General features: G+C 41.0%; 2 protein-coding genes across 2 annotated transcripts; one reads left to right on the forward strand and one right to left on the reverse strand.

The window, feature by feature from the left end:
* Positions 1–4,007: 4,007 nt before the first annotated feature.
* Positions 4,008–100,063, reverse strand: MARCHF11 (membrane associated ring-CH-type finger 11). Its single transcript, XM_036307798.1, has 4 exons — positions 99,437–100,063; positions 98,083–98,238; positions 26,380–26,572; positions 4,008–4,626 (listed from the first exon to the last, which is right to left on the reverse strand). The coding sequence occupies exons 1-4, from the start codon at positions 100,007–100,009 to the stop codon at positions 4,304–4,306; spliced, it is 1,245 nt and encodes a 414-aa protein (XP_036163691.1). The 5' UTR covers positions 100,010–100,063; the 3' UTR covers positions 4,008–4,303.
* An 8,586-nt stretch (positions 100,064–108,649) lies between these two features.
* On the forward strand, positions 108,650–109,561 carry LOC118655948 (myeloid-associated differentiation marker-like). The gene has a single exon (XM_036308557.1). The coding sequence runs from the start codon at positions 108,650–108,652 to the stop codon at positions 109,559–109,561; it is 912 nt and encodes a 303-aa protein (XP_036164450.1).
* Positions 109,562–144,179: the final 34,618 nt, after the last annotated feature.

Below are 144,179 nucleotides of genomic sequence, written 5' to 3' on the forward strand. Positions count from 1 at the left end.
AGGTCCAAGGCAGGAGTACAAATTAATACCAAAAGTCAAATACTTAAGTTAAAAATGAAGTTAAAAACTGTTAAATAAAATAAGCTTTATCCTCTTAACTTTACAAACACCTTCATGAAATTTAAATTGTCAGGTATGTGTTCTTGGACTCCATGGATTTGCCCCTTCTCTTTCTACCCCTGGATCCTCTCCTCACTATAGGGTTTTTGGTTGCATATATATAACCTACAACACATACATCCAAGCTTTAGTCATACATCCTGTTGCCCCCTCAGCTGCCCCTTTGCCAGCCCCAGGTCCTAGGGATGGCCATGCTGGGCAATGGCCAGCCCCATAAGAATGAACCTAGAGAAGAAGTTCATGTGGGCTCAGAAAGTAGACTTGAGCCATTTGTGTAGTGGCTATAGCATGGTCTAAAGGAGAGGTGGGCTCTGGATGGACTCTGGGTGGACATGTACCCTTGATCCACAGTCTCCCTGTTCCATGGGGAGTTCGGAGCTAGAGGGGACTAAAGTAGTACCCTGTAGGACCCCTTTTCATCTCTAAAGACATGTCCCACTTGGTGTTTCTCTCTAAACCCTCTCCTCCACCATCCTTCAGTGTCTGGCACATAATTGAGGATCAATAAATATTTACTGAATAAAGTAGCCTTATTCCCAAAGGCAAGTCTTACATTTTCAATCTTGAATGCTACAGGAGTTTAAGATGACCAGCCCTGAGTTAGGTCACAAAGCTGGGATAGGAGCCAGCTTACACACACCTCTGAGCACAGCTAGAAAATTGATTTTAAGTGCTTCCAAAGGGTAAGCACGGTGGATGACAATTCAATTTGGCTCAATGAATGTTGACACAAAGCAAACATCAGACATTGGAGAATGAAACCTTGAGCATGGATTGTCCCAACCTTTTGTCCTAAGAATGACATTTTCCACTGACACTGACAAATTGCTGTCATCTCTCCCCGACACCCATGCCCAGCTGAGACTGCCCATCTCCTACCCAATATGCATAGTCTTCTGTTAATGACAACCAAGTCAAGTGGGAATTATTAGAGCTAAGGGCTAATTTGCTCCTCTGTAGAATGTTACAACTGCGCATTTAGGAGATTTATTTGGAGAGAACAACTCACTGTGATTATATCTTCAGAGAAGCCTCTGCAGGGCCACAGGATCTTCCATGTCCAACACAAGTAATGGTAGTAACGTCATTATTCACAAGACTTGATAGTCACACAGACCTTATAAGCTTGTGTATCCACTTACTATTTTCATGTTATGTTTCAAAGCCATTCTCTGCTATATCCAAAAAATCACTATACATGGAGGTAGATGTGTTATTTAATCAGAGATGCTTTATTTATTTTCAGGCTTTTTATTTTTATTTTAGAGAGAGAGGAAGGATGAGAGAGAGAGAGAGAGAGAGAGAGAGAGAGAGAGAGAGAGAGAGAGATCTACTTGTTGTTTCACTTATTTATGCATTCATTGGTTGTCTTGTATGTGTCCTGACAGGGGTTCTTACATGCAACCTTGGCTTATTGGGATGATACTCTAATCAACTGAGCTACCTGGCCAGGGCTGAGCTAGGTGTTTTTTTTGTTTGTTTGTTTGTTTGTTTTTAAATATATTTTATTGATTTTTTACAGAGAGGAAGGGAGAGAGATAGTTAGAAACATCGATGAGAGAGAAACATCGATCAGCTGCCTCCTGCACATCTCCTACTGGGGATGTGCCCGCAACCCAGGTACATGCCCTTGACTGGAATCGAACCTGGGACCTTTCAGTCCACAGACCGACGCTCTATCCACTGAGCCAAACCGGTTTCGGCAGAGCTAGGTGTTTTAATACTATTTTAGTTCAAACCTAAAGAACTTGAATCAAAAAATATTATTTTAAAAAAGCTTGCCTGTCATTTTGATTAAACCTTGTTCTACTAGCCTCAGAAAAAGATCAATATAAGTGATAACCTAGGGAATTTTAAGTAAAAGTGAAACTGAAAGTAAAAGACCATGTTCTTCCTGCAATCCTGACAATAAATATAATTTACTTTTATTTAAAAGAGGGCTAATTCAAATTCTTCATACACATGGCTGTGGGAAGATTTCTAATGAAACAAAGATTGTTGAGGCATAAAGTCCCCTAAGGGGGAAATTCATAATTTCACTTAGAATTCTGTTTCCTGTAAGGCTATGACATCTAAAGCCAGCACAAAGATTAAACCTGTGAGAAATGAATGTCAACTCCCTCCTTAAACCTGCTTCTGACATTTAAAACATTCCTCAGCTTCAGAAAACTCATCTTTGCCTGAACTCAGAAGTGGGGCTCTGGGCCTAGCTGTTGACCAGGAATTATACAGATTAATGTTTTCATCGTTGTACTTTCATCTTTACAGATTTTTGAGAGAGTTTCATGAATTTGAGGGAGGTGAAAGTAAACTGTGGGGAAGCAACTTATTAATGATTAACTATCAATTAATTTTTCTCCTCTATGTCCATGGGAAACTAAAACATACAAAAATTATCATCTGAATTTTCTTTACTATAATTTAAATTTTTTTTCCTCTATTTTTCCCATTAACTAAAAATATGCCCACATAGCCTTATAGGAAGCACACCTAAAGGCTGGGTTTGCATCTTTATCTTTTTGTGGACAGTTTTTTTGTTTATTATTATCATTAATTTTCCTGAGGATAATTATCCTGGGTCCTGGAAGAGATGGGAGGTGAGGGAAGCATGGAATAGATGTGTGCTAGGCCAAAGAATGGCCTATATTTCCTAGGGGGAAAATCTCTTAAAATAACTTTGAAGTCTTTGATTAATTTACCAGATAAATCCACTGCAAGTAAAATGGCGTCCTCATGAATGCAGTGAATTAATCTCTAGGTTCCACTGGGACTTGGAACTTTGAGCTTTGCTATAAATTACAGCACTTGCTGTAATGTTTTATCTCACACACATGATAGAAATATTTTTTCTGAACTGAAAAATTAGGACTAAAGTAATCTTCAAATCATTGTGACAACTTTTTAACTGGGAAAATATTTCAAGTGTTGGTAGAATTTGCTGTGTAAAAATCACGTTACCTGTAAACATTCCTATTCTGTTTTTAATCATACAAAGATTATTATTAGAAAGTAGGGTGCAAAGCATTTTGTTTCATATGCTTTAAAATCTGATCAATTACTTCAAATCACCTGCATGCTCAACTCATGTTTCTAAGGAAAGCATGACGGCCTGCCTCATCTATTCTGTCTTTGCCATTAAAATGTGCCATTTACTCCCATTAGAAGGATGAAACGGTGGAAAATCTCCAGGTTCCACTAGCTAGAAACCTCATCCTGGGGAGTCAATAGCCTCATTTTTCCTCTTTTCATTTAAAAAATACTTATCTGTGAAAGAGAAACACATCTCACTGCTGGTGAATGTGTTTCCCCAGGACTTCATTAAACCAAGTAATGGGATTGGTGTTTAATGATTAAGTAGGTATATAAGCTTTTGCAAAAGGAAAATCTAATTAAGACTGTGTTCATAGAAATCAAGACACTAACATTTTGATAGGTCTATGAGAGGTTTATGCAAATGTGAGGCAGTATTATTATCACACACAGTGATACAATGTTTTGGTGGGCTTAGGGTTATAAGTTTGCAGGATGCTCTATGTAACATACTCTGGAGTAAAACTGTTCTACTCAGCTTATCTTTATCTTTTTACAAGCTCTCTGTACTGTTTCAGAAGTTAGAAAACAAGCCATAATTCCTAGAATCTACTTTCCTGTTGACAGGTTATTTCCTCCCCACCTCCCCCCGAAAAAAAAAAAAAAATCATGGTCAAGTTTGCCAACCAGCATGAGGCACGGGGAGGTCCAGTGCAGAGCCTCATGGCTGCTCAGTTGATAGGCACTTTGGAACCAGCCCACAGAATTCTAAACTCTTCCCCATTCGTAGCATGTCTGAAAGATTACACATGGAGCACAAAGTTTGATAAAAATATATTTAAAACAAGCAAGAAAAAAATAGTTTGGGCCTTGAGGATAACTTTCATCATTCTTTTAACCAAGTAGAGTTAAATTATACAGATCATGATTTCAAGTATCAACTTATAAAATGTGTGATAAATCAGAAAGCAAACAAGAGGACTCTTTTATTTTTTCAGAAAAATGTATTTGCAATTCAAATGTTCATATAAAAAGCATAAATTTTAAAAAGTTCATAGATGTGTGTTTTTAGAAGTGTTATGGTTTTGCCATTCATTGCAATTACATTCCAAAATGTGCAGGGTGGTCCACGCTGCACCATCCTATACTCTGGTCACACTGAAGTCACTCTCATCACAACTTCTCCTGAGCTGTTATCTTCCGACAGGTCTTCGTGGGGTCTCATTCGATTGAACAGGTGTAATAACACGTAGCCACACTGAAACCTCGGGGAGGTTAGCTGCGTGGGATGGACCAAGTTCCTGTTCCGCAGAGCTGTCAGTGGCAACCATAAAGTCCTGCTTGTAGAAGACTCTCCCCGGCTACTTTCTTCGATGTCTGTGGCTTTGTCATAATTTAATACATCCCAGTGTAAGTTAACAGCTCGCCAGCGCTTAAACACTCTGTAAACTGCAGCTCCTTCGTGGACAATGAGACCTAAAATTCAAGGAAAAAAATCAATTTCAAAAGACTGGTCATAACCAAAAGTTGAGAATGTTATTTTGTATGCAATTAGGAATGAAAGAAATAATCAACTCTTTGTTACTCATCTTCTTTAAAAATATGGTATTCTGACTACTCAAATATTTTGGCAAATGGCAAAACACTAACCGTATTGCCTGGGAACAATCAATATTCAAAGATTAAGAGTTCAATACCATTCAGAGAATGTAGTTATCATGGATATAATTGACTTGCTTCATTATGGCTCAGAACATACTCTGGGCTTTTCATTGCCTTAGGAGAAACATTGGGTTCATTTATTGATTCAACATGTACTTCACATATATTTCTTGAGCCAAGCAATGTATGTGGGCTTGATCCCAGCAGGCAACTTAATTTTTGGAAAGAGGCATATATTAAGGTCAATGCCATCTCCCCAGTTCCTAAGACAACGCCTGACACACAAGGAGGTATGATAGAGCTTTTTGTTATTTTTACTCTCCAGACAGGTCAACAAAATTTAGTAAGCACCTACTTGAAAGCTTTATGTATATCCTTTTGTTTGGTTCTCAACACAGCCTTATGAAATAATCACAAGCACGTCCCCCATTTCACAAGCAAGAACACCAAGCCCCAGGCAGGTGAGGGAACTTGCTCAAGAGCAGACGACCAGCAGCGGCGGGTCAGGCATTCAGACCCAGGCAGGCTGGCTCCGGGGTCCTTGTTCTTCGCTGCCGTGCAGTGAGGTGGATGATGAATGATTTCTGAGACAGAGTCTTCAGAGAATAAACTAGGCCAGTGATGGCGAACCTGTGACACGCGTGTCAGAGGTGACACGCGAACTCATTTTTTTGGTTGATTTTTCTTTGTTAAATGGCATTTAAATATATAAAATAAATATCAAAAATATAAGTCTTTGTTTTACTATGGTTGCAAATATCAAAAAATTTCTATATGTGACACAGCACCAAAGTTAGGGTTTTTCAAAATGCTGACACGCCGAGCTCAAAAGGTTCGCCATCACTGAACTAGGCGATACTAGAACCGCACAAACCAGCAGTCAGTGAATCAGATATGGTGCCCTGAGACATGGCGTCATGTCCTTCGTCCACCCAAGGTCCCATCACACCCTGCATTCTTCATCATTTATATTTCATCATGGGGTGACCGCCTCATAAAAAGGAGTCCCAGGGGTGGGGGGCTTCAGGTAGAAAAGTGAGGAGGAGCTCTTCTCTTTTAAGAGGTTGAAATTCTAGTGAAAGTTGGTGGAGAGGCCAATGAAATCTTTTTTTTTTTTTTTAATGGAATATGGCCTGAAAGTAGAATGCTTCAGGTGACAACCATTTTTTAACAATAAATTTGAAAAATGAGTAGATCTACCTCCTCAGCATTTTGAATCTTGGGTATATGCCCTCAAGAAACTCTCATAAATGTGAACAAGGAGGCATATTCATAATGTTTATTTATATATTTGTTTGTTTTTCAGAAAAGAAAATCACCACAATCTCAAAGTCTATCCTTAGAAGAATAGCCAGCCTTTGGTGTATGGATCCAAGGGACCTCCACAATGAAATAGTAGGAAACACGGCCATGGTACTAACATGGATACACCTTAAAACAACAGTGCAAATCTCAAAGGCATGGCTTAAAAAAAAAGAAAGTTTTAGAAATAAATGATTAAAGAAATAATCTACACTTTATGGATACAGATATATATGGTAAATAAAAGTATAAAAACATGCATGGGAATAATAACCATTAAATTCATAGCAGTGGGGAGGGGAAATGAAGTGAGATCAGGGAGAGACTTCAAAGAAGGCTTCCAATGTTGTGTTTTTTAAGCTGGGTGCTGGAGATATGGATGGATATGTATACTTTTTGTGTGACTGAATAATTCATAATTTCAAAAATCACAGAGAATGCGGAAAATTGGTCTAAGATGGACTAGGTCAGTGATGGCGAACCTTTTGAGCTCAGCGTGTCAGCATTTTGAAAAACCCTAACTTAACTCTGGTGCCGTGTCACATATAGAAATATTTTTGATATTTGCAACCATAGTAAAACAAAGACTTATATTTTTGATATTTATTTTATATATTTAAATGCCATTTAACAAAGAAAAATCAACCAAAAAAATGAGTTCGCGTGTCACCTCTGACACGCGTGTCATAGGTTCGCCATCACTGGACTAGGTGAACTAGGAGAGACAATAAGGAGGTTACCCATATAAATGTGAGAAGTAGAGTGGTGGCAGTAAGGAGAATACTGAGGGACAGTCATAAACTTGTCAGAAGGAAAATGGATATGAATAGTAATACAAAGAAGGGGGAAATCAGAGTCCCACATTGTTAAGGCTGGAGGAAGGGATGATTGAAAGAATGAGTACAACGAGTTTTTGATGCGAGATTATTTTTTCTTTTCAGCTAAAGCAATGCCAGATAGGTTATAGAGATACCCAGCCCTTGGAAAACCACACCTACTTAACAGTAGAATTTAAGTTTTAAAATATATTTTATTGATTTTTTTTTACAGAGATGAAGGGAGAGGGATAGAGAGCCAGAAACATCAATGAGAGAGAAACATTGATCAGCTGCCTCCTGCACACCCCCTACCGGGGATGTGCCCGCAACCAAGGTACATGCCCTTGACGGGATTTGAACCTGGGACCCTTCAGTCCGCAGGCCAATGCTCTATCCACTGAGCCAAACCGGTCAGGGCTAGAATTTAAGTTTTACATCGCTCCCTTACCAGATCAATTTCAGACACATATAACATAACCGCATTCCAAAGATATTTGTCATAGACCACTAAAAATGCATATGGTTCAATAAATAAAAATGTCTTCAACCCAGTCACTATACACCAAAATAATCTGTAGAAAACTAAATGTCCATTAATCACAGCAATTTCAAATCATTGTTATGATCAACTTCTTTTTCCTAAGGAATAATTGAAGTTGACCCAACTGATTGGATGATTTTGAGAAACAGCCAGAATTAGAAGCCACCTCTACCAGGTTTTAATGGATGATTCTATTATTAGCTTTCTGAAAGCTCTGTGGCCAGTGATTTAACTTTTATGGTTCAGATTTTCCTCCTTAAAATGCAATTGTAATACCTAATCTACACAGTCAGCAGAATAGTATGAAGATAAATTAGAATTCATCAACTAGCACTCAGATTTTTTCAGAGATGGTAACTGTATAAGTACAAGATATGATTATTAATTTAAAAATCAATAGTGAATCTATGTGGTGAGGAACATTCATTCACACTAATCACAAAACCATTATAGCTTGCAGTAGGTTCATTGTACATAAGTGCCGAATGGGGGACAGCTTTACCAGGGAAGCCACTCATTTTACAAAAATCTTATTCTTTTTTTATTGATTTCCTCTGAAAGGCCAGAAATCCGATCTTTTGCTAGAGCTTAAAGTCACTTTCTTGGCATACACTCCTGGTAGCCCTTCTCTGAATACATAAAGCTACCCAGTATTCAGAAATAAATCCCACAGGTCTTCATAGAACATTTTGAACCAAATTTAAAGAGAGAGAACTACTTGAAGTTTTCATGAAGACACAGCCCTCTTAAATTTCCAGCTTCATGTGCTGCTTCTTAATTGCATTTCAATTACGAATAATGCTTAGATTGTGTTTTATTCTCCATGAACAGTCAGAATTACTTCTTGTCTTCTAGAAGATTAAATTTTACTGAAATATGAGGAACCCCATCCCACCCCCAAGGTTGTCCACTGTAATGTAATTTTTTCTTCTTTATATATTCTGGAGTTGGAGCAAACGCCTTCTGTACTAGTGGTTATGAGAAGAAATGATGACTGTGATCACTGACATCCAGGAGTAAGCAGTCATTCAACTCCAGTTCGTATGTTGGAAAACCCAGCTGCTAAAATCCATATTGCCATCCTTTCTTACTGAGCGGTCTCCTCTGGTTTCATAATGGGGAGCTCACTTCCTCCAGTGGCTGTCACTCTCCGAGTAATACAAGTTAAGCCTGAAAAAGGATTTATCACCTTGGCATTTTAGGTCATATGAGAACGGGCTTAAATTTACTTTTCCATCTGAGTCACTAAACCTGAAGGGAAAATCAATAATTTCTATAAAATGTAAGTATTAAATATTTTAGGATACTTGCTACATTATTAATGGCATGGATATCAACAAGCTATGATTTATGGGAATTTGGGGTTATAAGAGTTGAGCTCTGTGTGTGTGGTTGGTTTTATCATTTTCTTGCCAGTAACATTTAATTGGAGCACCCAGTTATTAATGTGCAAAGAACATTTTTGTTAGGGAATTATCTTTTAAAACAAAGCAGGATTAAATATTTTCTGGTTTCATTGGAATAAAAGCAACTGTTTATACAGATAAAAGATATCCCAGATTTCAAAGTGGTGTGTTAGTTGAAATTCGTATATATTGTAGAAAATAAGCTAATTACCCAAAGAAATGGTGGGGCAGACTTTCAGGTACACACTCTGTGCATGCACTTGAATACATACTCCTCTCTCTCTCTCTCTCTCTCTCTCTCTCTCTCTCTCTATATATATATATATATATATATATATATATATATATATGTCTATGTTTATTTTAACACAGACAAACGGTGTGTTATAATTAACAGAAACTTCCAATATTTTTGATCAAATAAATATTTTGATATTAACGACCAAAGCACTGGTCAAATTTTTATTTCTTATGTTACCAGCCTCAGCTTTTGTCCAAATAAGCTTGGTTATTTTCATAATTTAAAGGCCAAATTTTTATCAAGGATATATATATTTTTTAAATATATTTTATTGATGTTTTTACAGAGAGGAAGGGAGAGAGATAGAGAGTTAGAAACATCGATGAGAGAGAAACATCAGTCAGCTGCCTCTTGCACATCTCCTACTGGGGATGTGCCCGCAACCCAGGTACATGCCCTTGACCGGAATCGAACCTGGGACCTTTCAGTCCGCAGGCCGACACTCTATCCACTGAGCCAAACTGGTTTTGGCGATCAAGGATATATTTTGATAGTCAAGGACTGTGCTATATGCTTTACATGCATGATTTTATATCTTGATGGAAACTTTACAAATAGATACTGTGATTGAACAATTTCACAGTTGAGGAAATTGAGACGTACAGAGATTTAACTTGTCCAACATCATGAAGATATAAGAATCAGAGGTGAAAGTAAAGCTCAAATCTGTCTATAAGCAAACATTGAGTACTATAGTCCTACTCATGTTAAATGTCCAATTTAAGGCAGTCTCCCCTAGTCATACAATGATAACCAACTAAAAGAGCCCTTGCTATCAACTGAAAGTAGGTATCTCCCTAAAATTCATGTTGAAGCGCTAATCTGTGATGCAATTGTTTTTGGAGGTGGGATCATTGGAAGGTAATGAGGGTTATCTTAAGTCATAAGAGTGGGGACCTTGTGATGGAATTAATGTCCATATAAAAAGTGGGAGAGCCCTGGCTGGTTTGGCTCAGTGGATAGAGTGTCGGTCTCCGGATTGAAGGGTCCCAGGTTCGATTCCGGTCAAGGGCACATGCCTGGGTCCAACATGCAGGAGGCAGCCAGTCAATGATTCCCTCTCATCATTGATGTTTCTATCTCTCTCTTCTTTTCCCTTCCTATCTGAAATCAATAAAAATATTTTTTTTTTAAAAAGTGGGAGAAACATGAGTTCTCTCTCTCTCTCTCTCTCTCTCGCTCTCGCTCTCGCTCTCGCTCTTGCTCTTGCTCTCGCTCTCACTTTCGCTCTCTGCTCTCTGTTGTGCATACACGGAATGGCCATGTAAGGACATAAAGAGAAGACAGTTATCTGCAAGTCAAGATGAGAGCCCTAACCAGATGCTGAATCTGCCAGCACCTTGCCCCTGGACTTCCCAGTCTCCAGAACTCTAAGCAATAAATGTTTGTTATTTAAGCCACCCAATCTGTGGTATTTTATTTTAGGAGCTCAAAAAGACTAAGACAGACCTTGTAGATAAACTACATCACCCTCATTTAAAATATGAGTAAATTAAGTCCTGGAGACTGTGGCTTGGGCAAAGTTATGCAATTAGTTGCTATTTTTAACATCCTTGTGCGTCACTGCCAGTTATATCTGTAGGACTGCCAGTGAAACAGCCCCTTTCTTCCCTCCCTCTCATGGGAGGGAAAGGGATGGGCACCTTATTTGAAGGCAACACTGTAAGTGGTGAGACCTTCGTCTGGTGAGCTGCACTCCCCTTGAGCCTTCCCAGGAAGTACAAGGCCCTGATTAAACCACAGAGAAACAAACACAGGTTAAAGCCCTGTGTGCTGTTCAATCAAAAGGGCTCTTAGGAAAACTATGGAGCTCGGAACCCCCAGCAGATATTTGGCCAGAAAAAGCCTTTGATTGTGACAATGTCCAAGATTTCTAGATTAAATTTTACTATTCTCCCTTGTCAAAGTTATTCCTCTCTCCTTCTCCCTCTCTCTCTGAAATTTGCACATAACTAAACTCTACAAATATTACCCTGTGTCATTCTGAGAAGTCAGGGTGCACCCAAAGAATGGTGACTTTGGGTCCCATTTGATCCCGTTTAAGAACAGTAGTTTAGAGTCAATCGCATAAAGTAGCCCCACTTTTGACATCATAATTTACATCCCTACTCAGAAGACTACAGCATGTTTAGACCAAAGAGGGTCAACTGAATAAGACTTTGGTCCAAGATACCCTTTGCTGGGATCATCTGCGCTGGAATGTAATAAAATGCCTTAATCCTCCTGGCAAAATTTCCCAACTGACCCCAAATTTAAATGCCCAACTGTCCTGGAAACATAGATGTGAGTATAGAGGTGATCATTTTTCAAGTCACTCCTCCATTGTTGAATCTTGTTAATATGAACCTTGAAAAAAACTGTAAGTCATTGTTCTATGTATATTGAATGTTTTTGTTGGAGTAAACTATGGATGAAGCTTAAATGAAAAAACAAAAACAAAAAACACCAATAGAACAAAATATAAAACTTAGAGAGATAAAGACTGAAAATAACACATAAGTCATCACAGATGTCACTAAGCTCACCAAAAAACAAGGCTATCGTAAACTGATAACTTAAAAACCAAGTCTCTGGGAACTACAATGTCCTGATTGCATATGGAAATTGTTGTGAACCCATATCTGAACAAATAATGTAAAGAAAATACCGCATGCAATGCATTTCTATCTATAAAATATGGGTTGATTTTTCTATTGTTGAATGTAAATTTTAGATATACATTCAAAGAACCAAGTTGAGAATGGCAGACTGTTCATGAGAGCTTAAAGCTTAGAGGCTTAACACTCAAACCACCGGTACTAAAATCTGAGCAAAAAAAAACAACAAAAAACAAAAAACAACATTATAAGGAAAACACATTATTCAGAAACATCCCATGACATGAAAATATTTGGCATTAGAGGCTGGAAAATCTCCAAATATTGATGATCTAACTCACCCCACATCCAAAATAGATCACAGGGCACATGAAGAAATGACGATTGAATAGTGAAGACCTTAAATGACTGTTTCTCGAGAGCACACAAAGGAAAATTCATGGCCATTGTCCTATGACACTGCCACTCTCTTTGTCCTCTCTCTGCCCAATGAAATCTGCCGTCAGCAGCTTGATGCAAACAGCACATTTGTGCTGCATCTTTAATGCTGATGACATCACTGACTGGGAGTAGAACAAGATGGCAAAGCCAAATTCCAATAAGAAGCGCAGTATTTTACTAACTGGCAGTGAAAGGGCTTGACATAAGTTGGAATTGCTCCTTGACCTGCCATCTTATTTCAGTGAATGACCAACCCCCAAGTCAAGTCAGCTGAAACCTGGGAGTCACCTAGACTCCTCTATCCTTTTGCATTAAATTATGCTAATTCTGTCTTCTTAGCAAATCTGAGATTAAAAAAACATCAATCAGAGAATCCCCTAAAAGAAGCTCTCTCCAACACTTACATGATGAAGTATTAAACATGCTTCAAGATCCAGACGCTCTCATCATTTTTTTTCTGATGCCCTCAAAATTAATTACTCCCTCCTGCCTGCTACCTCTCCACACAAGAAACGCCTACACTGTTTTACCTATTACCTACACTGGAACAATTTGCTTATATGCCTGTGAGCCTCATCAGCTGTGTGCTTCCTGAGGACAGGAACCCTAGTCCTACTTCAGTGTCTGGTACACAGTAGGAATTCAATAAATCTTTTTTTTTTTTAATCTTAATTTCTTTCTTTTTTTAATTAAATCTTTATTGTTCAGATTATTACATTTGTTCCTCTTTTCCCCCCCCATAACTCCCCTCCTCCCAGTTCCCGCCTCACCCTCCGCCCTCACTCCCCACCCACTGTCCTCATCCATAGGTGCACGATTTTTGTCCAGTCTCTTCCCGAATCTCCCACACCCCTTTCCCCCCCCAAGAATAGTCAGTCCATTCCCTTTCTATGTCCCTGATTCTATTATAATCAACAGTTCATTCTGTTCATCAGATTATTTATTCACTTGATTCTTAGATTCACTTGTTGATAGATGCATATTTGTTGTTCATAATTTGTATCTTTACCTTTTTCTTCCTCTTCCTCTTCTTAAAGGATACCTTTCAGCATTTCATATAATCCTGGTTTGGTGGTGATGAACTCCTTTAGCTTTTCCTTATCTGTGAAGCTCTTTATCTGACCTTCAACTCTGAATGATAGCTTTGCTGGATAAAGTAATCTTGGTTGTAGGTTCTTGGCATTCATCACTTTGAATATTTCTTGCCACTCCCTTCTGGCCTGCAAAGTTTCTGTTGAGAAATCAGCTGACAGTCGTATGGGTATTTCCTTGTAGGTAACTGAGTTTCTTTCTCTTGCTGTTTTTAAGATTCTCTCTTTATCTTTTGCTCTTGGCATTTTAATTATGATGTGTCTTGGTGTGGTCCTCTTTGGATTCCTTTTGTTTGGGGTTCTTCGCGCTTCTTGGACCTGTAAGTCCATTTCTTTCACCAGGTGGGGGAAGTTTTCTGTCATTATTTCTTCAAATAGGTTTTCAATATCTTTCTCTCTCTCATCTTCTGGCACCCCTATAATTCTGATGTTGGTATGCTTGAAGCTGTCCCAGAGGCTCCTTACACTATCCTCGCATTTTTGGATTCTTTTTTCATTTTGCTTTTCCAGTTGGGTGTTTTTTGCTTCCTCGCATTTCAAATCATTGACTTGATTCTTGCGCTCCTCTGGTCTGCTGTCGGGAGTCTGTATAATATTCGTTATTTCAGTCCGTGTATGCTTAATTTCTAGTTGGTTCCCCAATATAACATCGAGGGCCTCATTGGTTTTCTTGTAGATCTCATTAAGTTTATCGGCGGCTTCTAAACAGTTCTTGAGAGACCTTAAAAGTGTGGTTCTGAACTCTATATCTTCCATTGACAATTTTGTCCTGTTTCTTTGTCTCCGCATTTTGTTATGCTTCCTTGGTGCACCCCCTAGTGGTCTTTGTTCGCAGTCTTATAGTTAAACCTTGATTGTTGTAGCTAATACCAGGTAGGGTTTGACCTCCAGGCCAGGTGGCTATGAGAATCAGCTGTGTCAGCAGTGAGAGAACTTCTGTCCTCTAGGGAGGTGCTAATCTGGCGTTTGCCTGAGGCTATCCGGCAAATGCCTCTGTGCAGGGCTTGGGCTGGACGGGTCGCAGAGGATCAACAGGGTGGGCCGGAGAGAGCAGTTATGGCGGCTCTCAGTCCTGTCCCCAGGGGCTCTGCCTCTCTGAGTCCCAGCACCCGCTGCAAAGCTCGGAGAGAAAGCTGCACTCGCTCTGACCGAAGCCAGACAGTCCCGCTTCTCCCGTTTGAGTCTGGGTCCCTAAAGACTCGCCTGTATCTGGAGCTCAGAGTCTGCGACTCCCTCCCGATTGAAAACGCCAACCGCGCCCTCCACCGCCAGCCCGCTCCGCGCACTCCGCACCTCAGAATTTGACTTCAGCACTGTGCCTCCTCTGAGTGTCCGTATGCGTTTCTCTTTCCTCCTAGTTGTAGGACTTCCACTCAGCCAGCGTTCCTGTGGTTCTGGGTGATGTCCCTTCCGTCTTTTAGTTTCACTTTTGAAGTAGTTGTTCAAAGCAGCAAACTCCGGCATTAACCTATGCCGCCATCTTGGTTCTCCTCTCAATAAATCTTTACTCAGTGAGAGGAAATGAGAGACTAGCCATGATTGGAATTTAAAGGATAACAAAAATTAACTTAATTTAGTTGTGACTGCCATGAAAACAAAGAGAGATCACAAGTATTATTCTATGAAGCGTTAGAGTAACATCTTGATCTCAGGACAAACAGATGTACACTCCAAGACCAGAGGTGGAAAAGGCCCATATTTTATGACAGTGGACTTTGGGTCATTGGGAGAAGGTGATGATGATGATGGTGCATGTGTGTGTATATGTGTGTGTGTGTGTGTGTGTGTGTTTGTATACAGACAGAGAGAGAGAGAGAGAGAGAGAGAGAGAGAGAGAGAGTCTAACAGGGGTAGAAGAGCTATAAAATTCTCTACAAGGATTTGTTTTCAGTCCTAATAAATTATAGCAGCCACTCCCATAGTTTTGTTGGCCTGGTCATTAAGTGTTTGCCTGCATCAACCAATAATCAAGCCAAAGAGTTACAGAGTGATTGCAGCTAGGCCTAAAGCCTATAAGACAGGTATGGATTCCAGGCAAACAGGGAGAATAAAAATGATGCTGTCCATTCATCTGACCATTGCTTTTCTAAGAAGCCAACCTATCACTTAATTATTTTAATGATTTATTTATTCCTTAGTAGATAGGAGATTCCTGATCTTTTGATTACTAGCCCTGGAGCACTAACATACCATTGGTATATTTACAAAATATTCCTCAAAAGCTGCAAACTTTGTCATATGTTATAAAATACATGATGTTAACTTTTTTAAATATTAAAAGACTTCATTGGAGAGAAATGTTATATCACCGGAGTTTCCAACCAAACTTGCTTGGGGTCAAGAAAAACCTACACCTATAGATACAATTATTTCAAAAACAGAAATAAAGGAATAAGCTCAATACTTTTATCGATAAAAAAGATATCCTAGAGTTCTCATAAAACTGGGAGCGTGGAATAGATAATCAGTTTAATTTCAGTTGAATGCAGCTTCAATTCTGTCTTTCAATTCATGAACAGATGAAACACCTGCAGCAAAGAGGTAACATTATATATCAGAGGGATCAGAAGTGGACAAACACAGTTACTGAGTTTTAAAATTAGAAAAGGTGGGCTCTGGCTTCATTCGACCCCTTCATTGTGGGGCACGAAATCTCTAAGGACCAGAGAAACCATACGGTTTGACAAAGGGTCCATGGTTAGTTAGCGTCCAAGCCCAGAATCAGAGCCAGAACCTTGATGCCTGGTCCAGTGTGCTCACTCCCCATAACTCAGACCGCAGAAGCCATCTTTGGGCAAAGCCAGTCTTCACTGTCTCTCTCCAGCCCAAGGGATATTTTACCGACTATGAAGCAGTGTGAATCAAAATCCCTTTTCAATAAAACCAGACGTGGGGCTGTTAAGTTCTCCTCTGGCCTTTATCCTCTGGGGTACATTGCAGCATTTGGATAGGAGATGGGAGGATTACAGTGACCCTTGCAATTATAATAATAAATCTGTCTGCATGCCCAATGGAACAGTATGTGGTTAAAAAACTGATCAAAATCCATCTTGTGTGTTAATTAAAGCTTTTTGGATCAGTAATCTACTTTATATATCTCTATTTATTGCCCACACGCTAGTATATAGACCAAAGCCAGTTCTTAGAAGGATACTATTAATAGACTTTCCTCATGGGAAGTAGAAATAAACACAATGAATTTTTCCTACAATGGACAAACAATCTACTGCAAACTCACAGAGCACAGTTATTAATCTTCAGGGGAAAACTAGACATGTATTGGCTGTTTTATTTTTCAGGTGAGAATAATATCTTTAAAAATATAAATTGAAATATCTAATTAAAACCTGCTTATCTTTGTGACCTATAATAGGCTGTTTCATTTCTTGTGGCCTTGTTTTTCATTTCTCTTACATCATATAGGCTGTGTGTAAAAATTCCAAACAGAAGCTACTATCTAACCATAAGTAACATTTCTAACTCTTCCATTTCATTCACAACAGTCAGGTTTGTATAACTGCAAATATTGATAAAATTTTAACCTGAATACAAAAATGCTCAGACCTCTGGTTTCCTTAATATTTTATTCTGTGATCTAGCAACAGAATGTTTAAAATTCTCATAAACACTCTCTGGAAGATAGTGGAGTCACAGACAAAGTCAAGTTGCACATGCACATATATGTGCACACCTGCACACAGAGTGAGGTCACTAGAGCTGTTGTCTCCTGACCTCTCAGCTGCTCTCCATAATCACGGAGGGTGTGTCCCTGATTCTTGGATGTCCTCGGCTTCCTAGACCCACACACTTCAGGTCCCTGTAGATGATAGCCACAACCTGGTGTGCCTAACCCTTCCCTCTGCTGTTCCTCCCTCACTCCAGCCTGGAGTTTTCCCTTCTAGAACCCATCCCAAGTGCAAGCTCTGAAACTACCACCATTGCTGACAACCACCACCTCCGATGCCTCTCACTCACTCACTTTCTTAATTTCAATGTATCCTGTCGCACCTCCTGAAGAGTCTGGGCCCCTGGACTGTGTAGTCTCTCCCCGCTCTCCCAGCCTCTGTCTGGGCTGCGGCTCCTTCCCAGCAGCTGAGAAAGCACATCCCATCCCGTCATCACACTCCCACCACTGGAGGTGAAAGGCAAGGCTGATCCTGCTGCTGTCTTCTAGCAACTGCATGCAAAACCCCATCATAGCCCAATGTCACCATTTCACGCTCTTCACTTATTCTTCACCCCATTGGGTAAAAAAGCACAGCCACATAGCCCTGTAGACTGGGACCACCCCTGCTCTCACCTCAGGCGGGCACTCAATTATGCCCAACAAAGTCTCTTAGCTCAGCTTCCTCCCCCAAAGCTCATGAGGCTCCCCTCAGACTACTCATTGACAACACATGAATGGATATGTCTGTCTTCCAATGAAACTTTATTTATGAGCACTAAATTTTATATTTGATGTAATTTTCATATGTCATAAAATAAAACAAAATTCTTCTTTTGATATTTGTCAACCATTTCAATATGTAAAACCCATTCTTAGATCATGGGCTGTACAAGAACATCCCTCTGCTATTTACATCTCTATCCTGCACTCCAGGCTTTGGACACAATAAATGGCCAGTAGATGACTGACACCTCTTTGGCTAGGCTGCCCAAATTGAGAGAGATGGCTCAAAGAGTCACACCGTGTCCTAGAGGAAATGGAAGGCAACAATAACAACATATTTGGTCAGCTATGCTGCTGATTACGCTGATATTTCTCCAAAAGAACTTGAACTTTACGAGGTCAAATGAAAGAAAGGTATTGGGTTGGGTTTTCTCTTCAGAGGAGGCCTAAAATGTTCATTAGCTTTAAGAGACCATGAAGGGCAAGTAACAAAACAAATTCCTTGTTTCCTGGGGTTTTAAAAGCAGCAATATCACCATAACCAACATGATAATAATCTTTAGAAAAATTGGTAAACATCAATATGACTAAGACATACAAAAGCCTATAATTTGTACCTCCAGAGCAAAGAGATAATAATAGCCTACATCTCAAAACATATAAAGAATACACATTTGTTTCCTCTCTAAAAATTTTGAATTACAAGCAGCCACTCTGCCTCTCCCTCCAAAGGGCCTGATCAGGATGTGCTCAGAAACTAGAAACCTAAAGGACCCAAGGCTGGGGCTGGTGTTGAAGAATAGACATCTGCTTGACTTGCGTCAGAATCTTTGTATAAATGAAGTTGCGGCATTTCCTGGGACAAAAAGCTCGCTAAGATATTCTGAAATTGAGAAATAATGACCTGTGCTTATAAAAGAATTCTAAGAAGTCGTTCCAAAGAAGCTAGCAGAACATGCAACTCTGGGAACAGTCATGGCTGCGGGGTGACAGGCCCCTTCCTTTCAGCACGGCCAACCTCACAACCCAGTCCTCAGCCTGGGACGAACTTTGAAGGGAAGCCCAGAGGGGCTCTGGGCCAGAGTGGAAGGTTTGTGTCCACCCTGCACTAACTGGCAGCTGTGCAAAGGTCTCCTAAGTAGCCAAATTGTAGCACTGCATGAATGTAGGTCCCTGATCAAATTATAGATCAGGAAATGGAATCATTTCCTGGAGCAAAGGTGGCTGGTAGTCTTCTTGTGTCAAGAGGAAAATTATGATATGAAGATTCAACGAGGAAATACTGGGTGAATCAACTTTCCTAGTTATTTTGCCGAACACTGTTTGAGTTTGTGTGTTTTTCACACCCCTATGATGCATGCAGACCTACCCACATTAGTGCTTCCCCTGAACTCAGAATGAGACAAGGGCAACACCTTCTGCAATGCATTTTCCTGCGCTGTAATGCAAAGTGCCAACCTCCACTTAGGCAGCTTTCCACATCGCCCTCTGTGGCTGAATGCTGACCTGTTGACATGCAAAGCCGCTTTCCTAAGTGAGCTCAGTGCTCAGATCCCAGGCTTGGTGGTGATGGTGGTGGTTATGGGGGTAGGAGCGGGTGGAGTATGATGAAAGGTTGGATCTGGGCTTCCAATATTTTGTGCTTTTAAAATATCAACTGAACACAGATTGGAAGCCTTAGCATCAAACTGGCTGGCAATTTTGAATGGGGTGGGGCAGGTGTGGGGTGTAGGCAGCTGACAGCTATTATCTCTACTCCCCACAGGGAAAGTATTTTCACTGTGGAGATGGCCCGTGTCCAGTCACACTGGATTCTGTGGTCCTGGCTCTCCTTAGGGAAGGTGAGGACATCCACAAACACCTCTGTGCAGGACAGCGCTGGAGCGGGCCCTAAAAAATGCCGCCAACATATATGTTCCCCTGGTAATCTTACATTTTCGCTTGGAATATTTAATAATTTTATAGATATCGTTTTACATTTATCTGTAAGTATTTGGCAACTTAAAAAAATGCGCTCTCTCTACAATGACCCAGGAGTGGACATTTTGCAGACCTGGCCCACCATTGCCCTTTGAAGCGCATTCATCTATGCGGTTGCCGACTCTGTGTGGTGGCTACGCAGGAACTGGATGCTCTCCTGTGCTCTCCAGCCAACTCACTTTTTTTCTGCTCTAAATTACGGCATTTCCATTCCAATGCTAATCTCTTTCTAACTCTTTCAGTAAATGTGTTTTCATCTAAAATACTTTAGAAAATATTGTCAGGTTCTGAATCATGCTGAGTGAGAAGTACCAGAGACCCTGGAAAATTTTAAACAGGAGGGAGTCTAGAAGTCATATTTTGCTTGGAATGCACTAGGATTTTTTTCTTTAGTTGATTTACTTTCTTAATTATGCTTTACTTAAGCTAATTGATTTGTGCTTGTTGAAAGTGAGCCACAGGAAGGAAGATGACCTGAAAGCGCCATTTCAGGAGGAAACGACCTGGCATTAGACAGGCAGACAACTGGTCACCCTCAATGGCAAGAACTCATTTGTGGTAACGGAGACTTTGATTATCCTAAAATTATTTGTCACACTTCTTCATCTTTCCTCATACACTATCAAAGAATTAGAAAATGTACATTTTAAATTTCATGTCCATAAAATGTTAAATAAGGTGTTCCTTTTAGCTGCTTTGCCTGGAGAAAAAAAAAATGAGCGAAGTGGAGCAATATCAAAGGCAAGAGAGAAACATTAACTTGGCTTTTAAAAATGTAAACACATGTCTGATATCATCAGTCTAAAACCATAGGAATATGTTGTGTTTATTTATTGTCCTGAAGTTCTATAATGAAATGTGAATAAAAGTTACCGACTGGGAACTCTAAATAGTTTTCCTGTGTGTACAAGTTTCCAAGTTGCTTTAGCTAGATATATTACCAACTATGAAGAACAGATTTTCAACAGGGCTACAATAATAGTGATAAAATTTACATGGATTTTTAAAAATGTATTTAGATTCACAATACAGTAAAATAAAACTTTATTTCAGAGAGTATGGAATTTCTGCAGAGGAGCATTTTTGTCAGTATTGACTGTGATTGGTCCAGCAAGGAGAGGAGATTTTAATCAGATCCTCACTCTGGTACATCTCGGGCTATTTTTTTAAATTCCCTAATCTCTACAGCTTTCCAATGCAAGACAGCATAAACAATCATAATATACTTTATTTCAGTACTTTAAGAGAGCCCTGAGAAATAGTTGTGGTTCCTGATGGGAAAAGTATGTGTGTGTGTGTGTGTGTGTGTGTGTGTGTGTGTGTGTCCTCCATTCTGCATGCTCGTGCTTTAATTTGAGAAATAGAAACATACAGAAAACAAGCAATAACAGAACCAGTACGTTAGCCATAGAGCCAAGTGACAGAGAGAAGCAATTTTTCTTAAAGCAATTTCAGGAATCACTTTCTACAAGAATAAAAAAAGGGACAGATTGAAGCGTGAAATCCCCTCAGTGTTAACAGTATAATAGAAGAAACTGGACAGGAGCTCCTAAGAGCCCGGGGGAAGGCAGGGTTTGTGAGAGGTGGTGATCTCTGACTTCGATCACCCCAGCTGGATTTCATTTTTCAGAAAGAATAAGTGGCGTGTTAACAACACAGATCATCGGTCTGTGTCCCTGCACTGATATCACGACCCTGGCATCGGAAGACACCAGGCAGGACGACCTGCATATTCACACGGCCCTGTGTGACCACTGTTATTTTCGTAGATAAAACTTCCCCAGAGACTGAAATAGTCACAGAATGAATTAAGAAAACCACTCTAATGGTGTTAAATATAGTTGCAACTACCAATGGCAATGTCAAAAAGTGACATGGAGGCTTGTCAATGTATGGGAAAACCGGAACTCCCGTATATTGGGGGTGGGGAGATATAAACCGGTAAAGCCTTTTTAGGGTGCAAAATGTTAACATGTGCATATTACTCAAACCAGACTTTCCACTCCTTAGAATCTGGCCTACAGAAATACATAAGAGGATGTCCTTTGCAGCATTGTTCATAAAGGCAAAAATATCCATCAACAGAAGAAGAAAGTTCAAGTAAATCCTATACATCCGTTCTATTGAGAAAAGAGCTCGAGATCATATTGTTGAATGAACACGACTATTTGTTTAACCGTATGAATAGTTTTGATCCTGCTTATGTGAAAAATATGCATGTTAACCTAATGAAAAAGAGCTGGAGGATATGCATCTAGATGTTTGAGTGGGGATGTTTCTTCAAATCGAGTGATGTAACAGAGCAGTGTGAGTAAAAGGGTCCGTCTTAAACTCTATATATTTCAGAATGATAAATACAAAGGTGTCTCTTAATTTGAATCTATATATATTTACATGGACAATTAAGAAAAATTTTAGAAGAACAAAAGTAATCCAAGTTTTTAATTTTATAATCATAATTAATTCGTTCCTTCTCTTAGTATCTCAGGGAAGATTTTCCAGACATGGACTTGGCACCACACTGTGGTGTTGATGATTAGGTATAAGCACTGTTATATCTATTTCAGGAATCTCACTAACATAATGGCGTTTCAGTTTTAGTTCGTTGCTTCTACAAGAAACTGAACTGACCTCTACGCTACCAGACACTAAGTGACTTAGTTACTGCCCTCCCTCTTCAGATGCAAGTGAGTCAAATGACTCCCTGTCCTTATGGCCATCCCTTAGTCCCTCAATCTTTGAGTCATTGAGAAGCACATTCCTCTGTGGCCCAAACTTGCTTTGAATCACAGGACCAATGGAAGTGAGAGCCTTCAATTTCCTCTATGTGCGAAGTGCGGAGTAAAGAACCAGATGCTGTATGTACCCAGTGCCATCTGCCAAGCATTTGCTCTTCGTTTCTGAGTTTGCTAACCTTCCTTTGTCCACTGTGCAAATCTTCTTAGGAGGGAGTCTGTTTTGCTTATTGCTTCTCCCTAAATTACTAGCCCTGGGCTACCACATTTGGGTGGTTTCAATCCTTTAGATTAGTTTTCCTGGTGCACAATGATAGTCTGACTGCCATCTATTTAAATATTTAAAAGAGCTCCCTAAATATAATATAAAGTGTTCTCTCTTTATACCTCCATTTCCGTAAGACATGTCTCCCTCTTATGGCTCTCCATCTACCTCTTCACCACCACCATCTCACCGTTAGTCCCCTTCCTTCTCTTAATCCTCTTGAACTCATTTTCACTGTAGGAAACACAACCTATTTATATGGACATGGTGCAGCTTCTTAATCAAATTTTTATGCATATACCATTCCATTACCTAGACATCTGTCCAATATGGTAACCACTACCACATTTGGCTATTTAAATTAAATTTAAATAACATTAAGTTTAAGATTCAATTTCTCATTCTCACTAACCACATTTCAAGTGCTTAATAATCAAATGTAGCCCGTGTCTATGGTACTGGACAGCACAGATATACAATGTTTTCATCACTGCAAAATGTTCCATCCATCAGACAATCCTGGTTTAGGTATTTCAACTCTAATAGTACCCAGACCCTTGGGAGCATTCAAAAATTTAACAGCAAATAGAAACTGGGTCTCAGGAAAGCAGGAAACGTATTAATAATGAATGAAAGCAACAACAAATTCACTGTGTCTGGAAATAAGTAAGTAAATTTCCCACGTAAATAAATTTTCTACAAATGTTTACATTTCTATTTAATAATCCAATAAGACTCTCTTCCTAAACATGACATACACTGGCTGGATTATAACAATTTTTTTATTGTGGAATTATCTGTAGATTTTCAGAATTATTATTGAAAAAGAACATTTATGAAGCTGCCAACCTGCTCTTCTCATTTAGGTATAAACAAATCTGAAAAGCTTGGATGAATAGGAATGTAGGAATGTTTTCAACTACTTTAAAGCCCTCTGAATGGCAAGGCAGTCTTACAGCCTCCAACAGTGACAAGGGGCCATCTCCCCATTTGCCAAGTATCTACTTATCCGTCAGCCTACTTGGCTCTCACTTCCCCATGAAATCTGCCTGAACCCATTCACTCCCTACACACAACACCCCAGCGTTAATCTCTCCCAGCTTTGTCCAACCACCATCTCCTGTGCATACTTGCCTACTGTGCACAACTCACTGCGTTCTGGTTACCTACTTACACGTCTGTCTGTCCTGCCTATGGGCTAGAAGCTCCTTGTTGGCAGGAAAGTTACTGACTCTTATTTTTATTCTCAGCTTCTAGCATGATGTCTGGCACATAGAAAGCTCTCAATATATACTTATTAAATTGAGCTGAGCAAATTGGGCTCAGAGCTGTAAACCTGCTTTTCACTCAACTCTGACTCCAAGTCTTGCTGTCAGGAGTATTTGAGGTATAATCAATATAATCTACTTTGTCACTTTCTACACTTAATTAGAAGACATCTGAATTAATTTGAAATGTTAGCTATGATCTATTTGGCTATTGTTAGCCTCCCTGTATTTGTTTTCTTTACTAAATAATATTTCCAAGTAAAATCAAGAATGTTGTTCAATCTGAGTTCTTTAATATTTTTTGAAATACACAAATAAATAATTGACTAATGGCACTTATATCTGCTGAAACAAAATACAACAGTATTGTCAATATTTAAAATTTATATAAAAATTCACTCTCCAGAGTGTCTCCAGGACACTGTCCATTGGTTTTTGTTCCTAAGAAATTTGACTTTATAAAATGGGAAACACCCATATATCGAAACAGAATCCCAAATATGTCATATATTACTGAAAGATCAATTAGTTGATATGTATGTGGTTTTTAAAGCAGAATTCTAATATTCTTGATTAAAAGTCTGGCATTAGCAATCAAAATTTGAGGACTAGTATACCAAATGCAAGCTGTGAAATTTAGGACAATAATTTCCTGACCAGGAAGCACATGGCCCTTTTTAGTTAATATCAAGAAAATCAACTGGAATTCTTTTTCCCCTCCAGGTTAGATTGGGAGCCTAGTGGTTCCTTTGTTTTATACCTCTCCTTTGAATATTAATGGCACACCACATTTTACAACATTTATGCGGAAACACAGAAGAAACACTATCTCTGAATTTGTTGAGGGAGTTGTAGAATAATTTTGTAATTCTCTGTATTTAGAGCACTACCCTAGAGATTACATTTGTATAGAGATTTAGCATTTCCAAAAGCATGCATAGGCATTATCACGCTTAATGCAAACTGTTCATATACATGATTAGCTCAATTATTCAGGCAACATCTGTTTAGATTACGTATTATTCATGACATTTCCCTGCCTTCTTTTTTTCCTTTCTGGACTGAAATTTGATCATTTTCTTTCTTATTAGCTTTGTACTAGTGACAAAGGAGAAAAATAAGATAAGGAGAGGGAATTCATGTTGATCATATTTTAAAATTTATAGTTTTTTTTAGAAAAAAATGACTTAGAATATAAAACTGCGGCTAAATTAAGGCTCTGGTGAGTAGAGGCCTTCATTTAAGTTATTCAAATTATTTCAATGTTTGTGACTTACTCAAATGCCCTTAATTTACAACTTGCAATTAATAATATTATGTATTAGTCATTATTTCCCTTATTTAGGCCTGTGAGCTAGGGATGATTACTCCCATTTTTGTAGGTGAGAAAACAAGGATATGGACAAAGTTGATGTGTCCAAGCAGAGGCCAGGATTAGAGGCCTCATGATCTGATCCAAGCTGAGCATCCATTCCCTGAAAGCAGCATGTATGAGAAGGCATGGGAGGCTCCTAAGACACAGATGGGCCTGAAGTTTCTGATTTGGCAGGTCTAGGGTGGGGCCTGAGAGTATGCAGATACTGCTACTGCTGGTGCTCCTCCGACCACACTTTGAGAACCACTGTTTTAAAAACCATAGCTGCCCACCTCAGCTCTTTCCACATCCCACTAAACTGTAAACCACATCAGAGCAGGGAAAGTCTCCTTGATACGGTGTTGCTCCTCCACATCCCTGCCCCACATTGTCGACTGGTCGCCATCAAGGTGCCTGGGGCACCTCATATACCACATAAACACTGTATGTATGAGTCTGCTCTCATTTCTCAGGGAAACAACAGATCAGTCAAGTGTAGGATCTGTTTAAGCTAAAATGTTTGATCCTTTTTCTCTTTTAAGTCATTAAGTTTAATAAATGAAACAAAGAGGCGCAGGACAGCAAAGAAAACTGCCCCTAAGTCCCTGCCTTCGGGGAACCTGAGTCCCTGCCCCTGGGGGAATCTGAGTCGCCATGCCATGATGTGAGACCTCCAGGCGTGGGTCCTGTCCCCAAATGCAAACCATCACCACTAGCATCCATCAGTGCTACCCCAGCTTTGTGAAGGGTGACTGATTTGCTCTTACTCCCGAGAAATAAACGACTGTCCTTCTATCGCCCATCCTAAAAAATTTGACTCCTCCTTCCTTTACGTTGCAAAATATGTCACTTAAAATGGGCATTTTCCTGTTCACTTTTTTAAACTACTTAGGAATGTCAATGCTATGCTTTTAGAGAAAAGTGGCCAGGTTGTGACGCCCCAGATAGTCATTAGTTCACTGGAGAACCAAGATCCTGCAAACCACAACATTCTATATCACATCCGACTGGCGCAAATATAACAGCTGCAAGAAATGGATTACTGACAGTTTGTTAACGTGTAACGTCTTGGTCTTACCTATGCACACTAGATCCATAAAACCATACATTCCATAGCAGATTTGAAAAAGGATGTCCTTCCTCTGCCACACTGCATAGGGGCTGAAGGCGGACCAGAGGAGCCAGGTGACACTCGCTATTAAGAACAGGGATCCTAGGATTACAGCAATCATCTGAACTTTCTCAACCAGTGTTATAGAAATGCTTTGCCACTAAAAGAAAAACAGAGGCATGTAAGAAAAAAGGTGCTGTGTATAATTTGAAAAGAAGAAAAAAAAACCCAAAACAGTTTCAGTCCCATGTTTCTCTTTATAATGTTAGACCCTTTTCAATCTGATCGGCCCCCAAATGAATTTTTCCATTTCATCCAGGCTGTACAAAATAGAGAAGGAGATAAATATTAATGAGCTGCCTTAACTTCATTATTTCCAGTAATTCACCATTCTGTAAGTTTAATCTCGTTTTAGTCCAGATAACAGCACTGAGAGCGAATGGCTGAGGAATATTTAGTACCTGGGAATTACATTACCATCTTTCATGCATGCAGAGAATTAAAAACTCTGAAGGAACACGGGGAGGACACCTCGGTTTGGAAGTCTGTTTTATACTTATCATTTTGGCTACTGCAAAAAAAGGAATTTCTTGTTTTGTGAGGAAATGTAAAAAACAGATAATTAGGCGATATAGCAGCAAAAGCTGCAAAAGCTGTTTAAGGTAAAATACTAGAATAATTATAAGGGAACTATAAAATGTTATATTATCTGTTATTCTTAAATTTCATATACTCAGATATTATTGACTTTTAATTATAGGTTAATCCATGAGGCCATTTTTGTCAAGATTTAGAATTTGTACACAAATGGAGCATCTTTGAAACTCACAAACTGTATAACGCTTACACTACTCAATGGGAAGGTAATTTGAGAGAATTTACAGTACAAATGATCAAAAATTTTCAAGGGTGTTATCGACTTGAGGTAATTAAATAGTCATGTTCTCACTTTTGTGTAATTGAGACAGAAACAAAACTAAAGTTGCTATCATGGTTTGCCAGTAAACAGTGAAATGAAACCTGTAGAATCAAAAGAGCTCTGGCTGTTGCAATGTATGGTGTGTCAGAGGAATTCCCGAACAGTTTAAATACCTTTAAAACCAAAGGCGCTTAAGCAACTGGGTGAATCTGGTATTTTCTTAACCCCTTTACTTACCTGAAGTCTGAATATGTGCATCCCCAAATGGCAAGTCTACCCACAACTTCCCTCTCTCCCTCCCACTGTCTCACTGTCTCTTCCACCATAAAAAATTTACATATAATATTTAAGTATGCATTTGACCATGCATATTCATGGATACTCTTAAATTCTACATGTATGAAAGATTAAATATCAAAATGCATTAGAAATATTTCATTTCCTGAAGTCATTTATTTTTGTCCTTTAAAAAACAGAACCAATTGACAAAGTTTGGTGGAAATTCTATAAGAAAGAGATTTCTAATCATCTTAAGACAAAGATTCATTTATTGAAAAGTGGTTCTTGCTTTTCACAATTCTGGATGAATAATAATTAACCTGGATCAACATTATTTTATCGTTACCAATCAACCAATGTTGTATTTCAAGCATGTATTTGAAGTCAGCTTTTCACTCACTTCCTGACATAATTTTAAACACATTAATTTCAAACTGCTGGGCATTTGAATTTTAAACCATTTTGAATTTGGTTTCACCAAACAAGTGTGAAATGTCAATATCTGCTGCTTTTGTTTAGTTTTGACGCTCACTAAAATTTGCATTGAGTACAATCCAAATGGTGAGCAATATAGAAAACTACTTCTAACTTGCACCCATCCTAGATGGGCACTCCCCTATCTGTATGTATTAGGTCACCCTCTACCAATTAAGCACATCAGATAGATGAAAACAAAGCATATGTTTAAATCCACGAGGCAAAGGTGTTTGCCAGTAATCCTTTATGTTACAGATTCATTACATAATTTTAGTGGAGTTAAACTTAGACAGCTCAATATTGTATGGTTAATTATATTTAGCTTCAATTAGGCTTGCTAATTAATTGACCCAAGACTGCTTGCATGCCAATTCAGTAACGAATGGTGGCGGGAGGCCCTACTAGACACTTGGTGGGGATGGTTTGATTGATGCGGCTAAGCTGTCTCCTGGGACACAGGAAATTGTGGTGGCTCGGTCTCAGAGTCAGCAAGACTCTGGGGGGTTGGGGGGGAACCTCGGGTGGCAGGCTTCTGACATGTGAGGCTTAGCTGTTCCTTAACAGAAAAGGTAAATGATTAAAGGGACAGACTTACTAGGAAAAAGATGCTGATGCGTCATACTTGTTTGGTGATACCAAATTTAAAATGGTTTAAAATTCAACTACCTGGCAGTTTGGAGTCAAATTTATGTCAGGAAGCAAAGAAAAAAAAGAACTCAATGACAGTGCATTGGGAAGCTTAATTGTTTACTATTGTCATAAACATAATTTCTCCTTGTGGCTCTGAGAATTTGAGATTTTTGAAGCTTATTTTTAAAGGAAGATAAACTGCTCATGTCTATAATGAGCTCACTGAAATTTTTCGTTTTATATCTCTTTGCTAGCAATGCAAATCTGCATGAAAGTGCATTAATGTTCTTCATAAACTGATAAAATTAACACCATTTCACTGAATAGCTAATATGAACAAACCATTACTGAAACCAAAATTATTAAACCAATTGTGAACATAGGCATTTCCCTTTGAACACTGAAAGTATCTTGGTAATTTCTTTGCTTACCAAATAGGGATCTTTCTTATTTTTGCAATTATGTGCAATAAGTGGAATTTGTTCACTTTCTTTCCCCAGGAAAAATAATACTGCTTCCCACCACTAGGAAACACCCACCTACATCTTGGCCCTGGACATTATCTACAGCAGTGATGGCGAACCTATGACACACGTGTCAGAGGTGACACGAGAACTCATTTTTTTGGTTGATTTTTCTTTGTTAAATGGCATTTAAATATATAAAATAAATATCAAAAATATAAGTCTTTGTTTTACTATGGTTGCAAATATCAAAAATTTCTATATGTGACACGGCACCAGAGTTAAGTTAGGGTTTTTCAAAATGCTGACACGCCAAGCTCAAAAGGTTCGCCATCACTGATCTACAGGCTCAGCCTAAGGAACTGCGCTAATGGATCATTAGCTTGGACAATAAAAGCAGAAGATGAGTCTCTCGAGCCCCCCTCTTTACCCTGACAGTATCCAAGGCCTGGATTTCAGTTTGTAAGACATTTCTGAATCTTAAACAAAATTTGCCAACTGCTGAGCACACTTTTCCTCCTCTAAAACCTGAGATATGTGTATGCACACATACTTTTTCCACTTAAATTTCTTCCTAATTTTGAAAAGGGAAACAAAAGAACAATAACCAAATTGGCTCTAAATAATTGCTATTATTTTACTTCCATCACATTTGGATATGTGTTGACACTTTTATATTCCTGAAGAGCTGTTCAATTTTACACAAATGATGGGACCTGTTGTTTCTAGCAAAGTGGGGCCATTGGCTCCTCTTTTGGAAGTTCATCCTTATTTAGTGGACTGGAAGTCATTTAATATGTAAGTAGAGCTAATATATTGCCGGAGTCCAACCCCAGCAGGTCCAGGGGTCCCCAAAGGTGTAGACGGAGTCGGCGAAGAAGGAAGGACACGGAGACAGTGTTCAGTTGATCAGCAGCCTAGCCAGGATCTCCAGCCAAGTTCTCCAGCCAAGTTCTGGTCTGGATCTCCAGCGAAGTTCTGCTGTTTATTGTCTTGTTACATCCGTATTTATACCAGTTGATTTTAATCCTGTCAATTTCTATTACAAAAGTTAGGGTGTTTCTTATCTCCATTCCAGGGAGTAAAGATTATGTAGCTTAAGCATGATTGTTTGTAGTGATTAACTACCCGCCTGGCACTTAGTTAAGGAGTTTCATCCCCTCCCTGACTTCAGGGAAAAATTCCTACCTGGGGAAACAACCTTTCTAGGAGAGGCATCCCCTCCCTGACTTCAGGGAAAAATTCCTACCTGGGGAAACAACCTTTCTCGGAGAGGTGACCTTGGTTAAAACACACAGCGCTAAGGGGAGCAAACATATTACGAACAGTATGCTATATACACCAGGTCCCTTGAAACACATGCTGTGCAGATGTTTCTATCCTGCAGCGACTGTGTCAAGCAGCAAGGATGGACCGGCTTCCGGCAAATTCCCCCTTTTTTATTTTTTAAATGATAGCACATGCAAATCAGCGGCCACCTCTCAGATTGGGCCATTTAAATCTCGGAAGAAGAGTGGCAAGCAATGATAGTGAGCATAGCTATAAACATAGTGGATGGAGCGCAGAAGGAGCCCCATTCCTGTAGAAGGTTGCCAGCCTCTTCAGTCAAGGGATTTCAGCTGTCCTCAAGTTGTTGGTTTGGTTGTCTTTGTTGGTCTGGCTAGCGGGCGGCGTCACTGGCGACAGGCTTCCCGAAGCATCAGCAAGTTGAAGGGCTGCATCAAAGGGTCCATCAGGGCCGTGGTTGATGGTGGTGTCGATGTCTGAGGAGGAGTAAGCTGTGCCCTCTGGATCCAGCTGATATGGAAAATGGAGGGTAGTAGAAAAAGAAGAGAAAGCAAAAGAACTACAAGGCATGGAAGTGTTTAGAAAAAAGAGGGAGAAGAAAGGGAAGAATGCAGCATCCTGACACAGCCCTTTCCTTCAGCTGCCCCTTTCCCTGTGGTCCAAGGTAGAAATGGGAAACAAGGCCTGTTGCAGTAAGAGGGCAGCTGCTGTCAGCCAGTCTCTGTCTTTACCTGGGTCCCGATCTGAGCTGGGCATGGGAAGTGGGAAGCAGCCATGGGGACAGGAGACCTTCCTCAGAAGGGCCGAGTGTTCAAGCCCCTGCACCATTGGGGAGGGGGGTCTGTGCCCCACCTTTGTTGCACCCCAAGTTTTCTCCTACTGGCCCCCGACTGTGCCTGTCTTAGGTTGCCCCACCCTGTGGAGTCTTACCCGTCGTTGACTACCAGCCATCTCTGGGCCAAGTAGGGTGATGTGAGGTTCAGTTTTGTCTCCTTGATAGCCTATGTCCCTCTGGCCTCCATGCCCAGCAACTGCCTTGGGATCCCCTTGCCTGCTGGCGGGGCTCTGGCATTGATCATAGGGAACTCAGGTTTCTTCTCTAGAGAGGGCCCAGCTTACGCCATTGGGCCAGAGACAGATCCATGGTACCAGCCACCATGCGGCTTCAACCTCAGCATGAACAGAGAGCTCAGGCAACATCTATGGGCAATTGGATTGTAAGAAGAGGGTCCCTCTTGACACAAGGGTAAGAGGGGCCAATACAGGACAAAGGAGAGTCCTGGAACAGGGCTTTCTCAGCCCAGGATGTCAGGCTCTTGGCCCAAGACAACTCCATGTATGGGGCATATACCAAACACCCCTAGTCACGGCATAAAAGGGAGATGCCCTTCCTGGAACAGTAGGGTAGGGAGATTCTAGAAAAGGCTGTGTTCAGGAAAGAAGGAGAAAGGCCAAAGAACCAGCAAACAAGTAGTTAGATTTTAAAAAAAGGAAAAAGGAAAGGAGATGTGGGGCAAAGCTGGGACATGTGGAAAGACAAAACGGAGGCACATGTGATCCTCCCAATGGACAGATTGTTCCAGCTCAGGTCTGCACATCTGCTGCAGACGGGCACTGGTCAGGTGTGCTATGATGAGGCAGAGATGGCGGGCGGTGAGACATAAGGTCGGACTAGACGGTCTGGAATCCACACAGGTGAGTCTGCGTCCTGTGGAAATATACAAGCATATCCTCTCCCCTGGGTTAAAAGTACATCAGGTCCCTTCCAGGCTCCTGTAAGCAAGTCTCTCCATTTGACGAGGGATTTAGGTTTAGTTAAATCAGGGTTCCAATGCCTGTACATCGGGGAATTTCCCTCAGAATCTACATTTAGTATATTAATTACAAATTGAGCATGCTGTAGAACATGATGAGGAGAGGAATATTTAAACTCATTTTCTTGTAATATTTTGTAACAGGAGTAAATCAAACACCGCTGGGGCTATATAATAGAACTCCCATTTGAGATAAGATATCTCTTCCCCATAATGTAAAGGGGATAGTCGTAATTACATAGGGACAGAATGTTCCTGAATGTTGATCTTCATCAGCCCAAGTTAAAATCTGAGAACTCTTTTTTACATTAGATGCCTTGCCTAGTCCTACTAGGGAAGTGGAGGTGGTGTGCGTGGGCCATGAAGAGGGCCAATCCTTCCCTGCTATGCAGGAAACATCTGCTCCTGTATCCAATAGACCTTCAATTGGTTTTCCCTGAATTTGTAAAATTTTTGTAGGTCTAGTAGCATGGATTTCTTGTATCCAAAATGCTGCATCACTAGATCCAAAGCCTCTGGCCCCTCTAGCTTCCTGGGTAACAGCTGTCCCTATTTTATGTATTGGTAACAGGATTAATTGGGCAATTCTCTGGTTGGGCTGAATCTGTATAGTTGTGGTGGGTGGGGAAAGTAAAATCTGTATTTCTCCTGTGTAGTCTGCATCAACAACTCCTGGGATGACTAAGATCCCCTGTAACGAGGTGGAGCTCCGTCCTAATATTAAACCTACAGTTCCCTCAGGCAGTGGCCCAGACACTCCTGTAGGAATGGCTGCTACTGGCGAGTCTGGGGTTAGTACTGCATGGGTGGTTGAGTGGAGGTCCAATCCTGCACTGCCTGGGGTTGCCCTGAAGAGGTCACTGACTGATCGAAATTTGCAAAGGGGTTGAAGGTTGATGCCCCTATTATTGCAGGGGCCTGGGGCTGGCCCCTTCTCAAGTTTCCCGATTGAGGTGATGGGATATAACCTCCTTGGGAGCTATTTGTAGAGTTTAAAGGCCGACCATTTTTATGGTATTTTGATCTACATTCCTTTGCCCAATGGAATCCTTTCTGACATCGGGGACAAACGGTTTTTGGAGGATTAATATTATTCCCTAATGTATTTCCAGGCTGTCGAGGAGCTTGCCATCTGGCCTGAGTATTATTATTTTTATTTGGGCATTCTCTGCTAAAGTGCCCAGATAAGCCACAAGAGTAGCAGTTCATATTTCTTTTATTACCTGTAGTATTGCTGGCTTGTCCTATAGCCTGTACATATTGAGGGTATGTCTCCCCTTTGAGAGCTGCAGCTATAGCTACACCCTGTATAAATGCTGGACTTACATCAGCACACTGTTTTATAAAATCATTTATAGTTCCTGTTCTGCGAATCGGCCTTAATAAAGCCTGACAGGTATTATTAGCATTTTCAAAAGCCAGTTGTTTGATTAGGATATCGGCTGCCTCTTTGTTATTGATTACTCTCTTGACTGCCTGCATGAGGCGAGAAAGGAAATCCTGATATGGTTCCTCGACCTTCTGTTTAACCTCTGTAAGGGTGGTGGTTTTTCCTGCTGTATAAGGTAGGGATTTCCAGGCACTTACTGCACAACTGGTTACTTTGGTAAGTGCCTCTGTGGGCATATTCATTTGCTCCTCAGCCGTGTTAAAATCACCTTCTCCTAATATCATGTCTAGGGTTATTCTTTTTCTGGTTTTTTCGCTAGTGGCTACAGCTTTCTTAGCAAGATCTTCATATTCAGTTTTCCATAATAAGTAATCGCCTCCTGAGAGACAGGATTTACAAACCTGTGACCAATCATAAGGAGTCATCCATTTACTGGCTAGGGTTTCTACCAAGGTTTGTGTGTAAGGAGCTAGAGGTCCATATTCAGAGCAGGCCAATTTTAATTCTTTAAGTACTTTGTAAGGTATAGGCTCCAAGGTGGGGTTTCTATTCCCACCAGACTCATTCTCATATGTAACTGGGAAGCAGAGTGAGAATTCAAGATCTCCATTAGCTTCAGCTTCTCTTATTGCCCTTTGAAATTTAGACATGGAGCTCATAGGAGCCACAGGACCTGGTTTAGGCTTCCTTTCTAATTTGGGGAGCCTGTTTTGAATGGGAGGGCCATTCTCCTCTCTACTGACTGGAAAGGAACAATGGTCATGTTTATGATATTTATTCTCCTCCCGATCAGTAGGCATAGCTAAATTGCTTTTAGATTGAGCTGAAGACAATGATGATGTGTCCTCTCTTGGTGGAGCCGAGGGACTATTTAAATTTTGAGAAAGTTCAACCGTTTTTGCCTCTGGTGCCAAGGTGTCACAGATTGACTCCCAGAGGGAAAAGAAACATGGCAGGACCTTGTCAGATTCATGGTGTTTCTTTAATTGCTTTCCTACTTCAACCCAAGTTTTTAAATTAACAGTTCCATCCTCTGGAAGCCATTGACATACTTCTTCTATAAAACTTTCTGTCTCACTGGGAAAAACCTCAACTCCAATTCTGCTAGTAAGCATATGCGTTAAAAGATTAATACAGAGTCTTTTTTCTTTAGACTCAGTATGACCCATCTTGTGAATCTAAGTTCTGTACTAACTACCCGCTTACCCTACTTATTCTCTATGGGGGGGGGGGGGGGGTTTGCAGCACCCTACGGTGCAGTCCTATCCGTCCCAAGTACGGGGGGACTTACCTAAGGGAACACTGTTCGGGCGCCAGATGCCGGGGTCCAACCCCAGCAGGTCCAGGGGTCCCCAAAGGTGTAGACGGAGTCGGCGAAGAAGGAAGGACACGGAGACAGTGTTCAGTTGATCAGCAGCCTAGCCAGGATCTCCAGCCAAGTTCTCCAGCCAAGTTCTGGTCTGGATCTCCAGCGAAGTTCTGCTGTTTATTGTCTTGTTACATCCGTATTTATACCAGTTGATTTTAATCCTGTCAATTTCTATTACAAAAGTTAGGGTGTTTCTTATCTCCATTCCAGGGAGTAAAGATTATGTAGCTTAAGCATGATTGTTTGTAGTGATTAACTACCCGCCTGGCACTTAGTTAAGGAGTTTCATCCCCTCCCTGACTTCAGGGAAAAATTCCTACCTGGGGAAACAACCTTTCTAGGAGAGGCATCCCCTCCCTGACTTCAGGGAAAAATTCCTACCTGGGGAAACAACCTTTCTCGGAGAGGTGACCTTGGTTAAAACACACAGCGCTAAGGGGAGCAAACATATTACGAACAGTATGCTATATACACCAGGTCCCTTGAAACACATGCTGTGCAGATGTTTCTATCCTGCAGCGACTGTGTCAAGCAGCAAGGATGGACCGGCTTCCGGCAATATATGCCAGACACTTTTCTAAGAGGTTACATGTATGAGCTAACTTAACCCCCATGACAACTCTATTCGGGAGATACCATTATAATCCCCATTTTGAAAATAAGTAACCTGAGGCAGAGGGGTTACACAAGTTGCCCAAGGTTAATCTTTAACCTAGTGAGAAATGGGAAATGAGATACAAACCCTGGTAGTCTGGCTCCTAGGGTCATGCTCTAAACCCATACACTACGCTGTGTAATAATTCCACCGAGCTCTGATAATAATTAATTGCACACACTCTGTCTTTGCAAGTGCCAAGGCAATTTTCCTGATTAAAAGCTTGGAGTCTATCCTCTCTGGATCTACTGAAATAGCTTTCCAGCTGGACTTCTAGCTGTGAATCATTCCCGGAGCCTCTGTGTAACTCCCAAGTCTACGTTGCTAATGAAAGATCTGCCCCTGCTGGGTGGACTCTCAGCTCCCTCAAGGAGGGCTCAGTGGTCATGGTTCAGCACACATTCCCAGTGCCTGGCACATAACTATTGCAGGAAGGATGAAAGAAAATATGGAGAAATATTACGAGGGAGAGAGGGAAGGAGCGGGGATGGAAGTTAGAAGGAAAAAGGGTGGGAGGAGAGAGGAAGAGAGGCACACTCTGACTTCTTTGGATTCTCCCAAGTGCTATGTGCTTTTTACTTTGGCCCCTCTCTGCCTCTGAGCATGCTCTGACTTCAGCATGCAATGCCTTTCTCCCCTTTTGCACCAGATGAGATCTTGCATCCATCCGCAACAGGCTTTAATGCATCTGAAGCTACCCACCTTGTGCTGCTCCTCTTTTAAGCAGAATCCCTCTCTCTGGACCCTGCAATCCAATGTTTATACTCAGTTTAGTTCTGATTTTTTTCTCACTTGGGTCCCAAATAGGTGTTTAGCTCCTTGTTGTCCATGGACTGCAGGTTTCATAACAGGAGAAGAGCAGTCCCATCTCCCTTTATGTCCACCAAGAGCTGAACACACTGCTGGGACTCAGGGCGGGCTGCCCCAAATATCCCCAAATGGCATATTGATTCCTTTGAATTAAAGTTACTTGACAAGCAACCAGTCCAAGAAGGGCATGCGGATCCTCCCTGCCTTGAATGCAGGATATAAATCTCCCCTGTGAAAGGGGCCCTTCAGGCTCCAGCAGGGTAGGGGCGGGAGGGGGGAGGGTCCTGAGAGAGACACCTCACCACTGAGTTAAGGAATCCAGGGCCGAGAAGCTCACATAAACAACCCTGTTACCCCTTTCTATCCAAGCCCAAACTGTGTTTAGGTTCCTCACCAACGAGCATACAAACCTAGGTGTCTTTGTTCTGTCACTTCTTCACAAAGTTATTGTTTCTTGGCCTAAAAAGTATAAAAGCTGCTGGCTGGTCAATCTGAGTATCATTTTTGATCTCCTGGGGGCACATATTGAATTGTTTTTTTCTCCTGTTAATCTGGCCTTTTTCAATTTTATTATTAGTCTGGTCATAAGAACTCCAGAAGGGGAAAGGGGAGACCACCGAGTAAATGCTTTAAATTCACGGTCTCCTGACTAGTTTCCACCGTCTGTCTCTCTGACTGCCAGGCTACCATCCTCTCCACACCCATTGTATCACTACCCACAGGATCAGGTACAGCTCTGGCCAAACCACCAGTGAGTGGAGAAGTGAGAATTTAAACCCAGACCTGTCTCCAAAGCCCAAGTTCTTTCTAAAATGCCTTTCTCTGTGTCTGGACCTAATTATACCTAACTAAAAGGTAGTGTAGAGACAGAAAAAAGTCAAATATGAAAAAAGCAGCTAAGCAGAGTGCCAACTAAGTCTGACCTATAGTTTTCTAAATGGCATCCTCAAATTTCTTGAATCTGAAAGTTGCAGTTTGTTAAATGAGCATTAACATAAAGACGGAAATCTCAAAGAATTCTTTCTTTTTAATTTTAATGACGTTTAAAAGGAATTAAATAAACTCATGTTGGAAATTATTTAATAATTGACATACAACTGTTCATAGATGCACCAAGTAAGGTCCACTAGTTATAAAAAGATTCAAATACTCATGGCCTAGAATTGAGCACCATTTTGTGTGAGGGCCTGTGTTATGTGGCACTCTGTGAGAAATTAGATAGGTATCCAATAACTACTATCGACTGTGAAACCATGACAAAAATCATTGCCCTTACCAATGAAACCTTACTAATCAACACAGGTTTATTACTACCCTCAGAGAAAAAAAAGGATAAAAAAGAAAGCTAAGAGTTTTCTTTAAAAAAATGATGGACGCCTAAGCCAAGGTAAGACCAACAGTTTCTGCGTGTACAAATGTATTTCAACCAGTAAGATAAGAACTGAAGGAAGGCATAACTCAATGAGGCCTCCAGGATGCTATTTAGAAGCTGTACATGTCACTCCATTGTTTGAAAAAGGTAATATACTTTCTCAATTTAGAACTCAATTTTCTCTCTAAAAATAACAAATGCTCAGAGAGAACAAGGCTGAGCTCCGAGAAAGTAGATTCATTCAGTGTGTACTAAATCATTTGGGCTAAAGTACTGTATCCTTTTTGCTTTAACAAGGAAGGCTAGATATGAATCATAAGCTAATAGATTTGTAGTAGGATGATTTATTGTACGCAGGTGACAGGTGGGATTACTCACCAGTGTCACAGGAGAGAACACCTGCTCATAAGAAGTGTCTTCCTCAGTAAAATGAGTTTAGCTAAAACCTATTTTCAATCATCTTTAGATGGCTTTTAAATTGAACCACTAAAGTTGAGACTTGAAATGCTGGCAGAAAAAATCTCAATATGTAATCAATTTGACATGTGGATACGGCATTCAATTAATTATACACCTATTCTTCGTAGAACTGTATTTCTAGGCTGCATGTTAAAAGTGATTTCATGGTGTGGGCTGTGTCCTCTCTGACTGAAAGACATCTTCATAAACTTACCAGAGCTGAGTTAAATGTCAGACATAGGAAATGTGCCTTGCCTCTGAGAAAGGTGAAATCTAAACAACCTGCAGAAAATAATTAGAAAAACATAACACTGCTTATTTAAAACATTAATAAAATTGATAAGACTCTAGCAAGACTAACCAAGAAATGAAAGATACAATCACTGATCCTATAGATAAAAAGAGGGAAATTTTATAAACAACTTAATGCCAATTAAAACAATAACACTGATGACATAGACACATTCTTTGAAAAGCATAACTTATAAAAATTGACTCAAGAAGAAATAGAATATATGAATAACCCTACATAAGATAAATTGAATTTTTCATCAAAAGCCTTCCACAAACAAATGAACAAACACCTCCAGAACAAGATGGTTTCACTGAAGAATTTTATCAGACATTTAGAAAATATAATATTAATCTTTCATGTACTCTTTCAGACAATAAAGGGCAGAATATTTCCCAACTCATATTTTGAGGCCAGCATAAACCTGATACCAAAACCTGACAAAAACATTATGAGGAAATAAAAAATCCAGACCAATATTCTTTATAAGCATAGATTTTTTTAAAAATCTTCCACAAAACATTAGTGAAGCAAATCTAGCAATATATAGTGAGTAAAGTTTATCCTAGGAATGCAAGGTGGATATAACATTCAGGTATAAGCCAATGTAACTGATTTTATCAATGAACTAAAAAAATATATTCTCTCAATAGATGTGGTAAAATTATATAACAAACATCTATTTACGATATAAAAAACAACAACTATGAACAGAAAGAAAACTCCTTAACCTGAAAAAAAAATGTCTGCAAAACACTTAAAACTAAAATAATACTTATGGTGAAAAAAAAAAATGCTCCCATACCTACCCAAGATCAGGAATTACACAAAGATATCTACCCTTATTCCTTCTATTAATTATTGAACTGGATGTCTTGATCAATGGAATAAAGCAAAAATAATAATAATAACTATAAAGATTGTAAAGGAAGAGGTATAAAAGTGTCTCTCTGTGTGGATGACATAATAATCTATGTAGAAATTCTTATGAAATTGACAAGAAAACCTAATAAAATTAGGGAATTAATTTAGAAAAGTCTGAAAATATGAGGTCAATAAATAATGATCAATGATATTTAATACCAGTAGCAAAAAGATGTAAAGTAAAATTACAAAAAATAATACTACATTAAAAACAACAACATAAATCAGAAACTACACAGGATTACAACTTTTAAAAGTTCACCTACAAATCATTGCTAAAAGAAATTAAAGAAGACCCAAATTGGCACTTAAGAATTAGAAGACTCACTACTGTTCAGATACCCACTCTTCCCAAATTTAACTTCCACACTTAAAATAGAAGAAAAATAGTATCAGAAAAACAAAAGTTTCTTATCATTGTTTACATTATTAGAAAAAAAACTACTCCTGTAGAATAATCATCAATCGGTTGACAATATCAATTGAATTGTAACTCAACAGTGATATAAAAAGAAAAACAAATCTCCAAATTGTTGGTTGCCATTTCCACAAGAAAAAACCCTCTGAACCACTTTCTTGTGGGAAACAATCTTCACAAGTGCTCCCTTGGCTGTTGTGTATTCTTAGAGGGAGAGTGTCTCAGCCACAGATCATTGCTTTATTTAATTAAAATACCTGGAACTAGATCATGTGACCAACAGAAATGCAGAGGGGTGGGTGGGTAGCTTCCCATGAGGGGTTCACATTATTGTACAGAACTCAGAACATCAATAATTTTTTTTCTTCCCGAAATCCGGAAATCCCAAGAGGTTTGATGACCCATGTTTCATGACTATGGAGGTGTGCTCAATGTGGTTTGCACCTCGAGGTGAGGATCACCTTATATGTTCTTGGGGGTTAGTGTCCAGGACTGTTGACCTGAGCCCTAGGATTAAAGGAGAGAATTTGTCTTTTCCCAGAAAGAAGTCCCTGAGGGGAGATGAGCTCCAAGAAGACTACACTCCAGTACCGAGATTCCTCCCAGCTTTCCCCACAACAACTGGGCTCAACTGGGGTGGACACATGAATAGGCAAGGCTACCCTTTGACTTCAGAGCCCGAAGAATAAAATCCCATTTGAATCCAAACAAAGGTGAAATGGGCCTGAGGCTACATGCAGTAGCAAAGGGACTAAGAACCCAGGGGTAGGCCAGTGTGATCCAATAAGCCTGGACAGCTTGAAAATTCAATTCCAGAAGGGGAGGAAATTAATCCAAAGTGAAGGTTTAGTTACTAAGTGAGAGGCAAGACTAGCAGAGCCCAGAGACATTCAGTAGGAGGGATGCTAAACGGGAGAGGCATCTGTGAATGGCCAGGGATCAAGACACTAATTGCATACCTGAGATGAGCCTTTCTAAGAATGTCTGTCCAGAAAAACCTTTCCTTTATTACCCAGATGCCAAGTCTGTAGAGAGATAGGAGACTGAGTCCTCAAGACTATGTGGCTGTTTCCAGATTCACAGGAAGTGGTAGTCCAAAGGGGTAGAAGATGTGAAGGTTTCTTATAAAAGACTAGTGGCCTGGTGCACGAAATTCGTGCACGGGGGAGGGTGTGTTCCTCAGCCTGGCTTGCACCCTCTCCAATTTGGGACCCCTCAAAAAATGTCCTGCCAGTTTACAGGGATCGGGCCTAAATCAGCAGTCGGACATCCCTCTCATAATCTGGGACTGCTGGCTCCTAACTGCTCACCTGCCTACCTGCCTGCCTGATTGCCTCTAACCACTCTGCCTGCTGGCCTGCTTGCCCCCAACTGCCCCCCCCAGCCTGATCACCCCCGCCTGCCCCCCCGCTGGCCTGCTTGCCCCTACTTTCCTTCCCCACTGGCCTGCTCATCCCCAACCGTCACCCTGCTGGCTGCTCACTCCAAACTGCCCCCCTGCTGTCCCAATCACCTCCAACTGACCCCACTGCTGGTCTGCTTACCCCCAATGGCCCCACCCCCCACCAGCCTGATCATCGACAACTGCCCTCCCCTCTTGACCTCTAACCGCCTCTACCTCAGCCCCGCCACCATGGCTTTGTCCGGAAGAACATCTGGAAGGTCTCCTGGAAGGTCTCCCAGTCTAATTAGCATATTACTCTTTTATTAGTATAGATACATTTGTCTATAAATATGATTATGATTGCAGATATGAGTAGGACCAGGTAAAATTTTATAGAATGGGCCTTTTATTATAGATGGTTTGCCATGTATGCATTTTTTCTAAAGAAGTAAAAATTACTTTAAAAAATGTTTCAGGAAGACTTTGAGAAATTTACAGTATCTGCTTTTCTTCCAAGAAAGTTGTCACTTTTATGCCAGAGTGAGAATTATTTGTATGCTTGGTATGTCAGCATTGGGCCTCTGTGACTGGGGGGCACTTAGCTTGACTTGAGAGTAATTATCTTGCTCACTGGCTGGGAGGGAGGGTGTGTGGCAGAGGAGATAAATACTCAGTTCTGGATTATTCATAGATTGCTGACTTTCTGGATTGATTGTGCAGGCCCCTCCTTTTATTGATGTCCACCTTCTGTTGACAGACATCTACCCAGGGAGAGAAATGAGATGAAACTCTCTTTCTTGTCATTGTAAAAAGCATTTGAATTTCTAAGGTGTGATAAGGCCACCCAGCCATCCACAGTCAAGGTACACATTTTCATGGAGGATGTTCCCACTCTTGAATAAATTAAAACAATTTTTTTCTTTTAATTTAAACTTTCCTCTATAACTGTTTTCTTGTTACTTAAAAGATAGTTTTTTTTTTGAAACTGCTTCCAAAGCTTTTCAAGCTATATATGTCCTTGGAATTAATTTATAAATAAGAATTGAGCCTGGCGGGTGTGACTCAGTGGTTTAGCATTGACCTATGAACAAGGAAGTCACAGTTTGATTCCAGGTCAGGCCACATGCCCGGGTTGTGGGCTTGATACCCAGTACAGGGGTGTGTAGGAGGCAGCCAATCAATGATTCTCTCTCATCATTGATGTTTCTATCTCTCTCCCTCTCCCTTCCTCTCTGAATCAGTAAGAATATATTTTAAAGAGAGAGAGAGAGAAGAGTATATATGTTTGTAAATAAGAAAACATGTATTTGATGCTCTTAGAAAGTCTTATTTTCTTTCATTAAAACTTGTGCAGTATAGGGAACTCCATAGATTCTCTTAATTTGAAGAAAGCTAGAGGGAAAGGTACTAATTCAGAGTTCCTTGGGGAAATGTGTCACTTATATATTTTTTTATGTTTATTTTTTTTTATCAAAAATTGAAATATTTTCTATTCAGAAAATATATTTGGATCTAAATACCTTCTATAATTTTAACCCTAAAATATCAATTTAAATATTTTAAAAATGGTTTGGATGTTTGTTTTTTAAATAAGTTAGGTTACTGGAGTTCTACATATTACTGGATCACCTGGGGTAATTTTCTGATTGGAAAATTAAGAATTATAGTCAGAGGGGAGGACATGAGAATTTTTAAAGAACATATTCAATTTACTTTAGAAGCCGAACCTCTCTTATCATGTGACTTGTTTTGTATGTTTGTTAAACTATATTATCACACAAGCATTGTTGCTATTGGCACAAACAGTGACAGTTGATTCGGGTCATCTGAATGTCCACTGTCTGTTTTAATTTGTATGTTCGTTTTGACTCTGTCATATGCTCAAACTCCAGTGGAAGTCATGAGAACATATTATTTTTGCCTGCTCCCTACTTTACATTGGAAATATTCTTTTTTACCCAGACGGACCTTAAGTTTGATGTAAGGGATTGTTTCGGTTGCCAACTTTTTTCTTCCTTGCCAAGTAAGAGAGTTGTGAACTCTTCAGTGATGCCTTCCCCAGGATATTTGCAGATGTGGTTGGGAAAAGTCATGTCATCCCCGACCTTTGCATGTCAGGTGCTGGGGTGCCCAGGTGCCACCTCGCCTGCGCCTGGGCTCCCACTCTCCCCTATCGCTGCAGGGATCGCAGGCCGCAGGCTGGCCGGCAACCCAGGACACCTGGGGGGTCCGGGGGTTGCCGGCTGGCCTGTGCCCGGGCTCCCACTCGCCCCTATTCACTCGGGGATCACGCGGCCTGCGCCCGGGCTCCCACTCGCCCCTATCGACTCGGGGATCATGTGGCTGACCTGCGCCCGGGCTCCTGCTCGCCCTGACAGCTGCGGGGATCATGTGACTGACCTGCGCCCGGGCTCCCACTCGCCCCGATCGCCGTGGGGATCATGTGGCCACAGGCCAGCCCGGCTTTCTGATGGCCGCCTTTGCCCACCCCCCAGCTCTTGCCTGCCGCCTGGGTTTCCGACCATCGTTGTTCTGTCCTTCCCCTTTCGCCTCCCATCATTGCAGGGTATACAAATTAACCGCCATCTTTGTTGGCAGTTAATTTGCATATCGTCCTGATTAGCCAATGGGAAGCATGTCAGAGGTACGGTTAATTACCATGTTTGTCTATTATTAGATAGGATGAGTATCCTTAGTTAGAAGGTTCCATCTGACAGAGTAAAATCTCTCAAACGACTGAGTATTAACAAGCACAACAACTTTTCAAACTGACTAACAAGCAAGATTAATTTAGCAACAATGGGGTAAGCCTAGGTAAGGAATACCAAAGTTCTGGATCTCTGTTTAGAAAACACATATTTATTCCTCCATTTTTTTCCTCCAGAACCATCCATTTCTCATGTTTCAATTACATTTCTTGTTCAACTATTTTGATTGTTATAGATTTTCATACTTGTCTAGGGCTTGTCAGTCCAGATTTAGCAGTGCAAAGCTGAAATACAAAGACATTTTAGCTTTTCAGTGCTCAAGAGCTTATATGGCCTTTCCCTCTGTGTGCTAATTTCTATATCAAAAGCAGGTGCTATGCATTATTTCAAATCAGGTAAATTTAGCTCAAGTGTCAACTGTCTTATATAGTTAATCTTAGTAACTAGATTTTGTCCCAAATGAATTAAAAGCGTGTGTCTGCATAAAATGCATTTTTGTTTCATTACTCTTCCCAATATTCGGTATTAATTATATTTAAACACAGGCTCTTCAGGGAATCTCTATCTAAGTAATTAGTAGGTGGTCATAATCCTATTTGCTTCTCTCCATAAGGAATTAAAAGCTATCTTTGCTAAAGGAGTTTATTAAAACTCTCAATGCCTGGTACTGTTTTCAACCTTGCTTTTAGAGCAGAATTTTCTTAGAAAGCAACTAGCTTCACATTTGAAATACTTCAATTCATGTAGACCAAACACTGTTATTCTCTTGGTGTTCAGAACAGCACCCTTTGTAACCAGGAACCACAGCATGAGACATATCACCACCTCCATAGGCTATACCCAGGGTGTTTACAAAATGGCTTTCTCTTGGTGATGGGGAGACAGTGAAATGTGCTGAGACAGAGAGCTGTGAACTGGCTCTATCACCAAATGAGGTATACTTCTCATGAGGACCTCGGTATACAATTATTCTGAGATAACTATGTCAAAGGTCATTTTATAGAAAAGAACATTGAGGTCCTGTTACTGACTCAGCCATTTGATAGTCTTACAGTGACTGGTTCAGTCCCTGGAACCTCATTAAGGAAGGAGAGCAAGGCATGAAGGCAATTATTCTAAGATAATTATGTCAAGTGTCATTTTACAGAGAAGAGCATGAGCAAACAAGCTGGTATGTTTGTATTGTCACTAGAGAGTAGAATCTGCGATGGTTTCCAACTTCAAATAGCCCATAATCTACTTGAGTGATTAGACCGATGCATGGGAAACAGAAGGGACCATACAATAAGGCATAAACTGTGTAAAAGAGATTGTGAGTTTCATAACGGGAGTTTGGTGGGTAGACATCAATACAAGCTAAAGCAACCCAGAATGGCTTCTGGAGGAGGCAGGCTTCCCTGTCAACAGCAGGGAGAATTTATAAATGTCTGAAGTAAGACCTTCTAGGTAGGAACAACCTTAGCAAGGCTCCAAAGAGGAGCAATAAACAAGAGATGCTTCTGTGGTACCCAACTTAAAATAAGGCTGTGTCTGCAGAAGCCCAGAGGAACCATTTGAGAAGTGAAACATGTGGTAGGGGTCTGACAGATTTGGCTATATACATAACATCCAGCAATATGACTGATTTCCTCCCTTTAAGTCCATGGATGTATGATTATCTGTTTACACATCTGCCTCCCTGACCTCACTGTAAGCTCTCTGTAGGCAGGGATTGTGCCTTATTGATGTTTGAGTCTTTGTCCCTTGGCACAGTGCCATGGCACATTAGCAGAACTTAAGAAACATTAGGTCAATGAATTAGGTTTGGTTTTACTTTGTTTCTCCACGTGACTTGTTTTGACAGCATGAAGGGATACCAAAAATCATTTTAACCTTCTAATTCTAGTCCTGGGGTTCCCAACCAAGACCAATTTTTCCCCATTTACTTCTCAGGGGACATTTGACAATCTCTGAAGACCTCTTTAGTTGTCATTAGTGGAGATGGAGCTGCTAGCCTCTAGGGCTAAAGGCCAGGGATGCTGCTAAATATCCCACAATGGACAAGTCAGCCCCACAACAGAAAACTGGCCCAAAAAGTCAGTAGTCCTGCAGAGGACGAGAAACCCTGTTCCAGTCTATCACACTTAAGACGAAAATAGATGTTGTGTTAGGATTTTGGGGTGCTTTAGTTGTATTCTCTCTGAACTTAAAGCAGGCTTATATTTTTAAATAAATGAGGGGGAAAGAGCCCAATTCTTTTCAAGATAATTTCTCTTAGTTTCCTGGGAAACTTAACAGCAGTGATGTCCAAAATGTGTCACAGGTCATCTCATCAACCAGAACCCTGCATTACATGGTGACTGTGGGCCGGAAAATGCATGAGAAATGGATGGTGCAGAGAGGACAATGTCAGGTAGTGACTAATATGCTGATGTATTCAAGGTGCCTAGATAAAAGCAAGTTCAAATTCTTTGTGATTCTGCCTGCGATAACCTACAGGTATATATTATCACAGCATGCTGTTTTTTTAAGTGATAGCTGATTCAATGCACTTTGATGAATAAGGAAAAAGCATGCTCCTTACGGAAAAATTTCCTTATAGCATGGAGAGATAGAGATTGATAGATGAGAACAAAAGGAGGAAGGGAGGGGAAGGAAGGATGGAGGGTGGAAAGAAGGAAGGAAGAATGGATGGATTATTGATAAATCAACAGACAGATAGATGTACAGACAGATGAATAGGCAAGCGAATGGATTGACAGACGAATAGGTGGGTGAATGGATAAACAGACTGAGCTGCCTTCATCCCAGGCCATAGATAAGGTCACTATAACATTTTTCTGTATGGCCATCCTGCATTGTGTCTTCAGACACTATAATCTCTCAAGTTAAATAAGTAGTTGGGCTTTTCTGGTTTTGGTTGGGAACTGGAAGAAAGCTATCCAAAAAGTTTAAGATGATACTAATATTCTGGCGCCAAACAACTTCTGGATCAGCCACCTTTAGGTCTCAGGTAGGAGAAACTCCCCTACAGACTAAATGATTGGTTGACCTGGAGAAGGGATGGCTCTTCAGATGGGAGGAAAGAGCAAACCAGCCTGATACTGAGACACAGTGGGCACAGATGAAAAATGTATCCACCAACCCAATTCAGCCTAGTCCACATCTGAACAAAGTTTAGAACGTTCTCATAAAAACACATTTCGAAGGAGGCAGAAAGCTCCTCAGAGGCGACTTCATTTTAAGGAAAAGAGTGGTGGAAGCTGTGAACTGCTGTGGCAAGGTCACTGAGCTGGCTGGTGGGATATCAACATGACCCCTGGACTTGGCCCAGTGTTCCTGTTACTCTGCCACGATGCCTCTGAATTTACCCTAAAACATCTCTCTTATCTGGGGTCATCTTCTCAATCCAACAGGCTCATGTACTACTCACTCTCAAGTCCGTCTTGCCAATCCAAGGGAGCCAGCCCATTACTTATGACAGTGGCAGAAACCTCCTGCCCCGGGACCCAAAACATCAGAGGTGACTGGAGGAAGGTCTGGGCCCTCGACCCCAGCAGGGGCCTGGCTGCAGGGGAGGCCTTTACAAAGCTGCACCTGTCCTTCTTATGAAATTTCTGTCTATCTCGAAAAAATTCCAAAATAATGAACATTACAGAAGGGGTGAATCTGAACTTAGCCACATGACAGCTGAACTAGCTTTTAAACTACTTATGAACAAGATTTATCTGACAAACGATGTGAAGGAACATTTTCTACAGTTTTCCCTCCTCCAGGAGATGCTTAGAGTGGAAAAATAAACTAAGTGGTTTGGAGAAAAGAGGGCCTGAGGGAAGCACTATTGATTTTTTGGGGGAATCTGATGCTGTGCTATTGCTATTTGGGAGGTTATGTCCCTATTCAAGGATAATTGATTCTTCAACAAATTTTGTTGACAAAAGTTTTGTAATCAGAAGTAGTAATGCACAACCAGAGCTAAGCATGCTTCGCAATAAGAAACGTGTACCCCCAAATGATCAATGAATTATTAAATAGCTACAACCATGTGAAATGTGCCCCCACTAAAATAAATAAAGCCTATATCTGGACGTTTGGGGGCTAAGAGAGGGAAGAGGGAGGGCAGGCCTGCGATCGCAGTGGGAGCTCGGAATTTGGAAGGTCCTGGGAGGAGGAAGGGGACCCGGTGGTGACAGAACTGATCCCAGGGCAGGACAAGCTCCAGGTGGAGAAAAGGAGCCGAGGGTCACACCTGTCCCCTTGTGGAAGCCTCAGCCAGCCTGGGGCAGGAAGGAGGGGGAAGAAGGGGCTGCAGAGCAAGAGGTTCAGAGAGAGCGCAACTGGGAGGCGAGGCCAGCTGATCGCCCTTGTTGTTGTTGACAGGAACTGAGAAGAAAATGTGTTTCCCAAATGGGACTTTACTGATGTGTTCCCCTCAAGGTCCTGGAAAAATAGTGGCAGTAGATTTGGGGGACCACATGGCATGTGTACGAGAGCTGACATTCTTGGAAGTCTTTCTTTTATCATCAGGAAAAATGGGTGCCTTCATTATTAACATGAAAATGAAATACAATGCGGTTTCTCACATTTCCCCCCTGATTAAATTTACTCTGATTATTTGGGTTGTTGTTTTAAGAATAAAAAACCTGTGTTGTGAAATCAAAAGCATTTATCTAAGCTTTTCTAGCCGATGGTATTTACCCACGCCCTTAGCGGCACGCCAGGGCTTGCACTGCTGCGCGTACTTCATCCTTTGGCAGTGACTGAACGCCTGTCATCGGGGAGGTTCATGAGTAAGATTAGGAGTCTTGACTCCGCAGTAACATTTTAGTGGAGGCTGAGATGTGACTTTGTAAAGGGCATTTTGCAATAAGCATAACTTAAAATGAAAGATTTAGCCCATCTACTTATTAAGATAAAGTCTGTGGATCTGATTTAAAACATCACTTTATGAGAAGTGCCCTCTCATTCCTTCATTCGACTGCTGCCCTGGCCTGTACATTCTCATTCACACACTTCTTCCCATGTCCTCAAATGAAGCACTGCAGTCATGTGCAGCTCACTGCCTGTCTGTAGCCACAACGTGGCATCTATCTCTATAAAAAGAAACTGACACGCTTCAGTGCCAGGACTTGGGACCCTCTCCCACGAGGGAATACGCTGACCCACCCACTGCCTTCACACACACGTGCCCTGACGAAAAGGGAGCTGGGACTGCCCACGTTCCCACGTTTCTGATTTCAGAGAGCAATTCGGAGCAGCTCAGATGGGTTTGTTCAGTGCAACCCCAGCCCCTGAATTGCAGAGGACAGTTATGACACGTGATTTCGAAAGTAGTTCCTGAAAGAAAGCATTGCTGAGCTATTGACCGCAACTTGTCTACTTTGACAGAGCAAAAGGACCCTACAGCAACTTGAGAAAAGTTCATCTTAGGCTACTGGAACCATAAGTAAGAGCTGCTATTTGGAAAAATAAGTAAAAGCTGCTACTCGGGCTACTGGAATAATTAGTAAAAGTTGCCATCCTCCCATGCACGATGACAACAGATTTTGGAATATTTGGAAAGAATTTGAAGTATAACCTCATGCAATGAAAAGCTGGCACAAAAGTACCTAAACTATGGACAAACGTTTAAGAAGCTGGGGTTTGGTACGATTCCCACAGAAGGTTCTTTCTCAGACACAGTCCCAGCCCCCGCCCCCATGCAGGGTAGACAGTGGGAGGTGCTGAGGCTTTCTTCAGGCACGGGGACTAAAGCTCAAGAGGAAGAGTTGACCTTGACCAGCCCAGACATTTGAGGACAGAGATAATGGGAGAGAACTAAACTCTAACATAATGTCATTCTAGCAATTAGAATCTCACAGCAATTGTTTAAATTTCTTTATTTTAATTTTATTATTTATTTTATTTTTTATAACCATTTATCCCCTCTATGCCCTCTTCTACCTCTACCTCCTCCTTCCCCACCCCACAATCACCTCACTATTGTCCATATCCATGAGTTCTCTTTTTTTTTCTTTTTTGCTCAATCCCTCCACTACCCACCCAACACCCCATCCCCCACCCACTAGAGCTGTCTGCCCGTTCTCTGTCTATGAGTCTGTCTCTATTTCGCTTGGTAGTTCAGTTTGTTCATTAGATTCCACATCAAGTTAGAAACACACTGAGAAGAGCAGATGGGTGAACACGGCAGTAGTAACAGCAGTGAGGAATTTACCAGAGGAGGAATGAGAGCACGAGCAAGGAGGGGGTTTTGCAGCTGTGCCATCTGAAAAGCATGACCTAACTTAACACACTGAGGAGGGGGGCAGCTGAGCCCCAGGATTGCTCTGGAAATTTTCTCAAATTGATTTCCTTCAATATGGAGATAAATAAAATATGACTGAATCGGCTGTGCTATAATATGGCTCGCTTGGGAGGCTGTGAATTATTTATTCCTGAGTATGTATCCATTCGGCTTATTTATTCACTAACCCTTTAAAGCCATCTGATAAAATCGTGCTAATTTTTCTTACCTCGACTCATTTGGGCAGACCTTCTTCCTTTGCTCCTGAGATCCTTTCATGGTGACATCCGGGGAAAGGCACTCCACTGGGCAGCAGGGGACAGTCATGACCACCTTTGGACTCAGTCCCTCAAGAAAGCCACAGGCCCACAGAAAGTGGTGACTGCTCTCTTTTAACTCAACTGCTTCCAAAATAAAGTAGGAAATAAACTTCACCCGCCCCTCCTGTAACTTCATGCTCGCTCTGTGCCTGGCGCTGCACATATGTTGGTGCAAAGCAGGCAAGTTCCTCCTCACAGACTGGCAGGAGACACAAATGTTACACCAAAACCAGCAGAGGAAGGTGGCATGCAACTGTCAATTGTGACGAGTACTATGAGAAGGCACTGCTTCTTAAAGAAGCAAAACTCGTTTAGGCTTGGGGGGTTCAGGGAAGCCTCTCTGATCAAAGGGCACTTTATCCTGAGACCTGAGGGATGGGTAAACATGAGTAGGAAAGAGGGGACAGGTGTGCCTGGCAGAGGGAAGAGTATTGAAGGACTTGTGGAGACTCCGAGGAGCTGTACATGGAATGTGGCAGGTGAAGAACGAGTGACATGAAATGAGCTCCAAGACACAGGCATGGATTGAAGTTTTCTCCCAAGATCACTGGGGACCCAGCCACTAACGAAGGCGCTGTTCCCTTCACTGTGTATAGAGAATGGATCTGAGCAGGGGCGAAGCAAAAATTCCAGTCAGAAGGCCATTCAACTGTCCAACTATCAGGGGTGGGCAAACTTTTTGACTCGAGGGCCACAATGGGTTCTTAAACTGGACCGGAGGGCCGGAACAAAAGCATGGATAGAGTGTTTGTGTGAACTAATATAAATTCAAAGTAAACATCATTACATAAAAGGGTACGGTCTTTTTTTTTTTTTTTTAGTTTTATTCATTTCAACCGGGCCGGATTCGGCCCGCGGGCCGTAGTTTGCCCACGGCTGAACTAAAAGGTGGCCATGTCTCCGGCCAGACAGTGGCTCAAGAAGGCAAGTGAATGGAGATGTGGGGCACTGAGATGGGAAGACAGGAGGAGGAGGAGGTTTGAGGGGAAAGACCATGAGTTCTGTTACAGATTTGAAATTCCCATGAAACCTTCAAGTGAAGATACCAGGTAGGTTGTTGGATTTATGAGTGGGAAAGAAGTAACATGTTCAGTGAGAAGGAAGAAAGAGGGTAAGAATCAAAACAAAACAGAGCAGTCAGAGAGTTCAACCCCGGACACAGGAATCAAGAGGAGAGCATCGCTAGCTGTGTCGTGTCTGAGATGCCTGAGGACCCCTCTTCCAGGCCATGGCTGGCTTTAGCAAGAACAGCTTTAGCAAAGTAACAGAGGCAGAAGCTAGCTTAGAGGGGGCTGAACATGACAGGGATGCAGGGGTAGAAACAGTTAAGTGTGGGCTACCCAGTTTACCCTTGAACAAGGAGGAACTTAGGAGCATCGACGCACCAGTCAGTTGAAAATCTTCATATAAAGTTTGACTCCCCCAAAACTTAACTACCAATAGCCTGCTGCTAACATAAATAGTGATCAACACATATTTTGTACGCTGTATGCATTATATACTCTATTCTTACAACAAAGTTAGAAAATACGTTAAGAATATAAGGACGAGAAAATACATTTACAGTATTTATTTTTTAAAATCTGCATATAAAAGGACCTGTAAGTTCAAACCTGTGTTGTTCAAGGGTCATAGGAGTATGGCTCAGCAAAAAACAGAGCAGTGGCTGGGTGAGTAAGGGAAGTTTTGTTTGTTAGCCTTTTGCTTTTCCTCTGCTGTTTTTCAGAATGAGGGAGGGGACTATAGAACTCTATACGGTTACCCCTGGAAATAATCCAACAGAGAGGAGATCCTGAAGAGTCAGAAAAGCTAGGAGACAGCTGAGGAAGAGTCACCCTGAGCTGCTGAGCACTGCCAGGAGGAGAGAGCACACAGGGAGCATCCCCCTGGCACTCTACACAGGACTTGGGGAAAAAAAGATTTTAATTTTTCCAAATATCCAGGGCCATGAAGATAGGAAGCCTTGAGAATTTAAAATGTTAAAGGATGCCTACTCATGAACATTATATGTTTGGGATACTGAAGTCCTATCAGCCAGCAAAACAATTTTGCTTACTGACTTGCTGACAATACCATTTAAGAACCCTCAAATTCGGAGTGTATTCGACCAATTATTCCTCTTATTCAAAACAACCCAAGGCTTTGAGTTTTATTACTTCAATTTTTAGTAATAAAAATTCAACTCACAGATTCAAATAAACATGCAGAATGCAATGAAGTAAAATGAACTAGCTTAAAATGCATTACTAAGTAACCCCTCACAAATGGAGTCCCCAGGCTTTATGTCCATACATATGCTGCTAAGTGCTTAACTCAAGAACACTCACATTCCAGCAGCCGGTCCAAGGACAACAAACTCAATTTATAGAGCCTATAAGCAGAGGCCTGCATCTGCACAGCATGCTATGAGCGGCCAGGAGCTAGCAGGGTCCCCTATGGGGTTTCTGAGAATGGGGCTATGTTTGTTTCTGAACGTTCACCTTTTAAGTCTAAAGTAGCACTCATTCACTCATTCAATAGATGTATACTGAACATCTACCAAGTGCCAGCCATGGCTCGGTGCTAAGGAATCTGTGGGAAATAGGAAAATTCTTGCCCATAAGAAGCTTTCACTCAAGGTGATGAGAGAGAGAGAGAGAGAGAGAGAGAGAGAGAGAGAGAGAGAGAGAAAGAGGTATTAAGCAGGAGAAGATATTCAATGCTAGTTTTCATCCCCTCACTGCCACCACCCCAGTCCAAGTCACCATCAAGTCTCACTTAGATTATAACAGCCTCCAAACTGGTCATTAGGCTGCTACTTTGCCTCTCTATGATCTCTTCTCCATGGAGTGGCCAAAAAAAAATAAATACTTTTCAGTTAAGTCAGATCATGTGTAAGCTCTGCTCCATACCTTCAGATGGCTTTCCAAGTGATGTGGTCCACTTACATTACGAGTGAAATTTAAACTTACATTTACAACTTATGTGGCTGCACTACTCTCTAGCTTCATGCCATGCCACTTCCTTTAGGGTAGGTTGCAAAAATGACCACAATATGCTTTCCAGATCTTCCCACCAAGAGGTGGGGCCAGTTCTCCTCCCCTTGAATCTCATATTAGCCATGAGATTTGCTTTGACCAAAAGAATGTGGCAGAAGTGATTATAAGATTACCTGTTGGTGGATAACAGCCATATAGGCCAGAAACAAGCCATCCTGCCTGAGATTCTTAAGACCAAACAGCTTCTTGGCTGTGAGAGACACATGAGTGAGCCCAATCAAGACCAACAGAACTGACCAGCTGAGCACAGACAAATTCCTGACCAAGAGGCTACTGAACTAAATAAACAGTAATTGGTTTAAAACTACTAAGCCTTGAGGTAGTTTGTTACGCAGCAAAAGCTAACTGATACATCTCCCTTATCCATCTTGTTCCTACCTCACCACTTCCTTACTGTTACATAAATACAGAAAATACACTTTGCAACCCAGGGCCTTTGCATTTTCTATTTCCAACATATAAGAGCACTCCTCACCCAGACAGCCACATATATCACTCCTTGAGATCTCTGCTCAACTGTGACCCATCAGTGAGGCCCTCTCTGAACACACTGCATAGAATTACAAACTCACCAGCCCCCTTTACACTCTCTTACCTCCCCCTACTCCCCTTTTCCCTCTAGTAATCCTTATTCTATTGTCTATGAGTTTGGGTGTTGTTGTTTTTTACTTAATCCCTTTACCTTTTTCACAAAGCCCCCAAGCCTCCTCCAAAGCTGTTTGTTCTCTGTATATGTGAGTCTGTTTCTATTTTGTTTGTTAGTTTACTTTGTTCATTAGATTCCACATATAAGGAAATCATATAGTATTTATCTTTCTCTGACTGGCTTATTTCACTTAGCATACTGCTCTCCAGGTCCATCCATGCTGTCCCAAAAGGTAAGATGAATAGATAAGGTCCTTTATAAGACCTTCAAAAAGAGTCAAGGTGCATCAATAAAAAAAAGTATGCCCTGTTCAAACCTGTTTTGAAACTATCTTTCAGAAACAATGGAGAAGGTCTGTCTCCTTAATTTGCATATTATGTTTTGAAAAGGTCTTGGTATTTATGGGTTTACAGGTGAAGATCCCAAATTTTCTTGGTTCACGGAGCCCTTAGTGTCACAGTAAATTTTCTCACATCACTCATAGGCCAAAAGAGACAACTTACAGTTCTGTTAATTAAGTAGTTGAATTCAGTCAACTTTATGAGTACTTATATCCTAACAACTTAGCCATTTAAAAAAAACTTTGGGTGTCATTATTAAATGACCACAATTACTTGTAATGGGACAAGTGGCCCTGTTGGGGACTGCACAGCTTTTCAAATTTTGGACTCAAGTAGGACACTTCCACGTCCAATCCCTGTTCCACCTTGATTTTCCTGGGGCACTTCATTTTATCAGATAATCACTGAACATCTGGCTTTCACAAAGGAACCTGTGAGAACTAATGTTGAAACCTGAAACCCTGAGCTACCCCGAACTAGCAATTCACCCTCTGCCTACAGATGGCGCTATATTTTCCTTGAAAATTTACAATATCCAGGGATGCCCCTGGGGAAGTCTCAGAGCATAAATTTCTAGGCCAGGAATTTTCATTAGCTTATTTCTCAGATACAGCAATCCACTTAGGGACAAGTTTTCTAATTAACAACAGCAGATGAAAACCCACATTTCCAATAATTTCTCAATCATTTCTAAGTTTTTGGTTGACTTTATGGCAGATCTGATATTTGTGAGGTTTTTTTCCCTTCTAGAACAGTGGTTCTCAACCTGTGGGTTGCGACCCCTTTGGGGGTCGAACGACCCTTTCACAGGGGTCACCTAAGACCATCGGAAAACACATATATAATTATATATTGTTTTTGTGATTAATCACTATGCTTTAATTATGTTCAATTTGTAACAATGAAATTGGGGGTCACCACAACATGAGGAACTGTACTAAAGGGTCATGGCATTAGGAAGGTTGAGAACCACTGCCCTAGAAGCATGGCTGCACTAGTATAGAAAACCAGAGGCCTGGTGTATGGATTCGTGCACCAGTGGGGTCCCTCAGCCTGGCCTGCAATCCGGGACCCCTCAGAAGATGTCGGACTGCTGGTTTCAGACCGAACCCCACAGGCCAGGCTGAAGGACGCCACCAGTGCACAAAGTGCACCAGTGCATAAGGCCTCTCGTATGCATATAAGATCTTTGGTTAATCTCTTCCCGCCCTCCCCCTTCCCCCTTCTCTCTGAGATTCATCAGTCTGTTCCATGTTTCCATGCCTGTGCATTGAGCGTCTGCTCCCTGGTTGTCACTGCGCATCATAGCTACTGGCTGAATGATCGGACAGTCACTTAGGCTTTTATATATATAGATGCCGGGTCTGCCATGTTCTTATCGTTTGATTATGTTTGCATTACTATAATTGCCTTCTATCTGAGGTTTCTTTGCATGAATATTTTTCAGCCTCTTGTCAATTATGTGATGGTAAAGCAGAGTTTAAACCTAGTATTGTAGGCTGTACGCTCAACTCCACGGCCTGATAACTTGTTGACGTGCAACAAGAGTAAGGGTGGCGGGACCAACTGTTCATTGACTGGAACATGGCCGAGAGCACACTCATGACCATCTGACATTTAAACTGAGCACCGAGCACAAAAGCCAACCTGGATATTAAACACAGGTAAAGCTTCCATTGTGTGGATTGAACTGGGGTGGCACATGGTTCAGGTTCCATAAATCCTGGTATCATCATTGTCCTAGAGCCCTCAGTTCTGTGAAGAGTCCCCCAAGTAATTTCCCGCCATGTGGCTTTTAAAGCATGGAATAACTTCCCAGCAATGCTTGCACTGCCATGAAGAATCCAGTCTCAACCCTGGCATCCAGGGATGGATTCAGAGGTTGTAAACATAGCCAAGCCCTCCATAGACACCTCAGCTGATGAAGCCTGACTGCCCTGTCCTTAAACTTCTTCATGACAGTATCAAAGGGACCCATGTCAGGAAACCCAGAATATGGGGCAATATTACAACAGTTGCTCTATAAGGGGGGAAAAAGCTACACAAATAAGTCAGGAGAAGTTTAATACAAATCACTTTCAGAGTTAGTAGATAAACACCAGGTAACCCACACTTGTATTTTTCTCTATAATGAGACACAGCAAAGATGTGTTGGCCCTGAAATCTGTATATACTAAGTTAATGTGATGAGAATTTCCTCATTCTGACTTGTGAACATAAATTATTACTTGCAAATCCTTAGATAGCAATCGGAATAAGTGTTCAATGTAAAGGATTCAGATAAATTCCTTAACTGTAATAGTTGTTAGTTTGAGTTTCTTAAGTAATATCATTCCAGCAGTTATTAAGCATTGCAACCTGGTGCAGTCATGGAGAAATAGTTAATTAAGGAATAAAGGATTCATCATTGTAATGTAAGCCTTGGATAAGTTGAGGTGGTGGGTGGAAGGGGCCCACAGGGTTCACTTGACACCTAAAGAAAGGAAAATCAAGAACTAAGATAAACCAGGGCTGGGAGGATAGATGAAAAGAATGAAGGGGAGTAAAAGATACAAACTCCCAGTTGTAAAATATGTAGATCACAAGAATATAATGTACAGCACTGGGAAAATAGCCAATAATGTAATAATTTTGTATGGTGACAGATGGATACTAGATATATTGTGTGATCATATAGTAAGGTATAATAAATGTCAAATCACTATGTTGTACACCTGAAACTAAGATAACATCGTATGTCAACTATATTGGAAAATAAATTTTAAAAAATAAAAAGAATTAAGATAAATAATTTTCTTTTTTGCACAGTGCTCACCATTTTCATAAAGTCAGATACCAAGAATGTATCATGTAAATGCTGCTAATTAAAAATGAAATCATTTACAAGAAAATATTGGCAGGCTACTTTTTAACACATGAATTATTTTGCACTTTATTTCAAATTATAATACTTTGCAGAGGGAATAAAACTGAAGTTCTTAATTACAAAGTCCCTTTTTGACATTGTTATTGTTATTGTTACAATAGCTACTTTTTAATGACCTGTATAGACATTTTACAAATAAGAACTAAGTGCTTATAAGAATATTAAAAAATAGCATTCTACAGTGGTCTTATGTTACCTAAGGCAAGAAAAGCTAACTTATATATTCTTCCTCTGAACCTCTGTCTTTGGTCTTAAATACTTGGTTTCAAGTATTTCAAAATATCTCATATAATGGGACATGTAGAGTTATGATTCTAATTGCAGAGTTAAGATTCTAGTAAGTACTGACATGAAATCAATTTACCAGTTTAACTGTTCACCATAATATAATTCATTCTTCTAAACTTAAGATATGGCATCTTCACAAGTCCTGCTTTGCCAAGCATCTACTTTTAATAGGCATGAACATTTTATAAAGAGTCAGGTTAATAACTTGATCAAAGCATTAAAAGTTGAAGGAATTTTTTTTTTGAAGAGCTGTCAATCTTCAGTAACAACATAAATCTATCTACATATGCCTGGACAGTCTGGTGAAGTGCCTGGGTCAACACAGCACAAGTTTATTTACAGGATTAGCCAACACTTTAGACAAGGACTCAAGTGCCACAATTATAATGTGTCATTATTCCACAGAGAAGAGGAACTGTCCTGAGGGTGGCAAGGCATTGGCTTTGCAGATTTCTACACTGACACAGCTCCTAGGACCCATGCTAGTGTGGCATGGGGGAGGGCAAAGGGAGTGACAGGCTGGGTGCCAAATACCCTTCATTTGATCCTCCAAATCTCATTTGTTTTTCTTGCCCCGTTCTTTATAAAATAGTTGCATTAGCTCCCTTGCCCTCTGGCTTCTGATAGGATGAGGGCAATGGGTGGGGCCTGCAGAGGGAGAGAGGGAAGGAAGTGAAGTGGGGGCATCTGCTCCCTGTGCTCCCTCCCTTCCTGACCATGAACTTGGCAGTGGCTATATTCTTCTACACCCGAGTGTATCTCCTTTTTCACATTACAGCTCTGAAATGACAATGCTTGATGTCACCACCTATGTAACCCTAAGCTGGAGTGGTCTGGGAAGACCATCTTTCTTAGAGAAGGTGATGTGGAAAACTGTCCCCTAACCAAAGAAATAAGTAATCTCCTTGGGATGAATTTTAAGAGTTTAAATCATATACCAAAGTGTATATGTGAAAACAACACTTCAAATACGTATCTCAAAGTCCATAAGAAAACTGATCGGATATTTTAAAAATGTGAGCAAGCTTGGTCATCTGTTCATACAAGTAATTCATAAAACATCAATTCCTGATGAATATTTAAACCTTATTCACTTGCTCTGCCCTTTTGTGCCCAGTTCTTTCCATTTTCAAAATTGTCACTTGTTTTGTACATAAAATCTCCCTTTTCAGTGTTTATATTTTGACACAAAACAAGTACCATTAACCCTTGACTGGCAAGGATTGATTAGAAAATGAGTTTACTGCCCAATGTCCCTGATTCTAACACCATCATTCAACTCTTTATGTGGCAACCAGAACTTACAAACTGTTCACCACACTCCATGCAATAGGCATGTAATTAACATGCAATGCTACTGTGCTGCTTGAACACACAACACGTTTTCATTTCTGGAGAGTCAGATGTCTTACAAATGTAACAGTAAACATCCAACCATCCAAAGACATTTATAAATTATCTGAAGTTGTGGAATAGCTGGGAATGTTTTCTATCACCTTTGCACTATTGTCAGGATTTCTTTGGTTACACTTTCTGGGCTCAGGAAAGCTTTTTCTAGCCTATAGTTTGCAAAGTCATAGTACACAATGGGGAAAGAAATTCCTTATTTTTTAAGTTAAGTGCTTTATAATGAAGTAGCTATGCCAAAGTTGATTTTACTTAATATAAAGATGTCTAAGTAAAGATATTTAAAATATGTTAGAGTTATTTTATAGTCCCATTATGCTCTAAATAAGTAAATTATTTTTTCAAACAACCTGCTGGCTCAGCAATACTTAGTTTCTACAACTGTGTTTCACCAATTCCAAAAAAGACTATAAAAGTTAACTGGAGAAATGAGAAAATTACAGCCTTCTCAAGTTTGTTTCCAGGAGTTCCTATAGAGAAACAGTTGACATTCATTTCAATGAGTTACATGAGTCTTTTGTTTGAAGTCATTTTATGTCACCTTCCCAACTTTCTTTACACAGAACTGGGGATACGTTGTTACCAGAGTGAGCAAAGCCTACCAGTGAGATGAGGACCAAAAGAAAAATAAATCAAAATGAAAAAAAAAAAGAGTATAGAGTCAAATGTCTGCTATAAAATACGAATGGATAAAATTTCTATGTCTTCTCATTTTGGGATTTCAAGATATATTTCCTAGGAAATTAATAGAGACAAAATATTTCACTAGTTACAGAAAAAAAATGAGAGCTAATTAGTGCCCTAAGATTTTTGTCTAACTGTATTATGTAAATACAGGTAAAATAGTATTTGAATAAATTCAATAATCACATCCATATTCTATTTTAGAAATTTGGTCCACTGATCAGCTAAAAATCCATATTAAGGAAGTCAGGAATGCTTAAGATATACTTCTAACCCACATTGTAATTATTGGGAAATAAAACAGCCATCATCACAACAAATCAAGCTAGTGTCTTGGTCAGAGATGGAACCATAGCTGACAGTGCATCTCCAGATATGTTTATATTGCAGGCACATTGTACGTTCTCAATGAATTACCTCTCTAAATCCTTTCCTATCTGCCACAATCCATTTTAATCCATACGCCTGAAGGCTCATGTTAATTTACCAGGCAAATATGATTTAATGGATCCCTCATTTTAAATAGATAAAACAATTTTGAATATTTACACAGGCTTTTAAATATACATGTTAAAGCCAGCAGTACCTTGACTATTCCACTTAACAGAGGATAGCCTGAAGAAGTAGGTAGAAGGGAGGAGTAAATTAACATGAATCCAACGGAACATTAAGGCAAGTGCTACAAGAGTCGAAAGTCATTCGTTTTAAAAAGCTCAGAAGCCTAATCTTAATGCCAATAACTCCTGATTAATTTGTCAGGAAGAAAGCAAACAATCGTCCTAAAAGAAACAGTACAAAGTAATGTAGCTGGTTCAGTAGGCAGTAACGTAATCTCATTAGAATCACCTTCTATGAAGAAATGGAAGAAGAAAATAATAAATTTCAGTTTGTTATTTATTATTTCCAATTTTGAAATATAATAAACATACAAATGTGTAGTTATTTTAGCACAAGGGTGGAAAAAATGGACCCTGGTAGTAGAAAGGGAAGAAAAAATATAATTTAAAACAAAATGTAGCCCAGCTGACATTGCTCAGTGGTTGAGCGTTAACCTATGATCCAGGAGTTCAGGGTTCAATTCAAGGTCAGGGCTCAATTCCCCAGTCAGGGCACATGCCCGGGTTGTGGGTTTGATCCCCAGTAGGAGGCGTGCAGGAGACAGCCAATCAATGATTCTCTCTCACCATTGATGTTTCTATGTCTCCCTCTCCCTTCCTCTCTGAAATCAATAAAAATATATTTTTTAAATAAAACAAAATGCCAGCAAAGCAATATGAAGAACTGGGGTAAAATAGAGACTAAAAAGGCAGCAGGTTGAGGGGCTCTGGGTATGAATCCTTTCTTTCAACGACCCACTCTGGAATCGTGAATGAGTCAGTCTAGCCTTTCTGGGATTCAGCTTTCTGAACCCCAGAAATCCACATGGAATATTCCGATCGAACTACATGATCCCTCAGATCCTTTCCAGCTTAAATATTCTGGGAACATTGCCATTTCACAAAGGGCAGCTCAAAAAGTGAGATGAATTTACTTTCTGCTTAGGAATTGGAATGCATGCCCTGTTTTCCCCCTAAATACCTACTCAGTTCTAACTTATGCCAACCTGATCTGATTCTATGACTTGCTTTTGCCAATAGAAATGTTATAAATTGCTGTGTATCAATTTCAACCCTTTCTTGGAACCCTGCCATTTGAATAAGCCAAAAGCCAAACTAGCCTGGAGAAGGAAGGGGAGCCCAGTTAGCCTAGTCCAGGCCAGAGTTCAGCCAGCCTGTCAATGCCCCAAATGTGAGGGATCTCGGGAAGATCTAGAGAAGCATTTCTCTACCCTACAGCTAAGCACAGAGGCATCAGAGAATCCAGCCAAGACCAGAAGACCACGGAGACTACCCAAAGATTAACAAATAATAACAAAGGATTATTGTTGCAAGCCACTGAGTTTGAGGGTTTTGTTACACAGCACTAGCTAACTAATTTACTTAAATAGGAACAGAAAATTATAACATGTGTAGACACACACACACATATTTGCAAAAGTATGAAAAATGTTAAAATATTTACAATACCCTTAAAGGAAATAAGCAAAATTCGAGTACTCCAAAAGCCAATTGAGAAAAAAAAAAAATCTCTTTAGACAATTCACAGAAAAATGTAAATGGCTAGTAAATATCACAATCTACTCAACTCTGTTGATAAAATAAACAGCAAAATTTAATAAATGCTGAGGTTGGCATGAGAAGGCGACCATTCAACACGCTCCTGGTGACAGTGTGAAGTTGCAGAGCCATTCTCATAACCTACCTCATATTGTATCTTGAGTATGAAAAATGCTCAGACTCATGTTTTATACAAGTATTTCATAATAAAATACTTTAAAAAACAAATCAAAAAGACAGCATCAAAAAATGTTCATTCTCTTTCATCTATTAACTCTACATAGTTATAAATATGAACAAAATTTGATGTCACAAGAATTTCAAAAATTAGGAATATATATTCTGGTATAGGCTTTAATTAAAAATTATGTAACCATTGCAAAAACCATATGTAATGAATATTTACAAAAATGATATAAGAACACTACAAAAAGATAAACTTGGTTCTAAATTTTAGGTATATAAACCATGACTACAATTTAACAAAATTGTATCTGTGTGTTTATTTAAGATTAGAAGGAAACAAAATCATGCTAAATAATATCTGTATTATACAAACATCTCTTGCATACACACACACACACACACACACACACACATACACACATAGCTTTCAAATCCCCTACACTAAGCATACATTAATTTTATAACTACAACCAATAAATTTGCTTTTTTTAACTATTCAATATAGCTTTGGGAGAATTTAGTGATCATTTCCTGGCTCAGTACATTTTATAATCTTTTCATCAGTGACTACACATCGACACAATATATAAACTTAATAGCTCTGGGTCTTTAAGCAAACCAGGAGACTTCATGAATCTGCAACGACATTGTTAAAGGCTGGGGTGATCAGAAATAAACAGGATGATATTTAAAAGGGACCCCTGCGGGGTCATTTACTGAGGATAAGCTAATTACACAGTGCACTGTAGAGAACAGTGTAATGTAGAGAACAAGGGCAGGTGTGTCTGAAATAGATCTAGGAGGTAGTGGACCAGAAATTGAACATGAATTAGAAAGCTGTTTCGAAAATCAAGTTCATTGTTGAAACCTATATTGACAAAACATGAGAATGATTCCTCCCCACCCTACTGGCCATGTATAGTGTTTTATGAATATCATCTATAGTTTTTGGATCCACAATTTAAGAAGAGGGGTTCAAAGGAAAACATTATAAAGAATAGTATCTCTTTAGAAATGAGATCATGTAGCCAAAAGAGAAAACACTGTTGAAAAGATTTAAATCACGGAATAAATGAAAAGCAATTATTACATAGCTGGCAATGGCCAGGTGGTCACCATGTCTACTAAAAAATATGCCCCCCAAAATATGACTGATTTCTTTCTAGGAAACCAGCATAACACCCACACCAACATGTGGTAAGGATAGCACACCCACACACAAAGAAACGGCAGACAAATTCCACTTTTTTTCTTAATTCAGAAATCTCAAGGTATGTGCAAGCCAAAGTCTGCAACTATAATGGGGCTCATAAGAGGTGTGCAAGGACAGTTCAAGTTAGAATATAAGCCACTATAATTCTTCATATTATATTGAATAAAAGGGAGAGATCTTACATTCTCCATTAATGCTGAGGAGGAATTGAACAAAATTTAGTAAAATTTATCCATTTTTAATTTTTAAAACTCTTAATGGAAAAAATGTGGAAACATCACTAATAGAATAAAAATGTCTAATCTTTATATAGTACTAATTATGCAACTGGTGCTGTGTGAAGGGGAAGTATACCTATTCAAAATTGTTCTTTTCCTTTTCTCTTTTCCTAGAGTAATGGGGAAGCAGGGCAATGACAGCAGGGATGAGGAGATGAGGGAATTGGGAAGGGGGGTGTGCGCAGAGCCAAGGATGCAGGACTCTTGTTTATTCTGAAAGTTGGAGGAATCACCTAGTTGCCAAACCAACAGAAGAAGAACCATCTAAAATCTCCCTCCCAGAGTTCTTTCGACCCTCTGGACAGGACGCCTTGACTGAGTATGAAGCACTTTGCTCTACCTACTAGCTGGCGTACAGCACGTCAGCTGCAGGCACATTCTTCTGGTGTGCACATAGTCACTGAGCGCCTCGCGGGTGCCAGGCATTGTCCTGGGTGTTACAGATATACCAGCAGAGCTAAGCCTTCCTCATCTAGTTCACTTTCTGGTCCTAAATCTAAAAGCAGGAATAATTTAGCAGCGTGAGTCCTTTTTAATGGTGGTAAACACTCCCCAAATCTCAAGCACGGTAAAATAAAAACAAAAATGTGGCCCTTTCCTGAGGCTCCCACAGCATCCACAAGGACATGAAGGCCATCTGGACACTGGTGATCTATAACTACCTGTCATTTGCTAGGGGCAAAATAAGAGCAGGAAGACCTTGGAAAGTCTTCAAACAAAGATGTGAGAGAAACACATTCACTGGCAGCTAAGCAGCCTGGGACACCATTCCGTGCACAGCACATTCACTTTAATATTTTGAAGAAAACTGACATTTTTTAAAGCCGACAAAATCTATTTTCCATTCTCTTTCAAAATGGGAACTGAAACTCAAGAGCCCAGAAACATGAGAACAATATATTCTGACCTTGTGCAGAAAGGGTGGCTCTGCCTCCCACACATCCACACTGCACAAAGTACCTTCCGTTCTCCAGGTGCGTCAAGTTCATTACCGCCCGGCACAAAGACCCCACAAGGGGCCTTCAGCAATTAGGATGGTGCTTGATTTTCAGAGGACTTCTTTGCCCTGTTTCTGGCAAATCACTTCAACACAAATATTTTAAAAGGCAAAACAGAGCCCCCCTATGATTTCCACATGACTCACTGCCAAAAATTGAGAAGGCGGCCTTGTGATCATTTCTAAAAGGAAAAACAGCAGATTCTATCTTCATCAAAGCCAAAATGACTAAAAGCCTCACTGGAGGAGTTGGTGTAGCAGATTCTAAAACTAAAATAGTTAACAAGTAGTTAAAATGGGGGTAAAATATTAAATCATACTCTACAAAGGCAAGCCATTTCTAAGAAGAAATCTTTAAGAGGCAAAAGTGTCCAAGAACTTACAGTCCTAACATGGTTTTCTGAGCAACCTGGTACCTATGTCATCATCTCCTCCACCCAAGCCCACTTTCCTTGTTAAAATAACATTAAAATTCCATTTCAGGACCATTGAGACGGATGTCAAAATCCCTCTTCTGAGCCCGACAGAGTCTTAATCCAAGTAAATGGCTCTTAAGCAACTGGACAAGAAAGTCTAGCCTAGAGGACTATAAGGCAGCCGGTTGTGCCCTGAGGACTCAACCTGTCTACAGTCCTGGTTGCCAGCGTTTCAATGGAGCACAGTCTGTGTGCAATCCAGTGACCCAGGGTAAGTCACCATGACAGCTTCCATTGACCTCCTCTCCTCTGTTAGCTCCACTCAAGGGAAAAGCCCTCTTTACACTTTGTGCATTTTACCTTGTAAGGATAAAAGCAAACTATATCAGATGTTAAGAGGGGCAAAACACCCTGTGTCCATATCTCCTCCCTTCTCTTCTCTCTGTTCCTTAGTTTCTTTTTTTAAAATAGATTTTATTGGTTTTTTACAGACAGAAAGGGAGAGGGATAGAGAGCTAGAAACATTGATGAGAGAAACATCAATCAGCTGTCTCCTACATACTCCCTACTGGGTATGTGCCCGCAACTAAGGTACCCTTGACCGGAATCAAACCTGGGACCCTTGAGTCCGCAGGCCGATGCTCTATCCACTGAGGCAAACCGGTTAGGGCTGTTCCTTAGCTTCTTTACCTGTCCTTGGCTCTTCCTTCTATCGGATACTATCTAACTGGTCACTTTGTTCTGTCTCTAGTCCTGACACTTAACACATTACGACGGAACTCGAGAATTCTCATGTTTTCTGTTCTAAGGCTTGTGGCCAATCATACTTTAAAAAGATATTACCTTGTAAGAACATGTAATAAATAACTCCAAAATGCAATGGGTATTTAATTTTAAAGCATGCCTTTAACATTTATGTAAAACGTTTTTTGTACTCGTTCAATAGAAACTTATCTGGCCACTGGGTAAAGATAGCAATAAAACTGCTGGTCCACATTAAGATAGCGTAAGGAGGTGGAGGGGAAGAGAGCACCGTGAATATGGTGGAGCCAAGGAGGTAAAATGGGGTGGTAGAGGACAGCTGATGGGGGGACTTATCTTGATCTGCCCTCTGCTCCTGTTCCCCAGACATCCCCTCTCCCTTTAACACTCTATGTCCGGTCCCCTGGGCCAAGGCAGTCTGGCTGCCCTGGTCCACCCTGGCTGGCCTGTTCCTCCTCCTGTCTCCCAGGAGCTGGCTCATCATGCCACTGAATGTGGATATTCTCTCCCTCCAAAATGAACCAGCCTCACCCTACGTCTTTAAAGTTCCGGTGATCTCTCAAGCAGTTAATTTATACACTGTCCAACAAGAAAGTGTCCTTGAAAGAGAACTGTTCTAAGCAAAAGCAAGCCCAAGGGACACAGGCATTTCTTCCTCAACTCTAATTCAGTCTTTTTGCTAAGCCAGAGAGACCAGTTGTAAAACAGAACAAGACCAGTTGCAAAGAGGGGGAGGCAGGTATCTGAGAGGATTTTGTCTACATCTAGGGCAGCAATTTTCAACCTTTTTCATCTCATGGCACACATAAACTACTAAAATTCTGAGGTACACCAAAAAAAAAAAAATGTTTTTTGCTGATCTGACAAAAAATAGGTATAATTTTGATTTATTCACACTAGACAGCTATTGTTGTGTTGTCTGTTATCATTTTTATTTGACAGTCTAAGGGAAGAGAGGTCAGTGCCCCTGACTAAATAGTCAGGTATCACATGTTTTAAAATTTTTTTAATTAAGTTTATTGGGGTAACATTGGTTAATATGATCATATAGGTTTCAGGTGTGGATTTCTATTTACAAGATCTGTATATTGCGCTGTGTGCTTGCCACTCAAAGTCAAATCTCTTTTTTTTTTAAGTATTTTTTTTTCTTTATATTTATTTATTGATTTCAGAGAGGAAGGGAGAAGGAGAGAGAGATAAAAACATCAATGATGAGAGAGAATCATTAATCGGCTGCCTCCTGCACACCCCCCACCGGGGATCGAGCCTGCAACCCAGGCATGTGCCCTTGGCCGGAATCGAACCCGGGACCCCCCAGTCCACAGGCCGATGCTCTATCCACTGAGCCAAGCCGGCTAGGGCCAAAGTCAAATCTTTTTGTCACCATATATTAAATCCTCGCTACCCACAACCCCCTATCCTCTGGCAACCACCACACTTTTGTTTGTGTCCAAAAGTTTCAGTTTTATATCCCATATATGAGTGAAATCATATGGTTCTTAGCTTTTTCTGACTGATATATTTCACTCTTGTGGCATCAGTTGAAAATCACTGGTCTAGGGGAATATGGGTGTGAAGGGGGAGCTGCAGTCATACCCTCAGGCCTGAGTTTGGGTGAGTTCCCCCAAAAAGAAACCTAGCTTAGACATACAGGTAACAAAATCTCTTCAACATGCCCTGGCTGGTTTGGCTAGGTGGACAGAACATCGGCTTGCAGACTGAAGGGTCCCAGGTTCGTTTCCGGTCAAGGGCATGTACCTTGGTTACGGGCACACCCCCAGTGGGGGGTGTGCAGGAGGCGGCTGATCGATGTTTCTCACTCATCGATGTTTCTAACTCTCTCTCTCCCTTCCACTCTGTAAAAAAATCAATAAAATATATATTTTTTAAAAATCTCTTCAACATACTGGCAGGACTTCAGAAGGAGTTTGATTTAAATGGACTGCAGTGGATTTGGGTATAAGAGCTGCAGCCTGGAGACCCACGTGCAGGACTCCCTCTGGTCCAGGGTCCCTAGCCATGAAGGCTGCTCACTCCATGTTAACAGAAACCAACTGACTTGAGTCAAAACAAACAGAAATGCCTGGTTCTTTATTTCAGAACAAGCGATCCAAAATAACCTGCCTCAGTCTCAATGAACCCATCTGTAAAATGGACTAAAGATAAAATTAACACCAAAGATTTTTCTTAAGGGATTTTGGGGCTAATGCATGTGAAAGCACTTTATAACATGGAAAAACAAGGAACTATTAATTATTATGAGAAAATCAGAATGAACACTGTAAAATGAGTTTAATAAATTAAATTGAGGATATGTTCTTAAGTACTCTCTAAGTATTCATTAAGATAACTAACTGCCCTTTAAAATGGGGTTTATCAAATTGCTCTGTGATGCCCAGAACCACCTCTTCCCAGTGTGTTATTCATCTTGATGTATAACAATCAGCAGGTCCTCACTGCCCTCTCCATGACAGAACAGTTTCTAACTGCATCACCCTACACACTCTTATTCTCTTTTTCCTCCATTCTCTACCACTAACTATTAAACATGTGCTCACTGACCTTCTCATCCTCTTTACCCCATATCCTACCTCTTGTCTTTCCATCAGCCAGTTTGATTGATTTGGGGGGTTTTTAAAGTGTGGGGTCTGATTCTTAATCAAAGCAACACATTGCAATCTAGTTATCGAGCACACTGAGGGATGCTCAAATACGAGTCGCATGGCTCCACCTGCAATGAAATTATATTTTAATTTGAAAACAAAGTGAGGAATTCATGGTGCCAAAATAACTATATTACGTAGCACTGCCAAACACTGTGATTAAAAATAATTTTCAGTTCATTACCTGAATTTTTAGGCTATGAAGCAAACATTTAAATTAAATGGAAACATGAGAATTGATGACTAAATCTTTCAACCTTAATCTTGGTTTTTAATGTCACCTGCCCACCACATAAAAAAAGAAAAATTAAGAGTGACAGCTGATATACGTGAGAAAGTGGAAAAAAAGACATAGTACATGGAGCTGGTAGCACAATATACAGAATATTCCCACTAGAGATAGAATAAGGATTAGAATCGGGATTCACTTAGACATTGAAGGTTAATAGACAGGAGCTAAATATATTCATTTAATAAAGTCAAAGATCTTCCACCTTTGGGGTTGCACTTACTGACTTGTTTTCAAAGACTAGATAATGGAGGAAGGCAGGGGGAGGGAGTAACCTTACAGTGGAGAAACCTGACAAACACTACCTCTCCTGTAACCGCAAACCCGGTGATTGAGGTCAACATCAACAGTGATAAGTCATGTTGATAGCATGTACCCTTAATGCGATGTGATGAGAATGGCACTTCACCGCTATCGGTCTTCCTCCCAAAAAAACATTCCAGTCTACCTCAGAGAAAAACATCAGCAAACCCAAATTGAGGAACGTCCTAAAAGACCAATACTCCTGAAATCTGGAAACTGTCACAGCTAAGAGGAGCCTAAGGAGACATAAGGAAATGTAATACCGCATCCTGGAGAGAATCCTCAAACAGCAAAAGGATATTAGTGGGAAATTAGTAAAAGCTTAGTAAAGTGCGAAGCTTAATCAATAATAATGTGTCAATATTTCTTTCTCCATTGTGACAAGAGCACCGTAGTAATGATACTGGGTGTAAGGTACAAAAACTCTCTGTACTATCTTTGCAACTCTCCTGTAAATGTAAAACTATTCCAAAATAATAAGTTTATCAAAATGTCAAAGATCACTAGCTGCAAAAACTAAACAAATAGATGACTTTTATTTGCAGGCTAGAATAAATAGAGGCAGTTATATTTTGTTGTTGTTTCTTCTATACTTTCAAATTCCAGATCCCACATCTCTTTCATTTTTTTCTTGTCTTCCTTTGTGCCCTGGTGCTAGCTGTTTGCCACCAGACTTCTAAGGGCAGGCCTCCATTCCTAGACAGCTCCCCCTCACCCGACCTTAAACTCCCTTTCCTGACCCCGACCATGATCTCTTCCCACTGTTCTCTAGAAGAAAATGATTCTTCATTGATGTCAATGTTATCAACAGCTCTGAAATAATCTACAGGCCCCCTGGAGTAATGTTTAAAGGAAAATAAGTAAATTTCATTGGAAAGGCCTACAAATTTGGGGGCAACATGAGCTTCTCTGGACTTTTCCATCATGCCAAGGCAATGGGAAAGGGCCCATTCTGCACCGAGACACCTGGACAGAATTTGTAAAATAAATCTCAGTGTCCTTCCCAGACTTTAAATAAAATGAACACCTAAAATGCTTTTGTTTTGTAGTTATCTACTGAAGTCCAGAAGTAAGTTTTTGCTATGGGATGAATTGCATCCCCTACAAAATCCATATGTTCAAGCCCTTATCCCAAATGTCACTGTATCTGGGAACACAATCTGTAGAAGTTAATTAATGTTAATGAGGCCATAAAGGGGGAGCTAATCTGATGATCTGATAAGAAGAGAGTACTTGATATGAGGGCACAGAAAGAAGGCAGCACTACAAGCCAGGAAGAGAGCCACACCAAAAATCGATCCCTCAGCACCTTGACCTTGCACTTCCCAGACTCCAGAACTGTGAGAAATAAATAACCCAGTCTGTGTTATTTTATTATAGCAGCCAACGCTGACTAATACAATTCTTTGTGAAAGAAAAAGTGATTTTAGAATACAAGACCAAACAAAGTTACTCTCCATAAAATGATTCATGTGATGAAAGACCAGTTTGCTGATACTGGTAGAAGTGTAATTGGTCCCAGATAAGAAAAAGCTAAAGGAGTTCATCACCATCAAACCAGTATTATAAAAAGTTAAAAGGACTTCTTTAAGAAAAAAGAACAAAAATGTTAATAATAAAATGGCAATAACTGCATATCTATCAATAATTACTTTAAATACAAATGGATTAAATTATCTAATCAAAAGACATAGGGTGGCTGAATGGATTAAAAAAAGAAAGACCCATGCATATACTGCCTACAAGAGACCTATTTCAGATTGAAAGTCACACAGAGATTGAAAGTAAAGTAATGAAAAACAGTATTCCATGCAAATGAAAAAGAAAAAGAAAAGCTTGCGTAGCAATACTTATATCAGACATAATAGACTTTATTTGTGTGTGTGTGTGTGTGTTTTGAAGTGTTTGGATTTATTTACATTTTATTTTTTTATTTTGTTTTATTTTGTTTTATTGCTTAAAGTATTACAAAGAGTAGTACATATGTCTCCTTTTTTCCCCCCTTGACCTTCTCCCAGCCTCCCCTACCCCTAAGTGTCTTGTGTCCATTCACACATAATAGACTTTAAAACAAAGGCTATTACAAGAGACAAGAAGGACCCCCCCCACACACACACACCCCTCCAGTTTCACTTCTGAAGAAACTCAAAACACTAATTCAAAAAGACATTGGTAGCCCTAGGTTAAGTGCAGCATTATTTACAATAGCCAAGATATGGAAGCAACCTAAGTGTCCATTGATAGACAAATAGCTATGGTACATATATACAACTAGTGTCCTGGTGCATGAAATTCGTGCACATTAAAAGGGAATTAATTAGAGGAAATATTTTAATATTGCTCTTTGCCCTTTCACTATAATAGAAGTGTCAGAGATGAAAGAAAATTAGTAAAATGTATATGAAAATCTCCCTCCTGATAGAGTCTGGGGTGTGCCGTGGGACCCAGAGTCAAGTCCCCACCCACTACCCGCACGTGCTTCAAAAATACATAAGACCCAGACCTGGCCGGCCCCACCCCATTGGGTGAGACCCAGACTCGGCCGGCCCTACCCTCGTCAAGCCCCTCTGGGCAGGGGGCACAGTCTGAGGTCCCCCGGCTCGGCACTGGGCCGGGGGGTGCAACCTGGGGTCCCCTGTTAAGCCCCGCGGGGTGGGGGGCGTGGACTGAGGTCCCTCACCCCGACCAGGCGCCATGCAGCCTCAGTTCCCTGCTGTTTGGTCGTGATGTTACGACGTCCTGGCTAATTTGCATATTCCTCTAATATATAGATAGATGGGCTATTATTCAGCCATAAAAATTTTTTAAATGCTACTATTTGCAACAATATAGATAGACCTAGAGGGTAGTATGCTAAATGAAATAAATCAGAGAAAGACAAATACCATGTGATTTCACTTAAATATGGAACCTAAAAAATGAAACACCAAAACAGAAAAAAGAAATATATCTTGGAAAATACATAAACCATGTTCTTTTGTCTCATTCTAGTGCATGCTTTTATCCAATCAACTGCATAAAGGTGTTTTTCTTCCTAGTGAATGTCACTGGTGCTACTTTTCATAGAATCCGCTATCTCCATATTTCAATATCCACGCAATACATGACCCACAGATGGGTGCCCTAACAGTAAAATTTCCTTTCATTTCTAATAGTTTTGTTCATATTTGCCCAAGGGAAATAATTAAACTTTTACCTTTTTTTTTATTTTTGCACTGGATCTTTAAGAGGGTTTTCTGTGGAAGCATTTCAAATTCAATAATATCCCCTCCCAAATTTCATAAATGGGATGTATCATGCAGTTGCATTCAGTTAGTGGACATTTGAAAGCATAGCTCATGATAATTTTCAAGAACAATAGAAACTGCTTGATTTTGTAAATAAAAGAATTGGGACATAAAGTCAACCTCCTCAATCAAGAGCAGGTGATCTTGATAATCTCCCTGTCTAAAGGCCAAGACCCAATTTGCTTCTATTTTATTAAATTAAAGGGGCTTACCATGGCTGGTGTGGCTCAGTTGGTTGGACATTGTCCAGTGCACCACTTCAGGGTACATGCTTAATCCCTGGCGGGGGCGGGGGGGGGGAGGCCTAGCAGAAGGCAGCTAATAGATATTTCGCTCTCACATCAATGTTTCTCTCTCTCTCTCTCTCTCTCTCTCTCTCTCTCCCCCCCCCCTTTCTCTTTCCCTAAAAATCAATTTAAAATCTTTAAAAAAATGTTTAAAGAGGCAGGCAGAGTCCCTGTAAACTCTCCCAGGGGTCTTTTTTATATTATACCAAATATATTCTAACTCATGAAATTTGTTATAAATAAGCAAAACTTGGTACCATTAAGCAAAGCCTTTTAAAAATGTGTTTTTATTGATTTCAGAGAGGAAGGGAGAGAGAGAAACATCAGTGATGAGAGAGAATCATTGATCAGCTTCCTCCTGCATGCCCCACACTGGGGACCACGCCCACAACCAGGGCATGTGCCCTGATGGAGAATCGAGCCAGTACCTTCTGGTTCATAGATTGAAGTGCCACCACTGAGCCATGCCGGCTGAGCATACAAAGCCTTTAATTTGCTAAAAGCATTCTCCTTTTTCCTCCTTTAGCTCAGATGGTTGAAATAGTTTTTAAAAGAATATTCATGCTGAGGGAGAAAAACCCTCCACTCAAAATTACAGACTTCTCTCTGCTTCACTTGGAGAAGAGTAAAAAGACCCCTGGACTCAGGACCAGTACATGCTGGCTCATTCACCAGCTCTCTGACCAAGGGGGCTTAGAGTACTGGTACATATATGACAGCTAAGTTACCTGTAGCTCCAACAGTGAAAACCTGAAACTACTTTGAAGTTCTGTTTTGAAAAGCTGAAAGAAGCAGAAAACTGGAATAGGTTGTTTTGCAAGATTTTTTAAATTCTGGCACAGTAACCGGAGGATAATCAATAATTTCATTTCGGCTTCCTGCTGTGCCACAATTTGAGAGCAGTCCAGCTAGAGCAGAAGTAGAAATACAGGCTGTCACAGCCACAACTCTTAGCTTCCAGTGTAGTACTTTGTAGGAGGAGGAGTGATCAAGAGGAAAGGTGGAAATTCTAGCTCCGCTATTCTGTGCTAAAAATCTTAAAAAGACAGAAGAAGAGGTTGACAGACAGAGACACTAAGATGCTGAGCTAACTGCCGGAGTAAAAACGCTGGAAGTATCTCAAGAGTTCTCAGATTCATTTTCTCAAGGAAGAGGACTTCCCAAAAAGCTCTCTTTCATTTGCTATCCTAGTAGACATCACGTTTGAGGGGACTGTGTTTACAGTCGGTCACGGCCACCTCAGGACAGGCTTTGATTGGTTAATCTATAGGGAACATACGTGAGCCTGTTGGGGATTGATCTGAATGGTAGTTATACAAGTGTGGATTCACATAAAAAATTCATCAAACCATAAATTTCAGATGTATGCACTTCATTCTCTAGGGGTCCTTCCTCAGTACATTATTAGAAATAAATTATATGATTCTTAGACTTTAGAAGGGTCATGTGTCTGCTTCAAGGATAGCAGGAAGCTGTAAAGCACTGATTCTGGCTGCAGCCTACCAAGAGAAGAAGGCTGTACTGCTCAGAACAGGTACAGAGTCGGGGAGTTTGGATGTCCCAGGCCCTGGAAGCCAATCATGAAGCTGGAGACACTAAAGATGAGGAGAAATTGTTTCTCACCTCCCCAAATCCAGAAACCAATTCGCCCAAGAAACATGGTGCTACAGAGCAACAGGCTAAATGACCAAGGTGGGCAGGCCTGAGAATTCCACATTGTTGCTGTGAAGGGTTAAGGCATTATCTGTTAAAGAGCTGGAGATGGCTTTTTATATCAGTGTAATGGTCAAGTCTGAGATCATCGCTCATGTTTGTTTCTAGAATTATTTACTCTCCACATAGCTAACTCATCCTTTGAGTTTCTACTCACACTCACCTCTTCTAGAAACCTCCTCCAGGCAGCCCTTTGCTCTCTACCCCTGTTCACACATTAAGGCTTAGGCTGATACCATTTTCAGTATTCTCACAGTGCTCTGGGCACATCTTTATAGATGCATTTTCCATACTGGGTTGTAATTTATGTGCTTTTATTCTCCACTGGGCTATAAGCTCCTTGAGTCTGAAGACTATAACATACATGTGATTCTTAGCACCTGCCTCACTGCTGAACACAAACACTGAATGCTTTATGCCTACCTGGGATGCTGTTCCTGCCTCTCCATCTATTCAAACCCGACCTCTAGTAAATAAATCAACTCAAATGCTTCCCACTGCATTAGGCCCTCTGTGATCTCCCTTGCTATACTGACCGGCGCCCTTCTCTGAAACTCGGTGACCTTAAGAGCTCATGGTAAATATCTCCCATTACTCCCCAACAGTTTCATGTTTGCAGGTATTTCTCCAGTTAGATTTTAATGATCAATGTCAGTATTTTAGCAAATGTTTTTCTATCTCTCTATATTCATAGATAAGTTTAGATATATAGCTATGGGTCTATCTCTCTAGTCAACTACTAAGTGGAATTAGAGCATACATGTGTTCTGTAACCTGTGATTTTTTTAATCCTCAACAATAGGTTGTGAAAACTTTCCAAGTCCATAAATGTCATTGGCTTCATAATTTTCCCTGTACCAAGGTGGCATCATTTATATAACCATTCACCAGCCCTTATGGATAAGCATTTAGGTCTTTTCCAAGATTCCGCTGTCACAAACAAGGCCGAAATCATTATCCACGTACATACATCATTTCAGACTTGTATAATTATATCCTTAGAATAGACCTCTTGAGCAGTGATTGCCAGTCATGAAGTGGAAGGTTTTATATTCAGAGAAATGGTCCCAGATCCACTCTATAAGAACACTCTATCAGCTTACAGACCCCAAGTCCTTTTTCCAAAACCACTCCCCTTCCACATCCCACTTTTGGAGACTGATTTGTTATTTCGTCTCCTAGTACAAAAATGTGGCAGCTTGTAGCCTTGCATCTTTGCCTTAGATTGTGTGTGATGGGAGCTATTGAAAGGCAATGCCAACCAGGACTCTTCCTTCCGTGTCTCTAGCTATTACCACAAGTAAACATTTCATGTCTCACTCTTAACATTGCCAATAAACATATAAAAAGATACCCCATCTCCCTGCTAACCAAAAATATGTGGATAAAATAAAAATAACTTTTTTTGTTTTGTTTTCTTCTTGCTGTCATTTTGGGGTGAAAGCAAAGGCTAACTTTCTCTGTTGATGTGAATGTGGAGAAATGGCATTTATGCCCATTTTTTGTTCTCTTTCCTAAATGCATTAGCTAGCACCTCCAGCATAATTTCAAATAACAGTAGTGATAGCAGGTACTCATGTTTTGATCCTGACATTAATAGTTGTATTTCCAGTATCTCAGTCATTAGCCATAAAGAGGTTTTTAGTTGAGATTTATTTATTTTTATATTTTACTCAAAGTTCTATTATGAATATATGACCTCTACCAAATGCATTTTTGTGCATTCATCAATATGAAGACACAGTGATTGGTGTACTTACAATGGGTGTGGTATAAACCAGACAGTTTCTATCAGCATATGCATTTTTCTAACAAAGAAGTTTTCACTGTCTATCCAAAAACAAGATTTGCTCAAAGTTTCTGGACCAACATGCAAAAAAAAATATAGTGAAAACACATGTTCTGAGTATATATTTGGCATAAGAGTAATAACAGTGCTATCAAGATCCATGTCACAAGCTCTTTCAAGCCATTTCTTAATTCATCTTAGGAAAACTAAGGCAAATATTGGCAGGATCCAGTCTTGTGCAAAGGAATCCTGATTGAGACACGATAGATAAGACCACAGAATAAGATTACCTACAAAGAGCTTTCACAGCCAAATCAGACATGCATTTCTTACCCTCAATCAGAGACACAAATGGAGCTCAAGGTATATCATCCCTCCTTCCCAAAGTTTATGAAGTAAGTGCCCCTGGATGAATCCAATTGTTTCTAATTCTGCCTCCTCTATCTGGAATAATAAAATATTAAGATATGCCCGTAGGTGGCATCATGTTTTTCTCATCACCTGCAGCTAGTTGTGCTATCTTTGAACTAAATGCATCTCTCTGCTTATTACTCTGATCAAGCACCACCAGTGTCATTTGAACCACACAGAGAATCAATTATGTTAAGGTAATATGATAATTTATAGTTGTATAAAATAAATGTGATGGCCCTAAATGCACAGATTTTATACACAATCAATCATTCACTTAATTAAACTTGCTTTTTTGATGTATTGTCCAATGCTATGCACCTGGCCAGGCACCGATCCTGCCATTGGACCCCCACAGTGTAGTGAGGAGACAAGAATGTGTGCACGGCCGAAACCGGTTTGGCTCAGTGGATAGAGCGTCGGCCTGCGGACTGAAAGGTCCTAGGTTCGATTCCGGTCAAGGGCATGTACCTGGGTTGCGGGCACATCCCCAGTAGGAGATGTGCAGGAGGCAGCTGATCGGTGTTTCTCTCTCATCGATGTTTCTGACTCTCTGTCTCTCTCTCTTCCTCTCTGTAAAAAAAATCAATAAAATATATTTTAAAAAAAAAGAATGTGTGCACAGCTGCAGAAGCACAGAAAAGATCAAATGCCATGGAAGCTCCCACATGGAAGCTCCCACAGGAGGAAGGCTGTGCACAGGTTGGAGGGATCAGAGATGTCTTAGTGGACAAGTGGCTTTTGGATTAGACTTGGAAAGCAAGAGGAGATTTCTCCATATAGAAAATAGAAAAGGGGCATTTCTAGATGAGAAAGGAGTGCCACTGGCACAGGGACTAAGACTGTATTCCGGGTTTGTGCTGGAAAACCACAACAATTCTTCAGCAGGTTCACAGGTTATAAAATGCGTAGGAAGTGGGCATACATTTGGTAACTTCTGATGTGGCCAGCTCAGCTAATACCGTGACTACCATGCTAGGGAGCATCAGTGGGACTCTAGGCAATCAGGAGTTGAAGAGGATTTTAAGAAGGGGCATATAGCATGCTCAGGGTTGTGTTTTAGGTTATAGAAAAGGTGTCATTATAAATATTTTAGCAAAGATTGTACATAAACTTAAGTGCAGTATTCTTTACACTTGAAGACACTTGTATTCAATAAATTGAGTTGATGGATATATATATTGATATAACTGTTTATGACAGACTGCTAATTGTTGTTCATTACCTACTCATCCCTTTCATGTTAAAAAAACTCACAAAATTCAGCTGGTCACAGGCTAAGAAGAATCAACACCACACACTACCTACCTTGCCTTGCAGCTAGATGTTATCATATGACTAAGTTGTAGGCCATGGAATGTAGTCTGACGTACTATGTACAACTTCTTGGGAAATGGCCTCTAGACATTTCTAGAGCTAAAGCAGCCATTTAGGACATCAGATGAACTTGGGATGGAGATCACATATATCAGGATAATGAGAGAGGAAGAGCTGGACTCTGATACCCAGAGCCCTCACACAGCCCCAGAGCACCTGACATGGCACTTCTTTGAAAAAAGAAATTTCTATCTTTTCTGACCTTCTGATATTTTGGATATCCACCACTGGCATCTAAACCAAAGCCTATCTGACATTGTTGGGAAAGGGATGCAGGGGCTTTATGGAACTATATGTCCAGCAAATCTGTTACCTTCTCCTTAGGAACTCAGCAATTCAGTAAGGACTGAAGCAAACCCTGCTGAACAATCCAATTAAACCTGAGATAACCCAACCACCAGAGAAAACACATTATTTTCAAGCACATTTATGAAAGGTAACCAAATATTTGGCCAAAATTCAAATGTCAGCAATTGTTGAAAGAATTAGTTCAAACCCTGTATGTTTTCTAATCATAAGACTATTAAGCTAGAAATCAGTAACACAATGGTAATACTCCCATGTTTAAAAATTAATTGCATGATAATTTGTTAAGGTCTATGTCCCAATTAGGTAAGTTATGTAACAAACTGACAGATCAAGCTGGCCAAAAAAATTTGTTTTACTTTGTAATGATGTTGAGTATAAATTTTTAAAACTAATAAATTTGATCTCAATCAAAAACAGGGAAAGGGACTGGGAGCAACTAAGATGGCGGCATAGGTAAACACCGGGAAATTATTGCCTCACACAACAATTGAAAATTACCGCAAAGGACTGAGCAAACATCATCCAGAACAACAGGAAGGCTGGCTGAGTGTAAAGTCCACAACTAGAAGGAAAGAAAAGCACGCTGAGAGCCAGAGGCGCTGCGGAGGTGAAGTGCAGAGGTACGGCGGCATGCGCGCACGAGGAAAGGGGGTGGCGCCTGAGGACGCGGCTGTCTTTTTGAATCACAAACTCCCGACGGCTCTGAACTCCGGTTCCGGGAAGTCTCTGGGGACCCAGGTCTCACACGGGGAGAAGCTGGTCTGTCCGGCAGCGAGCGAACTTGAGGGCGGCTTTCCCTCAGAGGTGCTTGCAGCCGTTACCGGAACACTGAGACGCGCGACTCCGGGCAGAGAGTCGGCCATGGCCGCTTTCTCCGCCCTCTGACTCCCTGAGACCCCGCCCCACCCAGGCTGCCGCAGAGGCTTTTGCATGTGAATGTACCTAACTGCAGCCGAACCAGGCAGACCTGGAACTTCCAAGAGAAGGCCCAAGGCCCCGCAGCGGCTTGCATTGCTTCACAGCTGAGCCTCTTCGTGGCTCCTGCTGTGTGGCCTCAGGCAGAGGCTGAATCAGCACCTCCTTAGATCCGGGAGCCACTGTACCCAGTGGTCAGAGGGGGTCCATCCAGACTGCAACTCCTCAGATCCATAAGGGACGCACTCAGGGAGCAGACTCAGTGAGCACCAAAGCCCCACTGAAGCAAGTCTTGCCCCAGAAGGGTGTCTTCAGCACAGAAGTTCTCCCACTTTAGACACAGCTGATTCTCACAGCCAATTGGCCTGGAGGTCAATTCCTCCCAGTGATTCTACAACAACCAAGGCACCAAGAGTGCACCAAGAGTGTCCACCCCAGGTAACTGGGGAGGCTGAGCTACTGGGCCCTACAGGACACCTGGCGCACAGGGCCACTCTATCAACACAGGGAAGCTGCCAAAATGCGGAGACAAAGAAACAGGTCACAAATGGCAGAAATGGAGGAAAGCAAACGATTGGATATAGAGTTTAAGGCCACGGTTATAAGGTTTTTCAAGAATTTTATGGAAACCGCCGATAAATTTAATGAATCCCTCAATAAGTATAGGGAGACCATGGAGGACATGAAAAAGGACCAACTAGAAATTAAGCATACACTGACTGAAATAAAGAATAATTTACAGAGATCCAGCAGCAGAAAAGAGGATCCCAAGAATCAAGTCAAAGATTTGAAATACAAAGAAACAAAAAATACCCAACCGAAAAAGAAAAAAGAAAAGAGATTCCAAAAATATGAAGATAGTGTAAGGAACCTCTGGGACAACTTCAAGCGTACCAACATCAGAATTATAGGGGTACCAGAAGGAGAGAGAGGGCAAGATATTGAAAACCTTTTTGAAGAAATAATGACAGAAAACTTCCCCTACCTGGTGAAAGAAATGGACTTACAAGTCCAGGAAGCGCAGAGAACCCCAAACAAAAGGAATCCAAGGAGGACCACACCAAGACACATCATAATTAAAATGCCAAGAGCAAAAGATAAAGAGAGAATCTTAAAAGCAGCAAGAGAAAGACAGTCAGTTACCTACAAGGGAGTACCCATACGACTGTCAGCTGATTTCTCAACAGAAACCATGCAGGCCAGAAGAGACTGGCAAGAAATATTCAAAGTGATGAATAGCAAGAACCTGCAACCAAGATTACTTTATCCAGCAAAGCTATCATTCAGAATAGAAGGTCAGATAAAGAGCTTCACGGATAAGAAAAAGCTAAAGGAGTTCATCACCACCAAACCAGCATTATATGAAATGCTGAAAGGTATTCTTTAAGAAGAGGAAGAAGAAAAAGGAACTCTTACCATTTGCCACAGCATGGATGGAACTTGAGAGCGGATAAATACCACAGGATCTCACTCATTTGTGGAATATAATGAACAACATAAGCTGATGAACAAGGACTGATCCAGAGACGGAGAGGCATTGATTGGACTGTCGGGACTTGGAGGGAAGGTAGGGGAGGGTGGGGGTAAGGGGGAAAGATCAACCAAAGGACTTATATGCAAGCATATAGGCCTAACCAATGGACATGGACAACGGGGGGGTGAGGGCATGAGCGGGGGTGGGGGGGGTGGGGGGTAGAGGGTAACGTGGGGACAAGGACACATATGTAATATCTTAATCAATAAAAAATATATTAAAAAAAAAAAAGAAAAGGCCATACTATGGCTACAACTCTCAAGACGATTGTTTTCACAGAATCAAAAAAAAAAAAAAAAAACAGGGAAAGGTTAGGAACACACAATTCACACACATACACACACTCACAGAAGTTCCAGTGGTCAGTAAACATAGAAAGCAATGCTCAACCTCACTAGTAATTAGGGAAATACAAATTAAAAGGTATCACATTTATAAACCATTAATAATTTACTTTGTTAATTATCAGTAATTGATGATTTCCAGTATTGGTGAGGATAGGGGAAATGACCACTGTGCTACATTGCTAATATTAGTACAGATTAGTCAGATTAGTACACCACTGATGGTGAGCAATTTGGAAGTATCTATCGAAAGTTCAATGGCACATACTCCACAACCCAGCATTTCCACAGCTGATTCAACCCTGTAGCATGTAGCACAGGGGTCCTCAAACTACGGTCCGCGGGCCACATGCAAATACAAATATTGTATTTGTTCCCGTTTTGTTTTTACTTCAAAATAAGATATGTGCAGTGTGCATAGGAATTTGTTCATAGTTTTTTTTTTTTAACCTATAGTCCGGCCCTCCAACGGTCTGAGGGACAGTGAACTGGCCCCCCGTTTAAAAAGTTTGAGGACCCCTGCTAGCAGTACACCCAATGTGTGTCTAGAGTTCACTGGAGCATTTTTATCACAGTGAAAGATTGTAAACTACCTAAATGTCCATCAACAGGAAAACTGCTAAATACATTGTTAGATTCATTCTGAAGACTATAATGCACTGGTTAAAAGAATAATAGAGAGTCAAATGTAATGACATACTGTCCAGTGAAACTTCAGAAGATGGCAGGTAGTAAAAAAAAAAAAATAGATACACACAGACACACATGCATATGCATGTAAATGCATCCTTCAAAAAGTCCAAAATGCTGCAGACTAGGCATTTAACTGTAATTGCCTGGATTAGGGTAATGGATTGAGGAGGGCTCTGGGAGGTAAATAAAAGGAGGGATTATCCATTTTACATTACTGGTTTTTATAGTATCTGAATTATTTAAATTTCAACATACATTTTAACAATATTGTGTTTTCCCGAATTACTTGTGTAGTTAAAATTATTTAGTAAAATTATTACATTTTTTTGTAGTAATTTGGCACTGGCCAAATTCTGACTCACAACTGATAAGGGGCTCTGTCTGACTTTTCAAATCACACATCTGTCACCCACATATACCTAGCACCAAAATCCCATAGTGATGATCAGTCATGATTCATAAACTAACATTCAGGCTCCCTCTCTGTTTAAAAAGTGTTTTCCCATTTTCCCAAACTAATTTAAATTTTTCTGAATTCCAGAGATTTTGATCAATCCTGTTAAGTGCTGGCGCAACTGAAGCTCCTCAAAGTAAGATACATTTTTCTAGACCACTCACTTATAGTATTTTTGAGAATTAAATGTAGCAATGTCTCTTAAGCACTTTGGAAGGTGCCTGGCACATAAGAGTTCAAAAAATGGCAGCTTTTGTTATTACCAGTAAGAATCTAGGAGTGGTCGTTGCAGTGCGATACAAACTTTGAACAAGTGTGCTGATTTTCAGAGCTCATCACAGGTTCAGCCATAGTCAGCCAGGAGCCACCCAAGCACACTCTTACCTTCCTGCTCCAGATCATTGTCAACCATGCTTCATAGTGCCAATCCTGAAAATGACACGTCGGGATTTGCTTACACATTTACCTAATCTACATCCCTTTCTACTGCTGCTTGATTGGCAATCAAGTTATTTTTAATCCATAAATATCTGTAAATATATAAAAAGCAATATGTTCTTTGTACTGAGTTCTGAATGGATTTAGCAGATACTTAAAAGATAATAACTATAGAGTTTAATCTCTGTAGAGTCACTTTGCTGGCACAGTTTTGCTTTTATGATCAGAATTCTAGAAGAAATTCCATTTCAGACTGATTCCATACGAGAAATGAGCACTCTTACTTCTGAAGCGCTGGCCAAATTCTGACTCACCATTGATAAGGAGCTCTGTATGACTTTTTATATCACACGCCTGTCACCCACATATACCTGGCACCTTATTCGAAGTAAGGGCCTTGTCTTCAGACTATAAACTAAAACTGCTTTCAACGATGGCCAATATTCTCTTAGTTCTTTACAGGAATACTAATCTTTGTCATTGTGGAGCAGCTAGGAAATGATTAAATGATAATATTTTAATGTAGAACATGCAAATGTAGATATGTTATTAATGTTAGCATTTCTCTCCTTACTGTCAATGAAGCTTTATGCTATTTCATGGAAAAATGTCCCAGTTTTATATCAACCCTTTAGTGCCATAACAAGTAATGTGCTCTGTATTTTGCTAAAGGTCTTACCTGCTAAAAACATGTTATAATTGTCCATGCAAAATAATTTTAATTTATGGTGTGTCTGTGTCATTCAGTACCCTAGGGTTTGCTGCTGAGGGAAAAAGTCACTAAGTAGCATAGGTCACTTTTCTTACTGTATCAACATTTGATGAAGGATATTTTTCTAGCTGTCCAAACGAAAACATTCGCTACCAAGATATTCAATTGAGCCCTAACCGGTTTGGCTCAGTGGATAGAGCGTCGGCCTGCGGACTGAAGGGTCCCAGGTTCAATTCCAGTCAAGGGCATATACCTTGGTTGCGGGCACAACCCCAGTGGGGAGTGTGCAGGAGGCAGCTGATCAATGTATCTCTCTCATCGATGTTTCTAACCCTCTATCCCTCTCCCTTCCTCTCTGTAAAAAATCAATAAACTATATATTTTTTTAAAAGATATTCAATTTCTAAATGAACCACCATCATTTAGTCAATTCTTTTCATGGTTAGTCTTTAAATATTCTCTGAAATCCATCTCAGCTTAGAAATACATTTCAATTTTTAATAAGGTAGATCTTTATGTGAAAGACAGTATATTTATTTTATACATTTATCAATTCACTTGAAATCCACCACACTTTACCTCTATGTAACATCTGTTTAGTGAATGTTTTGGCCACATCATCATCTCACAGAAGCTTCATGTTCCTACAGGTCCCAATGCCACCTGTGATTCCTGGAAACCCCAGAGGCGACATGGTTTTCCCCGACCGAGCATGACATTTCTGGTTCCTTTGCCATGTTGTCTTGGACCTCTTAATAAATGGGGGGCTCTGCCAAAATGGCAGGGACAGTGTGAGAAACGTACACATTGTCTATTGTCAATATATCATCTTCTCTATGTATCAAACCAAGACAAATGTGGCCTCAATGATCTGGGGAGGGTATGTGAGTGCTTCCAGACAAATAATCTGTCTAATACCCACTATCAGTTCTTGAAATGCCTTGTGCCTCTGAAATAAAATTATATTTCCCATTTAAAAAAAAATATATATATATATATATATATATATATATATATATATATATATATATAAAATTTGTGCACCAGTGGGGCCCCTCAGCCTGGCCTGCGGGATCCGGCAGAAACCGGCTTGCCAACAATCCCCGAGGGGTCCTGGATTGGGAGAGGGCACAGGCCAGGCTGAGGGACACCACCAATGCACAATTTGGGCCGGGGAGGAATGCGGGAGGATGGCCAGCCGGGAGGGACCACGGGAGGGCTCCAGGGCGTGTCAGGCCCATCTAGCTCAGTCCTCGATCATCAGGACTCCAGCAGCAAGCGACTGCCCCTTGGTGGTCAATACACATCATAGTGAATGGTCAACTGGTCTACCGGTTGACTGTCTGCCCCCTGGTGGTCAGTGCATGTCATCGTGAGCAGTTGAGCGGCCTTAGCATATCATTAGCATATTATGCTTTGATTGGTTGAACAGATGACCAGACAACCAGACACTTAGCATATTAGGCTTCTATTATACAGGATATATATCCTTGGTCCCTCCTCTATTTCTGTGTTATTCCCAGTTATTTCCAAGGTACAGAGCTTTTCCTAGGGACTCACAATCAGCCAGAGACTCATTCTCCACACCTCCCACCAACATGAATCTTCACAGGTGGCCAGTGGGTGCCTCAATAGTTACTACTTAATTGAGGTTCCTCTAGTTGTTAACTAAGAACTTAGGCTGCTTGGAAATCTTTTCCCCCTCAAGCGAAATGGCTTGCCATTAGTAAAACAATCAGCAATTAAAAACCTCATTTTCAAATGTAGTCCATAAGTTTTACATCATGAAAATTGCTTCTCATCTAATTCTCTTTAAAAATGTTGTTCTAAGCAAAATAAAAGTTGCTCTTTGAGAAAACTAAAGCCAAATAAAAACCAAAATGCAATTACTGCTTCTGTTTCAAATATCCAAACTGCCCCAATATTTGGTCAATGGTTATTTTTAGTTACATGAATTCAAATAAGGGATATTCTTTTTGTCTTATCTAACAAAAATATCTAAAATACTTAACTTTCAATATATTACAAATATTTTGGCAGAAACCACTAGCTGCTACAATTATCTTCTATTTAAACTTGTTGCTTCCAGATAGTCAATAGGCAATCAAAATTTGAATGCAATCCCTAAAATAACTTTAAATGGATTTAACATTCTGCTTGAATTCACACACTTTATATTCTTAAACTATTTAAGGATTAGCTTTTCAAAATCTCTGAACAGACTAAAATCAAACCCTCAAAAATTGCAAAGTATAATAAAGAAAACAGAAAACGTTTGATTTAATCAAAAACTAAGTAGATTTTTTTAAAAGGCATCTTTTTTTGAAACAAATTATGTGAAACAATAACAGATATCAAAACCTTTTAAGGAAGTGGAGCCTGGACCAAATTTATTTTCAAACAAGATAAAATATATATAGCAATATCTCTAACCTAGTGCACCATGGGTCAAATTTCAAGGACATGACTAGTAAACAGGAAACACTAGAGGGCAGAGTTGCATAGTGAAGCTCTTCCGACATCTAATTGGAGAAAGGGATACCACCAATATATAAACCCTCAAAATCTGCTGCTACTGACTGAAAGTCTGAACTTTTTGAAAGTTTTTGAACTTTTAACAGTTGATCTAAATGAGTCCACTGCTAAGGCAATCAAGCAAATACTGGGAACCCAGATAGGGGCCCCATGAATAACACTTACCCTAAGCATGATCTATTTCCTTCCTGTGTTTGTTCATCAATAACCATGAAATTATCATCACTTGTCTCCTGAATAAAAGATTCTTAATAACCTGCTTATGCTTATGGCCTTTGAAAGCTAAAGGTTTTAAGTTCCGGATGACATTTCCCATCAAATTTGGGGAACTGATTACTCCATTTTGGTTAACTAAGTACCATAAACTCAAGCAAAATGTCCCCATATTATTAAATGTTTTCTGAGAGGAGGAAGGAGTCTTCTTCACCCTTCAAAACTCCTTTATGTTCATATTCTCTTGTCAATGATGGAAATGCAAAAAAGATGGGCTGCCCAGCATCTCAGTGCACTGACTAATGGAAGTCATTTATTTCAAATAGATTTTGGAAGTCCAAATGTCAATTTCTATAGCTCCGGGAGCAACATAAAAAGTCATTTCCCCTCTGTAAGTCATTGCATGACTTTCACAGTGGCCATGTCATGTACAAGACCAATTACATTACCTTGAAAATTACAGCCTGAAACATTCATTCTCCAAATAGCCAAGTTTCCTAGATGACATCCAGTAAGATGATAGAGCTTCTCTTAAAAACAATCCATCTCATAAAATGTGTTTTTAACAGAAAAAAAAAATGTACTTGTCCAAGAAAAAAAAAAGCCAAATATTAGCTTTCTACTTGTTTTATTATTAGTATATTAATAAAAATCAATATAAAACTAATTAAAATCCAAAATAGGCCACATTTCTCATATGCAATGGCTTTTATTTCAACCCTAACCTCTTGATAATTCTGTAGATTGAACAGTGAACGTGGCCACATAAATAATTTAAATAACTCAGGAAGAACAAATCGAGCATCTGTCATTCTTAGAATCTAGAATACATTTCTCACTAGTCTTTTTCCCTTAGTCTGTCTGACTGTATTCTTAAAAACCAATGTCTTGAATATTCACAATAATATCCAGGATATACAAATGGGTCAAGAAAATTGGGCCCCCTATTGAGACATTTAATATAGTGAAGCAAATTATAAAACTGTAGGCTGTCAATAGTGACCTCTCCAGTTCACTCACAGAAAATTCGGAATGAAATGTGCTTCAGTGGGAAAACCAATCATGGTAAACATTCACCAACATACCCTATTTCTAAAAAGCCACAGATGAATAATTTCTGCCAATGTCAAAGATCAAGGATTGCCAGCCTTACCTAACCACCCTAATCTAAAAATTTCTCCACCCTTCTTGACATTTCCTATCCCCTTTTTTGTCCAATGTTTTTTTTCCTTAGGACTTACTACTAATTAATTTACTGATTCTTTTACAGTAGTCTTTCCTTATCTTCAGAGGATATATTCCAAGATCTAGTGCTAGGTAAGCTTTTGATTACTGGAGTGTCACTCTAAGGCCTGAGAAATGCATGCTTGTATATTAACCCATGACTAAGCACATCTCTATAAATATTTTTATATGTAACCATTTGTATCTATACTAAGCAAAACATGAGTTTACACTGATGCTTCACACTCTGATCCAATATCACATGGTTCATTCTAGCATATCCTTTGTTAATCACCCAGCTATTAACACAGTCTACTTGTTTACTACCTGACCCTCACTGTCAACAATTTAAATTTAGAAGCAGACATCCCCTTTTAACAAACTCTGTAGCTATTGCTTCTAGAACAGTGTCTGCTAAATAGTACTGGTAAATTTGTTCAATGAGTAAAAAAATAACCAATAAGAAAGTATTGTGTATGTAATTCACAGTAGAAAAACAAAGATAAAATATTTTGTGGCTATCCCTTGACATGAAAAAAATCATTTTCTAGACCAAGAATAAACACATATTAATCCATCACTATGCCGTTATGTTATTCATCTCCATGCATTCATCATCACTCAGCATTGAAATTTTTCCCACAGGCAATTCAAAGAATGGTTAGTATTTTTCTCCAAAAGTTTACTCTAGGGGAGCTTAATCATGTCCAAAATGAAGCAACATATTTCTCTCTCAAATTTCCTTTTCTGCTACCAATACTACCTTTAGTCATAGTAGGGTGCAGGAGAGAGAGAATAGACAGACAGGAAGTAGGGAGACTTGTCCCCCATTCTTACATGTTTCACTAAACTACTCATAAAGGTTTCAAAATCTACCCCCACTGCCTACAAACCATGTGTCACCCAAAGCTACCCAACAAATTTTGGTAAAATTGGTTCTACTCTTGTTGGCTTCACATTTTTCTACTTCCTACTAGTACTTCTCAAACTGCTGGAAAGCCTTGTCTATATGTGAAATGACTTTAATAGAAGCAATGGCAGTATGACCCAAAGTCTACCATGAAAGGGAAAGAAAGACAATTTGAGAGAGCAATGAAAGATGGTTTTGCATTCAAGATTTTCCTTCCACTTCCAGATTTAAACTTGGGCATGCTGGGTCCTAGAGAACACAATGTAGGTAAGGATGATCACCCTTTATTGTTACTTTCTTTCCAAAGGACTGGAGGTTCCTCCTGGAAACCTCCCATCTGCTTGCCCATCCCCCTCAAAATAAGGGTGTGATGTTGTCAAGACCAGGAAGAGATGGAAGGGAGAGGGTAAAACAAATATTTACTGAATGCCCAATATATGCCTGGAAAATCCTGTGCTCTTTTCTATTCTATAAGCTTTTTATTTTCTATATTTTTCTTTAAATTAATAGAGGGCATTTACATGCATATTTGTGTTAAAAATCTGCAAATGTAATATAGAAAAGAAATTAATACGGGGGATTGGAGGCAGAGAAAAAAGCAAAACTAGTTCATGTGGTTTCTGGAATGTTATTCCACACAAATTAAGTAAAATCCACTGATAGCTGTGAGAGAGGTTGTGCTTTTTAACATCTTTTTTTTAATGGGCTGAACAAACCAAGGCATGTACAGTTCTTGAAATAGTTCCTTGTTTATGTGAACTATTCTGTGACTCGAAGTCATGACACAAATGAGTCACGGCACAACTGCAAGTCCATATATAACAAAGGAGTGCTGGGGGACGAGAGGGCTCCTGTAATAAGAGCTACATGCACATGGGGAGGGCCCCCTGTGCCCAAATTAAGCCTTGGCCACTTGCACATAATTAGCATACCAACATGAGAAACAAAACTAAAAGGCACACTAAGGCCATGGAACTCTGTTATTAAGATAAGGAGACATGGCCCAGGTGTTATCAGTCACAATGAACTATTTCAAAGAGATAAAAACTGGAGAAAGAGCAGGTTTTTTAGACGGTAATTTTCAGAGCATGCCACACCTAAAGTAAGGATGGAATAAGAAATACATCCCCACTAAGTTCTCTTATTGACTTTGTCCAGGTAGTAATGCTTCCAGGTTTCTTCACATCTTCCCACGTGACTGCTCCCAGTCCGCCTCTACTTCTGTGGGATTTCATTTGGTAAATCACATAGAACAGCTATCGAACCATGACTTATGCCCACAGGGAAGACGCTGTCAAATATCCAAGGAGACAGAAAGCACAAGTCACATGCCGTTTTTCTTGGCTGCGTCCTCAGTGTCAGCCATCCATTTACTGGTAATTGTAGGTGATTACCTCCTCATCAGTCCACTCCCTGCCACTCAGAAAGGTCGGAAGTACTCTTGCTTGGCTCTGAGAGTCATCCTATTCTACTCTTAGAAGGTCCGAAAATAGAAGGAAGCCAGTTTCCTTTGTTCCAGCCTTTTCGGTAAACATCAGTCTCATCACAGCAAAGCCACGCCAAGGCAAAGCAGGAAATGAGCAAGGAGGAAATAGTCAGTTCTCTGGACGCATCTCCGTGTGCTGGAGTATTGCATTCGCCAGTGGAGAATCATGTCTGAAGTTATGTTACAACTGTACAAACAAACCACTCATCAAGAAAACACATCACCTTGTTCTCAGCCGGGTGGCAGATTTCACACCAAAAAAAAATGATTCCCAGTAGACATTCTTAGCAGCTCATCTATACCCATGATCATACAGTAAAATTTCCAACAAATTATCTGAATTCTATGAACAAGCGCTAAATGAAATCCTTCAACCAGTGACAACCTCAAGAAAGCAAGCGTGTCACACGTGGGTAATTTCACATCCACTGACATTTCATTTTTTGAAAGGAGCAGATATGTCTCACTGGAAACTTTTGTTTTTCAATTCTAGGTTTTTAAAAATAGGTCCCGCTCTTAAGGCTTTTTCCTGTGGTCTAAGAACCGAATATATCTGCCCGGGCAGAATCACAATGGCATTGTTAGAAGAACAATTTAGGGGTAAGCTGAAAATTGACAGCCAGTAGATGGGAAAATGTGTGCGCAATTAATGCAACTTGATTTCCTTAAGTCTTTTTCTCACTGCAGAAATAGGAACATGATCCCCTTGATTCTTTCTACCTTATGAAAACATTCACTCATGCATTCATACCACAAACATTCACTAAATGCCCACAAAGTGACCAATAAAGTGCATCTCAAGTTCTCCTGGCCTGCGTTACATAATTTGTTCTAAAATCTGTCCCACTCACTACTGTGCCTAGAAGGCAAACCTGGAAACACCAAGAAAACGAAAATAGTACCATTTTGACACATTTAAAAAAGATATCCTAAGCACTCCTGCTGGGCTGCAGAGAACCTGGGAACACCTGCTTAAATGCATCCAAATCTTACAGAAAGGAGAGGGCAGCCTGTTCCAGGGACACCGAGGGCTTATTCTGAATGTCCCTGCCTTCTGCTTCTGACAACTGAAACTACTGGAAATTTCAGATTTCAGACTGAGACAATCACAAAACTATTTAGAAGACACACTGGTGTTAATATTTAAAATTAAGGAGTTGATAGCATGTTGTTATAGAGCTACAATATCACCATTTTGTGAATGGCATAAGCTTATAATGACTTCGCTGAAAATTACAAAGAAACATATGAAAATTGTAAAACACTTCACTCACTGAACTTTCTAAGAGGTTAGAAAGCACCTAAGTCCATATCAATATGCCAGTTGTTTATATCAGAGGTTGGCAAATTACTGCCAAATCCAGGTGGGCCAAATCCAGCTCACCACCTGTTTTTGTGTTGTCCAGCAGCTTTTCAATGTTAAAGGGTTGGGGGAAGGGGGAAGCAAAGGGAGGACTCTAGTTCCTGATGCACCGAGGTTATACGAAATTCAAATGTCAGGTGTACAATTAAAGTTTTATTGGAACACAAACATGTCATTCATTTATATAGTGTCTATTACTGCTTTTCTACTGGGACAGTGGTTAGGGTGGCCCTTAAAACCTAAAATATTTACTACCCAGAGAAAAGATTTGCTGACCTTTGGTTTAAATAACAAGATAAATGTTATCAGATGACCTTTTGGAGCCACAACAAGATTCCTCTGCCCAATCACTCCCAAATCTTACCCCTCTAACTTCTTTGACCAGTAAGACTGCCCAGCTCCACCCAGGAAGAGATTCTTTGTCCTACAGGCAGCTGAGTGAAGGAACCAAAAGAACAAAGAGAAAGGTATCAAAGGGACATGCACTAAAAAGAGCTAGGAAAATAGATACACGTGGAAAAGCAGATACACGTGGAGAAGAAAGTTCTAGAGAGTATCATCCTCAATCCTCTTTCTCTAAAGTGTAAACACAAACACCACACACAAAGCCCTACATGGACTCCTACTCTTTTTTTTTTTTAATATATTTTATTGATTTTTTACAGAGAGGAAGGGAGAGAGATAGAGAGTTAGAAACATCGATGAGAGAGAAACATCGATCAGCTGCCTCCTGCACATCTCCTACTGGGGATGTGCCTGCAACCCGGGTACATGCCCTTGACCGGAATCGAACCTGGGACCTTTCAGTCTGCAGGCCGACGCTCTATCCACTGAGCCAAACCGGTTCCGGCTCCTACTCTTTTTAATACCATCTCAGAACCATCTGACTTTAAGACAAACTGTAAAATCATGTAGCCTATACAATAAATAAGACAGCTAGAAGTAGTAGGCAGAGAATAATTTCCATATTTTATTCAGTAGAGAATCATTAATCTCTCTAGTGAGTAAAGTGAACATTTATGTTTTAAAAATTAGTAAGCAAATGAAAGCAGATACTTTTAAAGGCAAGCGAACTGTCTTGTAATACGTCCTTTATTTTGACATTTAAATACCATAAAATCTGCCAGTATATGCATTTAAGTATTACATTTAACATTGTTTCTCAGTTGTTCAGACATGGCCATCAAAAGCTTCCTCTCAGCTTGCCATTTGCTAGTAAACCCACAGAGAACGTTAGTAACTGAGAAAAAGGAAAAGCGGTGGCTCGCTGTGTCAACCAGTTGTATGCATGCAGGCATTTTAATCCGTAAAATGCAAATGCCTTGAAGTTTTACAAACGACAGCATGCAATACTGATAAGGTTCATGCTCTGATGTTTTCTTAATACATTTTCTAATCATAGTCAGTTTTCAGGGGTAATTTGTCAGCTTCTCTCCCAGTGCATCGGCTCCCAATTTAATCACTCCTGAAGGTGAAAATACCCCTTTCATGACAGAGCCCTATTAGGAAAATAATGATGGCAGGGTCCTCAAGAAGTTAATTAAAGTTCTATAAAGACGTTACAGATACATCCAGAAGCTGTATCTTAGAACAGCTTTGCCAAGATGAACCTACCTGGTGCCAACTTCCTCTCTAATTCAAAACTGTCATGATGAATCCCAGGGCTTTCAGAATATGGGTAAAAATGAAAAATACTCTCAAGTTATTCTCCTTCCTAGGAGACTCTCTTGTCATTCTCACTGCTGTGAGACCTGTTGCTGACAGCACATGATAAGTGTTCAAAGGAAAAGCAGGAAGAAGGCTAGTAAAAATGTTAGAGGTTAGTAAAAATGGCCAGGGGCCTCATCTCTGCAAGGTACATGGCCTACTTGTAAGTCCCCATCCCTTCCAGGCAAGTCCCTTCCCAGCCCTTTCCTCTGGTGCTCTGAGCAACAAAGGAGGAGGAAGGAAATCTGATGGACGCCACTATTCAGGACTGATGCTTGGTCACCTGCCTGTGCCCTTTCATGGCTACCCCAGGGAACTCTGGGCTCCCCCACCTCCTGCCAAAGTGTAAACAAACCAAGGCTGCTTGAGCTCGCTGAATAGCACTGCCCTGTTGCTTGGCCACATATAAAAGCGTCTCATACCTCCAGCAGAGCCCCAGAGCCCCACGGGGAGGGACATCTGGAGAGTAAATATGGTCCCCTGTGCTGGGTCCACTATATCTCATTACGCCTGATCTTTAAAATGCTGGTCCATTCATTATTTACAGTAACAAGTTTAGCCAGAAACTTAGATGGGCTCGTACAGGAAAAGGGAGCAAAAATCCAGGGATAAAGAATGAAATGAAAAGAGGAGTCATTAACTTCACTTAGGTGACATGAGCCTGAAGAAAACCACAGGGGACAGGGAGCGTCGTTGCAGAGAGCAACTGAAGGTCCCCATCTGCTTGAACATGTAATAATAATCACAGCCAACATGAAAATGGGCCAGGCACTATTCTAAGCACTTTACACATGCTAATGTATTTCATTCTCAAAATAATGTATAAAATAGGTGCCATTATTATCTTCTGAAGATTAATTAACTGAGGCACAAGGAGTTAAAGTAACTTGTCCCAAGGTAATATAGCTCTTACCATCCACTTACATTGTATTTTCTATGTTTAGAAAATACAGTTCGTTTTGCACAGGAAGTTTGAAGTTTCCCGTATAATACTTTATCTAGTAAATATTATCTCTTCAAGCACCTATATTTCTTGACAAAGTACTAAAAGCATTCACAAACTTGAATATAGCTTAACTAGCTTACTATGTCACATCTAAAATATATCTTTGATCTTATGTGTTCTTACATTTTACAAATTTTATGCCACACTATGAGATTCAAAACAGGATTGGCTTTTACTTATACATTAATATTAATGCATCATCTTGACTATGTTAATCAATAAAATACATTCTAGAAGTAGGTAGGAGGGTGAATGCATGTTAATTACTTCAAATGTCTTAATTAACTTCTACTGCTAGTGATACAGCAATTAACATTTAAAAATGTTATAAAAGATACATCAGTTTTCTACTGGGTCATGTTGTTGAGCATCACTGAAATCCCATGAAACGGGTAGGTTTAGACCCAAATGTTCAGACTTCTAATCTCAATGAGAAAAACAAGTAAAACTAAGGTTGTAGACTCTTGGCAGCATATTTCCCTCACACACACCTGCTTCCTGGCTAACTGCGCCTTTCCCTCCTGTCCCCAGGTCCCTCTGCACACCAGGAGGCACAGCATGATGATAATCACTTCTCAAAGTACTTGAGGATATTGGTCTGGCACTGCTGAGGGAGTCAACCTTTCATTCATTTTTCTAAACCTTCTCTGTTTCTGAGCCCTGGGAGAGAAATTATGGTGGGTGCCTGCTGACCAGCCTGGACCAAATGCAGAGACCAGCGTAAGTAAATAGAGCCATTTCAGAAGCTAGCTCCTATGGTAAATTAAAGATAGATACTCCTTTTTAAAAAGGGCAGACCCCCGAGGTAGAGTCCATTTTTCTTCTCTTGAGTCTGAGTTGGTCGTGTGGCTTGCTTTAATCAGGAGAAAGCAGCAGACACGAAACAGTCACTCCCAAGGTTGGGCCTTAAGATCTGTGACTTCTGCTTTCTTGGAATCCAACCCAATATGGTGAGGCATCCAAGTCACATAGGAAGAGAACTGAAGTACTAGTTGACAGCCCCAACTGAGCTCCCAGCCAAACGCCAGCACCGAGAATGAGTGAAATGAGTAAGCCCTGGATGTCTCAATCCAGTCAGACCTCTGGATGAAGTCAGCTCCAGATGATGCCACATGTGCAGAACCTCCCAGCAGACCTCAATCAACCCAACGGGGTAATAAATGATAGCTGTTTAGACCACTGATTATTTGAGATGGTTTGCTATGCAGCAATAGACAGCCAATGCCTTTCTAGACCATCTTAGAGATCAGGTTGAAACCAGTTGCTGCTTGACTCAAAAACGTGAGGTTGGCTACGATGGAGTTGAAAAGAACCCTTTCCAGTATAAAGCATGGCAGTTAAGACCATGGACCTAGGAACCAGACTAAGTTTGAATCCTGATTTTGCCTTTTACTAGATATGTATCAAGTGGAAGCTACTTTACTTTTCTGTGCTTCAGTTTCCCTTTGTGTAAAGTAGAGATAGTAATATTCCCTATCTCTTAGGTTTGTTATGAAGATTAAATATCAATATTGGTACATACATGTAGAGCACTTAGAACAGTGCCTGGCACAGAGTAAGAACTCAGAAAATGTTCTCTCTTATTATTTATTCTCTAGTCAGTTTTACGTCCAAGAAACAACCCGCTCAAAGCTATGTGAGGGCTCTATACTTGGGACAGAAGGATGTGGAAAGTGAAGGTGAGGGCCACAGCATGCTGCTTATTCGATGTCTGCCATACCACAGTGACTGTAATAAATGCTAATTCTAACTGACCTCACAGCAGCACAGGAGAAAACCAAAAAATCAGAGTAAATGCTCCGTTTATGGGTCATTCATAACAGAAATGTCTGACAATTATTCAAACTTCATTGAGGATAAACTACTCCCAGGTATAAGGATCCACACTTTGGGAACTTCCTGTCCATTAAGAGGATTGAGCTTTAAATGCATACCCTGCAGTCCTGGAAAGCTCTTTTCTCTGGCATGATCTAAGCTATAATCTAGGTCACTAAAATAAACAGATCAGGTTACAAATCATGGTAGTATTTACATAGGTCATAAAATTAATCCTTAATACTGGGTTAATTTATTGTTTTGGTTGCTTATTGTTTTGGTTGGATTTTTTTGGCCATCTCATACACATACTCTGGAAAAATTGCTTTTGTTAAAATAATTATTAAATATTTCTTAAATAAGCGAAATATAGTTGTAATTAATTCATTTTGCTATAGGATTAGAATTATTAGTAAATTGTATTTTTTGGCCCAGCACATGGTCTCTTTTACAGTTTAAAATTATATCAAGGATCTATATCTACTTTCTTCAAAAGTAATCATCCCAAATGAATTAATACAGAGTAGAGTAAGTTTAAGCTTTTAAAATATTGGTATTCTAGCTCAGCTCTTGAACATGCAACTACAGCACTTTTCATGAGATTTTTCACTAGAGCCCCAAAGCTCTCTATTTGTCATTTCCACATATTAACTCACAAAATTATTGTAGATTCAATTATACTACGCATATTCTGACCTTTGGACATGGTTCCATCTGTTTTTCAAGACAACTATGACGGATCCATAAATTTATACCCAAAGAGCTCAATCAATTAGAAGTTCTGGGAAAATGTGTCAGGTTCATGCCTATCTTCAGCATGATAACATCACTCATCCACATTAGTTATTCTTTTTCTTTTCAAATTACTTATAAGCCTTAGGTCAGCTTGAAAAAATTGATATTTTCATTTCATGCCTGATGATCATGCCTTAACTGGTGACAATCAAAGATGCAAATTAATTGCAAATTATGTGAAGGATAAATTAAAAACTATGAAATTTAAATTATTAATGCAGTAGTAATTCAGCTTTCAGATTTCTTCTGCACACAATAAAAATGTCACCTATTTTATACTGCTCAATACAAACTAAATTTGATATTTTTTATTTATAATATGTTTTTATTTATATCAGAGATGAAGAGAGAGGGAGTGAGAGAGAAACATCAATGATATGAGAGAATCATTGATCAGCTGCCTCCTGCACATCCCACACTAGGGATCAAGCACACAACCTGGGCATGTGCCCTGACAGGGAATTGAACCACGACCTCCTGGTTCAACCACTGAGCAACACTGGCTGGGCTAAATTTGGTATTTTAAATAGAAACATGGACCATTAGATTTTATGATTTTCTTTCCTTCCTAACTTTTCAATTCCCTCTTACTTACCCTTCCATTATCTCCTTTGTCTCTGTGCTTTGAACCCTACTCTTTTATGTCTGTTTAACTTTGGCCCTATGTCACTATGGATCTTATCAATTACACACTATTCTGCTTTAGTTTAAGATGTCATCCACACTATTTTGTATTTTATGTTATTTACATCAGTGTTTTCAAAGGACTGAATCAGTTCCATCATGACAAAAAAAAGCTTGTTTTTCCAAGGGCATTTGCAAGTTTATGGGTATTGTGCTATTATTTCATTATACGTACAAAAAAAGTTTAAGGATATATACCACTTCGGTAACATTATTGAGAGTAGCTGCTGGGAATACTTCTACATCTACTATATAGATGACCACAGCAAAGAATGCAAGTAATCAAAAGCTAACTGAAAAAAAAAAAAAAAAAAAAAACTTCATATGAAAAAGAAAGCCTAGTGGCGTGGAAAAAGTATTCAGATTAGGACTAGGTTCTATACATTATTCTTTGAATAAGGGGACAATCAAAGTTTCCAGGCTAGTAAAGTTCTGCTTTACTTGCATTTGTTTTACATAACTTGAGCTTATCCAGGTTTTCAGTGCTTAAATCAACAAAGTGTTTCTAAAATAAATTGTGAACATGTCTAATAAAATTGATTTAATTGGAGTATAAGACATTTTACCAACCTTTCATTTTAGAAACAAAGATGGGTACAATTTCATCAACAAATAACAAATTAATAAAGGAAACCATTTGATAAAATGTATTTTGAGTTTCTCAGATACCAATGTCGCAGAATTCTCAAAGAACATCTCTACAAATTCTAAATCTTGATTTTACCATGAGTTGTGTAAAATGTTTTTAAGTAGCATATGTAAATGACCCTAGTAATAGCTAAATTCAAGTGCACATATGTTTAGCAACATTATTTCAGGGGGAAAATTGTCACAAATGTTTACCTGGCAAGGTTGTTTCATTTTAATGGCTATGACATGGTATCTGTAACAGCAGAGTTCACAGGTCCAGGAACCCCTCTCACTGATCCACTTTAGCAGGCACAGCTGATGTGTATACCGAACTGACCCATCACATCGGCAGGGGTTCAACAGCTCCCCCTGAAAACAAAACAGCTCATGTGAATATTTATATTTGTGTCTCTATTTTTAAAATCTAACACTTGCTTTCTTTTCTTTCAAAGCCAGTTACCCAGAAGGATATCAGCATCAAACTGTATCCTAGAAAATGAAAGAAAATTTTTATACCTCTGATGAGAATGAAACTGAAGTCTTAAAACTATTTCAAAGATATTGCTTAGAGTTATGACATAAATGTTCTACCAACATACAAACTGTCTGCAAGATGTAGCTCCCAATACTCCTAGGGGAAAGCTGTACTATTAAATCTCTTTAATAACTTTTAAGTGGATGGTCAGATGCATTTCCTCTGCAGTTATTCTTAATCATTGCTAAAGAAGAAATGCATGGCATCCCAGAAAGCAGCTTGCAACAGCTTGATGCTTTTATTTTCTTCTAAAGGTAGCATCATAAATATTGACTTGGGGCACTATATTTCCCGAAAGCCTTCATATTCTTATGCAATTTCCTTACTTGTAAAAATATTAAACCTAATGTTTTCTCAGACCACACATTTTGTAAGAGTACTATATTATCCCGATGTATCCATGAGTACTCACACGCACCTCTAATGGAGTTTATATTTTAGAATTGATTCTAATAAAATACAAAGTACGTAGTTGTCTAAATAGCCTCTCTTTCACAGGGCAAAAGTACATTCCTATTTCTCCTGTGTAAGTGTAACATGCTTGTCACATCATGAGATGAAGTCACCAAAATTTGCAAGAAGGAAAGGCGCTGCCCTTCTGGTTTTGACATGACTCGCCCCAGTTTGTATTCTAAGACAATCTGCCTCAGGATACATTTGTAGTAAAAGGACATAGGTTTGTTTCTATGTATAAACCAAAATCCATTTGGTAAATAAAAGATACTTACGGCAGTATCATCAAAACACCTGAGGAATGTGTAACTGCAAAACCAGATAGGGAAAAAAGTGCAGGTCAAATGAAACCCTGTAGTCGTCACCGGGACATTTTCATCTGCCTACACAGAAATGGAAAGGCGAACACAGAGTACACACCTCTCAGTCCAGAGACCAGACCAGCCACGCAGCGCAGCGGGGCGGCCGAGAAGCGAGCGCTGTCCGTGGTGCTGAAAGGTCGGCCGTCGCGAGAGAGACCAGACAGACCGTCCTCACCCGAGCCCCGCCGCGGCTGCCCCGGGTCCCGCCGGGCCCTACCTGCTCAGCGCCCTGGAAGCAGATCTTGCAGATGGGCTGGTGGTGCTGGTGCTGGTGCCCGGCACGCTGATCGCCACCACCGCCGCAGCCGCTGCTGCTGCTGCGGCTGCTACACACCGAGCGCGTCTCAGGCTGGTCGCCGGCGCCCTGCCGCTCGCCCTCTCCGCCCGCGCCGGCCTCAGGCTCCCCAGGGCTGCCCTGCCCCGCCGCCGCTTCGGGGACCGCCGCCTCTGGAAGGCGCCTCGGACCTTCCCCGGAGTCGCCAGCCACCGACACCTCCTGGCCCGCGGGTGGCAGGGGCAGCGGCGGCGGCGGGGGCAGCTCATCCGCTCCCCTGCGCCGCGGGACCACCCCCGCCGGCGGCTCGTCGAGCTTCGCGGGGCGCTCGGGGGACGCAGGCGGCGCGGGCAGCGGCGGCGGGTAGCGCGAGGGAGCGGAGACTGATGTCGGTTCCCCCGGTGGTGGCGGTGGCGGCGGCGGCGGCGGCGGCGGCGGCGGCGACGGAGGTGGCTCGGCGTACCCGCTCTCTGCCCCGCGGCACCAACTGCTGCCGTGGTCGCTCTCAAAGCTCATGGTGCCGCCGCCGCCCTCCCGGCAGCCCCGCTGGAGGGCCGGGCTGGGGCTGCAGCCGCAAGGAGAGCAGAGGGGGAGGGAAGAAGGAGGGAGGGATGGAGAGGGTGGGGGACAGGGACTGGGGCTCCAGGGGCGGGGGCGGGACCGGGAGGGGAAGCGGAGGGCCCGGCGGTGGCGGCAGAGGCTGCTGCTCCGTGGAGCCGCCGGCTCGGCTCTGACGGAGGCGGCGCGCGGAATTCGGCTGCGCGTGAGAGCCGCGGGGGGTGGAGGGACCGGGGGCGGAGGGGGCGGAGCAGCGAGCCGAGGGGTGGAATGGCGAGGAGGTCTAAGGAGGGACCTAGCGTGGGGCTCGTCAGGAGGAGCGGGGGGGCGTTCGGGACTGGGAGTGAGGTGCGGGGAGGACCCGCCTGAATTCGGGGGCGGGGGATCCCTGGGTCCCCTCCACCGACCCCGCCCCGGCGCTCACGTCGGTTCCGGGGCGGACTACCCCTCTCCAAACCGCGCGCCACTGCGGCTCTTGAGCCGGGAGGAGGGAGGTCTTAGGCCGCCGGTCCAGAAACCGTTACCGGGTGGGCGAGTGGGACGCGGCGGCGCTGGGCGGGGTGAAGCCGAGCTGGGGACTCGCGTGGGCGTGGAGACGCGGGAGGCGGGTACACTGGATGCGCCCGAACCCGCTGAGCCGGAGGCGCGGGAAAAGGGCGCGTGGAACCGGGGGACGGTAACGGCCTCATCCTGTGGACTGCTCCCTGCCCTCCCAACCCTCTTCCTCAAGGGCACGCTCACTGTGCCACCTGAGTCCTAAAAGCAGAAGTCTCTGGAACCCGTGTCCTCCCTCTGTCCTCTTCCCCGCCCTCCCTGCTGCAGTGAGCATCCGGATTTATTTGTAAATATCTTGGTGACATTGTAAGTATCTTGGGTCATTCCCTGGAGTGGTTCCTCCTAGTGCCACGTCCTGTGGCGGGTGGTCACTGTTATCCTTGTTGTGTAAAAGACTCAAATGACACCTCCCCTCCCTTAAAGTGTCTGCAACCTGGGACCTCAGTTTTACCCCGAAGCCAGTTTCTCTGCAAGTCCACTCCGCAAAACCCCTCTAGGACTCATCTTCCCCCAGAGCCAGAGTCCCCTCTGTTCTTTTCTGAAAATAAACTCCTTTACCTGCAGGGAAGTAGATGAAGCCCGTGCACATCCACTAGTTTGCACATTGGTACAGTGTAAAAATCACAAAGCATTGGATTTGTGTGCTGCAGTGTGTCTTATCAGTGTGACTCTCCAAATCAATGATGACTTTCACCAGTGAAACACTTTTAAGGTCTTGGCCACAACAGACTCGCATTGGACAGTCATTTTTGGCTGCATGGAACAGCTGAAGACCCAGATAGGCAAAGTAACTTGTTCAAGGTCATAGGCCTATTAACAAAGAACTTTTGAGCTCCCTGACTGCAGATTTTCTGGCTCAAACATAATGATCCCGCACCCCCCGCCCCCATCTTCTCTCCTGCTTCCTAAAACAGTATTGCAGTACATGTGTTTGACGGCGCTGACTCCTGTTAACAGTTAGATGTTCTGAAATGGTCGAGATAAACTACCAGCTTAAATTAATAATTTTCCCATTATACATTTTGGCAGTAAAAAGTATATTTGGTTTTCTTTTTTTAAAAAAATGCCCCAGCTCTTTTGTCAGAAATTCGTTTGGTTGGAAAACAGAGAAAGAAAGTAGTAAAAAAGAAGTCAAGAATGCTGTCACAAACGGTCCCAGACGAAATAGTTGCCAGGAATGTCCTCTAACACTTAGCCCCCTCAGACTAGCTTATTTTTGGTAGCAAAGTGGCAGGCATCAAGCACATTTTAAAAATAATAATTCCTGAATGCCCTAGGAACTTATCACATTGAAGAAATGTGGTTGTAGATATGCTTTCATTTTCCATCATCACCTGTCAAAATGACATTGCACAAGTCTGTATATTGCCACAGTCTTACAATATCATAAGCCTTGATCTTAAGTTTGTGAGATTAAAGGTGTCTAAATTGGTTTTTCAAAAATCCCCTAAATAATTCAGTTTGTGATTAGTAAGCTTCTACCAGGTGTAACAAAGTACATTATTATTTGAAGGACAGCATAAAAGCTGTGAATTCTGGATAAACAATGCAGAATGACTCACCCAGCAAAGTCACATGGGTAAAGGAGGCAACAGCCACAGTGCTGGATGTGTCCTCTCAGTTGATTGTTTTAGAAAAATATCTCCAGTAAGAAAAATTAACTTTTCTTGATATGGTGAGTAACCACATACAAACATTATTCTTTGACCTCCAGAGTTCATCACTCCCTGAAAAGAGAAATTTGTTCATGATCTTCCATTAACTCAGTGAGTCTTCAATGGACCAAGGAAAAACACCTTTGTAACTGACTTCATCCTCTGCTGTAAAAATAGAGAATGGGGGCACAGACCAGATGAACCACACTCACTTGTTGGCACCCAAGTGGAAAAATGATAAAACACTGACATAGGATGAAGAACAGGGCACCCACAGGCACTGGCAGCCATCCAACAACTGATGTGCATCCACCAACTAAAAAAATCAAGGAGGGGCCCAGTGGATGTGGCTCAATTGGTTTAGCATCATCCCATGCACCAAGAAGTTGCTGGTTGGATTCCTGGTCAGGGCACACACCCAGGTTGTGGGCTCGATCCCCAGTAGGGGGCAGGAGGCAGCCAACTGATGTTTCTGTCTCATCCATGTTTCTATGGGGGGGAGAGGCAATTCTAACAATTTGAGCAAATACTAGAAGGCACATCACTTGAACCTATATAAGTGAGCAGAAAGATATAAATAATACAACAATCCTTGAAAGTTTCTATTCCCATGTGTCCCTCCCTTCCTCCAACACACACACACACACAGTAAAATGTACTCTTCACCAAAAGAAGTCTTTCAATGTGGAGGTGCAAACCCTTTAAAAACCTAGATTTTCTTGAGTCAGATCCAAGGATAGGTGGAAGGAGGGAGGGGCCCAGGCAAGTATGTCCCAAAAAATTATTTAATGACGTTACTAGATATCCATAGTATATTTCTCTTTGAACTTCCCTAGTGACTACATCCAGTTGACGTCCCCTGGAGTCACTTCAGGGTTGTTAGAAAACAATCCAGGCTACCCTGGGTCAGATTGGTTTCAGAATGACCTCGGAGCTAAATTAGATATAATGACCTTGCTACATCCTCCACAAAGGGAGGGTTAGCCTAGGGAGCTCTTTAGAATTGTTTTTCAATTCTATTAAGTTTAGCCCTTACAGATGCTCCATAATTGTTCACTTGGCACCTTTGCCAGTGCACGAACTTGTCCTTGTGGCCACCGAGTACAATAGATAGAATTCTCAGTTGTTTTTCAAATAACTGAGAGGAAAGAAATTAAGAACTCTGTTACAGAGCAACAGATTAAGTTGTGTGGGTGGGAGGGTATGATTTTTAAAGAGGATAGCAAAGCACAATCTGCATATTGTGAGTCCTCCATACAGAGTGAACTCAGTTGTCCAGCAGAACAGAAGCAGTGTTAACACAGAACATAGTGCCATGTGCAGACAAGGCCACCATTTATGTTTCCTATTCTAACCTCTCTACTGAACTCAAGACTTACATGTCACACTATCTCCTTGACTGCTCTACTTAGATACCTATCAGTCACTGCAAACTGTTCCAGTCCAAAAGCAAACAACACCCCCAAACTTGCTAGTTTCCCAATCTTCATTATGCCAGTAAACCAGGTGTTCATTTATCCAGTTGCTTGAACAAAAATCTGTGGGGTCATCCTAGACTTTAATTTTTCATATCTATAGTCAGTGTATTAAAAAATTCTTCCAAAGTTCACTACTACTATTCAGCTTCACCCCCACCATCCCCTTTCAAACCACCATCATGGTGTCCCAGCACTATCAAAATAGCCTCCTGTCAGCCTGCTTCTTACCCTTGAATCCATCTCCTACAGCAGCCAGGATGATGCTATTCAAATGTAAGTCCAGTCATGTCATTCCCCTCACTCAGGACCCAGCCAGGGCTTCCCATCACATTCCATGCAACATCAAAAATCCTAGCATGTCCTACAAGTCTTCACTAACTCCTGAGGCCTCTCTGAAGACACCTCCGTACCTCCTCACCACCCTATCTCCCATCCCTGTTATTCCTTCCTGCCCTGGGCTGAACTTAAGTATTCCCCAAGTATACTCCCTTTTCACTCTTCTTCCATTAGTTATGGCTTGCTCCATCAATTCACTTAGATCTTTGCTCAGACAAACCTCATAAAAAAGACTTTCCTTAACCTTGCTACTTGAATCGACTCCTCCACTTCAATTTTAACTCTAACCATTGCCCAGTTTTACTCTTTCATATTGCTTTACTATTAACATTATACATTTATATAGTGTGTATTTTGTTTGTTCCTTTTCAAATCTAACATCTTTACTAGAACACTGGCTTCATCAAATATTGTGGGGTTTTTTTCACTCAGCTGTTGCCAGTACTTAGAACAGTGCCTGGTCATACTAGTGCTCAGCCAGTACTTATTGAACAAATATATGAATGATTCAGGTGATCAAGCTGGTAATTATTAATCGGCCTCTGTGTTTAAGGCATGGTGCAGCTGGTTAAACTGTAGTTTCCAGGTGGGAATGCAATCTGTAAGACAAAGATGCAGTCATAACATTTTGGTGTGCTCCATGTCAGCGGTTGCCAACCAGTGGTTGGACCACTGGTGGTTCATGAGGTCCAAAAGGTTGGCAACCGCTGCTCCATGTGATACAAAATATGTTTTTGCTGCTTAAACAAATTAACTAAAACTATTATGTTCTCTTAGTAATTTGTAGTTGTTACCTAACTAGTCATTTGCTACCCTATACAAGTAAAGTCAAAGTTTTGGGTGACAATCTCACATTCAAGAAAGACAGCAGACATCTGAAAATGCAACAAAGATGTCAGAAATTGGAAAATGTATGTACTGGCATTAAGGGAACATGAAGGAATATAGATGGGTGGTTTCCATATCTGATGAATCTCTTTGATCATCCATCATGTTCTTTATTTCATTTTATACTCCATTGCATTCTGCATTTGTCATTTCAACCCGCAAGTTTGGTATAATTCTTTCCTTCGCTCTTTTTCTTTGCCTCTTGCATCTCTTCATAGTTGCCTTCCCCTAATGAAGGTTTCCAAATATAACCTAGCTGACCAGTCCCCTCTCTACCCTTACTAAGTGCCTTAATCCTTGCCAACTTCCCTTGAACTGAAATTTTTCCAAGAATCTGGTATCTTCTCTGAAAGCTCACGGATATTTAAACTGCATATAAATACCATCAAAGCTATGAGATAATTAGTTTCCAAATTTCTACCAAAAATGCTTCCCTCAATCTCCTCCAAAATACTTTGAGAACTTCAAACCAATAAATATTTTAAGAGTATGTCTGATTTAGAAAGGATCATATTACATTTTTAAAAATTACAAAAAGATACCCAAGAATTATTTTCTCCCTTGGTCTTTCTGGCTTGGATCTTGAAAATGTTTAAAGGCCTTTTACCTGACATGTTAAAGGCATAGAAATATGTTGAATTACTGTGCCCACTGGATGTCCTTAACCTGACTGACATCTGGAATGCAACTGAGTCAGCATGACATGACAGGGCTACGTAAGCTTTAACAGTGGTTCTCAACCTTCTGGCCCTTTAAATACAGTTCCTCATGTTGTGTGACCCTGCCGGGAGCCGGTCCATGCTTGCTGTTCCAAGGGACCTGGCATATATGGCATACTGTTCTTAATATGTTTGCTCACCTTCTTGGCACTATGTGTTTTAACCAAGGTCTCTGAGAAAGGTTGTTTCCCCAGGTAGGGATTTTCCCCTGAAGTTAGGGAGGGAATAAAACCTCTTAACTAAGTGCCAGGTGGGTAATTAATCACTTTAACTACGAACAATCATGCTTAAGCTACATAATCTTTACTCCCTGGAATGGAGATAAGAAACGCCTTAACCTTTGAAATAGAGATTGATAGGATTGGAATCAACTGGTGTAAATACAGATGTAAGAAGACAGAACGAAGAAAGACGGAACCTAGGCACAGAACCTACACAGAACGTTCTCTAGAGACAGAAGAACTTCGCTGGAGAGAACATGGCAAAAGTTCCTGGACAGAAACTGGCCTCAGAACCTAGAGACAGAACCTAGCGAGAGAACATGGCAAAAGATCCTGGACTGAACCTGACTACAGAAATTGGCAAGAGAACCTGGCTGGAGAACCTGGACAGAACCTGGCTGGAGAACCTAGCGAGGGAACTTGGCTACAGAACCTGGCTGGAGAACCTGGAGAACCTGGCTGGAGAACCTAGCAAAACAACATGGACACAGAACCTGGCTGGAGATCCTAAGCAGAACTTCGCTGGAGATCCAGACCAGAACTTGGCTGGAGATCCTGGCTAGAGATCCTGGCTAGGCTGCTGATCAACTGAACGCTGTCTCTGTGTCATTCCTTCTTCGCCGACTCCATCCACACCTTTGGGGACCCCTGGACCTGCTGGGGTTGGACCCCGGCATGACCCAACCATAAAAGTATTTTCGTTGCTACTTCATAACTGTAATGTTGCTACTGTTATGAATCATAATGTAAATATCTGATATGCAGGATGGTCTTAGGCAACCCCTGTGAAAGGGTCATTCGAGCGCCAAAGGGGTCGCGACCCACAGGTTGAGAACTCCTGCTTTATTTATTTATTTTTTTAATATATTTTATTGATTTTTTTTACAGAGAGGAAGGGAGAGAGATAGAGAGTTAGAAACATCGATGAGAGAGAATCATCGATCAGCTGCCTCCTGCACATCTCCTACTGGGGATATGCCCGCAACCCAGGTACATGCCCTTGACCGGAATTGAACCTGGGACCTCTCAGTCCGCAGGCCGACGCTCTATCCACTGAGCCAAACCGGTTTCGGCAAGAGAACTGCTGCTTTAGAAGGTTCTCAAATACAGCTGGCCGATTCCCCTTAGCTGAAAATTGTCTATTTTTCTACCAAACTCAAACATGAAATGTGATTTTTGTAACCTTCATCATAGTAGCCTTGCATTGTGGTCAGATATGCACTTACCTGGTTTCCCACCACCTGCCTTTGTGCTAGATTATAAAGTACTTAGAGCCTATCTGCTTAATTAACCTTTTCTCTGAAGCATACACTATGGTGGCTGACATTAGTAATAGCTCAATAAATGTGGGTTAAATAAGTAAATATTAACTAAAATTTTCATTCAAAAGAACTATTATGTACTTTTAAAAAGTTACTTATTTTAAAAATAAAAAACCTGTGCTGCTAGAAGTGTCTAAGACAGCCGTGGGCAAACTACGGCCTGCAGGCCAGATCCGATCCGGCCCGTTTGAATGAATAAAACTAAAAAAGAAAAAAAGACCGTGCCCTTTTATGTAATGATGTTTACTTTGAATTTATATTAGTTCACACAAACACTCCATCCATGCTTTTGTTCCGGCCCTCCGGTCCAGTTTAAGAACCCATTGTGGCCCTCGAGTCAAAAAGTTTGCCCACCCCTGGAGATAATCAATGTAGCTTCTTCCATTAAAAAAAAGGTTATTTTTAAATATATTTTTATTGATTTCAAAGAGAAAGAGAGAAATATCAATGATGAGAGCGAATCATTGATTGGCTGCCTTCTGCACACCCCACACTGGGGATCGAGGCCACACCTGGGGTATGTGCCCTGACCAGCTATGGAACCAGGGAATTGAACCCTGACCTCCTGGTTCGCAAGTCTATGCTCAACCACTGGGCCTGGGCCACACCAGCCAGACTTAACCATTCAGGTGTTTAAGACTTTATAGTCAGAGGGAACGGGAACAAGGACGTTATACTCGGCAAAAAATCAGGCTGGTTGTTACAAGGTTACTTTTCTTCAGGGCAGTGTTTTCCATCGCGTGTCATGGCAGGCACACTGGGATGTGGCAAGTATTTTTAAAACATGAAATATCTGCCTAATCTGCCTATCTAATCAGGGGCACTGACCTCTTTTCCCTTAGACCAGAGGTTCTTAACCTTCCTAATGCCGCGACCCTTTAATACAGTGCCTCATGTTGTGGTGACCCCCAATTTCATTGTTACAAATTGAACATAATTAAAGCATAGTGATTAATCACAAAAACAATACGTAATTATATATGTGTTTTCCGATGGTCTTAGGCGACCCCTGTGAAAGGGTCGTTCCACCCCCAAAGGGGTCGCGACCCACAGGTTGAGAACCACTGCCTTAGACTGTCAAATAAAAAAATCACAACAGCCAACACAATAATAGCTGTCTGTATCAAAATTATACCTATTTTGACTTTCGCCCAGTGGCCTTGGTTTCCACCCCGGCGGTTTGGGGGGCAGGGGGCGGGAGGGGGGGAGGGGGGGCTGCCTTGGCCAGGAGGTGTGGCCCGAGCTGCTGCTGTTTCCTAGCGAAGCGGGGAGCCTTCTCCCGGGGCTGGGCTGTCTCCTGGGTCTCCGAGGGCAGAGTTGGCTGAGCTGGACGCTGACGTCTTCTCTCTCCGTCTCATGCTCTGACTAATCTTTTCCAGGTGTCTGACTTCAGCCCGTTGGGGTCCTCAGCTAAGACTGCGGCCATGCCGGTGACGATGGCATCCTCTTCGGGCTCCCCGAACATCCTGGGGTCCCCTGAGGTTCTGTGCCGCCTGCTCCAGCTGCTTTCCACCTGCCTGGCCTTCTCGCTGGTAGCCAGTGTGGACGCACATGTAGGGTTCTCGGGTGACTGGTGCATGTTCGCCTGGTGCTTCTGCTTCGCCGTGACCATCATCATCATCGTGGTGGAGCTAGGCGGGCTCCAGTCTCGCTTTCCGCTCTTCTGGCGCAACTTCCCTATCATCTACGCCTACTACGCCACCCTCTTCTGCTTCTCGGCCTCCATCATCTACCCCACCACCTACGTCCAGTTCTTGGGTCACGGCCGCACCAGGGGCCACGCCATCGCCGCCACCGTCTTCTCCTGCATCGCGTGTGTGGCTTATGCCACCGAGGTGGTCTCGACCCGGGCCCAGCCCGGTAAGATCACAGGCTACATGGCCACCGTGCCAGGCCAGCTCAAGGTGGTGGAGACCGTCGTGGCCGGCATCATCTTCGCCTTCATCAGCGACCCCTACCTGTACAAGTACAAGCCGGCGCTGGAGTGGTGCGTGGCCGTCTACGCCATCTGCTTCATCCTGGCCGTCGTGGCCATCCTGATGAACCTGTTCAACTTCACCAACGCGCTGCCCATCCCCTTCCCCAGCTTCCTGTCCGGCCTGGCCCTGCTCTCCGTCCTCTTCTACGCCTCGGCCATGGTCCTCTGGCCTCTCTACCAGTTCCACGAGAGGTACGGCGGCGTCCCCGAGCGCAGGAGGGATTCCCTCTGCAGTATCAGCCCCGTTCACTACGTGTGCGCCTGGGACCGCCGCCTGGCCGTGGCCATTCTGACGGCCATCAACCTGCTGGCCTACGTGGCTGACCTGGTGTACTCGGCCCACCCGGTCTCTGTCTGAGGCTGTCCCGGAGCTCCCGGTGCCCTCTTCTCTGCGAGGGTGTCTCTACCGGGTTCTGATCTCCTCCGATGTCCTCCGCCTGGGGCTCCTCTCCCATTTCTGTCCCCTGCTCTCCCCCGTCCCCTACTCTCTGTCCCCATCCCTTCCTGCGTCTTTGGCTGCCCACACCCTGTGTTGCCTTTCTCTCCTCACTCTCTCTCTCCTTTCCTCCCTAGTGGGTTCCTTCCTGGCGATCCTTCCTGTTTGCTTTCTTGCCTGCCTTGTTTCCTGTACCACTTCTTCCCACTTCCCTTCTTCCGCTTTCCTTGGAAGCCCTGGGACTTCTTGGTCACCCCCCCACTCCACCCCAACTCCAAAGGTGCTGAGCTCCACACCCCACACCCCACACCCCATACCCCACATAGCAGCTGGTCAGACCCTGAGGGCCTCATTGCCAAAGCCTGTGCCCACGCTGGCTGTGCCTTAAGTAGGTGCCTATATATATGTGTGTGTGTGTGTGTGTGTGTGTGTGTGTTCTGGGGATGGGAGGGTAGCTAGGGAGGGGGACCCTTTTCTTATAGTGGAAGGGGGTGTATAATAAAGCCTCCCCTTTAAGTAAAAATAAAAATAAAATAAAATAAAGAAAAAGGAAAATTATACCTATTTTTTGTCAGATAAGAAAAAAATATTATATATATATTTTTGGTGTGCTTTATTTAGAATTTTAGTAATTAGTTTATGTGTGCCATGAGATGAAAAAGGTTGAAAATTGCTGCTTTAGGGGAGTGCAGGGTCCTATCTGTCAGATGACCTAACTAGTGCAAATTGGGTGATACCTGATCGACTGGTTTAAGATTCTATTTCTAGGAGAGAAAGTGTAATTAAGCAACTCCACTTTGGGCTTGCTGTCTTGTTTTTAACAGAGGTAAACTTGAATTTCATCTACATTTCTGCTCCTTCATAGCAGGCAAAGCTAGAATACTGGAGTAGCATTGGAGGTGTTACACGTCTGGCCTTTTTTTGATTGATAGCACGAAGCATCATAGCCAAGCTTCTTCAAAATTGTTTTTGATGCCACTGGCAGAAAGAAAATAACAGGAGTGAGTGGGGCACTTTGTTGAGTAAGTGTGATATTTCCTAGGCTCTTATCTGTCTACTGTCTGAAAACAATATCCTGCTGCAAAAGGCCTGTTCACTTGTTTCAGATAATAATTTGTGGATAATTTATGATTGAACATGGTAACACAAGCCCAAAACTCACCCTAGCTCTGTGGTTCTCAACAGGGAGCAACTTGGACCACTCCCACTCCCACTTCCCATCCCACCCCCATTCCCCCATTCCTGGGGGGCACTTGTCCATGTCTGAAGACATTTTTTGTTGTCACACAAGTGAATGGTGCTTTTGGAATGGAGTTGGGTACAGGCCAGGGATGCTGCTGAAGATCCTATGATATACAGAGCAGCTCCCCACAACAAAAAAATCGTCTGGCCCAAAACTTCAAAAGTGCCAAGATAGAGAACACCCACCCTAAGTAATAGCAAAACTCTTTCCAAGATCTGAGTATAAAAGAAATAGTTGGAATTTTAAAAGCAGCCCTGAAAAGGAAATCATTAAATACCTAAAGAAGGATATTCTATTAAAAAAAGGTTTTCGGCAAAAAAAAAAAAGGTTAAATATTAATGTAAGGTTTTTTTTTTAAATCTTAAGAGAAACAATTAGGGGTAAAAAGACAGCATACCAAGACTAATAGTGAGGCAGGATAGTAAGAAGCTAGGAAAGCTCCTTGGCAAATGGACCGGGGAGACTGAGACAAATGACTGATTCAAACTGGCCCGATCCAGCACCCTGACTCACCTGCCTCCTTCTCTCTTGCAAGACCTCTCCTTCAAGTATTAAGACAATGAGGTTCTGATCAGCATCAAATCAGCTGGAGGCCCAGGAAAGCAGCAAAACCAGATGAAGTGATGAAGCAATGCCATGGCTGACTTCAGGACAAGATACAATGAACAATGACCCCCTACTCTAGCACCAATCAATCAGTAGAGACCACACCCCTGAAAGGACACACCAGGAAAGCTGATGAATATTCTATTGAGATCCTCTCCTGAGACTCCACTATAATTACTGCCTTTAGGAAAAAGGTAAAAATCCTTAAGGCAAAGGACCTAGTTCTTTCTCTCTCTCTCTCTCTCTCTCTCTCTCTCTCTCTCTCTCTCTCTCTCTCTCTCTCTCACACACACACACACACACACACACACACATCTGTACCTTCCCCTCTCCCCCCACCCCCTTTTTTCTTAAGGCACATATCTTTGCTTTCTTTCTCCAAGGACCCTTCTTCTGCCTTGGTAACTTGTTTCCTGAGTCCACCCAGCCAGCTGGCTCACTTCTGCCTCTGTGACTTTCTTTCTAAGGGGCCAAAGCAGCCATGCTTAGTCTCACTACTATTATATAATCTTGCCTCTTCTATCTTAGCCCTTCCTTTGTTTTCCCTGTCCCCCAGCTTTAATAAATGTACTCTCAAAATCACCTGGGCTCATATTGTGAAAACTTTCCTGCACAAAGTCAAGAACCCAGAGCCTGCATCGCTGCCAACAATTGAACAGGTTATGCATAATGCAAGAACATATGCTCAGAATAAAAAGCTAATTTAAAATAGATTAAAAGTAATATATGTGCAAGAGGTAACTCATAACAGTGGAGAGATTTACCTCCTTTCAGCTTATTTTTTATCTTTTTCAGTGCTCAGTGAACAGACTTTCCCCTGATTTTAAAAGATATTTTGGTTTTAAGATGACCTTTATGGAAGCCAAATTTTACACCTGAAAAATTATAAACTCCCAGTAATTTAGATTTTAAAATTTCTAAAATAAATATATACAATTTATTTATATATATATATATTTATGCTGAAATCCATTTACTAAATAACAAGAAATATTTGATGACAGTAATGAGAATGATACCCACGGGTAGTAGTGATAAGAAAAAATTTGTATAGGAAAATGTTAATCCTAATAAAGTGGGTTTTAAAACCAAAAACACACACAAGAAATCCCCAATTGTCAAAGAGATCATGTTCGTAACTCTTAAACAGACAAAAAGAAAATATTTAATATGACATTGATTGAATTTTTTTCAAATTTTATCATTTGCAAATAAAAAGAAGCAGAATATGGCACCCCAAAATTGCCTCTTCGCATAAGAATTATATTGAACTGATTATTTTTCAGTAACAGCAGATACAGGAAAAGCTCTAAAAACCAAGAAGTTACTTTTAATAAAAGGAGATTTGCATTTTTTTATTTCTTTTTTATTGTTGACAGTATTACAGATGTCCCCCATTTTCATCCCCTTCCCCCAAGCCAGGATATTTACATTTGTAAGGAAAATCTCTGCTTGTAGGGTGTCTACAGCTCTGTATCAGGAACAGAAGGGTGACTCTAAACCTCTAGAAACTCTTATCAATGGAGAAGGTAATGAGCTCAATCTGCATAATAACCATATACTTGTTTACTGTGCTTTTTCTGGTCACCTCTCATAGCTGCCCCTCCTCCAAAATCTTCCTTTTGTCTTTAGCTGAAGATGTCATTTAAGGTGCTGGGCTTGGCCATTTAGAGGAGTTGCCCACATATACTAGTACAGGAGGTATACATACATGTTATTACCAGTAAACTTCTGTTTGCTTTTCTTCTATTAATCTTTTTTATTACAGGGGAGCCTTAGCCAAGAACTTAGAAGGGTAGAGGGGAAATTCTTTTTTCCTCTCCTACTTACATGCTATTTGTTGAAATTTTGAAAAATACTGAAAACGAAAGAGATATTTTGCCACCCAGGAATAACAAACATACATTTACAGCCAAGAAGCTTCTCTCCCCACAGCAGAAGGCCCCTCCTAGGAGGGGGGCATTGGTGAGAGAAGGAAAGAGCCACTGTCATTGCTGGAATAATCATGCAGCAGAGGGTGAGTCAGAGAGGTGTCTCTGCTAGGAAGGGAGCCATATGCTGTGCAAGGGCTTCCTTTTTTATTTTGTTTTTGTTTGCCCCTCTCTGATGGGCCAGAAGATTTGGAGATCTTCACCCCATGCTCTCCACCTGGACAGTACCAACTGACTAGGTATGGACTCCGGTGAAGACAAAGAGGAAGAAACCTTAAAATGGGTTAGATGGATTTCAGTCAGGGATACAGGGGTGAGAACCAGAGGAGAGAGAGTAACCAATGCCTGTAGGAGGGGATTTAAAGACCAAGAATGCCATTTACATAATAAGTCCTCTCCACCAGCTAGTCTTTAGGAATGCACACTGAGAAAGATTTTCTTTAGCTAATTAACTAAACCCTCTAGTCTTCCCAAACATTATGGTTCCACTAAGGGAATTCTACTCCACTGACAAGAGTATTTTGATCATTTCCTCATATCCTTCTAAAGTACATATATTAACTATGAGATGGCATACATTACATGCATGTACCGTTTATTTATTCTCTCATAGGACATTTAGGTTATTGCCCCTTTTTATCTGTTTGGGTGTGTGTGTGTGTGTGTGTGTGTGTGTGTGTGTGTGTGTGTGGTTTTTTTGTTTTGTTTTGTTTTTTTATGGGAAAATGGCAGGGCCAGGGTTATTATCAATAATATCTGTATAAGCATCCATACAGAAATTTTTCTTTGCATTTTTCTGATCATTTTCTTTAAAGTAGTATCTATGGGCCAAGAAGTAGGAAATAGAAGACATAACTGCATTAATGATAAACAAAAAAACAACAAAAAAAAAACCACACACAAATTTCAAATCAAACTGCAGTCACTCTTAAAACACAAAAATAAACAAGAGTTCTCATTTTCAGGTGCTGCATTTATAACTGCTAATTGCCTTTACAATGTCATGACTGCTGTCCTGACTGCCTTTGCTCTTGACACATTTTCTTGGGACATGACCAGTTCCATGTCCTTAATGTTCACATCTGTTTCATTAACTTCCCCTCTTCACTCTCCACTTAATCAGAAGTCTGTCTTTTTCTCGAATGTTTCAGGTAACTTCACCTCGAACTTTGAATTTCTCAGCAGCTGCTAGCTGTGCTTGCTGAGACAGGTTCTTGATCGTGGCGTTCCCCCAAACCACGTAATTATCTAAAGCTGGGTGGAGAGACTGGCTTTCCATGTTTGTAGATATGAGATCTCCAAGTCCCTCATGATGGCCTTGGGAACCTGGACCCTAAGGAAACTTTCATCTTCAGCCCAGGGCCTATTTCTGGAACTTTCACATTATACCAGCAGCCTGGGAATCGATTCCAGAGGCAGCTTCTCTCTGAGATGGAGCTGGAGACCAAACAGCTCTTCCTCAGCCCTGCCCTGTGGTCTCTGGCAGGCCACCACAGCGAGTGCTTTTTCCCCATCCTGCTCATTTTTTGGACCTCAAGTTACACTGTAGTAAGGTGGTAATTTCTCAGCTCTGTTAGCATTTATTATACATTGATTACCAACTGCTTTATATGTTCCAGAATCTTCTCTGTTTTATTATGCCATTGGAATTCCCATTGGCTTTCCAATATCTTATGGATTTACTTAAGGTATTTCTTATTTTATTTTAATAGGATTTGAGAAGGGAAACTGATTACTATGCTCTCTATGCCTCTCTGGACCATAATTCAAAAGCTCTTTATAGAGTAAGATTACTTGTGTTCAAAATTAGCCTTCATCTCTTTCCAACTGTATGACCTGGACAAATTACTGTGCCTCAGTTTCCTCATTTGTAAAATGTAGGTGACAATACATAGTGTTTTCATACAGAGTCCATGCATAGCTGTTATTGTTATTTTGTCTATCATATCTAATCCAATAAAAGAGAAACATGCAAATTTACCGTACCTTCGCTACGCCCCCCAAGCCACACCCCACCAGCCAATCAGAGCAACTATATGCAAATTAACCCAACCAAGATGGCGGCTGGCAGCCACAGAGCTGGAGCAAGCAGGAGGCTTGGTTGCCCTGGCGATGGAAGAAGCCAAACTTCCTGCCTGCCCTGGCCGGCTGTGGCCTCCACTAAAGGCAGCAAAGTTTCAATTATAGAAAATAAATAAATTCCAGATACCTGCTTCCAGCTAGCCTCCACTGGGACCTTGGGTGGCTGGGGGCCATGGCCAGCCTGCAAACAGCCATCAGCTCCTCACCCAGGCTGGCCAGGCACCCCAAGGGACCCCCACCCTGAAGGGGCTGTGGCCAACCTGCAAACAGCCATCAGCCTCTCACCCACGCTGGCCACACCCTCATGAGGTGAGGGTCCGCGCTGGGGGGCTTGGCAGCCTGCAAACAGCCATCAGCTACTCACCCAGACTGGCCAGGCCCCCCAGCAGGACCCCCCACCCTGAAGGGGGTGTGGCCAGTCTGAAAACGGCCCTCAGCCCCTCACCCAGGCTGGCCAGGCACCCCAGTGGAACCCTCACCCTGATCCAGGACACCCTTCAGGGCAAACCAGCCAGCCCCCACCCATGCACCAGGCATATAATAAAAGGGTAATATGCAAATTGACCCTAACAGCAGAATGACTGGGAATGACTGGTCACTATGACACACACTGACCACCAGGGGGCAGACTCTCAATGCAGGAGCTGCCCCTGGTGATTAGTGCGCTCCCACAGGGGGAGCTCTGCTCAGCCACAAGCCAGGCTGACGGCTGCCAGCACAGCAGTGATGGCGGGAGCCTCTCCCGCCTCCTCAGCAGTGCTAAGGATGTCCGACTGCAGCTTAGGCCTGCTCCCTGCTGGCAAGTGGACATCCCCCGAGGGCTCCTGGGCTTCCAGAGGGATGTCAGACTGCCAGCTTAGGCCCAATCCCTCAGGGAGTGGGCCTAAGCCAGCAGGTGGACATCCCCCGAGGGGTCCCAGACTGCGAGAGGGCACAGGCCAGGCTGAGGGACCCCCTGAGTGCACAAATTTTTGTGCACCGGGCCTCTAGTATATTATAAAGGTTGTCTTTTACTTGTAATGATGCATATTTATGTGTATAGATATAGGAGTTTGTGTATGTATCTCTCTGCTTTTCTATAATAAAGGCTAGCACTTAGAGCAGTGATGGCGAACCTATGACACACGTGTCAGAGGTGACATGCGAACTCATTTTTTTGGTAGATTTTTCTTTGTTAAGTGACATTTAAATATATAAAATAAATATCAAAAATATAAGTCTTTGTTTTACTTTGGTTGCAATTATCAAAAAATTTCTATATGTGACATGGCACCAGAGTTAAGTTAGGGTTTTTCAAAATGCTGGCACGCCAAGCTCAAAAGGTTCACCATCACTGACTTAGAGGATGCTTATCGTGTACCTTTTACCTATATTATCCTCTAGTTCCAAAGGAGAAATCCCAATGGAAGTTAGAAAATATTTTGAACTGATAATGAAAATACAACATAATAAAACTTATCGGGTGCTTTTTTCCATTATGTTTCTTAATTAGCTATCACTGGTGTCTTAAAAATGGTTTAGTTTTGGTTTATTTATTTTGAATCTAGTTTCAATACTGAGCAAAGCTTCAGGCAGAGGGTTCATGAGCCATTGCTTTATTAGGGATCACCATTCCCAGGAGTAGGAAAGAGGACAAGGGGAGTGAGGCTGGGGCGACGGGAGAGTCATGTGAGTGTTCCCTCCTGAGATGGCTGTTGCAAGGGGCTTACACTGAGGAGCCCGTCCTCAGGACTGTATAAACTGCTCCACCTCTGCATGGTCTTTCAGGGGAAAGGAGGGCCAGGAAGGGGCCATACTTTCTTTACCAGCTTCCATTGTCTTTTTCTCTGAGATTTTGGACTCTTGTTTCCTCCCCAGCCTTGGCAGAAATGTAACCCAATAAGCTTGCTTCTCTCCAGGAGCTAGGCCCCTTGAGTCCAAGATGCTTCAGCAAGGCTCTGACACCTTTACTCAGAACCTTTCTTTCAATGTATCCTGCTTTCCTGGTTGTTCTCACTGAGGCATTGATTGGCCTGCTAAAAGCCAAACCTTTGATGTCAGAAGTGAAAGTTCACTCATATGTGTGATGTGTGATTGTTTTTTCATTGCTCTTTTTTCCTAAATAATCAATAGTTTCCATATTAGTTGACCTTACAATCAGTAAGAGGTATATTGTGGTTGTTTTTTTTTATTATTGGCTTTCTATTACTCTAACAAAGTCTCTAAAACGTAGTAGGCCAAAACAATAACATAATTACCTCACCCTTTCAGAGAGTCGGGAGGCGAGGTGTGGCTCAGCCGTGTACCTCTAGCTCAGGACCTGTCTCAGGCAGCAATTGCGGTGTCAGTCAGGACTGACCATCTCAAGGTTCGACTGGGAAATGATCTGCCTCCAAGATCACGCAGACGGCTGTTGGAGGATTCCATTTTTCTACAGGATGCTGAACTGAGGGCCTCAATTCCTCCATGATTATTGGCCTCAAGTACCTTCCGTTCCTTGACGGGTGGGCAGCTCAACCAGGCAGCTTGCCTCATCAAATGAGCAGGTGGAAAGAGCCAGAGGGAGTCTAGCAACAGAGAGCTCAGTCTTTTGTAACCTAATCATGGAAGTGATATTCCATCACTTTTATTGTATTCTGGTTGTTAGAAGCAAATCGCCAGGTCCCGTTGTTGGCTTTGCCTACATTTAAGCATCTCCCAGTGTATTTGGAAAAGTCTATCTGACCTTACAGAATGTGGCAGACACCACACACTCACTGCCTTCCTAGCAGCTGGGTTACAGGTACATACAAGGTGCATACTTATCCACTGAGATGTACCGCTGCTGACTTTGAACGAGAAGTCACTAAGGGAAGAAGCAGGTGGCCATAGCTGGGCACCCGCTGCCAAGTACCAGACACAGCAGTGAAGTGGATGCATTGCAGATGTAGCAGGCAATACTCCTGCAGCCCACAATGCAATGCCTTTGCCTGATTATCCGCACACTTCTGGGTTCCCTAGACTCCAAGACCGATGCTGTGACCTTCTTGGAGATTGTGAGCTAACCCCTATTTTTAACTAAATTTTTTCTGGTTAAATTAGCCAAAATTGTTTTCTTTAGCTTGCAGTGAAGAAATCTGAATGCTATAATGTCTTCATTATCCTGTCAATTACATTCCATTTAGTGTCTTTGCCAAGATCAGCATCTTTTCATTTCTGTTCTTCATCCTCCATTTCCTTTTTGCTCAGCTTCTTTGTATTTTTATATTTTCCCTGTGTATCTTAAGGTATGTATGTGTCTCTTTCACCTAATAATTTGTTTTTTTGCAGTATCAATTGGGCTTCCAATGACAATTTGACTTCAGCAATTTTATCTTTACACTGTTTTCAATCGCATACAGTTATTTCTACCTACCTACCAGCTATCCGGGCATCCCTGAGCCCAGTCAGGTTAACACATAAAATTAACCATCATCTCTCCTTAACTTCATTTTCACTGAGCAAGTTGTTTTGTCTTCAACCAAAAGCCACTCTATCTCTACTCTGGATCCATATCCCCTCCTGGCTCTGGGAGCCAGAGTGCTTTGTTTTGCTTTTTTCTGAAACCTATCCCTCTCTCTCTCTCTCTCCTACCCCCCCCCCCTTAAAATAATAACCTGAAGCCTTTCCCACTGATAAAGTGAGGATCCTTTCACAAATTTCGCTGCCTTCTGGACACATCTCAAACATCCCATGTTTAGGACCAAACTCATAGTCAGCCTGTTTAAACATGTCCCTCCTGAGCTCTCCATCTGCTCTCACTGAAACATCTGGCAGAGCCTCCGCACCCCATCAATTAGGAGGGGCTAAGTACTCCGCCTCCCCTAGTTCAGCCCACATTTATCTATTCTGACTCTGCCTTAGCTCAGGCGCTCTTCATTTCTCCCCAGGACTCCTGCAGAGACCTTCTAATTAACCCCCATCTCCAACTCTGCCCTCGCTCCTAACCATTCTCCACTCCACTGCCAAATTCATCTTTCCAATATAAACATTTACTCATCTTAGGGACATGATTAAAATCCCCCTGGAGAATAAAGTCCAAGTTCCTCAGACTGGCATTCAGGGCTTCCAGGTCTGGTCCCCGCTCACCTTTCCAGCTCACTTCTTGCCACACTGGCCCCTGTACATTGGCACACTAAATATATTTGCAGACCTCCAAATACACCATTCTCTCTCCTGCCTGTGATTCGTCAATGTGATATTTTGCTCTATTTTTTTCTTCTTTCTGTCATATGCTCTTACCACATTACCCCTTTCTTCGTTTCCTAATTCTGCTCAATCTTGAAAAACTCAGCCCAGTTGTCAACATTTTGGATAGTCTTTCCCAATGGAGACTAGAGTAGGCTCATCCTACCTTGTGACTCAGAATACTCCGCATTTTCCCAGAACCCTTAGAACAGTGTATTGTCACTTTCTATAGTCTTATCTCTTCCTGCTTCCCCCTGCAACCTTATCTTCACCTCCTTGAAAGTAGGGACTTTATCTCTGATGTCTGTATTTGTAGCTGTATGCATAGTGCCAGGCTTATATTAGGTGTTCAATAAATGTCTTAAGTAAATAACCCCATTGCTCTTTCTATGAGAGCCATCTTCATACATTCTTTGTCTCTTTTGCTGGCCAAACACTGAGAATAGAAACTCTCATTTCCACTGCCTTCTACCATGCTCTTTACTTTTTTTTTTAATGATTCTTTTGAAATTTTTAAAAATAATTTTTTATTTATTTCAGAGAGAAAGGGAGAGGGAGAGAGATATAAAAACATCAACGGTGAGAGAGAATCATTGATTGGCTGCCTCCTGCATGCCCCCTTCTGTGACCTCCTGGTTCATAAGTGGACTCAGCCACTGAGCCACACCAGCTGGGCTGTTCACATTTTAGGCACACAATAAGTGTTGATTTAAATTACCATTAGTGTTTCATATGTTCAGATTAACCCAAATGGTGCTCATCAAAAACAAGATGTTCATTTTTACAATGCTGACCAACGTGATGCCATGATATTTAAACAGATGGTTAGTTTCGACTTTATAATTATATGGAATATATTCTTTCAGACAATAAATTGCTGTAGAACCTTTGGTATTCATTCTATATTTAATCATTTGCATTGATTCTAGTAGGATTTTGTACTAAGGTCCTTTCTAACTTTAATCAGGACCCCCAAGGAGGATAATTCTCTATATCCAGAGTGTCCAATCTACCACAATCTGGATAAAATAACCTACAGAACAATTCAGCTCCCTTTGGTGTCGCTGCATGCTCACCAAGCTTAAGCATAGTTATCTGTTAGATGACAAGAAATGGAAAATTCTCTGCTCCACACCCTGGACAATGCTCTACTTAGCCCTGAAAAATTCTGATTCTGGATCACTTTTTGTGAGATTTCACATACCTTTTAGAACATTACCCCTGTGGGGTTACATTTAGATGCATCAACACCTACTTTACAGTAGCTGTAACTTAAATTCCTCAGTATTTGATAAAAACTCTTGCACTGAGGTTGAGATTTGGAAAGAAAAGTGGGTTATCATATAATTTTGAAGGTAGATTGCTTCAGCTGTTGGTAAATTTCATCCAAATTATGTTTACTTTTTTAAAGCTCCTAATGTTCGCTTTTACTAATCCAAGTGTTAACACAACACATTGATTATTGTGTGAAGAATATACATTTTAATCATAGTGAAGTTGCATTGCACCAGGTTAGATTCTAAAGTCAACCTATTTGGCAAAAGTCATGTATAAAAAATTAGCCTTGATGATCACCCAAATAAAGGCAGGCCTTCCTTCTCTCCCAAGTCCAAATCTCTTCTCTCATTACTACAAATTGCTGTTGCATCAGCTCCAGACCAAGTTAAGTTACTGACTTGCATTTAAGTGCCATTTTGTGTGAATAATATATAGCTATAAAACAAGAACTACTTTAGTGATGTGAGATAATCAGGCAAGCAGAGGAACTGGAGGTCAACATCGGATTTCATTCTCACTTAAGAGTACGTGCTCTTGCCGAAACCGGTTTGGCTCAGTGGATAGAGCGTCGGCCTGCGGACTGAAGGGTCCCAGGTTCGATTCTGGTCAAGGGCATGTACCTGGGTTGCGGGCACATCCCCAGTAGGAGATGTGCAGGAGGCAGCTGATCGATGTTTCTCTCTCATCGATGTTTCTAACTCTCTATCTCTCTCCCTTCCTCTCTGTAAAAAATCAATAAAATATATTTAAAAAAAAAAAAAAGTACGTGCTCTTATGTGGAGTGTGGGCAGAATCACCACAACATTCTATTCTCTCTCTTGTCATAGAAGTTAAATGTGCATATTCTGTGCCCACACTGGAAGTTTTAAAAATTGTTCTCCATAGCTTATTACAGCCCCAACTAAAACCAAGAGCTCATCTGTCTGCTCAACCTATTCCAAAACTTGTCCATTTCTAGTTGTCACACATCTGATTTCGGTGCTGGAGTTCTGACCTTCCTTTACTGTGATCACATAAGAGCAAACTGGATTTGTCTATTTCTTCCATATTTCAATGTACATAGAGGAGAGACCTGATGGCACTACCTATGGTTCTGTCTTTAGATCACTTCTTAAATAGCCATATGGTACCCTTCTGAGGAAATACATTGGATACTTGAGATGTGGAAAGTGGTCAGTTTACTGACAACTAGGGCTTCTTTTGAGAGAGTCTTTGATCTATAGTTGAGCTGGAATTTGGGATTCATAACAATAGAAAGTTGAAATAAAACTTTTGTAATAAAACAAAAAGATTCTAAGGTCTATCTCTGAGGTAAGCTTTAACTTGCTCCCTAACTGAGCTTTTATTTACCAATCTAAGTAAATTTTAATCTGGCATCTGGGAGTGTCCGCTCTCACTGAGAGCCCCACTGCAAAGACAAAAGGGCAATAATTTTTTTAAAAAAGAAAAGGAACATGAGAAAGAGGATTTGGGGATCCCTGACAACTGAAGTAGAGAGGAAGGGACAATGACTAACATATACTCTCGCTTTAATCCTCTCAGCCACTCTGTAAAGTGTTATTTTTGCCCCGTTTTACAGAGGAAGAAATTTAACTTTAAAGATATTTTTCATAATCCTCAAAGCCATGCAGATAGTTAGTGCTATACTAGAGATTCCAACACAGTCTGTCTGGCTCCCACACTCTGTGTTTTGTTTTGTTTTGTTTTTATTATACCAAGCTATTAGTGTTATTCCAAATCCCATGATTTCTCTTTGCCGTCATCATAAATGTACTTATTTTTATAACTTTTTCTTTTCTCATCAAGCTAGGAGATTTGTAACTACTGAATCCTTTAAAAGGTTTCCATAGAGTAAGTTAGATTGTTAGACCACTCCAACCTCTGAAAATGACTAGAAATCTTAAATAAACTATAAAAACAAAAGAAGAAATTAATTCTCAAGCCAGACACTGTGGTCAGAATAGCACTAGATCCAGTTTTTGCACTGGGATCGTTTTGCCAAAACTGACACACTTGAGTTTTAGTTTTCACAGACTCAGGCCGTGATGCAGGGAACAGAACACAATGCCAGGGTTGGCCCCTCGGTGGGAGTCTAATGGGCGATGGTCTAGAACAGTGGTTCTCAACCTTCCTAATACCGCAACCCTTTAATAGAGTTCCTCATGTTGTGATGACCCTCAATTTCATTGTTACAAATTGAACATAATTAAAGCATAGTGATTAATCACAAAAACAATATGTAATTATATATGTGTTTTCCGATGGTCTTAGGCGACCTCTGTCAAAGGGTTGTTCCACCCCCAAAGGGGTCGAGACCCACAGGTTGAGAACCGCTGGTCTAGAAGATGAGATTCCAAAAGGTTACAACCTAGTCTGGGGAAAAATAAGAGAGAAATAACCACCTCCAGATTTGGGGCACTGTAGGGACCATCCACTGTCTCAACTTGGCTTTGAGCAGATTCAAGGAGAAAAGGGCCCTGAGAATTTGGAGCAAGCAGTTGGTCCCTGGGAAGATGTAAGGCCCCAATTCAAAATACCTATGAGATCCAATTAGCTTCAAGCTAAAATTTTTTTAAATAAATCTTTATTGTTCAGATTATTACAGTTGTTCCTCTTTTTTTCCCCCCATAGCTCCCCTCCACCCAAAATTTTTATTTAGAATAGCGGTTACATCGGTGGGGACATCACCTGAAAGAGGAGCTATAAGGAGTTAAGGATTTTGTTTGTTTGTTTGTTTGTTGTTATAATTACTGGGAGCCCCATAGGCATTTTGCAGGTAGGAACAAAGGCATGAAACCTCCATAATTAAGAAATGTTCCATCCAAGATGCTAATAGTGTTACCATTGTTAACTAGTTATTAAAAGGAAGGAGCAGAGGGTATTGGACACTCAGCCTATTTGCTTCACCAGGAAACTATAGCTTCACACTCCCCACAGGGAACCACCGTTCAATGAACCACCAGTGGATTCTGGAAGACCACTGGGGGAAGAGACAGAATAAAGGGGGAGGTAAATATGTGCGCAATAAAGTAAAATTGGCACAGGGGGAGGTACTTAACCATAGAGGACTGTCAGTCTAACCTGGGAAAGAGATCATTGGCTAGGGGAGTGGAAGCCAATTCAATCCTGGAAAGTTTGGGAAGCTGATTGGTTATTTTGAGAAAGCTTCTGATTCTGCCCATACAGTGGGGCCTTGACTTATGAGTTTAATTCGTTCCATGACGGAGCTCGTAACTCGAATTACTCATATGTCAAATCAATTTTCACCATTACAATGAATTGAATGCCATTAATCCGTTCCGGATACCCAAAAAACATCACAATTGTCTTGTTAAATGTTTTTAAATAAGAAAAATGTATTCAAAAATAACGAATATTGTATAAAAACACAATACTGAACAATAGGATGTAGTGCAATAAACTTGTTTTATTAAGTTTAATGTACAGCATTTACCTTGGAGATCAAACGACTTAAAGATGCTGATGGAGTTGGAGGAGAAAGGCTGAACTGAATAACTGAGTAACTGAATCTTATTTGCTGATTTTTGCCCTTTTCCCACGCTTTCATCACTTTCATCTACAGTTTTCGATAAAAACCTGTCCAATGAGATCTGTTTCATCCTCCCTTTCAGAATATTTCTGAAATGAGTTAGGCAAGTGCAGCTCCATCGCACACCCAGTTGCAAATTTTTTCTGGGTGTTTCTTTTGAATAAAGTCTGAAAGTTTCTCCCACATTCCCAACATTTCCTTTATCTCACTTATAGAGATAACCTCCTCCTCCTCCTCCGTGTCATCTATTTCCTGCAAAACCTCCGTGTGCTGCTGCGTCTGGAGCTCCTTTAGCTCCTGCGTTGTCAGTTCCTCGGAGTGCTCCTCGATGAGCTCCTTGATGTCACCTTCCTTTACATCCGCGCTCGCTGCCTCCCCATGTCCGACAACGGAGTGAATGCCGGTCCTCTTTTTAAAATTTTCGAACCAGCCCCGGCTGGCTTTAAACGGCTCGCCCGATGCCTCGTCCACTGAAGTGCCTGGGATCTGCTGCAGCAAATCAGCGTAAATAGCTCGTGCCTTCTCGCAGATTATAGCCTTCGTCACGGTATCTCCTGTGAGCTGCTTCTCCATATTTTCATGGATAGATGTCCGCTGTTTAGAAATTATTTTAACGCCCTTGGCTGGAGTTGTAGCTTGTATCGACTCCTTCTGCTTCAGTATGGTGCAGATCGTAGAAGTGCTACGCTCGTACTGCTTCGCCAAGTCGATTACACGCACACCTTGGTCATGTTTTTCGATAATTTCTTTCTTTAATTCAATGCACTTCATCCACTTCTTCTTCTCAGCACTGTCCTTCGCACTTTCTTCAGATCCATGGTTGAAAAAATGAAGTTTTGCAAAATAACTGCAAGCACAGATGCAAGCACAACACTGATGCTTCAACTAAGAGCTAACCGCTTAAAGTGAACGAGTGAGACACGTGATGCTGGGCTGATGTTGTGGCGTTCACTGTGACGTTCGCTGCGCCAACTAGCGGTGGGGTATCTGAAGCTGGCTCATCACCTGAATTTTAGTTCGCAACTCAAAGCAAAAAATCAGCCGAAAAACTCGTTAATCGGGACACTCGTAAGTCAAGGCCCCACTGTATTTCAATTTCCTCTGCATTACTAATTCAGTTACCACTTGCTTATTGCCTTTCTAACTTCCAAAGTTATGCTGTTATCCTCTCTAGTCTTGTTCTTTTTATTATATGAGCTTTGACTTTTCAAAATCTCTGTTATTTTCATCTTAATGAGATTTGGGGAAGCGGCAAAATTGTTTGTACACATGTAACCAATTTACATGTTTAGCTGAATCTCTCTCTCTTTTATTTTCTTCCCCCTTTAAAACAGAAGTTCTCTCTCTTCTCCTCTTCCCTGATGGGTGTATACTGGGGGGACTGGTGGTGCTTATATTCACAATTCAGGCTAAGAGCACAGGACCCTGCAAGTCTGGACTCAAATAGGGAGGACATGTTAACATCATAATATCTGGAAAGGGTGCATGGGTGCTGGACAACTCAGCACAAGCACATATTAGATACCTAATTCTTAACTGAAGGGCACTGTGATTCCTGCTTCTCCAGAAACTGCATCTGACCATGAGGGTGAGGCCCCAACAGCTGCATTTATGCTGTGAATGCCCCTGCCCTGGATAATGTACCCAAGCTGGGCCAATCACATGATCTCTCCTTGGGATTTGGACATTGAACCCAGATGGTAGAATTAAGAGTTATTAGTAACTGAAACAAGTGCATGACAGTGGCCCTGAAATTCCATTGCTGAAACCCCCAGAGATACTATTGTCCCCACACATCATGAGGCCCAGTGGGTCAGTTCCTCTCTGTGTTCCATGAAAACCACCATTCAACCATATCTGTAATATGAGTTCTTCCTTTTCTTTTTGCTCAGACTGGCTCTTGGTTGCTGTAACTTCCTTCAAAATAACCTAGAAGAGCGAAACGGCATTCTTAAAGGTGCTGCATTCAATTTCCATGAAACAGTAGGGTGTTGAGCTGCTGTTGGAGGAATGAATTATGTGCATCTCTTCCCAACTTCATGTGCAAGTTACTTCACATTGATAGCTTGAGGTCCACCGTGGTGGGAGTATTTACACCATGTGAATTGGCAAATACTACAAATCAGAATTTGGAGATTTCCTCCCCTCTCCCCAGGAAAGCTGGTGCTTAAACATTTAACCACTGATTGTAATTCTAGTTGCAGATTTCCCTAGCCCTCAGTTTGCCCATGCCTAAAGTGGGTAACACTTCTGGCTTTCTTTCTTCTCAGAGATGTTGGGGTTTAACCGAAATTAAGAAAACAAAGATTTTAAACTACTGAAATGTTCAGTAACTTTGGACAATATACACATCAAACTTTAAATTAATTCAAGTAATAGCATGAATGACTAATGACACTTTTTTTTTTTAAGGAGTAAATACTTTTCTGAGAACAGGATGTAACTGGAACCTAGGTTTGTTTGGAGCTGGGATGATTGAAGGTCAAAGTCTGTATTTTCTGAAGTTAGTTCCTAGGATTCTTATACAAATATGGTGTTTATCTACAAGCTACGTATTAGTCAGTCAGCATTTATAGAAGCAATGTGGAAAGAATGGTGGGGTGGATTACAATTCCCCACTGTTACAAGGTCATAGACTGGGCATATATAATCTTAACTGGCTTATTTATAACTGGGTAAAAATAATAAAATAATACTCAGAACATACTCAGAAATAAGTAAGTAGATTCTCCACCCATTTTTATTTTTTATTTTTTTAGCAAATTGTCACTACCCTCAACCACAATCACAGAGTAGAGAGAGTGAAGTTATCTTTTACTGCTCTTCCCCTTCCTGCACAGTAGAAAATTCAACTAATTTTTCTCTGAAAGATTAAAACAATCATCTAGTTTGAAGGTGAAAAAAGTCAACTATCAGTACAATACACTATTGCTTTATATTGTGTACAAATATGTCTTACAAAGTAAATCCATGTGCTTCATCTTTTTTGATTCTACTAACATCTATTTTTATTTTAAGTTTCAATACAACTCTTACCTTGTCTTTTCCCTTTACTTTCATATAAAATAGAGGCTCTTGGATAAAATATGACCTGAATTTCAATTTCCAGTGTACAGGTATGGTTGCTGCTACATTCAGATCCATATCTTGGGTGTTTCGCTCTGTGCTTTAAGCACTTGAATTAACAACAACTCTGTGTTCTCTCACTGAAAATAGATGTTGAATCGGGACAGTATGGATATTTTATCATTGTGAAAAAGTATGCGATAGGTAAGCAATTCGGATTATATTAGAAAACTACTACAAAGCAGGTGTTCTTATTATTTATAGGTGCTTTTGAGAACATCAAGGAGGGTATAGCCCTTATCCACTGGGACTTCAGTTGAAGGACAAAACAGGAAACAGAGCAAATAAGTCAAAAACATGAGTCGGAAGGAAGGCAGACTTCACAGATGAGATATTAGTGACTTTCAGTCCCATTTCTCTTCTCTCCTGAGCCCTCTCTCATTCCTTCTTTTCTAAGGGGAGAATTTTACTAGGGGACCAGATTAAAAAGATTTGGTGAAACATAATTCTGAAAACAAATTTGCAGAAGAGGGATTTTGCTGAGAAAAGCCTAAGAGAAATACGTTTTTCACACACAAGGAACAGCCTAAGAATATTTATAGGATGAAGAGCAATATCAAGACCTGGAGAAAATGAAGAAAAGATATATATATGGGCAAGGGATGAGTGAAATTTGACCAAACCAGGGAAGGAAGTGACTAGGAAGCAGTTATAATGCATAATGGAGTATTATATGTTTATTTGCCAACAATTCAGAATCATAAGCTTTCATGGCCCACATTTTCACTTCTACACTGGATTAAAAATTGTGAAAGAAGCAACAAGCAGAAACTGATCTTCAGATCTGCCCCCCCCCCCCCCCCCCCCCCCCCCCGCCCCATCCCGCCCCATCCCCCATCCCACCCTCTTCAGGTATTAAATGCCTGTTTGCCCAAGCCTCCTTTCAGGTCTCTTATCTTCGAACTTTATCTCTAAGAACAAAAAACTTTGCCTAGGACCAGGTAAAGGAATTTCAGGCATCATTGAGCAGTCAAGGAACATTTTTTTGCCCAATCACATACTTACACTTGTGTATTTACATATTTTTAATTATCTTGTAGTTCTTAAGGCAGGCAAAAAAATAGGATTTGATGATGCTGACAATGCTGGTAACTTAGCCAACTTAGGGTTGACTACTGAAAGATTCATAATGATAAAGAATAAGCATATTACAAAACTGGATGATTGATAAGGGCCACTGGCAATGCTGATGGCTACAGAGAACTTCTCAGCTAAAGAAAGGAAGGAGGCTTTCCTGCAATTTGGTGATCCTTGGAAATCTCTATGGTACAATCATGACAATAATTTCTTCAGCTCCACATTTTTACATTCATTCAACAAATATTTATCAAGCAGCTACTCTGTGTCAGTCCACGTTCACATCATTTATTTTTTGCAGTGAACACGACAGAAACTATACCTGCTCTCATGGGTCTTACACGACAGTAAAGGGGGAAAACAAGCACACAAATACACAAGAGAAACGTCAGAGGGTGACCGAGTGCTCTATTAAGACCTGTTGTGATAAATCAAGGCTATTTTAAATTGCGTGGCCAGAGGTCGTTTCTCCAAGAAGGTAATACGTAAATTAAGCAAATATACACAATAGTAAGAAACAGATTAAGGGAAGATCTGGGAGAAAGGACATTCCAAGCAGAGGAAAGAAGTATTCTATGCACTGAAGAAGATAGATGTGGCTGGAACGTGGTGGATGAGCAGGGAGGGTGTAAGGTGAAATTGGAAATGTAAACAGGAAAAAGAGATTGGATTGTATCCTGAGTGTTATGGGAAGTCTTTGTAAGGTTTTTAAGAAGAGGAGTGATCAGATCAGATTCAAATTTTAAAGTCACACTGGCCACTGTACAAAGAATAGAGCATAAGGTGTCAAGAGTTAAAGCAGAGACAAATTAAGAAACTATCACAATAGCTTATGAAAGCTGACAATGGCTCAGATGAGGTCAACAGGAATAGAGACAGCAAGAAGTGGTCAAATTCAGGACACAGCTTAGAAGTGTCCTAAATGGGTGTTGCATATAAGTTGGACAGGTGCCGGGAGCCGGTCCATGCTTGCTGTTTCAAGGGACCTGGCATATATGGCATACTGTTCTTAATATGTTTGCTCACCTTCTTGGCACTATGTGTTTTAACCAAGGTCTCTGAGAAAGGTTGTTTCCCCAGGTAGGGATTTTCCCCTGAAGTTAGGGAGGGAATAAAACCTCTTAACTAAGTGCCAGGCGGGTAATTAATCACTTTAACTATGAACAATCATGCTTAAGCTACATAATCTTTACTCCCTGGAATGGAGATAAGAAACGCCCTAACCTTTGTAATAGAGATTGATAGGATTGAATCAACTGGTATAAATACAGATGTAATAAGACAGCAAGACTCAGAACTTAGAATACAGAGCTTAGAACACAGAACTAAGAAGACAGAACCTACACAGAACCTACAGACAGAAGAACTTCCCTGGAGAGAACATGGCAAAAGATCCTGGACTGAACCTGACTACAGAAATTGGCAAGAGAACCTGACTAGAACCTGGTGACTGAACCTGGCTGGAGAACCTGGACAGAACCTGGCTGGAGAACCTAGCGAGGGAACATGGCTACAGAACCTGGCTGGAGAACCTGGAGAACCTAGCAAGAGAACATGGACACAGAACCTGGCTGGAGATCCGAAGCAGAACCTCTCTGGAGATCCTGGCTGGAGATCCTGGCTAGGCTGCTGATCAACTGAACACTGTCTCCGTGTCCTTCCTTCTTCGCCGACTCCATCCACACCTTTGGGGACCCCTGGACCTGCTGGGGTTGGACTCCGGCAGACAGGAACATGTGGAGGAAAATAAATTGATCATGAATTTTCTGATGGTGGCTGCCAGCACTCTTTGGCACCTTGGCTTATGGCTGCATCATTCTACTTTCTGCCTCTGTCTTCACACAGCTGTCTTCCCTCTCCTTATAATGTCACCAGTCACAGGATTTAGAGCCCTCCCTAATCCAGTATGACCTCATCTTAACTTATTTCCTCTGGGTGGACAAGAATCTTAGGGGGGCACTATACAACCCAGCACAGTAGCCAAGGAGTCTGCACAGTTCTCCTCAAGGGACTGCTCTCTCAAGTAATCGGCGTCATGCAGAACAGGCTCAGACAGGCTCAAGAGGCTACAAACCGCCTCATGGTCTTCTGAAGCATGGCATTGCAGTGTGGTGGTAAAGAGTGTTGAATACATGGAGATGCTGACCCTTAGTCCTGGGTGGGTAGGGTTGTGACTGGAGCAATAGCAAGAGGTGGGTAAAGGAGAAATGGAACACACCTATATCAGACTTTATCTCAACTACGGAGGCCACAGGCAGCATCAGCAAGTGTCATGGCCTGAATTGTGTGCCCCCACCCTCCAAATTCATATATTAAGGCCTTGGCCTTCAATGTGATTATATTTGGAAATAAGGCCTTTAGGGAGGTAATTAAAGTTAAATGAAGCCATAGGGGTGGGGCCCTAATCCAATAGGACTAGTGTCCTTATAAGAAGAGGAAGAGACTCCAGAGTTCTCTCTCTGCCCACACATAAGGAAAGGCCATGTGAGGACACAGAGAAAAGGTGGCCGTCTACAACCAGGAAGAGAGCTCTCACCAGAAACCAGCCCTGAGAGCACTTTGATCTTGGACTTCCAGCCTCTGGAACTCTGAGAAAATAAATGTCTGTTGTTTAAGCCACCCAGTTTGTAGTGTTTGTTATGAAAGCCCAAGCAGATGAAGACAGCAAGTTCTCATTTCAGGTATAATAACTATCAAATGTCCCACAGACACAAAGCAGAGGTAAGGGGAGAAGATCATGGTGTGGTCCACTTATAGAAACACATCTCTTAAAGTTTCTTGACAGTTTCTGATTTGATCTGTTTAAATATTTATTAAACATATTTATTGTGCATTTATTATGTATAGTCACTAGTTTCAAAAGTAAATTTCAATAGCTCTCAAGATCTAGTAGAGATCAGTGGACCTTGGTCTGATGCCGAAGAGAGAATAGCTTTGTTGAATCACCATTGCTTTGCTATTGCCTTGAATGGAAATGACATTCATCTTCTGGTATGATTTTAAAGAGATAAAAAACAAACCTGTGCTGTGAAAGTAATATATTAACTATTTCTTTTTTAAATATATTTTTTATTGATTTCAGAAAGAGGAAAGAAGAGAGAAAGAGCTGCCTCCTGCACACCCCCTACTGGGGATTGAGCCTAAACCCTGGCATGTGCCCTGACCTGGAATCGAAACTTGTGACCTCCTGGCTCATAGGTTGATGCTCAACCACAGAGCCACACGGGCCTGGCAAATTATAGGGAAACTATAATTTGTTTTTTAAACCTAGTGACAATATTCAAGGCACTCTAGACATTGTTCCTCATACATCTCTAGCAACATGAACTGAATTAGTTTCATCCTCTTTTCTGTGTTTGCTAGCTCTTACTTCATGCTCTAATCCTACCATCCCAAGCCTTTTTTTATTTGATTACCACATGGGGAATTGTTTTGACCTTTGATAACAAGTTTAGAAGCTTCAATCCCTCTGATTTCACAGCTTGTAGTCGCTCTGAGCTATCCCTGGATGGGCTCCCTGAAAGAGCATACACATAGGAACCACAGGGTCACTTTGAAGGTCTGGTTTAACATCTTCAATGACAACCTGGAAGAAGGCGAAAACGCCACAGTAATGAAATCTGATTCTAAATTGGAAGTTGCTGCAATGACAGGAATACATTGAAGAGAAAAACACAGAGTAACTGAAATTTTACCTGGTACGTTACAATCTAGTCTATCTGAAAACTAAAAATAAATTCAAAACATGGACTGTCAATGGATGAGTGAAGTCAGTCAAATATTAATGTCCTAAACGGCCTGCGGGTAATGGCCGAGTTAATCATGCATGCCAGCAGAACTGAGATGGGCTAGAAAATGATCAATGCTGTTCTGTACAGCAGGTGAGGAGGTACCGTCAGGAAGGAAAAGGTAAAAGATTGCCAAGATGACATCCAGAATGCAATATTATATTGGATGTGTTATTACCTAGAAACTCCCTCAATCACAGGCACAGGCATATATCAAAGGAGGAGTGAAAGGAGAGAATTGACATTGGGGAATGCAAGTTGAGTGGAGGATTAAAGCAGATAAATATGAACTGGCCACATTAGCAACTTTTCAAGATTACAGAAAGCAGTGTAGCTTAGTAGTTAAAAACCTCAACATCACACTGGTTTGGAGTCTCCCATGAGGCCACTCACTAGTTATTTGACCTTGGGCAAGTTTGACCTTGGGCAAAATCTCAGTTTCTTGGTCTGAAAAAAATGAAGTAGTAGGAATATTTGGTTCTTAGGGTTGTTTGAGGAGTGAATGAAATCGTGCATGTAAAAAATTAGTACAATTGCTGATACGTACGTAAATTCTCAGTGTTAACTACAGCAGACAATAATAATGATCCACACATAATTAGGTTTTTCATATTAATGTACTTATATTTTTGTCAAGAATTTTTTACCTTCTGTTCGGGATGACTTTTGCACAAGAATTTTTCTAGGCATGATATTCCCACCCAACAATCCATCAGCCTCTATGCTAGCATAGTATTAATGTTAAGTAGTTCATTACCCCCTATCACTTTCTCCAGCACATCATTCCACCATCTGTCCTCCCATCTCTTCTTAATCAGAATAGCCCTAATAGGCAGTCCTGGATCTAGTAATTTTTTTAAACCAAGAGAATATGGAGAGAGAGCCAGATGGTAAATTTGAACATATCTAGGACAATCACCTTATTTAGCTACAAAAACAAACAAAATTAAACAGTGGTTTCTCCTTTTTATACACTGGTTTCCCTGGCCAGATATCGCCTTGAACTTTTTTAGATTACAAAAAAATTTCCAGCCACTCATTATGTAGCATTATTGCATCGTTTCACAAGCTGGAATATAAGAATAGCGCATTTTAAAAAGTCTGATCGTGTAGTTGCTTCCTTTTGCCTGTATCAGGCCTTCTTTTGTCACTGTAAGCTGCTGGGTAAATGGAGAAATTCTTTTTGTAAAGGTAAATATCCGAAAGGAATTCATGTGGTCTAAGGGAAACAGGTGTGGACAAGGTATGATCATCCCCCTCAGGAAAATTATGTAAATGACCAGGTTAGAGTTTCCTTCTCAAAGTTTCCTTGCTGCTTTGCAGGCTTCCCAGAGACATGGAGGTAATGAAGTGTGTTCTCCTAAAGGTTCTTTTCTGAGGTTAGAGCTTGGCATGCCCCCTTGTCATCAAAAGCTCACTGTATTAATTAACAGGACAGGACACATTCCTTTTTCAATTGAAAACGTGTGCTCCAATGGCTTGGTCAATCTGATAACGCTGACATAAAAACCATCCTGATCCCAAGGGCTTTATTCTGAGAAGAGAAATGAATGACATAATGCTTCTGCACATAGTCCAGACATGTCAATTTCTTTTTCCAAATTGAACATTTATCCAGAGTCTGTAAAAACTATCAAGTGGATTCTGGCAGAGACATTACTTTGAGATATTAAATCAATCATCTCAAACCTTTCTGTGTCATCTTGGATTTTAATGCCACTGAAATAATCGACTGTACTTTAGGATAGTTCCACTCAGGCTCCAAACTATTTTTTTTTTTAAGAATTTTAAAGAATTTTTTTAAAAAACTTGATTAGCTCTACAAATGTCTCACTTCTTTCCTTAATACCGTGTCTCCATAAAACACCAGAGACAACAATATTTTCACATTTATAATACTTTTTATCATTTTTGCCTAAAGAAGTTGACTTACTCAAGAAAGGGAAAGATTAGTACTCTTCCTTTCTGTAGATATAACATCAAAAAGTCCCATGTTCTATTGTGAAATTCAATCATATTAAGAACACTTTATTATTAGGGAAGTATTTTTTCCTACATAATTCCAGATGTGTATCAATTAAGCATCCAGCTCTTGGCCTGCAACTGAAAGGTAACATTTTATTTGTTTCAGGTGAATGTTTTCTCAGCTTATGGGAACAGAAATGACAGATTTGCTTTCCACTTGTCTGCTATGTGTAACAATCAAATAAGCGCTTACACAGGGCACGTTGAATCCTTTTCAGCTTAGGACATGTCATTTCCGGCTCCCTGTCTGAGCTGTGTGGTGCAGAACAAAAGATTGAATACCTCATGTGGTTTTTACCAGGTATCCCACCTGCTCTCCAGGTCTGCTGAATGCCATATATTAATTCGTTGTTTTTATGTTGATCTGGCTCAGTTTGGGATAAATACGTTTTCTCTGATAATTTGTCTGCATTGACTAGCACTTTCTCTGGGTTTAGGAAGGCAATCATACAGCAAACAAAACTCATTTTTCACTTCTGAGGTCAATGTCTCTCTTTTTGTCAAGTGTTTTGATTAGATTAAACCAAGTCCTTTTTGAAAAACGTTTATTATTGAAAGTATTACAGATGTCCCTTTTTCTCCCCTATTGACCCCTTCTAGCCCACCCCTGCCCCCAGACCCAGGCCTTCACCACACTATTGTCTGTGTCCATGGGTTATACATATATGAATACAAGTTCTTTGGTTGATCTCTTCCCACCCACCCACTCACCCTCCCCGCCCCCCACCTTCCCTCTGAGATCAAACTAATTCTTGACTTTTCCTCTACAAATTTTGTTAGAAAAAATATTTTGTTTTTAGAGTGTCATTTGGACTTTCTTTGGTGGTAGGAAATTTAAAAGTTATTTCCTTGGAAGAAAATAACAGAATTCTTGTAACACCTCGGTGTTTCTTCTGTCTCCATCAATGACTTGAATGACTCACGCCTCCATCAGTATCAAGGAGATACCCCGCCTGCCCCTGGATGGTCTTGTCTGGGACAGTTTGGGACATTTGCTCGCTTTGGCCTGTACCAACATGAGTTATTACGCCCCCCATGATTGAATCACACATTTCCTGCTGCATCAAGGTTATCCAAATATCTGGAGCAAATTCCATTTAGTTGTAGGTAAAAGCAAGCTGTCCTACATTAGGTTTGAGAGCACAGCATTAAACGTCTGCTACCTGAGGGGTATTTTTCACTTTTTAGATTAAAATGCCCGATAAAGACATTTGTATATTTTCATTTACCATTTATTGCCTATGACTTGGAAGTCTGTTCTCTCAAAATGTCTTCAGTTACAAGAGGGGAAGGTTAGAGACTGTGTCTCTGTTACTTCCTAGAGAAAATAGGTCCTTTATTTTATGTCACTAAGTCATGTGTTCCGTCTCTTCGTTGTTTTGTTTGCAATTGATACATTGTCCTTTAAATGTCTTTTTTTACATTGTGAGCACTGTATTGCTTTCAAAACAGTTAAAAAGTGCTCAGTTCTGAAATTCTGAAATTCTGTTCCTTAAGGAGGAAAATGTAAAAGAGAGAAAGAAGAAGACACAAAGCTAGCTTTCAAAGTGTTTAAAGTGCAACAGTTGGGGGGAAAAAAACGAAACAAAGAAATAGAAAGCCATGAAAGAATATGTTTGATAAGTGCTGAAATTCAGAGTGCAGAGCTAAAGGGACATATGAGAAAGCCAACGTCTGAGGGGCATGGAGACTCCCCCAGAGTAAGAATTCAGGGATTTCAGGGTTCCTGGGCCACTTGCAGGAGAATACAGGTGCTTCATCAGTGCAGGGTCCAGGGCCTCACATCATTCCTGCAGCCGCAGAAGAGCTATGGACAGACCCAGAAATGTGCATGCTAACCACTGCCCAGGTGATTCTGATACACATGGGAGTCTGAGAACCGCTTATACGTTCAGTCCAAACCACTGAGATGTAACACTAACCCTGACTGTCGTCTTTAATGTGTCAAAAAACAAAATCAAATCAAATGTTTCTGTCATTTCTCCCACCCAATTATCAAAGAGCTTTGAAGATTAAAATCCATCCATCCATCAGCATTCTCATCAATATCTGCCACGTCTCACCTTATTCTTCTAACAGCCTCCTCAGGAGTATCCCAGCTCCCACTTTTATTCCCCCACCTTGTTCTCCAAAGAGTAACCAGAGGGGTTTCTCTCTCTCCCTCTCCCTCTCCCTCTCCCTCTCCCTCTCCCTCTCCCTCTCCCTCTCCCTCTCCCTCTCCCTCTCTCTTTTTAAGTGAAAATAAGATCCTTTTACTTTCCTGCCTCAAACTCTGGCTTTCTAAAACACTCAGAGCAAAATTCAGAACACTTCATCCCAGGCTACAAAGTAAGAGTGGACTGAACCTCAGCCCACCTGTCCTTGCCAACCTCATTCCACACCAGGGTCCCCTCACTTTCTGCTCATCATTTTCCTGCCACAGATGCCTTCTTTCAGATCCTCAAACATAATAAACTTGTTTCTCCCATTCGGCTTTTGAACTTGTCACTGAATGGGCTAACCTTGGGAGGGCATAATCAGAAAAGAGCTTTATCATTCTCCTGCCAAAGTTCTGAAAAATTCTCTGTCAACTGCTCTTCCCTTCCGCCTAAAGCAATGCCAGGCAGTGCCCTCAGCTTTCTACTCACTTCCTAAAAAATCATATGATTTCACTCTCAGTGTAAAGCTTGTGCTTCCCCCAGCTCAGGGGCAGCTAAACACCCCCCCCCCTTTTTTTAAATACACTTTTATTGATTTCAGAAGAGGAGAGAGAGATAGAAACATCAATGATGAGAGAGAATCATTGTTTGGCTGCCTCCTGCATGCCCTACACTGGGGATCAAGCCCACAACCCAGACATGTGCCCTGACCAGGAATGGAACTGTGACTTCCTGGTTCATAGGTCAATGCTCAACCACTGAGCCATGCCCACTGGCAGCTCAAACTCTTTCATTCCCTCTCCCTCTTCATTGCATCTCCTCCCTTTTAACATCTGGCTCCTTTGGTTGGAGACAGAGTGAGGAGGGATTAGCAGGAAGATGCCATGGCTGGTTTACATGCCTGTCCTGTCATGACTTGATTTTGTCTCTTGCTTTCAAACACTCTCTGTCATGGCTGACAAGCACCAGCCCTTCCCTGTAGGGTGTGTCACACATTCTTCAGAGACACCCTACCACTACCATAACCACCACATCACACTGTCCCCTGATGTGAGCAATGCATCCCATGATCTACCTCCCCAGCTCCTCCATCCACAACACATTCTGGGGATCATCTCCTTCAGCAGGCAGCCTTTGCGTGGGGTCCCCTTCACAGTCTTGGTTCATGCTGCCCTCTGCAGAGCCTAAAAGGTCTTTGGGCACTTTCCCACACTGGTGCCCCGCACACTAAGCCGCTCCTTCAGCCTACCATTACCATTTCCCCAGCCAGCATCCTACCTTCAGACTTCTCCAACCAAAATTTGGGCAAAAGACTCTTTGCCACCACAATCGCAGATTCTCCAACAACTGCCCCTTTCTTTTCTGTGGTAGCAGCAGGAGGTGGGTCTCTGAGCCTCTGTAAGCAAGTTCTGAGACAGGGGATAGTATTCCAGTTTCTCTTCTTGCAAATACTCCCGCCCACCAAAGTGTTGAGTTGTTGCCTTTAATGACATCTGTCTGTGAAGGAGTAAGGACGATTGCAAGCTTAATAATTTATACTTCTTTTTATATACATCTGTTTATACCTTAAATAACAACTTTTGAATGTGAATATATAATTATGATATATTAAATGCTGTTTTAAAAATAATTTTTTGTTAAAATCTTTCCAAACCATGTAAATGTGTTTTGATTTTCCAAATGGACCAATTTGCATAGGCTTTTCACAATGCCTCTCAACGCCCAAGCTGTCTTTTCCCTGCTGAAAACTCTGGTCTCAAGATCACAGCTCATTTAATTGATGACTACTGTCTTCATCACACAGTTGTTAGCTATATTGAAAAAAAATAGTTAATAAACGCGGCGATATACACTGCATTAACTTTTTTGCCCTAAGGTTAGCCATGGAATTATTTTTAAATGTGCTTTTGATGTGCTAAGCTTCCCTAATAAATATGATTAAGTAAAATAAGTTGAGAGGAAGAACATCAATTCCATGAAGATTGCTTAACATTAGGCAGTAGGTTTATATCTGAGTAAAGGGGAATTTAGTATTTGTAGCTCACGGCTCTTAAAGAGGATTTGGCTAAAACACAGACATGGAGCCTTGTCCTTCACTGGGCTAAGCCAGGAAAATGCTGACTCACACATCAACATGATGATCTTCAATAGAGTATTATTCAGGGTCTTATTTTTGCATACAATATGCTCTTTTTTCTTTTGTTTATATCAAAATGAGCATTATAATTCTTTGCTAGAATGATAATAGATAATATTCTAAGACTTAATCAATGAGCAGAATAAACTATGTTGAAATAGTAACCTCCTAAGAGCAAATGTGTTTTATAAAAGAAACATTCTCCCCAAACTTATAAGTAAATTTTATATTAAATACTAGAGGGCCCGGTGCACTGGGGGGAGGCGGGGTGTGGGTGGTGTCCCTTAGCCCGGCCTGTGCCCTCTCACAGTCCAGCAGCTGTCAGTCGGACATCCTTAGTGCTAGCACAGAGACAGGAGAGGCTCCCGCCACCGCCGCTGCACTCACTAGCCATGAGCCTGGCTTCTGGCTGAGCAGCCCTCCCCTGTGGGAACACACTGACCACCAGGGGGCAGCTCAACACAGGAGCATCTGCCCCCTGGTGGTCAGTGCACATCATAGCTACCAGTCGTTTCACCGTTCGGTCAATTTGCATATTAGCCTTTTATATATAGGATTAAAACTTCCTAAGGTAAAATCCATTTACTCACATTTTCAGAAAAAATGATTAAAATGCACTTGCTATTGTTACTATAACTACATTCACTGCAACCATCCCTTACTCACCATCCTTCTGAGTGCTAGCATTCTAACCCTCATATTGACTCATTCAATATTAGACTAAACTCAAGGTAGAAAAATAAGCTACATGGAATTTAGAACACAAAGATTATACAGATCAGTAGAAATATCATATTTGTATTTATCATATAAATACCCTTTTTTAAGCTTCTGTTAGTCTTATTAAGAAAAACAGTCTTTGATTTAAACTTTCTATTATCTGTTTGGGTTCAAAATGATGTATTTTAAAAATTTGATATAGTTGATTTGGTCACTTTCTCTGTGCTAATGAAAATCCCAAAATGACTGTAATTATGACATATCAATCTGAAAATGAAGGCAACCACCATTGAAGAGAAGAAATTAATTTGTATTTGAATGAGATCCTTTTTTTCCCCAAGTACAAAATCAGTACTCTCTCCCTTCTTAGTACACAATGTACTTACTTGCTGGTATAAAAATATCCCATTCAGGCTTCCTGGACTCAGCCTTGCATCTGATTTGTTCTTGACTTAAGGGGAAAATCATGGAGTAGATGTCAGTAAAGGGGGAGGGTCTGGTCTCCTCTTGTTTTAGAAGAGGGAGGGCAGCTTCTACAGTGCTTCCTTCTCCAGATATAATCTCCCTTTAATCACTGCTTTAATGCCTCATATCACTGTATTTCTGCCTTCCAGTTGCAGATATCTGGTAGGGGAGACATAGACTTCCTCTAATAATCTCGCACAAACTGAGCTGTGCTAAGTGGTACACAGGAAGCTCAAACTCATGGGGGAAGGGGGACAGGAGAGGAGAGGGAGGAGGGTTGTAGATATCTGGGAAAATTTTCTGAAATGGTGGCAATTCAGTTGAAGCTTCAAGGTCTTCAGCAAGGGGGGGGGGGGGTAAGGGGGGGCGGGTAAGGGGAAGCCTTATGGACCCGGGAAAGAATTTGCACAAAGTCCCAGCAACTTGAGGGCTCAGATTCCATTCTAGGAAGAGGCTGCAGTGAGGAATGTATAGAAGATGGGATGACATGAAGTGGGAGATAAAACTGTAACAGAATAGAATGCCTCATATTTTTGTAACCTCTTTTGTTGTTTCCATTTGGAAGGACATAAGCATATAGTCCATTTCCAGAATGTGTCCACACTACCATAACACTATTCGAAATCCAAAGTTGATACCAAACAATTCATGCATTTCCCCTTGACAATCCTTCATCCTATAATGAGCCCATCTCTGGGTTCCCAAGCCAGTCTCCCCTCTGTAGCTTTTGGTACCTTTCTCTTCACCATGGTTTTCTAGATCAGTGGCCAGCAAACATTTTGTGAAAAGGAAAAGATAGTATTTTAAGTTGCACAGACCAAATCGTCTTTGTCACAACCACTCAACACTGCTGTTGTAGCATGACAGCAGCCATCAACAATATGGAATACGTTGGTATGACTGTGTTTCAATAAAACTGTATTTAATGCTTTGCTAGTGATACTAGCACTTTTTATTGGAGCACAGTTCTACTTAGGGTAACTGTTGTCATTGTTTTTATTGTTCTATTGGTTTTACTTTGTACTCTAAATTTTATGAAATACCATACTGTATTTTTTGTAACACATAAATAGGCATTAATTTTTTTAACTAAAAAAAACAACCTACTTAAACAGCAGATGGGAGATCAGATATGGACCCTGATTTGGGGGGCCCCTGTTTATAGGGCCCTATTCTTTATCTACCAATTCCCCTGTCTTCTCCAAAGACTCTTAGTTGTTCCTACTCTCTTTAGACCAAATAATTTTAGTTATTTGGACCCATTAGATTTCCTGCCTTGTTGAACTGGGGCAGGACCTAATTTTGGAGGTAAGAATGAAAAAAAAAAATAGGCCTTTTCTTATCTGACCCTCAAGGTGGAGGATCTAGAAGACAAATTTGTTAGCATAACTATACGGTGCTATTGTGCCCGAAGTGTCTCTCTTATTTCTAGTTTTACCAAAGGAATCTTCCTTCTAATTTAGTTCCTTCAGGCCAGCACATGAGAATGGAATTAGGTGTGTACTATACCCAGGAAGGAGGTCAACCAGAAATTGAAGAATGAGAAATAAAAGAATACCATTTTGCTATATTTGTAATCCCCAAACTTAGTTATTGAATGCCCACTATTTGTCAATCTACTGATTTTTGTTTAATTATTGGGACCTGGGAACAAAAAAAGAAGCATTTCAACTTAATCTACATACAATAGAGAATCATTGAAGGGTTTTGATCAGAGAGAAACGTGTTTAGAATTTTTTAAGGAAATATAATTCTGATAACCATGTATAATCAAGACTGAAATCAGGGAGAAGAGCCAGTATGCTTTAGTTAAAAAGTCTCAGCGGTTGCGGGGCGTGGGGGTGGGAGAGTCGGGGGAGGGATGAATAGAAAAAGCACAGGATTATTTTTAATGCAGTAACACTATTCAGTATGATATTATAATGGTGGAAACATCTCATACATTTGCCAGAACCCATAGAATGTACAACACCAAGAGTGAACCCTGATATAAACTATGGGCCTTGGGTAATTATGATGTGTCAGTGGAGGTTCATCAATGTACAGCTCTGGCAATAAGATGTTGACAATGACAGGAGGCTATGCATATGTGAGAGCAGAGCGTGTGTAGAAAATCTTCATACCCTTCTCCACTCAATTTTGCTGTGAACCTAAAGCTGATCTAAAAATTAAATTCTGTTTTTTAAAAAGTCTCTGACAAGAAATAACCCAGCCGTAACTTGTCAGATGGCATATGTAGGTGCCATTTATGGCCCAAGCAGGCACTGTTAGTGGGCCCACAAAGACAACAAATCTCTGAAGGAGAGACTAGGGGTGGGAGATGTAAGGAGTTTGTCTTAAGATTGTAGTCTAGACAGAGTGCCACCTGTCAATCAAGCAGCATGCAGATTGTATTTTGCAGGGTGGCTGCAACAAGAGCTCCCATGTCACCTTTCTTCTTCCTGTGTGACGCTGACACTCCTCCCCTAGAGGGGTGGAGATTTTGTTCCTTCCCTGGAATCTTGGTGGGCCTGTGATGACAGCAGAATTGATGCTATGGAACGTCCAAGGCCAGGACATAAAAGGCCATACCAATCTCATCTGTTCCTCTGGGGACACTTGTTCTGGAACTCCGCCACTATGCTGTGAGGAAGTGGCAAGTCCACACATAGGTCAGGGGTAACTTTCTGGCTCAAGCTCCAGGAGGTCCCAGCCAATAGCCAGTATCAACCTGGTGACATATGAGTAGGTGAGCCACAAGATGACTCTAGCCCCAAACAGTTTGCTACAAAGCATTAAATCCCCCAGGAAAAATTAACTAACTGAGCCCAGTAACACTCAGAACAATGATAGAAAATAATAAAGTGATCTTTGTTGTTTTGGTGTGATTCTTTTTATGGCAATTGATAACCAAATAAATACAATGAGTACAAAATGAGAAGTAGCCCAGGTAGGTGGTTGTTGCTATTTAATAAACCAGTAGGAAATAAAATGAAGAAAGGAAGATTTTTTAAAAGGATAAAATAATAGTTAATAATATCATGCCTACTTTTTATGTTCATTTTTTAATATTTTGATCAAGTGGCCCAAGATCTCTTTTAAGGATCACCTTTTCTAAGTATGCTACCAAGACTGCCTATCTTTCCTAAATATGCTACCGAAATAAGAAAATCCTGATTTCTCCAAGGCAAATGGCCTATATGAGCAAATGGCTAGGAAAATACCAGTATGCTCAAATTACTACACATGTATTTAATTTTTTAAAAAATTGCTCAGCATTTCATAGGTTGATAGGATCAAGTCACAAGATATCAAACCCTAGAAATACAAATCATTTTTAAGAGCAATCTTGCAAAAATTATCTCATTTTCTTTATATATATATATATATAATATATAATATATATATTATTGATTTCAGAGAGGAAGGGAGAGGGAGAAACAACCCACACTGGGGATCAAGCCCGCAACCCAGGCATGTACCCTGACCAAGAATCGAACCGTGACCTCCTGGTTCATAGGTCAACGCTCAACCACTGAGTCATGCTGGCTGGGCACCTTATTTTCAATGTATTAATTCACTTTTTACTTTTTCTACTGATGCAGTCACATATCTCCTGGGATCATGACAAATCTTGATAAAGCCCAATGGCATATATTTTAACCTAATTATAGCAGCAACTCCAATGGTCTATCATTCACTTGGATGCAATGAGATGCATAACTTAACAGGGTCACATTCTTGGGCAAATTCCACTCTTCAGTCAGTCAAAAAGCAGGTGTTTGAGCATGTCCAAGGATGTTGAATATGGTCACTTCCACTTCCCAGCCAGCATCTGCTCCTTTCATTCTCTGCAAGCAAATTATCTCCCACTTTAGGGCAAAGAATAATATCACCTCTCTGGCTTCTGCTGCCCATTTCTCCTCCTAATTTGTAAAAACACACTCTTTTACTTCGTCTTTTTGTAACCTGAGAATGATGTGTCTGCTAGCATTCTAAGTCAAAATCATCTCTCTTCTTCAGCCTACCCTTTGCCTACTTCTTGGAGATTTTCTCTATAACTAATTCTCCCTTTCCTGTACCTTTAGTCACTCTTTCCTGACTATTGACCCTCTGCCCATCATTTTTTTTTTTTTTTGGCATTACTATTCTAAAGATTAACTATTCCTTGTCTTTGCATCTCTTTAGATAACTCCTTATCTTTCCATTT

Source organism: Myotis myotis, unplaced genomic scaffold (assembly GCF_014108235.1).
Source record: "Myotis myotis isolate mMyoMyo1 unplaced genomic scaffold, mMyoMyo1.p scaffold_m19_p_5, whole genome shotgun sequence".
NCBI classification, from domain to species: domain Eukaryota; kingdom Metazoa; phylum Chordata; class Mammalia; order Chiroptera; family Vespertilionidae; genus Myotis; species Myotis myotis.

Bases quoted from the DNA above. Each gene is read 5' to 3' on its own strand.
- LOC118655948 (XM_036308557.1), top strand. From the start codon at position 108,650: ATGCCGGTGACGATGGCATCCTCTTCGGGCTCCCCGAACATCCTGGGG.
- MARCHF11 (XM_036307798.1), bottom strand. From the start codon at position 100,009: ATGAGCTTTGAGAGCGACCACGGCAGCAGTTGGTGCCGCGGGGCAGAG. The intron at 98,239-99,436 runs GTAGGGCCCGGC...TTTTGTTTTCAG, and splicing joins GCTTCCAGGGCGCTGAGCAG to GGGGAGCTGTTGAACCCCTG. The intron at 26,573-98,082 runs GTAAACATTTGT...TTTTTCTTTTAG, and splicing joins AAATGAAACAACCTTGCCAG to TGGCAAAGCATTTCTATAAC.